Source organism: Podarcis raffonei, chromosome 2, assembly GCF_027172205.1.
Source record: "Podarcis raffonei isolate rPodRaf1 chromosome 2, rPodRaf1.pri, whole genome shotgun sequence".
Taxonomy (NCBI): Eukaryota; Metazoa; Chordata; class Lepidosauria; order Squamata; family Lacertidae; genus Podarcis; species Podarcis raffonei.
Genome location: NC_070603.1, coordinates 40,169,687 through 40,313,865, shown reverse-complemented (window position 1 = coordinate 40,313,865; position 144,179 = coordinate 40,169,687). Strand labels below are relative to the sequence as shown.

General features: G+C 43.8%; 1 protein-coding gene across 1 annotated transcript; it reads left to right on the top strand.

The window, feature by feature from the left end:
- Nucleotides 1-58,317: 58,317 nt before the first annotated feature.
- On the top strand, nucleotides 58,318-126,468 carry LOC128407592 (heparan sulfate glucosamine 3-O-sulfotransferase 3A1-like). Its single transcript, XM_053376131.1, has 2 exons — nucleotides 58,318-59,662; nucleotides 125,385-126,468. The coding sequence occupies exons 1-2, from the start codon at nucleotides 59,265-59,267 to the stop codon at nucleotides 126,001-126,003; spliced, it is 1,017 nt and encodes a 338-aa protein (XP_053232106.1). The 5' UTR covers nucleotides 58,318-59,264; the 3' UTR covers nucleotides 126,004-126,468.
- Nucleotides 126,469-144,179: the final 17,711 nt, after the last annotated feature.

Sequence of the window (144,179 nt, the reverse complement as noted above, 5' to 3'; positions counted from 1 at the left end):
GTGGACAAACACCGGCTCCCTCGGCCTGAAAGTGAGATGAGCACCACAACTCCATAGTCACCTTTGACTAGACTTAACCATCCAGGGGTCCTTTAACTTTTACCTTTACCTTGTAACAAGGGAGTCGTATGCTCCCTATAACCAGCCCGGGTCAACAATCTGACCACAGGCCAGTGGACAGCTGATAAACATTCTACACTACAGCTACAGCTCTCTGATATATCAAATACTTTGTATTATATTCTGGTTTACTTTCCTCCAAGAAGCACAGATATATGGTGGCCCCATTTTACCCTCAGAACAATCCTGGATCACCCAGGAGGCTGTGCAGTTGAACAGGTATCTAAACAAGTTAAAACTGGATGAAGCAATATGGAGCAAATTATATTCCTTTAACTGATGCAGAATGCAGCAGCTAGGTAGCAGCAACTGGAGCATCCCATTGGCACCAGGTGATACTTCTGCTGTGGGAGCTGCAATTGCTGCCAGTATGTCACCTAACACAGCTCAAGGTTATGCTTTTAGCATTCAAAGCCTTAAACAACTTAGGACCAAGTTACCTAAGGGACCACCATATATCACTTCCTGGTAACTACACTCTTCAGATGAGGCACTGCTAAGAGTACTGCATACACCAGCAGTGTGCTTACTGTACACAATATACTGGGCTTTTAGCGCTACAGCTCTAGCCCTCTGTAATGAGTTATTGACAGAAATTAGACAGGAACCCAGAATTTTGACATTCATATGGCTCTTGAAGACCTTTTTGTTTAAGAAGGCTTTCCCTGAAGGGTGACCCAGTCATTTTGTGTAGTGATTATTGGACAATGGCTGAAATGGGTTTATTGCCTTTAGCTGACTGACAGCACTGGATTTAGGGTGGTGCAGATGGTTCCCATGCACAGGGCACCAAGCCAAGGGGATGCAAAATACTACTACTACTACTACTACTACTACTAATAATAATAATAATACTGATAAGATCCATTTAAAAAGCAACTGTACCAAAAGGAAGTATTGCGAAACTAAGAAATATTATGGGGGTATGCCAATTTTTTCCTTCACTCAGCGTGCCATATTACCAAAGTCTGCCCTGTTCTTGATATATCATCTTTTGTATTTTAATCTCAGTTGATTGCAGATTGTTTCAGCAGATTTTGGTTGTGAAGTTGTGCATAAATCTGGAAAGAAAGAAAAAGTTCCTCTTTTATTAATTTCCCTGTGGTTTATTGTGCTGAATACAGGCGGCCACCCAAATGGATGTGCAGCTGAGCTAGGACTTGCTCATTCATTCTTCTGAGCTGCCTGAAGAACTTGGCAGATAGTGTTTTTTTCTATCTAGGAACCATAAAGAGGTTAAGTAATTTGGATCAGGAAATGGGTCAACCGAAAACTGTTTTGTAGAACTCCCTTTGACCTTCTTGCTGGTTGAAATCACTTCTTCTTAAAACTCCTCAGCTTGGCAAGTAAACTTCCAGATGAATGCTACCTTCCCAAACAATTAAAAATGTACTTTGGCTCTATTTGCTGGCATCTTGAAGCATTCAGAGGCACCATTTAGAATAGAAAGTGACTAATGAAAAAGTCTGTCTCCTGGATCTGAACAGGGCAGCTCACGGGCAACATGGGAAAATAGTAATAGATGCTGAATATCCCTTAGGCCAAAAATTCCAAAGACTCTGTGGTTAATGTACTGCAGAATATGAGAATTTAATGCAAACTATAAGGGTCAGGAGAGGTCACAGTTACCTGGGGAACCACCTGGACATTTGTCAGCTTCCTCCAGGGTAGAACTGCACTCCTGGTGACTTCAAGTAATATGAAAGTATTCAGAAGCAGTCTGTTGGGTTCCATCTCATTCCAAATAAAATGCATTTAATTGTGTTTAGCTCCCAGATGTACTAGAGGCAAATACAGATATGTGCCTTCTTTATTCTCCTGACAAATAAACGTTTTTCTCCATTCAAATGAGAATGTTGGGACATTGATCCAAAATATCTCAACAGTTGATTCACTACATGTGTACATTGTTTGTCTCTAGCTTGTTCAGCGTTTGGCTCAGGGCTACATGGGTGAATTGGGGAGGGGGGAGAGTTTTGGTGCAACTTTGGTGCTACTACCCTGCACCCAAATTCCAAGCCAAAAGGTATTCCAAGAAAGTGTTCAGCTCGGCTTTAGTCTCAGTATTCTTCTTCTGTTTGTTCCTTTCACTGCTGCTGCAACAGTAAAATAACCTGCCTAGCAAGTGTGGAGATTTCAGGATTCTGAAACCCAAGTTCAAATTTCAGTTTAGATCTAAAACTCTCTAGGGGATTTGGGGTGATCCCTTTTTCCCACATGGATAGGAAACATGTAGCCCTCTAGATGTTACTGTACATTGTGGCCATTGGCCATGCTAGGTAGGTTTGATGGGCATTGGAATCCAAGAACCCCTGGAGAGGTTCCCAGTCCCTAGCCTCTAGAGCTTCATTAATCTCACAAGGGATTCTTTTTGTTGTTGTTGAGAGACCAGAATCCAGGTGGGATCATCTGTTGGGGGAAATCGCCCTCTTTCAGTTTAACTAATTTTACTGGATTGCTGTGGTGATAGAACAAAATACCTACTTCCATGTACATTGCATCCTGCTTGGCAAAGTTCAGGCAAACATGATCTATAAATTAGTTCTCCTCAATAAAAGTCAGAGGACAAGTCAAGCGAAACAAGAGAGGCAGTAAGACCAGAAGTCGATTTGCTTATAGGTGACTGCGTTGTGTAGGAGCTGTTTCAAGTTTTATAATTACACAATCTTTGCCCACACTCATTTGTGAACTGAGCAATAGATTCCCCCCCAGCACACACACACGTGCATTTCAATAGCTGCTTTATCCATAGCTACACAAGCCAAGGATGTAGTCAGCAAACACAGAGTCAAAGGAAGTGAGTGCAAATTGGCCCACCGAGTGGACATTAAAGCAAGCAGTGATATCACTCTTAAAATATAAGAACTCTAACGTAATATACTTTAATAGCTGGGTAATTGCAGCATGCAAAGAAGGGGCTCCTTTGTGAAGGAGCTCTGCTGAAAGCTGTAAGTGAGTGCTCATGACATCACAGTCCATGTACAAGGAATACGTTATTCTCCAAGCTCTGCCAAAAATGGACCAGCCAATCCCCAGATAACTTAGTGGGAGACCAGGAGAGAAGAGTTAATGGGATGATTGATTTACAGCTGGAAAGAATTAGAAAGTCTGTGAGAAGTGACAAGCTGACTTTGTTTGAAAGCTTTAAAAGAGCTCCCCCCCACCTCTACAAAATATTTCTTTTTACCCAAGGTCAAATGGTTCCATCAGTGTTTTCTTCCTATGCCTGGAGCTGACAGGTGTTCTGTGGGGCTCTTTATTTTCAGTCTCAAAAAACAGTTGCGAAAGAAGAAAAGCATGAAAATATAACCTCTTCTTGAAAACTCACCCTGCATGCATAATTCTGTGGACAGTTACAGTCCACAACCCAAATGGAGGGTTTCTGAAAGGGTCCAAGGCTCCCCGCTTTAAATCCTTCATGAAGATGCAATGCTGTACTCTGCCACCACAAAGCTACCACAAAGCTTATCATCTTCTTGGAGCAAACATGGGAATAAATGGAGTCATAGTTTCATGTGTATAAAAGGTTACCAAAACTGGATATGCAGATTTCAGGGAGCTGAAAAAGCCTACATATTTCTACCAAGAGCTACAAGGAAACACATGCCAGCTTACCCTGACAAACCTAAGCTAAGTCTGTTGACAGTGCTAAGAAGAACAACTGAATTGGTCCTGTCCCCACTACAAGTTAAGTTGTAGCTGTCCAGTTTGAGAGAAAGAAACTGTATGATATTTTAGCTGTCTGGCAGGGGACTAGAGTGTCAGGCTATGTGCACACATTTAGAGCACATAAACCTTACCAAAGAATCTTGAGAATTATAGTTTAAGGGTGCCAGGATCTGTAGAGCTCTGTATGTTACAGTTCCCTGGCTTAATTGAGAAATGCACTATCAATAACAGAAGTTTAATTACACATGTCTTCTATTGTTCCAACAAATAAGGCATCCTTATCATCCTTATCATCATCATCTTGGAATTTCTCACGGTTTAACCTGAACACAGATATCTCATATGAAAGATACTGCCACCTGCGTTCTTGTCTCTGACAAAAGGAAAATATCTGTTCAGAAGTGTTGTCGAGATAGACCATGCTGCTAATTTGGAATTTCATGGAACCACAAATATTCATGGAAAGGTTAGCACTGAAATAGAGCGGTCTTCCCAAACCTGGTATTCTCCAGATATGGTTGGACTCCTGTTCTCATCATCACTGATAATTGAATGTGCTGGCTTGTGCTGATGGGGACTGGAGTGGAAAACTGCTTTTGAAATCTCCCTCAGTCGCTGAAGCACCAGAAAAAATATAGAGAGTGATACCTCAGGTTAAGAACTTAATTCGTTCTGGAGGTCCGTTCTTAACCTGAAAGTGTTCTTAACCTGAGGAAACACTTGAGCTAATGGGGCCTCCCACTGCCGCTGCACAATTTCTGTTCTCATCCTGAAGCAAAGTTCTTAACCTGAGGTACTATTTCTGGGTTAGCGGAGTCTGTAACCTGAAGGTACCACTGTACCTGGAACAGCTGAAAGGAGCAAGCTTTGTACCACTTTTCAATTTCTGAAAGCAAAACAATGGCACATTTCATATTAACACTCCTACCCTAAACAGATTTTTTCTTTTGTAAATCCTGTTGATTGCACCCTTATTTTCATATCCAATTTTGATTTTGAAAAGCATCTTTCCTTTAAGCAACCACAGGGGGTAAAAAATGAGGGGAGGGATGGGGAACAGTTACTTGTTGGGGTGGGGGTCAGTTATGCCCCTCTCAATTTCTATGGCCTGTCTGTGTCCTCAGGTTTCTTTTTTTTTTAAAAAAAAGTTCATTATGATGTGTTATGAGGTAGAGGCGTTAGGCTTGAGATAAAACCAACCCAAATCTCACTTGGGCAAATAGAACAAATCATGTAATTCTTTGAATCCAGACCTACTAAAAAAAGGGGGGGGGGAATCAACATTCCCTAAACTATGACTTTTTTAGACTTTTTATCTCTGCTGCTTCAGATTTCCAAAGACAAAAATAAAAACTTTTATTCTCTTCAAATGGAGGGGGCAAATTTTATTCCACTAGCACCAAATGTAAGCACATTTTGAACAGGAATTCATCAAAGTTGTCTCGATGTACAGCTATCATTGTGCATGCATTCCAAATGTTTCATATTGGGCTGCTAGGGAAAGCAGCCTGCGGGCAAGACAATAGAAGAAAAATAATATACATGATTATACGGCTGACTGAAAGTGATACCAGGAACAACGGAGACATTAGGTTTCAGGCACAGAAGGGAGAAAGAGTAATGACCAAGGTAGAATAGCTGCAATATACAGTTGGATGCAGCTAATTTTTCATTGTGGGAATCTAGAAAACATGTTATCATGTTCTAATTGCACTGACACTTTACCATAACACCCACATAAAACAAGTGTGTGTTGTGTGCATGTAGATAGGCGGATAAATAGATTTCCTTTTGTACTGTCCTTCAGGATCAGAGGGAATACAAATATGACACATGACCAGAGTCTGAAGTTTCCCTTATTTTTCGACTTTGTCTACAATGGGCAGGATGCTTTTTCAGCTGGAATTCGCCAGTACTCGGTTTCTGCACCTCTCAGGTAGGTCCCATTGCCATCCTAAGAGAATGAGGGAGGTGTTCATGGTGAGTTCCAGAACCTCTTTTTCCTGAAAAATAGCACTGGCAATGAGATAATTAAATGGAAAAACGTCTCACCTGGCTTCCATTTCATCATCATCATCATCATTTTATTTGTATGCTGCCTTTACAGTTAAAATCATGCTCAAGGTGGCTTGGAACATGAAAAGATTTAATTACAAAAGTAGTCATAAATGATAAATCATAAATGATAAATCAATCACATCAAAAATTATACAACAAAACTGAACAATTTCCACATAAATCATAATAAATACAGAAAGAAAAAAATAGCCCTAACAGCAAGAAAAACCCATAAACAATACTCCAGCCTGAATTACTATGGCTGCATTCACATATTCAGTTTATTCTCTTTTCCCAACATTTCCAGAGCTGTTAATACCTGCATTATATTTGAGCTTTCACACAATGTAAAAGGCACTTCTGGAAATATAGCAGAAAATGGTGCAAGTTTAGCTCTCATTTCCTTGTTATTTGCTGCCAATCTGTTTGCAAATAAAGCAGAAATGAGTATGAAACATGCACTATGTTCCTGGAAGTGGCTTTTACAACGTGTGAAAGCTCAAATATAATGTGGAAATTAACAGTTCAGGAAATGTTGGGGAAATTGAATAAATTGTCATGTGAAAACAACGCATAAGGAAACTTGGACCAATTCAATGAACTGGAATATCACCTTCATTGTGGGGGGTTTCCTTGTTTTCACCCGAATTACTCACTTCCATAATTAAAGAATAATGAGCCAAACCATTGCCTTCATTTGAGCTGAACCTCTTCTGTATGGAGATTCCAGCTTTTTTTTTTTTTAAAAAAAAAAATCCATCTATGTAACATGCCCAAGAATAATGGGTATATTATTCATTGTCTGTCGGGGCTACTGTATTGCCTTACATCAGTCAGGCATTACACTGTAGACATGGGACAATGTTAAGGGCCAGAGGAGAGGCCAACTAGTAATGAGGTCCTCTGTATGTTCAAAACAAAAACCCACGACACAGTTGCAACCCTCCAGTTTGCAGAGCTAAGTCAGGGGAGAAGAAAATGGCAATGAGGCTTCAGTGTTACAGATGGCAGAGCTGTGGTTTCAGTCAGTTGGTTTGTGCTGCATACCATTTAGTACTATCTATGATATTGTCCTACTCTGTGCAAAGGACTCTGGGCTGCCTGAGCATTTTTTCAAACTAACTCTGGGAAAGAGGTTGGTCTGGGTAGGGATCCTCCACATCCAGACCAATACCCTTACTCAGTGCTTTTTTTCTTAAAAATATATATATTTAGGGGTACTGTGGTGTTTGTACAGAGCCCCCAGTCGTTTCACGGACTATTGACTTGTACACCACTACTTTATCCTTCCGCTGCCACCAATTTTGTGGGAAAAACCCAGGGTTCCCCACTGAAGTATTGAGTCTCAGTCAGGTAGAGTTAACAATGAAGATTAAAGATTATTTCAAACACAAATAAGTTTTAAAATATATTCGAAACGCTGTCACTATTCCCTCTCAGTCTTGTCCCTGTCTCTAACTCACTCTGACTCCTCTATCTCCCCCCCCCCCAAAAAGAACCAACCGAACTAACTGTCAAAACCTCTGGGCTGAGCCTCAAAATCAGGTAGGCTCCGCCTCCGGGCTTTCTTATTGGTCAACCTATTAACCCTTTCTCTCCCCCAATACAAACATATCCCCAAAGTATGGGCAAATGCCACAGGTACTCTCATTTTGACTCAAGAAAATCAACATTTTATAGTTTAAATCTGGAAAAATAAATACAGTAAATGGACAAAAGTACAAAGATTCACAAAAAGTTTAGGGGTATCCATACCCCTGTGTTGTTGTTCCCCAAAAAATACTGCCCAAACTGCACCAAACCAAAGTCTTAAATGAAAACCACTACCACTACAGTTAACTCCGGAAAACATTCTGACTCAAGACCAGGTTGTTGTTGTTAAACAGATGAAGCCCTGGGAAAGAGAAATTGGGAGGGGGGAATGGAGGCAGCTATGTCACTCCATCATGCCCTGCCAGCCACAGGTTTGACCCCTCAGTCATGAAAACCATAAGATGGGAAATACATACTTCTGCTCTTGGAAAATGAATGAGTATGCCAAGCCATTCTGGGATTCTTGGCATACCTGGGTGTTGTTCATGAGCAGACACACATATAGGAACATTTAAGTTTGAGTAAGAAATGGACATATGTAAAAGGTACGGCATTTCAAAGTAATACCCCCTACCCAATGTGAAAAGGAATTAAAAAATAAAACCTAGACAAAGTGAACCATGGCAGAGGATCCACATATTGCATTCTTTTTACAGATGAAGTGGTAAGAGGACCAAAATACGGCAAATGACATTAAGGAAGCTAAGTTGGCTCACACCCTTTGATGGGTTAACGTCATTTTGATAAAATCAAATGGTTCGTGGGAGGGAGGGAGGCATGTGATGGGAAGAGGAAGACAACACTGGTGTTTCTGGAACTGAGTCGACTGTGTGTGTGCCCAGCACGGCAGGGAATTCCTGTCACTGCAATTTTCTGACATGTCTTCAGGCCTCATCAAGTGCCTTCCTGACACATTGAGGGCAGTACATTGCCACTAGATGTCACCTAATTGTCCCCAAATGAAGCATCTTTTGCTGTCCCCCACCCCACCCCCCACTGGAAACCCACTCCTGGACAAGGGGCTCCTCACAGGGCAACTGTGAGTCCATTTGGTTAATGACTGATGAATGTGGCGGTAATGTGACTTAAAGGGACTAGAATTTGCCATAACCTCACTCATTAATGGAGCAGAGTTAAAAGGTTATTAATTCTCAGTCAGAGCTCGCCTGTCACCACTGTTAAAGAGCTTTATGGTCCATGCAGCAAAATAAGAGCCAGTCGAGAACCTGGGGGCACCCCCACTTTGCTCAGAATGCCCATCTTGCCCCACTGTTCTCCATTTCTTCTCCCCTCCTTTCTCACCCCAGCCCCAACCTCAGTTGGGAAAATAATTTGCATTCTTTGCTAATTGAGAGAAGAACAATCAGAGTCCCAGGAAATTTGAACAGACTTCATTACTGACTTAGCTTCACTGTGAACGACAGCCCGCAAAAGGAGGCATAATCCACTGGCAACAGACCAAAATTAGGCTGGGAAGGAAAAGTCAAATGAGATGGAGGTTTTGCTGACAACAGGGTGGAATGGGCCATTCACATTGCAGCCTAGGGATTTCTCTTTCTCTCTCTCTCTCCTTTAATGGTATATCGTTAATGATATATCATAGCAACAAGAGTACTGTAGAGGCCCAACCCCAGGGCTGCCCTAGCTGACATACTGTTGGGTCACACACAGTGTTATGTTTCGCTAGCCAGAGAGAGAGCCACCCACAGCGTTGAGCCTGCGGATGCCAATGGCAATGAATAGCTTTTCATTTCTCCATTGACCTGGTTTATTCTGAGCCAGAACACAATTCCCATGGCTTGAGGAGAGAGAATGTGGCTCAGGAGGCTCCTGAGAGCCAGGTAGAGAGGACCGCAAGGCCACATTTGACTCCCAAGCCTGAAGCTCCCCAACTCATATAGCAGAGCAAATTGCTCCGTGCCTCAAAGAAATTAGTCCTGTGATGAAATGGAAGAGCAGCCTTCTGCATGCTGCAAGTTAACAGAGCAGAAAGAACAAAGAAGCAGGAGAAAAGCAATAGAACATTACATCTGCAGTAAGTGGGAATGGCAGTCCAAAAGTTCCTAGCAAACTGGAAGAGGAGTAGGGGATTGTTTCCTCAGTCAAAATGTGGCAATCAGTTTATGCCCTTCACATGGAAAAAAGCCTAATCTGATGAAGCTCCTGCTCTCACTAAAGATGAAATTCTTAGCCTTTTAGTACCAATTCACCCTGTCTGGTTGATTATTTAATTTCTACACCACTTAATATATTAAAGATATATATCTGCAAGCAGTATTATTATTATTATTATTATTATTATTATTATTATTATTATTATCCTACCCATCTGGCTAGGGACGCGGGTGGCGCTGTGGGTTAAACCACAGAGCCTAGGACTTGCCGATCAGAAGGTCGGCAGTTTGAATCCCTGTGACGGGGTGAGCTCCCGTTGCTCGGTCCCTGCTCCTGGCAACCTAGCAGTTCGAAAGCACAACAAAGTGCAAGTAGATAAATAGGGACCGCTCCGGCAGGAAGGTAAACGGCGTTTCCGTGCACTGCTCTGGTTTGCCAGAAGCGGCTTAGTCATGCTGGCCACATGACCCAAAAGCTGTACGCCGGCTCCCTCGGCCAGTAAAGTGAGATGAGGGCCGCAACCCCAGAGTCGTCCGCGACTGGACCTAATGGTCAGGGATTCCTTTACCCTTTACCTCTTACCCATCTGGCTGGGTTTCCCCAGCCACTCTGGGCGGTTTCCAACAAAATATTTAAAATGCAGTAATCCATCAAACATTAAAAGCTTCCCTAAACAGGGCTGCCTTCAGGGTCCCTTCCAACTCTGATAATTCTATGATTCCTATGTGGTAAGGCTCCAGGTCCCATCAGCTAATAATAATAATAATAATAATTTATTATTTATACCCCACCCATCTGGCTGAGCTTCCCCAGCCACTCTGGGCGGCTTCCAAAAAAAATATTAAAATACTGTAATACATTAAACATTAAAAGCTTCCCTAAACAGGGCTGCCTTCAGATGTCTTCTAAAAGTCTGGTAGTTGTTGTTCTCTTTGACATCTGGTGGGAGGGCGTTCCACAGGGCAGACGCCACTACCGAGAAGGCCCTCTGCCTGGTTCCCTGTAACTTGGCTTCTTGCAGTGAGGGAACCGCCAGAAGGCCCTTGGCACTGGACCTCAGTGTCTGGGCAGAACAATGGGGGTGGAGATGCTCCTTCAGGTATACTGGACCGAGGCCGTTTAGGGCTTTAAAGGTCAGCACCAACACTTTGAATTGTGCTTGGAAACGTACTGGGAGCCAATGTAGGTCTTTTAAAACTGGTGTTATGTGGTTTCGGCGGCTGCTCCCAGTCAGCAGTCTAGCTGCTGCATTCTGGATTAGTTATAGTTTCCGGGTCACCTTCACAGGTAGCCCCACATAGAGCACATTGCAGTAGTCCAAGCGGGAGATAACCAGAGCATGGACCACTCTAGCATTAAAAAACTGAAGCAACAACAGACAAAACAAAATAGTACAATAATATGCAGTTACATACAAAAAAGTTACATTAATACAAAATCACTAACATATATAAATCAATATCAACTTATTTTCCTTCCAACACACCCTCCCTCTCAGCCTTTGGGTCCTCACCCAGGGTGCAAACAAACTCTGAATTCATCCACCAAAGTCTCACAATGAGAAGAGTTCCCGGAAACAGCGGGCATCACCCTAGTCTCTCACTCTAGATTTGCTTTATATGGGCAGGCCCAAAGTGGATAGTACTTCCTCAGGCTGCCCACAGCTGCACTCTCCAAATCCAGTTCCTGGTGCAGCAAGTTTGTTGAGCTGCCTGGGGGGTCCAGAGAACAGGAAACAGCCCCCTCCCCCTCCACTCAACAGCTCTTTCTTCACCCTCTGTCCCTCTCCAGCTGCTTTTCATGCTCTGTCTTCTGTTGTAGCCTATCTGTTGCTACACTGGACAACAGGGTCTGTGGCAGAACTCAGTCTAACAGGTAGATGATGGCAGTAACTAGAAATTCTGGACTGAGAACAGAATGTAGCTTTCATGTAGATACTAATGGTGCAACTTTAACTTTCTTTCATCCTATGCAAGAATGTGCATTTGAGGTTTGGCAAGGTAAATTCACGCTGTGATTTATGAAGCCATGAACCTAAACTCATCTAGGGTACACATACAGAACTGGCAAAATTCCCCTTCTCCCAGTAAAGCATCCAGATGATACAAAACGGATCTTGGAAGGGAACATTGCAAACTGTTTTTCTCTAAACATTTACAAGCAAGGACATTTTGTGTGTGTATATTCCATGCTTGGAGATTGGAGACACAGCAGCTGGTCTCTCCATTTACAGATGGAGCTTGAATACACTCCAGATATTTTTAAATCTAAATTTGCATTTGTGGGGTTTTTGCCCTTCCCAGATTTCTTTCTCATTTTCCTGAGGAAACGTAATCACTGCTAGCTCTGAATCTGTCGAGAGCCCAACTTCATTTGATGTGTGCACATGCTTTTAAATGTAGTTCTAGTACCCAAGGTTGGGTAATGTTTAAGCTACCCCTGCAGGCCCTGACCTAAGACTCTGATTCATCTCAACTGGACTCAGGCCCACCATCTCCTCTCAGATGTTCTGTGAGATGGGTTCCATTAGAAGCACCCCCATGGCCTCTGCCCTGAACACTAAAGAAGGGTGTGCCTTGAGTTGGGGAACATCTCAAGAGTTGTAAACCAAGGCAAAGTAAACCAGTCTCTCATATGAATCCATTTGATTGCATATTCTAATGCAGCACATTGGAATGGGACCTGGGAGATATGGCTGGCAAGGTCCTTCACTAGTAGGAGAATTCCACATTGAAGCAAATCCTTATGGTTGAACACCTCGTTTTTATATATTTAGGGTCTACTGTTAATAGTAATAATAATACCATTATTGTCAATGTACAACCTGTGTCAAATGAAATTAACCGAGCCTCCCTCCCCACAAACACTCAATCTCATTGCACTCTGTGTGCTTGTTTCACAACACACCAACCCCGAAAGTCAGTTGCACTATATTATTTTCTGTTCAGCAGCCTAACAGCCCACAGATAGAAACTGTTTTTTAGCCTGTTGTGTGTTGTGAGAGCTGGACCATAAAGAAGGCTGATTGCAGAAGAATTGATGCTTTTGAATTATGGTGCTGGAGGAGACTCTTGAGAGTCCCATGGACTGCACGAAGATCAAACCTATCCATTCTTAAGGAAATCAGCCCTGAGTGCTCACTGGAAGGACAGATCCTGAAGCTGAGGCTCCAATACTTTGGCCACCTCATGAGAAGAGAAGACTCCCTGGAAAAGACCCTGATGTTGGGAAAGATGGAGGGCACAAGGAGAAGGGGACGACAGAGGACGAGATGGTTCGAAAGTGTTCTTGAAGCTACCAGCATGAGTTTGACCAAACTGCGGGAGGCAGTGGAAGACAGGAGTGCCTGGCGTGCTCTGGTCCATGGGGTCATGAAGAGTCAGACACGACTAAACAACAACGACTGATTATACTTCTATATCTCCTGCCCGAGGGTAGAAGATTAAAGAGGTGCTGGCCGGGGTGTGAATCATCCCTGAGAATTTTTCTCACTCTCCTAAGGCAACAATCCCTTGCGATATCATCTAGCGGGTTCAGGGGACAGCCCATGAGATCATGTGCTGTGTTCACCACCCTCTGTAAAGACTTTCTGTCCGTGGCTGTCAAGCCAACATGCCACACGGTGATACAATATGAGAGGACACTTTCTATTGTGGACTGGTAGAAGGAGGTTATCAATTGTTGTTTAACATTGTTCTTTCACAGGACCCTGAGAAAATTGAGTCTCTGTTGGGCCTTCCTAACCACCTGAGTTATATTGTTTTTCCAAGTGAGGTCTTCACTAAGGTAAACTCCCAGGAATTTAAAGGAAGAGACTCTCTCCACACAACACCCCCTGATATACAATGGGGCTAGTTCCCCTCTCTTCCTCCAACACCATCTCCTTTGTCTTGCTAATATTTAGGTCAAGTTATTCTCTAAGCACCATGTAGATACATTTTGAACCTCCCCCCTGTACACTGATTCATCTCCACCTGTAATTAGACCCATTATGGTAGTATCATCTGCAAATTTAATAATTACAGTGGATGGATCAGATGAAATAAAGTCATATTTATACAACGAGTACAGGTAGGGACTCAGCACACATCCCTGTGGGGTGGCAGTGCTGAGCTTCAGGGAGGTAGATGTAACAATCCCCACTGTTTGTGTCCGATCCCTCAGAAAGTTTTTAATCCAGTCACAGATGGTAGAAAAAAGGTCTAGTTCCATCAGCTTTTTGATAAGAAAGTCCGGAAGGATGGTATTAAAAGCTGAGCTATAATCAATAAACAACATTCTAACATAATTCCCCAGTCTCTCCAGATGACTCGCTGCAAGGTGAAAGGCTGTAGCTATGGCATCATCTGTTTACCTATTTCTCCTATAGGTGAACTGATGTTTATCAAAATCCGGTGGAAAACATGTCCTAAGGTGTTGAAGGACCAATCTCTCAAAGCATTTCATCACTACAGATGTTAATGCAATAGGTCTGTAGTCATTTAGGCAGTTAGTTGTTCAGCACGCAAATGGATTTGATGGCCAAGCTCAGGCTCAGCTTGTGCTAACATTAGAGGCAATCCATGGGTGGAGCTACAGAGAAAATCCTGGAGGAAATAGGAGTGGGTAGATGACTATGCCAATCATAGTGCCTCTGTATAACATCTGCATCTGTATAACAAGCCAACATAATACACTACTCACATGCCTCCAATTATGCCTTTGTCATGAAGGCTAGAAGCATGCCTCACCCTTTGTTTGTTTATAATGAAAACAGAGACACTCAGTACGCTACACATGACACCTGAGTCTGTTCTTAAGAGCAGAAGGTGAGCCTGCTGTATCAGGCCAATGGTCCATCTAAGACAGCTACCTGTTCTTACAGTGGCCAACCACATGCCTGTGGGGAACTTGCAAGCTGGAAATGAGTGCGACAGCATTCTGCCTGCCTGTAATAGCCAGCAACTGGTATTCAGAGGCATAATGTCTGACACATTACCTCCTGTTCAAATCCCACAATAAACTTATTCTCCTAAAGGAAAAATAAAATAAAAATGGAAAATTAGAAATGGAAAACTCCCCTCTCTCTTCTTTTCCTACTAGACAGAAACATTGCTGAATAATTTAGCCATTATTATTTTTTTGCCAAAAGATGACTCTGGGCACTTGTGTATGTACATGAGAGGGATACATCCTCCCTCTTCCAGTGGGAAAGTGCTGTCACCTGGATGCAATCATAGTCTCCATAAAAGTCCCCTTGTTCTGCTTGCAGACACCTATGTGTGCATGAAGTTGAAATGACTTTCACTCTCCTAAAAGGCTTAGAAAAAGGAAATTCCATTGCCTCATAACCTGAAATTCCCATCTATTTATTGTGGTCCAAATGGAATACCTTTTGAAATAAGAATTCAACCTGACTGCAGCAATTTATGAAGAGTCAGAAATGAAGCCTGGAAGACATCAAGCTGGCTGACCTGGCTATTGCTTAGTTGTGCTGTTTTCAGAGTCTCGTTCTCCCCTTCATGTCTCCATGCCCAAAATACGCCTTAGAGAATCAAAGGATAGTTAACTGTCACCATGGCACCCAACAGAAGCAGATCAACATTTGACAGCATCTGTAGTTACAACATCTTTTCTTGGGTGCTTCTTCCCTTCTCCTTGAGTGAGTTGCTATGCACCTTATCATTGCTGAAGACAACTGGATCACCACCCCCACCCCAGCTGGAAAATAAAAGCAAAATTCCAACAGAAAGTCTCAGTTTTCCTACGCTTGCTCTCATTCTTCACCATTTTAGTAAAAACACTCAGATCTGCACCAGTTTTGCTTCACTGACTTATCTAGGGCTGGATCTAGACATATCAAAGAGGCGGTTCAGTTAAACATCTTGTAAACTCGCACAGGGAAATCTAGTATGGAAAAACGGGACTCCACAGCACCATCTGGTGTCACAGTGTTATATCGCATATACAATGCATATAAAATGCTTTTTCTTTACCAATCTAGCCGAGTCCTGGGACTAGATAAATCCATGTATTGTACAATGATCATATTTATTGTGCCGTGAGATGAATTCTAAAGTGGTGCTAGCCGGGCAGAGGAAGAATGCATCCCTCTGCTAGTTGGCTGAAAGTTTACCTCAAGTTGTTTGTGAAGAAAACAGAGGCAAAGGAAACGATATAATAAATGGGAAGATTGCAATTTATTTCTGCAGATACCACCCACCCACATGGATCTTTCTTACTCCAAAAGAACTTTATTTTGGTGAGATGGAAAGGAAATAAAAATCATCAGGTTGCCATCTTTCCTGAATAAGATCATGTCTTCATGAAGGGCTTTCCTGCATCTGAAATAAACATCCATTTTATAACCTTCTGAACTACTATAAACCAAGATTAGCTGTAGGTGTTTGCATTACAGAAGATGCCAGGATTGCCTTCCCAGGACTACGCAGAACATGTTACTGTTGTTCCCTACCAAAGAGTGTCAGCAGTGGACATGACCCCAGGGTATATAAGACAGTGCTTTCTGGTGCTCTTGCCTTACTGGTGCACAAGTGGAAGAGCAAGAGGATTCTCTTGTAAAGAAAGCTGCATATTGTGCATGCTTGAAATCATTGTATAATATCCCCAGCCAGCCATACAGATTGGTCAGGATTCACTGTCTATGTGCATTGTGAGAATGGAAGAGTAGCTGCAAATCACCTACATTAGTCCTCGGACTGCCCAAAGTTAACACATGAAAGACCCATGGGGACAAAACTATTTAGACTGAGAAGAAAATTAAAATATAGCACTACTAGCAGCCATGTCCTAATTGCTGCCTTTGCTGAGGCCCTTCTATTGCTTGCACAGTCCAGATTTCACAGATGCCTCTTCTTTGGCAGAAGAAAGGAGAAAGCATAAAAGAGAACTGTCATAATATATCCATACAGCTGATTTAGTGTCCAAACACATTAGACAGCAGAGACATCACAAGTGATGCTTAAATTGGTCACTACATTATCCTTGCCCATAGATCAACTTAAATTAGCTGCAATGCATATTCCATTTTTAAAAATTGGTTCTGCTTCAGATTTCTACCTTACTCTAAGCCTTCATAAGTGACACATTCCAGACTAAACACATCCTGGGCAGCACCTGTGAAAACACCCTGGGTTTATTTTCAGCTGGGCATCACGGGTGGAACTTTCCCTGTTAATGGGGCTTTCTCATGTAGATTTCCCAATGACTAAAGCTGAATCTCCAGTAAGTGGCAGGAGTCAACCTGCATGGTGGGACAGTGCTGTAGAGCCACCCTCCAGACACGGGTGTCGCTGCTGCTTGCCAGGACAGGGATGGGTAGGGCAGTTTGGTGGCAAGGTCAGGGCTCTGCAGGTGCACTGCTGGGAGCACCGGATTGCCTCTGCCAGTGTACCAGCAACACCCTCTATCTCAGAGATGCCCAGCCAATGCTCCCACCAGTGCACCCACAGAGCAACTGTGACATCAGTGTCAAGAGGGTGACTCCTCTACACTGTCCCACCATGTTCGGCTTTCCTAGGCAGCTTTGTATAGGTGGTTGAGATTTCAGAGTCATGGTTGACCTCCCACAATTAGAAATAAAGGGCTGCCACCATTAATCATTTACTCTCGTGGCGGAAGCAGATATGTATCTGAGCCGTAGCAGCAACAGCATTTCTCTCCATTTTTATTTTTTTTAATGGGGATGTCCTGCTGCAGCCATTAAGTCAGTTGTCAAAACCAAGTCAGTTGTCAAAACCAAAAGCAGTTTTGTGGTGATGCATAGGGAGCCTTGTTTAGACATTGCTGTCTCAAGAATTCCTCACATTTTAAAGAAAGCTGCCAAATAATTTATCTTTCTCTCAGCCCCATACCTTGACTGTCCAGTCCTGGTGAGGTGGGGCCCATGGAAAAATTGGGAAGATGCAAATCTAGCAAGTGGTTCAGAGCAGAGGGAGAGGAAATAGGGCAGCCAGGGCTCCAGTAAACAAAGGAAGTTGGAGGTAGGTCTTTCAGGACCCCGGACAGAGCTTAAGGAGCAAATTCAGAGAACTCCTGTCTTCACTGAGGCCTGGCTATGTTTTCTAGGCTCTGCCCCTTTGCAAGAGGGGAACTTTAAAAGGGGCTGCCCTCTATCCCAGAGCCTGCAGTTCTGTCAGCTCTTTCTTGTTAAGTGCATTGCTGCATTCAGAAATGGGCTCAGTAGAGCGCCTGGGCCTTGGTGTGTGTGCGCGAGAGAGGCTATTCACTTGGCACTGACCCAGTGGCTGCAGTATTAGGTTTAACATTGGGCTTGGGGACCACTGCCCCTTCCCCCTTTGTGTACGTGCTGCTTTTGGAACTCAAGGCCTTAGTATGGCACCCATGGACAGCTCTTTAACCCAGCTATACTTCAAACAAATGGCTTACAGCTGGCGACACACCATAATACACTTAATATGAACTGTTCTCCTATGAACTTCAATGGGCATGCTCCAAAGCAAGAATGGGAAATCTGTGGACCTCCAGATGCTGTTGGGCACCAGCTCCCAAAATCTCTGACCATTGGCTATGCTGACTGTAGCTGATGGAAGCTGGAATCCAGCAATGTCTGGAGGACCACAGATCATCCTTCTGCACTCTGAAGAACGTGGTTTGTGATCTGCAGGCATTGCCCGAACAGTGATGTTCCAAGACATGTCAATTTTAGCAGAAGAGGACTCAAGCTCACTTTTCATCCTTCCACCAACCCACCCACCCACCCTCTCTTTTTCCCTCCACTCCACCTAACCCCACCCGTTTTTAATTATCCGGTGCAACAAACCAGGCACCTTTCATGCTTCGTCACCTTTTATGGAGCTTTGATGGTAGAGATTTAATTAAATTAACAGATCCAAAAACAAACTTAGGATAAAGAAGACATATTTCTGGGGTGCTAGGCATAAGAAAATTCATCACTTAACAGTGACATTAACAAATGATGTTCATTACTTATTTTCCAAACGACCAGCTCTGATCTCTCATGGAGATGCAGGGTATTCCAATCATTTTCTTTTAATCATTTCACTTTGCCTGATAAGAGAAGGAAACTACTCACCAGGAAAGATGCATCAAGCTGAAGGATGGGCCCCATTTTTTATGCAGGGGGCTATTATAATTCTTGTCCCTCTGTGTTTCATACTGCAGTGGATATTGGCAGGGACAAAGATGCATATGATAAGCAATACCTTTAATTTTTTGCCAGATGAATGATTAGAGTTCAAGTACCTGAGTTTTCTGTTTAGGGTGTGTTGTTTGTGGTAAAACATTCCAGCAAATGTAGATTATTAGAATAGCTATGCTATGCAATTTGCAACATTTGCTTTGCTCAAAAGGAAAACCAGCATTTAAAACAGGTGTGCAGGTGATATATTAAAAAGCTTCATTTGGTAATATATACTGAGCCACCTGAGATGGCTAGTGCTGTTCTGATCCAAAAGTCAAGATTTCAAAAAAATCTGAAAACCTTTTGCCATTTTTGTGTGTGGTGTGTGTGTGTGGTGGCTGCTATCTTGTGCCCCACCCCTCATGCCCCAGAATAATACCAGTTCCAGAGCATTGTGGAGCCATGTGATTATTTGGTTTCCTGAATTTCTCTGCCCACAAACTGGGTAGAGAATTTCAAGTTGCCAACTTCACACCACTCAGTAGTGTTCAGGTTCTGTATAGGAGTTGGTAGAGTAGCACTTTCAACCACATCTTGACCTTCTGGAAATTTTGCTCCAGTTCCAGTTTGGGATCCTTGGTATTCCAAGCAGATGAGCGCAATGACTGGGCTGTCAGCTGGAGTGCAAATGGCAGAAGACTCAAGGCAAGCATGATCAAATATAAGCTAGACCCCATTTTAATGACTCTTTGTGGCAGCAACGGCAGCAAAGAAAGTTTCTCTGCCATCATTGCATTTACGTGTGTGCGCTCTCTCTCTCTCACACACACACCCCAGTGGTGATCTATTTCCCACAGGCCCAGGGGATCAGCTGTTGGAGCCCTTGGGAGCCTGCTGTGACCAATTTACTTTACATTTTGCAGTTATAATCAGTCACATCCAGTCTGACTGGGATGCCAGAGTTACTACAGTGTCAGAGATGGATAGGTTATTACAGATACTTTATGTAATCTGGAGATGTCGACAAGTTGCTTGGAGGTTTGATGCTTACAGCTTTCTCTTAGTAACCTTGTCTCTCATCTTTTCAAATCAGCTACGACTAGGATTGCAGTTTGGACCTCTGAGGTATGTCTCTTTGAGGGGTGGTGGTGATCCCTATTATCCTGAAAGTGGAGATAGTTTGGCCTTTAGAGAATAAATCTAGACTCTACTGAGTCAAATGACCTGCCCATTTCTGAGCAACCCCAGGAAATTTAGGACACTATTTATTTGGATCCATTCCATCCCTACCTGGTGCTGTGATAGAAATCACCTTGGTCAGACTGCTGCATTGCCATTCCTATTTCTTCTGAAGAAATGAACACTGCTGGAACCTAGCTTCTATTTGCTCAAAAATGACTTAGCTTTTGATATTTTAAGGGGGGGGGGAATCGAAAGGAAGAAAACAAACCACCAGCACCTCATATTTCATTTAAAATTAAGATAACATATACTCACCCATGAAAGGTCTTTAGAATATGATGTGCCCCCCCCGTCAAGTTGGTCTCCTCCCTTTTGAAGTAGTGTCACAGCTTTAGATATCACAAAGCTGCACCTCTGTTTTACATCGATCAATCCCAGGAAGTGATGGAATCCATGGTTTAGTGTTTGAAGGTAGCTTTGGGATGGATGAAGATAAACGAGTTGAAGCTAAACACAAAGGGCTTGGAAGTGCTGTGTGAATCTGGATGGAGCTTTGCAACCAGTGTTGGATAGTGTTGCAGTCCTTCTTAAAAGCCAGGGAAGAACTCTTTGGGTTCTTCTGGACTTGGTGCTATCTAGTACAGGTGTGCATAGGATTGTGGGGACTTACACCCACTAGCCAGGGCTGTCTGTAAATTGGTTCTGGATTGGATTTTACAAAATGCTCAGTTGTGGTCCAAACCAAATCTTCTGGATGATGCACACTGCTCTGATCTATTGAGGTGGTGGTGGTGCCTAGGAATATCTTTTATCATCCTAAGTTGATTTGCCGGATGCATCTCTATCTGGAGGAAGCAGGATGGGCTTCACTGACAAGCAGCTTGCTTTTATCCAGATTAGCCTACTGCACTGCACTCTGTGTGCTGATGTTCAGAAACTTCAACTGAATACTTGTGGGAGCCGGGCATTTCGATCATGCCATACTGATTTTGCGCCAATTGCAGGGGCTGTTTATTTGATTCTGGCCTTAATTTAAAGTACTCTTGAGTCACCACCCCACTTACAGTAAAGCCCTTAAATAGTTTGAATTCAGGTTACTTGAAGGACTTCATGAACCCATATGAGCTTTCTGGGTTCTGTCTTCTCTTTGGCCCACCACCTAGACCCACCTAGATTAATGGTACCAGGGGCAGGGCCTTTTCAGTGGTGACCTTACATCTTTGGACACCCACCTTGGAAGCTTTCAAGTGGCTTTTAAAGAAGGTTCTGTTTTGCTCAGTTTCTCAAATTGATCTTTGTTTTTCCTTTGGTTTAAGTTTGAGTCAGCTGTTGTTGTTTTAATTGTTAATTCACTGCTTTAGTTTTAATGTTGTCTTTATGTTTTACAGATTTTTATTAGCTAATTGCTCTAAGCCATCTTCTGAAGGTTTTAATCTAAATGGTGGGATATAAACACATCAGATAAATAAATACCAATTTCTAGTCAACCTTTGCATTAAGTGAATGTTTCTCTGAACAGAGAATAAAGCCAAACTTCCCCAAATACAGCTGCCTGCATTCTCTCTTTCTTTACACCCCACGATAGGCCAAACTGGCTGCTGGCAGCAAGCAAGGCTCACATCTGCAAAAGGAGAGGTCTCTGTAGGCCTCTAGAATGCCTCACAACTTTTCAATCCGTGTGAAAAAAATTCCCCCAGCTAGCTGCAGCATTTATAGAGGAAAGAGAAGGCCGTCAAGATTGCCAGAGCCTCACCCTAGCTGAAAATGCTTCACTGCTTCCTTCCTTGTATCGAAAGTGATCTAATCATTGGAACTTACACAACTCAAAAATTTATAAGAGGAATAAATAAAACTTCAGTTTGAGTATCTTATATTTATATATCATTATTTTGATCTATTGGGTTATGATGCACTTTGGCTCACAATTCTGGAACATTGACAGGCTCATTGTTTCCTTCTCTCCATCATGACTCCTTAGTACCAACATTTTGAATCTAGATTCCATCAGGAGGGAAGTCTTATGTTTTTAATCTGGCAGGGAAGGAAGGATTTCAGCCACAAATACAGCATTATGAGAAAAGGTGGACAGCCCTGGTAGGATCTTGAGCCTCATGATGCCAACCAGTCTGATTGGCTGCCAGTGACCTATGCTGTGATTGGACAAGGATTACTTCATGACCTCCTCTGCTCTGCAGTGACCTAGAGCAAATGCTGGAAAGCATCACACAATTTTTATTCTTTTCTTGGGTTTGGGTATTGGAGCGGGTGCTATAGGATAGCTGGATTGTTTGTCAGATGAACAGAAACCTATGTCGAGCCCTGAAATCAGGTTTCGGAAAGTAATTTAGCAAGTTCAGGTCTAGGATGGAATCAAGTGTGGGAGAGCAGCAAGACAAAATTGAATTCAGTGAAGACACCAAACAAGAGAAGTAGGCACACCAGCAAAACTTGGAGGAAATGCAGAGCGTGTAGCAGATTCAAGGGAGGGTGCAGAATACTACACACACACAGCGAAAGACTATAAACAGGCAGGCAAGACAGATTCAGAGAAGCAAAACTTACAGTGAGATGAAGTGCAGTTCCTTTGTTCCAAATATAGTTTACCAATAGTCCCTTCCTGTTTCCTTTTCCAAAAGGTCCTGGGAGGTTATAAGCCAGGAATGGGGAACCTGTGGCCCTCTAGATGCTACTGGACTAAAACTCTCTAGCCATTGGCTATGCTGGTACCAACTCATAGGAGTTGGATCCCGACAATAACCGGAGGGCCACAACTTTCTCATTCCTGTTATAGACAAAGGGACTAGAACAGTGAAATCAGTTTCCCCACCATGGTGCCTCAAATTCAGATGAGCAGGATATCACTGATCATTCCTGACAGTAACTGTGTGGGCTGCTTTTGATCTACTTCTGCTCTTACCTCAGGAACCAAATTCATTCTTGATCCCTGTCTGTTTCTCAGGTGCAGAGATGAGATCTGGACCTGCAGTATCTTTTGATTAGTACCCCTTTGAGCAATCAGGTAACTGTGGAGTTCAGCCCCCTTGGCAGAAACCAAAAATGAGGCCATAAAATATTTTACCAGCGTCTTTTTTTACAGTGCTGTGCAATGGGCTGTGGAACCTAAAGGTGGGGTCAGGGGATGGGGGTGGGAGCAAGTGAGAATAATCAGGCCATAAACATCGCCACAGCTGAGGTGGAGTTAGCAGGGCAAGTTACAATCTCCTCCACGGGCGCCCAGAATGCTGTAGAGGAGCCTTGTTCCCCATTCCTCTCAGGCTGACAAGCCTCCCTCTCTTTCTTTTTCCAGCACATCTGTGTGAATTTTATGTGAGAGCTGCATACTTGGGGGATGAGTGCATGTTACATGTTGCTACAAACAGCCCCCATAAACATCGGAGCCAAGTGTGTCTAAATATTACAGCGTATTAAACACCTTTCAGCCTGATCTGTGCACAACCTTGGCAGCTGGGACTGAAATCACAAGCCTGCTCTCTGAATGTGACTTTGGGCTCGAGGCTCTCAGGATTATAGAGCATGAAAAGAAATACGAGGTTATCTGAGGCATCTACCACAATGCAACAATGGTGTGCACACTTTGGACACTGGTGAGGCTTTTACCATGCATTTAAAGCACTATGATACCTCTTTAAACAGCCATGGCTTCCCCCAAAGAATTCTGGGAGCTGTAGGTTGTTAAGAGATCCCTATTCCCCTCCTGGTGGGATGCGGGTGGCGCTGTGGTCTAAACCACAGAGTCTAGGGTTTGCCGATCAGAAGGTCGGCAGTTTGAATCCCCATGACGGGGTGAGCTCCCGTTGCTTGGTCCCTGTTCCTGCCAACCTAGCAGTTCAAAAGCACATCAAAGTGCAAGTAGATAAATAGGTACCCTTCCAGCGGGAAGGTAAACAGCGTTTCCGTGCACTGTTCTAGTTCGCCAGAAGCGGCTCAATCATGCTGACCACATGACCCGGAAGCTGTCTGCAGACAAACGCCGGCTCCCTCAGCCTATAGAGCAAGATGAGCGCCGCAACCCCAGAGTCGTCCGCGACTGGTCCTAACAGTCAGGGGTACCTTTACCATTTTATTCCCCTCCCAAAGCTATAATTCTGAGAGTGGTTTAAAAATAAATCCCTCTTGCCAGAGAACTCTGGGAGTTGTTGCTCTGTGAAGGCAACAGGACTCTCCTAACAACTCTCTGCACCCTTAACAAACTATAGCTCCCATAATTATTTGGGTGGGGAGCCATGACTGTTTAAAGCAGTCTCATAGTGCTTTAAATGTATGATGCGGATGTCACCTTGATTATAGTCCCACAGTTTATGGGCCTGGGCAGATCTCTTTCTTTTTTCCATTCCTCATGGAAACATCTCTTCATTCTGTCTAGTCCATCATGAAAACCTAGCAGTGTTCTGATCCTGCGCAGGAAGAGCTAAAATAGCAGCAAGGATTTGCCCAATGACAGCAAGCAAATCTATGACTATGCTGAGAGTTGAACCTGCAACCTTTAAAAATATTGATGTTGCTGGTGTGCTGCATTTGCATAGGGCAAGCCTTGCTTCAAGCTCCATTTCAGCCGCACGTCTGCCTTAATGCCAACCACCTTAATTGTTCGACTGCTAGAGTTTCAGCCTTTCTGCTCTAGTGCTAGACCTAAGAATCTGACTAGTTTATAATGGCTTTTAAAATACAGGAGGCTATAGTATTCGCATCAGTTCATTTGTGCCTTCCCTCTCTAAAATTAATGATGCACATAGCACCACAAGTTGACAAAACAACTACAAGCAGGGGTGGAATTGAAAGCTCAATGTTGTTGTTTTAATTCCCATCTCACTCCTTGGTTTTGATGATCCTCTGCAAGTGATTTCCCTGCAGGGAAGGTGGTTGTGAAGGAAAAGCATGAGGCAGGATGGGATTCTCTGCTTACTAGCTGGTAAGTGGGGGATTCCACCCTGCATGTTGCCGATCCTTCACAAGCACCTTCCCTGAAGGATAAAACCCTTCTGGAGCAGCACCCTGCCCTCCCCCAGGATCAAATTTTCCACTTACCAGCTGTTGTGTGGAGGGTTGCATCCTGTGGGGTGCTGTTTGAGGGGGTGGGACAGAAGCAGAGGCCCTGTTGAAAGGAGAGTTGAACAGGAAAGCCTGCATTCCACATCCAAGGCCATCCATCCCCCACAGCCCTACCTTCTCCTGGGAAGACACAGGTAGGTCAAGTCAGGTAGGTCCCCTCTTTCATTTCATGGTTTTTCCTTCTTACTTTCTGATGCCCCAGCCCCTGACAACCCAAGATAGCTCTGAGCTGAATCCAACCCATCCCATGGTGGCCCAGGGATTTCTCAACCAGATCACCAGATCCCACTGAATCGACCCAATTTGGTTTAGGCCTTGTCCAAATCCAGTGCACAGCACCATATGCACTCCAGACTTCCTAAAGTAACCAGCATTCAAACCAATATATACAACCATCTATATAACTGTATGGGACATGGGTGGCGCTATGGTGTAAACCACAGAGCCTAGGGCTTGCCGATCAGAAGGTCGGCGGTTCGAATCACCGCGACGGGGTGAGCTCCCGTTGTTCGGTCCCTGCTCCTGCCCACCTAGCAGTTCGAAAGCACATCAAAGTACAAGTAGATAAATAAATACCGCTCCGGTGGGAAGGTAAACTGCGTTTCCGTGCTCTGTTCTGGTTCACCAGAAGCAGCTTAGTCATGCTGGCCACATGACCCAGAAACTGTCTGCGGACAAACGCCGGCTCCCTCAGCCTATATAGCGAGATGAGCGTGCAACCCCAGAGTCGTCTGCGACCGGACCTAACGGTCAGGGGTACCTTTACCTTTATATAACTGTATAAAAAAATACGTTAATATATTTAATTAATAAATTAAAACTATGCTGCATAAAGATAGTATTGCATGATGCGTGACACAGGTATAATATACATATTTTTGTATATAGTTTATTCATATAGTGTGGCTTAGAGCAGGCAGTGACTTCAAGAGGCAGTCTGGATGTGGGCAATGGGCAGTCCGATTGGAAGTGCCAAATTCAATGTAATTGGATTCTTCCTCCATTCCTAACTCCACACTCCAAACCCCCATTTACTGGTATGGCTGGACAATGAAGGATCTGGCTACTTCATGAATGCATCATGGTTCTTGCTCTGCCTGGGGAACAATCAGCTGGCCTGGCTGGCCTAAACAGTCCAAGGCCTCACAGGGACCAGAGGGAGAACCTCTCCCTTCTGTTTTTTCCCCTAGGCTATAAACTGGGAGGCCTGTTCGGACCCCAGCCAGGGCTTTCTTCAGGCAAGCTGGGTAATTGGTTTGACAGCAGTCAGGCAGTTAGAAAGCTGGATTCTTGCCCCATTTAATAATTTAACAGAATTATATACTGCTTAATCATTAAAAAAAAAATCTAAGAGGTGCACATAAAACACTCATAAAAGCAACATAAATTTAATAGAATAATTTGAAATGGTTCATAATATACACATCATGCATGGGTGAAACATGTCAGGAAAAACCTGAGTGAATCAAGAAATTTCCCACTCCCATGCCAAACTCTGTTTGACTTGCAGACCATAAAGTTGGGGCCAAATTTAATCTACCTGCTGTCATGCTGCTCTGCTCTACACTGTGGGTACAAATAAGCAATCTCCATGTGACTTTTCATATGATTGTGCCCGTATTCCTTTTGTGTGGAAACGTAATGCTGCGCATGTGGAGCTGTGCATTTTCATAAAACACTGCCAAAAAACAAGGACGATCTTGTCTGGTTGTACCATTGGTTGCATGATCCTTTATATATGGTTCACCACTGTGCATGTGTACCCCAGTGAAGCACCCCACACAAAATAACCTCTATGCAGTCATAGTAAAATCACATCCAGATTGCTTTTTATTATTTTATTTTATTTTGATGCTGTGTTTTATGAATTAGGGCATGCAGATCAGTAACACAAACTGGAGGACAAGACATACAAGAACTGAAGGAATGGGGAGAGTCTGTAAACTCGGAATTTATTTCAGGATTACTCTTAAAAATTTTAATCAAGTCAGAACACAGGAGGAGCAGAACCCAGAGCGGAGCAAACGATAGAATGGAAAGACAAAGAAATGGAACAGGGAAACCCAAGTTCAACTCTCCCATTGGAACCATTTTTTTCTGAGAAAATATCAAAATCTTTTCTTTACCTCATGCCACTCCCACTCCAATGCGCTGGAGTGATGTTATTTCCAGGGTACTGTGGTGGGTGCAAAATGGTGGCCATGCTGCCAACACAGTTGTTGCTGCTGTAAACTATTGGAGAATTTATATCCTCTCTGGAGAAATGTGTTCAACTGGTCCCCTCACCCACCTAAATAGCTTAGGGAATTTTGAGGAATTTTGAGGAACCTAGGTTACAGTGGTAGGGCATCTCCTACCCTCCCACTGTTGCCAAAACCTCCCCTGTTCATTTTCTGCCTGCAATTTACAACAATAGATTTACTGGTTACACAAGGCCAGGAACTCCACTGCACATTCTGGAGCACCATCTACTGGTGTGTGGGTTTACTTGCTTCTCATAGGTTGGGCTAGAGAGCATCCCTGTGACAGGTGGTGATGCATAAACCACATGTTTATTATCTCTCCGGGGATGTATTCCAGCCAGATGTGCCTAGTGAGGTCTGCCCAATATTGGACTTCTGTGTCCCTGAAGAACATGATAGTCTGAAGGCAGGTCAAGGAAGCCAGATGCTCATCCATGGCAGAAGGTTTTGGGCTCTTCAGAGTTGTGTTAAGATAATAGTTTTTATATATTTTTAAAATACTTTAACACTCAAGCATGGCTGCAGAGTAAACCCATGCTTCTTTACTAAGAAGTAAGTCTCATTGTACTGGTATTCAATGGAACTTACTTCCAAATACCGTATTTTTTGCTCTATAAGACTCACTTTTTCCCTCCTAAAAAGTAAGGGGAAATGTGTGTGCATCTTATGGAGCGAATGCAGGCTGCGCAGCCAGTGGCATAGCATGGGTTGTCAGCACCCGGGGCAAGGCAAGTAATTTGCGCCCCCTAACCCATGGATTTGCGCCCCCTAACCCGTGAATTTGCACCCCCTAACCCTAACCCCCAGATGTTGCGGCCGGTGCGGCCGGCACCCCCTGCACCCCCATGCTACGCCACTGTGTGCAGCTATCACAGAAGCCAGAACAGCAAGAGGGATTGCTGCTTTCACTTCGCAGCAATCCCTCTTGCTGTTCTGGCTTCTGAGATTCAGAATCTTTTTTTTCTTGTTTCCTCCTCCAAAAACTAGGTGTGTCTTGTGGTCTGGTGCGTCTTATAGAGCGAAAAATACGGTAAGTATGCATAGCATCACACAGGTTAACTAATCATAATGGCTAAATAACCTAAAGAACTCTATAATCAGATGCAAATGAGAATGATGATCAACAGATGCAAGCACAGCCGTGCCAAATGTTCATTAATATCAAATTTGGGGAAGTCAAACTAGTGATTTTACTGGGTAGACTACCTGCCCCCCCCCGCCCCCCGCCGAAGCAGCTTCTGTATGTGAATATTCACCTTCTCGAAACCCTCACTCCTGACCTGGTGCTATTATTTCCAATCTAGATGGTAGTTCTCCTTCTCCTTCTCAAGTTAGGCACATGGGTGATTCCGTTATCAAGGATTATGGAGTGAATGGGATGATGTCAAGCTGCAGCATACAGCATGATGGTGCTACTGTACATATATGTGAGTGATAACAAAACCATCGGATGACATGTTGATATCATTTAGAGTAAATGAGGACAACTGAGAGTGTAGGCAATTTGAACCAGCAGAAAATGGGAAGCAGTTATGAAACCATTGAGGGCAAATAAGGGCAATTGGTAGCAAGGCAATTTAAAGGAGCAGAATGGGAAGATACACACACACACACACACACACACACACACACACACACACCAATTGACAGTGAGGACAGCTTACACAAGGGGAAAGAGGGAAGCATTTTTTTGGTTCTGTGGAAAACCTTTGCAAAAATGGTGCATGGTTCCTTTCAAGGCATTGCGAAACCACTGACATGAAAATAGGCTCTTGGGGGGAGAGAGATTTATTCCTGATTGGTAAAAGGTGTTTTTTCTGTTTATAACCGTATTGTTTACTTCAATCAGCCATGCTAGTCCTACTATTCTGCTGCTGAGCTATTCAAGCTCATTTCGGCTTGGGACTATGTGGGAGGGGGAGGCTGCCTTTATCCCTGCTTAGTGCTTAGTTCAACGAAGCATGGAGGTAGCTTTTTCATGCTGCCTCCTGCTTTCTAATTTTTTGAGGCTTGATTATGAACCGCAGTTGAAAAGGGGTGATGGCAAAGACAAGGGATCAACTCTGCTGAAGCAGGCATCCATTGCATCTGCAGTAGCTTCACTTTGGAACAACCTCCAGTCTCTGCAGGACAAACTTAGGCTGCCTTTAGGCAGAGCAGAAAGAGCAAAGCAGGGGAAATTGAAGATGTCTCTGGGTCTTCAACACCTCTCATAGGATTCCCATGGACTGGTGGTCTGGAAGATAGTTCTGCTATCACCTGAATACTTAAATCAGTTATTTATATATAAAAATTTGGATGGCATGATACATCCTGCAGCCCCCACCCCACTCACATTTATCCCCATGGATGACCCAGATTCTCTTAATGGCAGCTGCACTCGCTTGTAATCCCCTTCCCTATACAACAGCTCTGCAGTGTAATCCCTTACAGCAATGCTTCCACCCAGATGCCCTGGCTTGTTATCCTTTTCTCTGCCCCAGGCTGCTCCCTTCTTCTCCAGGTTCCCCTTCTGCAAGCTGGAGGAAACCAGTTTTGGTACTTCCCGTTGCAGACATGTGCAAAATCTTCAGTGAATATTCAACACCTTTGACCTATCCTTTTTTAAAAAAAGAAGTCATCTAATACATCTAACATGTCCTGGAGGTCCGTTCTTAACCTGAAACTGTTCTTAACCTGAAGCACCACTTTAGCTAGTGGGGCCTCCCATTGCTGCCGCCGCACGATTTCTGTTCTCATCCTGAAGCAAAGTTCTTAACCCGAGGTACTATTTCTGGGTTAGCGGAGTCTGTAACCTGAAGCGTCTGTAACCCGAGGCACCACTGTAATGCAATCCTAGATGTGGGGTGGGGGAGCTCAGTTTGGCCTAGTTACATTTCCAAAAACAATATGCAAAGCACAACAACCCTTTGAAATTTGCACTTTCGTGAATTTTTCAGTGCAGTTCTCCAACTGGAAAGTGATAGGAAAACATGTGTACTGGGAAAAGAAAGGAGAAAACCACACACATAAGGCACAATATCATACAAAATGGATTATATTAGGAGAAATCAAAAAAAATGAGTGAATTAGGAGGAATGTACACTACTAAAGCTGCTGAATGTTTGTGAGAACTTTTTTTTATTTTAAGATTTAAAAATCTGCAAACTTCTGCACCAGTATGGCAAATTGAAATTAAATCAGAAAAATAAGAAGCCAAGATCAACCAATATCAGCAGATTTATCCATCTCTATGCGATTTTAAACAAGGTTACTCAGAAGTAAACCTCCCTCAGTTCAATAGGATTTGTTGCTCGGTTGCTGCTCCTGCCAACCTAGCAGTTTGAAAGCACCTCAAAGTGCAAGTAGATAAATAGGTACCACTCCGGTGGGAAGGTAAACGGCATTTCCGTGCGCTGCTCTGGTTCGCCAGAAGTGGCTTAGTCATGCTGGCCACATGACCTGGAAGCTGTATGCCGGCTCCCTCGGCCAATAAAGCGATATGAGCGCCACAACCCCAGAGTCGGCCACGACTGGACCTAATGGTCAGGGGTCCCTTTACCTTTACCTTTAAGCATGTATTGGAATGCAACTCTGCAGTGCAAGCTTATGCATTTGGATTGGCAAATCATCACACTGTGTTCTGTGAGGCTTTCTCCTTAGTAATGGTGTATATGCCTTACAGCACAATCCTATACACGTCTACTCAGAAGTAAATCCCAGGTAAGCAGGTATAGATAGGATTGTCATCTTAGCAGGCTTCATTGTGATGCAGCAATTGTTTTTGCCTGCATCCCTTTGATGCAAAACAGCTTGCCACGTTCCTGTTCATATGTTGTACTGATTGGCAGGAAGAAGTGCAACTCGCTTGCGCTTCCTGCAGCCTGCTGTGCGGTAACATGCAAAGCCTACAGAATAAGGCCCTTAACTCTATGCTCCTCAGGGGACTTATATATGCATTCCATTCTATAAGTGGGAAACAACATAAATCCCAAACCGAATATACTGCCTAGACAAGAAGTAAGGTGGATTGTAAAGATTTATGCTTTATTGCACAGATGTTGAGAGTGAGACACTAAATGGATGGGCAAAATGGAGCTGCTTTGCTGTATACATGTGTGAAAGCACAGCCTTTCAGGAAAAGTGAGAGGGGGTGTTCTGAGAGGTTTCCACAGAATGTGGAAGAAGAGAAGGGGGGGCTGTATAATGTTTCTGCATGTTTTACATGGATATAGGATCTGACATATTAAAATGAAATGTTAATAAATTCTGAAAGGAAGAGTATAAAAATATGTCTTGTGATGAGTGATGGGATCTGACAACTTGAAAGCTGATTCCATGTTTCCATTCTTGAAGTAGAAAGAGCATAAGAGAAAAACCACAGAGTCTGTCCTAGGAAGAGACAAAAGAGATGGGGAATGCATTCTCCGCTAATCATATCTTATTTATCAATAGAAAACATATTCAGCATTTATTTCTGTGACACTTTATAAAGTAATGTTCATTCTGTGATGCTGGCAACTATTGGAAGTGCTGCAGCAGGGATCATTCAGTTTCTAATTTAAGGGTTAATAATGTTAGCAGCAAGTCACCTAACCAAGGGTGGGTGATGGAGGTGTTGCTTTGCAACCAGGCAAAGTGCCATGATCTTTGCTGAGGTAGCGTGTGCCCTGATTGGCTGTGTAATTCTGAGGGAGTTATTTCCTGTGAGTCTTAGACTGAATGTCTCCTTGCTATGTACAAAATCTAGACTAAGAAAAACAAAACTCTCTGTTCCTTTCTCCTCAAAGTAGACACTGTTTTTATTCTGTTTTGGTCAGTAAATTATTATCAGGATTCATTTTCTCTCTGAACTCCATCTGTGTTATTTGCTAACAGCCTCTTCCAGATGAAACATTTACTGACCAATCATCCCAATTTGTTCTGACAAAATTTGTGCAGGTATTTTATGGCATTGCTTATTATCCCGTACTTTCCACTGTTGTTTCCCATGAAAAAAATCCATTTTTTCCCCTTAGGGGCAGGGAGGAGATTTGTTGCACAGATGCTCTGTTATTGCACAAAGGACATCTACTGCCATTTACCTAAATGTGTAAAGAGATCCATGCAAAACTGAAGCATGCTGGAAACACCCCATGATGTTACTATTATAACAGTATTAATAACTATTGTTCGTCACAATAGACAAAACAGGCACAGGATTCAAAAAATGTTTATTATTATTATTATTATTATTATTATTATTATTATGAACATATTATAAATGTTCATTAATTTCATTGGGTGAGTCCTGAGTAACATTTAGTTGACTACCACCCACTACTTTTACTACTACCGAGAGTAACAGCAACACTTAAAAATTATTCTATGGAAAGAATATAATAGACAGATCTCTGCTGGAGTAGTATACAACCTTACAGAAGATGCAAAAGGAAAAGGGGATGGGAAAGGAAGAAGGAAAACAAGCAAATTTAAAATTCAAATACATTACATTCTGGTGGAAATTTCACTTGATATGCAAATGAGCAATGATGATGATGATGATAGTAATAATAATATTTTTTTATTTATATCCCGCCCTCCCCGGCCAAACCAGGCTCAGGGCGGCTAACATCAAAGTATATAATACATTAAAACATAAAGTCCAGCAATCGACTGAAATACAGATTAAAATTATATTAAAATCAGAATAAATCAGATGGCAACCCACAGTTTATAACAACTATAACTATCGGGGTTATAGTTATACATTATTTCAGGTCTAGATTTTCACTGGCCAAATCCGTGGCACTTCTCTGTTTTCACTCCATGTTTGCCCTGAGTTCAAATGTTGCCCTGATTTCGCAGAGTTCTCCAGGAGCACCTCCTTTCCATTTCCCCTGCATGTAATTTCCAAGAGTCCTAAAGTGCAGGTGCTCCACAGCCTCCACATCGTAACTCCCCTCCCCTCCCTTCCACACACACATACAACATACGCCCGGCAGCACAAGGAGTTATTCTCAATGATGTGGCTTTAATAGAGCCAAGGCTATAGGTGATGGAAACATGTAGGAAATGCTGTTGAGCTCAGGGACAGCTGGATAAACATGCAGTACTCTTGGGAAACAGGGTGGGTGGTAAGGGAAGAGGAGCCGAGAGGGGAAGAATTCCCTGGGGAACAAGGAGAGAGCTTTTTTCCCCTGAATGATTCTTCAGCTTCCCCGACCCTCTTGGTGCTTTGTAGGCTTGTGAACACCGGGGCCTCCCAAAGCCCTGGGTGTTGGAGAAAAGCAGGATTTGCAAATCACTCTTAGAAAGGATGGAAAATATAAAGTGACTGTGTCCACCAGTCCTTGCTCATTAGAATAAAGGGACTCCTCAGCGGGTTGCTCTTTAATCTCATTTATCCTCATATTGTGAGCAAACCCGTCTGCTAATCCATCTGTCTGCCTCCCCATTTATCCCCATCGATGGCTGTCTCATGGAGGTATTTGTTAGGGGTGTTAGGGGTGTGTACAGGCCCCAAGATTCAGCTTGTATCTGTATCTGTGCATTAAAAATGATCTGTGTTCTTTCCACTTCAACCTATGTTTCACGTTCTGATGTGCTCTGTATAAAATGAAGCTCTGTGTGCCCCATTCATTAGAATGGAGAATCTAAAAACTATAACTTTGCCCTTTTTGACCAAAGTGGATGAAATTTAGAGGCCCAGGAGCCCCTCCAGAGGAGATTGAGCCTGCCAAATTGCAGGCAAAGAGGTCCAAAAGGGTTTTTTGTGTGTGTGTTGGGGGGAAGCAAAAGGGATCCACTTTCCTCCACAATCATTTATTAGGAGAAAAGGGGGGGGAATGTTGTTGTTCATCTGTACCTTAAAACAATTAAGAGGTGGATGAGTGGTGTGCATTCTTGCTTGTACATTATAAAAAACAAGTCTGTTATGCACCAGTCTTTCCTTTGGAGAATTCCAGCAAAAACAGAAAGAGGACAGAAATTGCTGATGTTCACTTATTTGTCTTACTTTTGAAACAGAAATCATCCCAGTGAATACAATTGGTAACTGCTGTTGTTGCTTTCAGTCTGCAAACAATATGTGATTGACTACACTCCCCGCACACACACACACACTTTGCATTGCTGTTTGCTTTGCATTGAAATGAATGGGGTGGAATAACGTAATGACAATGAGTTGAATTCAACGCTGGGTTATTACAAATGTTCCATCTGTGCAAGCATTGCAGCTTGCCAGATTGAATGATCTCCTTCTCCTCCCCTTGCACACTGTTCTGGGGGTTCTCTTGATCCCTCTTGAGCCAATTTTGGAGAGACCACGGGGAGGGAAAAGAGGGCGGAAACCTTCCATTGTGCAAGAGGATGCCATTGAGCAGGGCTTACACTGATGGAGCTGATTAGGTGAATACTGCCCAAAGTAACTATGTAATTTACGTCCTTGATTATGTAAGTCACATACTTTCTTCCCAGTGGACAGCAATATTACTGACATAGTTTTGAGTGGAATGGAAACTGTAGTGGAACAGAAACACTGCTGCTCAGTTGGTTAGAGCTTGGTGCTGAGAATGCCAAGGTAGCAGGTTTGATCCCCATATGGGACAGCTGCATATTCCTGCATTGCAAGGGGTTGGACTAGATGATCCTCAGGGTCCCTTCCAACTCAACAATTCTATAAAATACAGGTCAGAATGGAAAATGATGTATTCTTCCATGCCTAGTCACAAGCCACACCTCTAAGCCAGGTGAGACAGTACCATGTCAGCTCACGTCCGAATGTAAAGGTAAAGGGACCCTTGATCATTAGGTCCAGTCGTGACCGACTCTGGGGTTGCGACGCTCATCTCGCTTTACTGGCCGAGGGAGCCGGCGTACAGCTTCCAGGTCATGTGGCCAGCATGACTAAGCCACTTCTGGCGAACCAGAGCAGCGCACAGAAACACCGTTTACCCTCCCGCTAGAGCGGTTCCTATTTATCTACCGGTACTTGCACTTTGACGTGCTTTCGAACTGCTAGGTTGGCAGGAGCAGGGACCGAGCGATGGGAGCTCACCCTGTCGCGGGGATTCGAACTGCCGACCTTCTGATTGGCAAGTCCTAGGCTCTGTGGTTTAACCCACAGTGCCACCCGTGTCCCCGTGTCCGAATGGACACTACTGCAATTGCAGTGAAGGCTGCAGAGATTGCTGCAAAACTCAGCATATAAAACCACCAGGATGCTATCTGGGATAAAATGGGAATGGAATTATTCTGATGAATTGTTGCCTAGATTCTCAAGAATGAATGAGTAACAACACAGTCCTATGCATTTAGGAGGTAAATCTCACTGTGTGCAAAAAGTGGCTTACTCCCAGGTAAGTGTGCAGAGTTTTCTGACCTGAATGGCATCACAATACAGGAGAAAATGTCACCTTTAAACATGATGTGGCAGTTGTGATGTGTGTGAGAGAGATTATTGGTACTTTCCCTTAGGCTCCAGCTCCACTGAAAGCACTGCTAGTTCTTACCTCTCTTTCCTCCCCTCAGAAATAACTTTGCCCTCACAAATACCATAAGAAAATATTTTTATGTGCAAACAGCATCTCTCTCTCTCTCTCTCACACACACACACACACACAACATTCAAGCCAGCTGCTGTCAGTGGCAACAGGACGTGGATAACATCAATTCTATTGACATTGCCCAGTTGAAACTCTGCATCCCAAGGGATGCCCAGTTTAACCGAGTGTGGTTATTAATATTGTATCATCAGCATCCAGATGGTAGAGAGAGAGAGAGACAGAAAGAGAGAGAGAGAGAGGAGAGAGGCAGTTTTCCTGTACTTCATTGAAGTCCTTCAGAGGTAAATTGTTTCAATTTTGTTCCTTTTGTTTCCTGTGGGGGAAGCAATGCATTAACTACAGTATGTTCTTCGGTTGGACAAATAAGTGTTTGTCCTTTGGGGGGGAATTTGGGGGACTTAGGGTGACGAGTGCATCTGCACCAGCTCAGAACATGCAAAAGAAGGGCCTGCCCTCAAAAGGGCACAATCCACTCTCTTGCAATAACGTACACAACTTTCCTAACATCACATTGATGTTCTGTCCATGATAGAAGATGCACAATGCAAGAATTTGCTTTCGATTCTTGCAAATGTTTACCAGGCGTTGCATACAGCCCCAAGGCTATTATTAAGAATATAAGAACAGCCGTGCTGGAACAGCAAATGACTAATTTAGAAAAGCAGCCATCCTTAACTTGATGCCCTCCAAATGTTTTGGATTGCAGCTCCCATTAGTCCCAGTCAGAAAGTCCAATGGCCTAGGATGATGGAGGCTGCAGTGGGGCTTGTAAAAACCAATGATTTGTCAGAAGCAGTGGCGTAGCGTGGGTTGTCAGCACCCGGGGCAAGGCAAGTAATTTGCGCCCCCTAACCCGTGGATTTGTGCCCCCTAACCCGTGGATTTGCGCCCCCTAACCCTAACCCCCAGATGTTGCGCCCAGTGCGCCCGGCCCCCCTGCACCCCCCACGCTACGCCACTGGTCAGAAGTTTATATTTTCCTGCAAAACTTCCCCCTACCCACCCACACAGGCAAAGGTATTTTATTGCCCCGTTTACTCCTGTGTTTAGCCATGCTGGCATCTCATCAGACTTGTAATAACATTTCTCATCCATACTATACATTTTATTGGAGCTCCTGGTTATAGATGGTGTGCTGTTCCTCCCTTTTTAAGCTCCCAGAGTGCAAGCCACAGGTTCTCTGTGGAAAGTATAGGTCAAGGGGTCCCCTACTCCATACAACTTCCCTGCTCCTTCTACTGCTACCAGATAGCTGTGTTTACCAGGAAAAGGCTACTGAATTTCTGGCTCAACATTGAGTTTACCTCATCTAGGCAAACAAGCCTTGTCCTGACTGTTTCAGCTTGTTGTCTCTGCTCCGCTATCATCTGTGGCTTAAATAATGGCTTGGGGAATGTTGGGCAGCTAGCCACCAGCTCTATTTTTCTAGAAAAAGAGGTGCCACAACTCACCACGAACACCTCCCTTGTTCTCCTAGAATAGCACCCATCTGAGAGTTGCCAGAACTGAGTTCTGGTGAGTTCTGGCTGGAAAAAACCCTGCCAGCCACCACTACCCTAAACCACTTCAGGTATACCTGGTCAGGCTGGGCGAGACATGGAGAGGATTCATCTAACTCCCTGCAGAAGGTAACAGTAGCAGCTCTTTCTTTATACACTTTCCTATTCAATATACGTAGTCTAACCCTCTGCATTCTTAATCAGTAAATCCCACTGAGTTCAGTGATGCTTAGTTGAAGGTAACATACATATGATTGCAGCCTAAGGCTCACAGAGGACTTGTGCCAATCCAGGGGGGTTTAACCCCATGTTAAATCACAAACTGCTGCAGCTCATTTGGGCTCACAAACCACTTTCCATAAACATCTTCATCGTCTTTGTTTAAGGGCCTTCAGCCAGCCCAGAACTGCCTCCAGACATTGGTCCAGCACCTGCAGAACTTTGTCTGATTCTGCACCAGCCTTGTCCCTACATGCTGTTTCAGCAAATCCGTGGACCAGGCACTGGTGATCTTGCCACATCCAGTGCACACTTGCCTTGGTAGAAGTCTCAATGAGCACAGTGGGGCACTGCGTCCAAATAAAAAGGCATAGGATTTGCTTTCTGATTTGGTTTTGCTACAAGAGGACAAGAAGGACAGTGCTCTCAGCTAAGTGCCCAGATCTCAGCGGGGCACTGCGAAGCAGGTCTTTAAGTCATGTAAACAGCATTGCACAACAAGTATCTGCAATAAAAGATGCCAATGCTGCAAGTGATTACAAAGAGAGAACCTCCCCTCCCAATTACAAATTGTGAATGGTAAACTAAGTGAATTAATCAGAGGGTTTGTACACACATTATGGTAAGAAATACAACACCCTACGGTAAGAAAATCATTGTACTGCACCCTGCGGTATCAATAAATGTGCCAAGAGTGTGTGATTAGCTTTCCCACATTCTTTATCCGCAGTGTGGTGTGTGTGTGTGTTCCCTTGGAGAGATCAGTTAGTGAAGAGTAATGGATCCATGAGTGGTTGCTGCTTCCACCTGGGAGCCTTCAATTACATTGCAGACTCCAAAGAGTGCATCAGTGCAGCTGTGAGAACACTTTGCAGATGGGCAAGCTGAGGCCAAGTGAATGTCTGGATCATGAGATGAGCCAGTCAAAGACCTGGGCAGAAGGATGAAGATAAAATGGGAAAACGCTTGTCTAAAATAGAAATTAATTGGTGGCTATGTTTTTAAACATTTCAGCTCTTTTGCAAGATATTCAGATGTTCCATATTGCACGCCAATCATTAAATACTGTGGAAGAGGATATTTTGGTTTGTTTTTGCAAACTGTCTCCCAAGAAACCCTGGTTTCTTTGCAAGCTCCCTTACTCACTCCATCCAGGAGCCTTCAGGCTTGGGTATGGTAGAGAGCCAAGACCTGCTTTTCTTTGCCAGTGCAAAATTAGGAGTGCATTTTAAGGTTCCTAGCCATGCATTAGCAGCCATGTCTCTACCTGATTGGCAGCTGTGTCTCTACCTGCCCCACATCTGTGGGCATGGTTTGGGGAAACCAGCCTTACAGGCCAAATTTGAACCTCTGGCAGGCAAATTTGACCTGCAGGTCACAGATTCCTACCCCAAGCCTATATAGTTCACTATCTGTTCCTACACAGGCAAAGCAGATACCTACAGGAAGTCCACAAGCAGTATGCGGCAGGAATAACCATCCCTCATTTCCGCCCCCAGCTGATATTCTGAATGATCTCACCTCAATGACTCACTGGATATGTATATGGAGGGAGCACATAATATCTCAGGCCACCTTGACTAGATAAGCCATAGATGTAGTGAGGATTCCAGCACTCCAGGGTATCTCCCCTACCCCAGTGCTTTGTGCTGGTGGGCTGTGAGAAGTAGGTAAGATATCTAGGTAGAGGCATCACTATAACCATGCCTTAGGGTTAACTCCATCTGCTTTGCTCATTCCCTACCCACACTGAACCGTCTTGTATCAGCTCCGTCGATAATTAGCAGCTGTCAGACATTGGAATCCGGTCAAGGCAACCTTACCTTCTATCAAGGTAACCCGATGGTAAAGGTAGGAGGCCTTTTCAAACCCAGGGGCCAGATTCCCTTCTGGGCAACCTTTCGAGCCACTCAGAGTGGCTGGGGCAACCCTGCCAGATGGGTGGGGTAGTATTAGCATTAGTATTAGTATTTTAGTATTAGGGACGTGGGTGGCACTGTGGGTTAAACCACAGAACCTAGGACTTGCCAATCAGAAGGTTGGTGGTTTGAATCCCCGCGATGAGGTGAGCTCCCATTGTTCGGTCCCTGCTCCTGCCAACCTAGCAGTTCGAAAGCATGTCAAAGTGCAAGTAGATAAATAGGTACTGCTCCAGCAGGAAGGTAAAAGGCGTTTCCGTGTGCTGCTGTGGTTCGCAAGAAGTGATTTAGTCATGTTGGCCACGTGACCCGGAAGCTGTACGTCGGCTCCCTCGGCCAATAAAGCGAGATGAGTGCCGCAACCCCAGAGTCGGTCACGACTGGACCTAATGGTCAGGGGTCCCTTTACTTATTTTAGTATTACATGCTAATGGTGGGCAGAGTCCTAGGCAAAAGCGGGTGGGTAGCAGATGTCAAGATTACCTCTGGACTTGTACAATTTGCTAGCACCCCCCCCCGACCTCCATCCCTGCAAGCCAGATGCATGCTGGGAATTCAAGGACATGTTTCAGCCTGCAGAAACCCTCACAGAAGGTGCAAAGCAGGGCAAGGGAGAGGTGTGGCCTGTGGAGAGTTTCAGGGCCAGGACCGCCATATTCAGCCTGAGGTGCCCCACCCCTGTGCTACTGAGATCTCAGTCACAGGCTTCGCTCCCTCTTCTCCATCATAAAGGGAAGAGAAAGGAGTACGTGGCTGCTTGCAAATGGCTGAGCGGCGCCTTCCGCTCTCACTTGCCTGAAATCTGCTTATGCTTTGAAGGGTGCCAGGAACACTGCGCAGCAGCCCAAATGTGTCGCAGCAGCAGCTGCTTCCTCCAGGTATCCTTCGGCTGCGGGGCATTTGTTTGCTTTCTTTCGTCACCCTGAGAGCCGTGCGGCCTGAGCTGATGATAGCATTGAAAGGGACAGTGTGTGCTCCACAGAGCATGTCGCTATTGCAAATACCACAAGCAAAACAGCAAACAGATGTCGTCCAAGAGAGTTCATAAATTTTTGATGGTGAGCCGTGAGCCATGCAGGGAAAGGAAGGGCCCCACCATTGCCCACCAGAGATGCGCGGACTGGAGCTAATTGACTTGCTAGAAAATGTAACAGCATTACCGACAGTGGGAGCGAGCAGAGTTCATAACGCTACAGTTAGTGAGTTCTAATCTGGGGTTTAAACAACATTAAGATGGGCAGAGGAAACGGATGGGTAATTGCCCTGCCTTCCCTTATTTGTGGAAAGCATTTGTCTTGAAATGTTGACACAGCCTTTTCACATAGGTGCAGGGGGTGGGTGTTGCACATTGGCAAGATGCAATTGCCCATGTATTAAAATATATTTAAAAAATAAGACAGGATCTGTGATGGGGTAAGATTGTGCCTTAAGTTGCTGTAATGCAACTGAGTGCTATACACCTCCCTCACAGTAGCATCTCACCTCGTAGCAGAACGTCCTGTGATATAACACATACACAGAAGAAGGAATCATTCCATTCATATGTGTGATTCTTACTGTAAGAACTTCTGCGCTCTATCTCTGTCTCATATGTTAGGGAGATACTTTGAGTCAGTCACACCAGTCTCATCATAAAGGAACAAGGGTGGGCATGCTTTAGGGAGATACTTAGGCTACAAGCAAATTCTTTTTCTCAAAGAATGTTGGGCACTGACATTTGTTAGGGGTTGCTGAGAATTGTAACTCTGTGAGGGGTAAACTCCAGGAAAAGAACGCGATACGAATGTGCTTTAAAGGTGTGGTGTGTACACAGCCTTAGAATCAGCCACAGCTTCAGAGAATAATACCTTGCCGCAGGAAGCAATGTAGGTTGACAGAAGCACCTTGGAACGTGGATGCAGTTTACTGTGCTTTCCCAAAGAACTAGCTAAGGCTTTGCCACTAAATTCTCTTTCCAGTTTGCCCTAGATGTTCTGCAGTGTGAACATGCCAATCTTGCCAAAAGCCGCAGCTCCCTTCGATAGAATTATAGAGCGAAGTGGATGTGAGGTTTAATTCATTTGTGTTTGCTCACCGCTTGGCTTAAAGGAGCTTTTGTACATTAGCATATATACCCTCTAAGAATGGTGCAACTAATAATCCTGCCCTATTAGCACTGGATCATGTAGTGTAATACGGGCTGTTTGCAGAGATCCCAAGAGGCACTTGTTCCGCTTAAGGAGGAGGGAGCTCCACTCTCCCATCCATTAAGTGATTGGGCATTGCTGTATTTAAATGATTTTCTTTGGGGGCGGGGTTAAACTATTCTTAAATTCCAATTTAATAAGCTACATTTCTACCCTCAACCCCCATCCCTTTCTGTAGCTTGATATTTTTTTTCTTTTTTCTTTTTTTGGTGACAGACATCATTATCCTTCTGGTGGAGCCGATTAGCGGATTGCTATTGGGCTGCAATTTGAGTGTAATTAATTCTGCTTTGGGTCCCAGTTCAATAGCATGAAACAGCTCTCAGGTCCCTCTTTCAGGATTCCACAGAGCCTGTTGGCAGCGCAGCCTATAGCAAAATGCTGCAGGCAGCAGATGCCCTAACAACAGGCCTTGCTCCTATCCTTCCCCAGCCCCTTTGTTCAGGGTCACATTCTTTGCAGAAGGAAGGGCTTCACTTTGCGAGGGACGCTGTCATGTATTCCCGCCTTCTTTCGTCGGAGATGTGCCTCACTGAATTTTGTGAGGTTTTATATCTCTTGCAAAAATCCATTTGTTTCATCACCATTCTCTCTAATAGAAAACTCAGGCGCTGAGTGTCGATGATTATGTAGCCAAAATAAGAGAGATATGCAGAGAAATAACAGGGAGGTGTCAGGATGCTCTGGAGAAACACCAAAGCCTATAGATCTACAAAACAAGTGAAGTGGCACCCTTCTCCCTCAGAAAGCTGCCTGATGAGGACTGAGTATATCCAGGGCACATGGAATGCTGAGTGTCTATTCCAGGGGGTGGGAAAACACAGTAGGGAGAATTGCATGGAACAGTGAGGGAGAAGGCATGGCAGATTGGCTGGAACAGGAGCACTTCACACTGCAACGTTTTCTTATGGCTCCCACTTGTTTCATTCCTGTATTGACTTACTTTCATAGAATCCTAGGTAGCATACTTAGTTCACACATAGCCACTGGCGGAGGAAGAGGAGTGTGGGGGGAGCGCACCACCCTCGGCAGCGCTATCCTGGTGGGGTGCCATTGCGGCTGCCCCCCCCTGTGCTGGGCGCCACGCTCCCACAGGCGGTGCACCACACCACCAGGACACGCGTCATGCCCCTCCCCCCAGTGCTGGAGCATGAAACTCCGCCACTGCACATAGCCTTCCACAGACGAGACCTACCTACTACTGACATCTTGTCTGATTTGGATCATGCATCTGATTGGGTGCATCCTCGCAAAACTAATATAGTATAGAGGGGTGGTATCTGTATTAAGATGCACATTCAGAGGCAGGTATCATGCGTTTGTACTGCGCTTCTTTCAGTTGAATGGAAATCCAGATGTATATCTCAATGCACATCCTGCCCCAATTAGTCACCTTTCTAGAACTGTATGCAGCAGTCCGCCATCTCATTCTCCAAGGCTAGCAGTCTAGGTCAGTAGAACCAGATTCCCTACTTTCTTACTGGCTTTCCCAACCTGGTCCCTTGCAAATGTGGTTGTTGGACTCCAACTCCCATCAGCCCCCTTGGGCAATAGTCGGGGATGATGGGAGTTGTAATCCAATAACACCTGGAGGGCACCAAGAAGTGAGAGGGAGGCTGGTTTAGGTTTATAGACCCCTGTGCAATCACCACAGGCTGCTCAAGGCTTTTCATCTAACTTGTTCAGTCTCACGACTCTTAAGTAGCACAGCATAAAACAGTTCTTGCACTGAAGCCACTTTGAATTGCATCCCATGATGGCTTTCTTTTTCTCCACGAAGTAGCTCCTCATACTGGAGTGGTTCGGAATACTTGGAAGAAAATGCAGGATTTTGAGATCACAAACGGGCAATCCTACGCACATCTGAATTGCATCGGTTAGAAGATTCCAGAATTGCAATAATTAAGTAAAGCTCTGACATGATAGGGAGTGAAACACAGATGCAAACAGCAGATTAGAGCTGCAAATTAATGTCTGCGTCATCCAGCCAAAAGACTGAAAGGGAGTTTACCAGCTCTTGCCAATACTAACCCTTTGATCAGCTACTGTGCCAGTCAAATAACACTCATAAAGACCAGACATGGTAGGGGGAGGTGGGAGTAGGAGACGAAGAAGAAGAGAGCAAAACATCTTGTGGGGGGGGGGAATCTACAAGAAACCCTTCTTGTGGTAGCTTTGAATTCTTAAAACATGCTGGATCAGTGGGAATAGGGTTGAGGGTTTTTTTGGTTTTTAGTTTTTTTAAAAAAAGACTGCTCCATTAAATGTGCCTACACAAGTAGAAAAAGCTTCATGGCTGAGGGAAGGGGCAGAGCCAGTGCATTAATTCCCACCCTCCCCCATTATATAGGGCTGCCATACATCCGGATTTTCCCGGACATTACCAGGATTTCAAAGGTGAAATTGATGTCTGGGGGGATTTCCGAAAGTTGACGCTTTGTCTTGTACCTTAGGCAAGTTAATCAGAGAAAAAAGCTCAACAATTTTGATGGTTTCCTAGAGAAAGTTCAACAACTTTTGGGGTGTCCTGGTTTATACTTTTTGAAATATGGCAACCGTACATTATATGAGGGACCAGAATGCCCACATAGGGCTTTACTTTGGAGTAAATGTCTTCTGAACTGGGCTGCTGCATCTTTGACTAGATGGTCTCCATCAACTGCTTTTCCTTCCAACGTTTCATCAGAAAGCATCAGTCTTAATCAGTCACAGGCAGCTGGACTCCCTGGCATTGTAATTCCTCCACACCACTGTAGTGTATGCGCAGCTTTGCATTGTGGGGAACTTTTAAGTGGAGGTATCAGGGACTCTAGCTGCAGGGATCCTGTGCTGACAGCAATGGCAAAAGAAAAGAAAAGAAGTAGACGCAGGAATCTAGACTGCAGCTCATGTCAGTGGCAGTGGGCCCTGCTAGACTCCTGCCATTTGCCCAAGGATGCCAAGTGATGGCACTGAACATGCAGAAACTCCCTTGGTTTGATTCTGTGAGCTGACTTGGGCATAACGCTTTTTCTCTGCCTCTCTTCTACCATCTGGGGATGATAACTCTGACCAAAGGATTGCAGCAAGCCAATGTATGTGGTGTGTTCTGAGCACTCTCTGAAGTGCTCTACAAATGCTGACTCTTATTCTTTTATCATTCTTTCCTTATTGAAATCAGATATGTTTTTGTTAGCAAGAGCTTCTAGAAGTTCACATCAGTCTTACAAGCATCCTTTGCACTCTAATGTCATTCGTTGAATCTATGCTATCATGGTTACTTGTTTGTTATTTCATTTTTAAAGAACTACTCTTTCTGTCGATGCCATCCCAAATTCACCAGCACTAGGCTCTCAACTCAAAGGCTATTGAAATGACCTTTGGTGATTCATTAGACAGGAGCTGCCCTGAATGTGCCATTGGATTGAATCCTAAAAGCAAGAAAGCTTGGATGCTACTATTAAAGGAAAGGCTTGACCTGGAAATTAGTGGGCAGTTCCAAGGACATACGCAGCACCTTAACAAACAAACAAAAGCTGCCTCTGATTACACAAAAAGAAAGTGATTGCTTCAAGTTTGGGCATCGGTTTGTGTGCGCCTGTGTGTTTTACAAGTGGCACATCTGGCAAAGGATGAGAGGTCTCTCTGAACTGGCTCCGAACCCCGATTCTCAACCAGTGAGCTGTGGCTCATTGAAACACTGGCCATTGATTCTCATGCAAATGGAGGGGCGACGTGAGCAGATGTGAAACATTTGGTTCTGTTCTTGTTGGCTTGTAAAGAAATAATGCAATTGGGTGGGGGGAGGAAGGTGGTGTGCACAAGGGGAGGGGTTTATGGGGGGAGTATTGGAGAGTTCTAACAATGGCTTTCTCCCTTGGTGGCCCTCAACAATGAGGTCTATGTCAGCCTATGCCAAATTCTTAACACTAAGCAAGCGGGACCGGTAGCTGTAAGATCTAGGTACAGCACACGCACAAATATTATAAATACAGGGAAGTGTGGGAGCCGTGTCATGTCCAGAGGGGAATCATCAATCATTCCCTTCCTGTCCTGAGTTTATAAAGCAATTCCTAGCAGCACTTAAATGGTTTACTCAAGCAGCAGAGAAAAAGCTTACAACATGCTTCAAGTATGTTGCCTTTGCTATGGTGGAGATGTAATTCTCATCTAGAGATTACAACACACACACACACACACACACACACACACACACACACAGCCTTTGCTCAAAAGAAGCACTGATGGTTCATGCACAAATTAAAATTATGCTTTACCCTGGTGGTCCTGTTCCAAAACCTTTGTTTCTATCTGTTAGCCCCATCTAGGGCAAAAGGGGCTAGAGGGGATCTGCCAGGGTCGGGCCGGAAATTTGTGGGATGGAATGGGGTAGACGACACAATTGCAGCTCTCCATTTCTAGCATAATATGTGGTGAAAGATGATGGAGACCCGGGAGCCAAATTTATCTACTGAACGTATGAATGCATAATGTATGCATTATGTAACAAAACGGCAACAATAAGCTCCATAAAATTAATGCTGTTTCCATAATGTGTGCTAAAGACCTTTAAGCACAACTCCAAATGTTTATTATGAAACTTTACATTCTAGAACCCCTTCAGAATCTTCAGTTAGCTGTAGCTTCTTCATCTTGCAATACAGATCCATGTGAACCATTGTGCATCCCAAAAAAGTGAATGACCTGTTGGAGTGGATTTTCATAAATGGTAAACTGCCACACTTTTTCTTCAGTGGGTAGTACAGATTGAGTGTGAACATAGATCAAAAAGCATTGAAACAAAGTTCTGAGCATAGAAGAACCCTTTGCCAAATTGGCCAGTTCTTTCCTTTCCCTACATAAAAGCCAAGAATCAAGAATGATAGAGCACTTCTTTTCTCTTTTGGCATAGCATCCCCAAATTTGATAAACAGCATCATCTCCAATTAGAAAAAAGAAAAGAAAAGAAGGGTGCTGGCTTGGATCCAGACTTGCAGAGTTCTAATCATGAGATCTCTAGATACTAGCCGTTATGTACCAGGGCTTGGGAAGGTATTGTGGGTGAGGAACCTGTGGCCCTCCAGATGTTGTGTTGGACTCCAGCTCCAGTCAGCCTCAGCCAGTGTGGCCAATGGCCAGGAATGTGTAATTTGTAATGAGAGTTGTAATCCAACAATATTTGGAGGATATTAAAGAGCCCTTTTGGCCCCTTGGTATACACCAGAGTTTAGGACAATGAAACAAGCTGGCATGCAAGTCGAGGAAAACCCCAGATGAATGCAATTTAATACTGGTGTGTGCTCACTACTGATCAGTGGCAGCGAAAGCAGAAAAAAGCATACTTTACTGCCCCCATTGCCTCCTCACTGTGCCATCCGCCAGAGCTTTTCTGAGTAGTATGGATCCTTTTATGGGCTGGCCCAATGGAGCTGGTAAAACTGATGGGGAAATGTAAGTTATGAGCTTTTTAATCTGAGATGGTAGGCTATGAGAATAAGTATTTAGGAAGAAAAAAACATGTGACTTCAGAAGGGAAGAGGGAAGATGGAAAAGCAAATCTTGCGAAACAAAGGATTGGGAACAGCTGGGAAAATCATTTGCCACCCAGCCATTCAGATAAGTGCTTGCCCATGCATAGAGGCACATTATGATTATTGTGATTTTATTTCGTGAAGCATTAAAGGCCAGATTTTCAAAACATTCCTGTGTGCAATTGCCTGCACAAACCGACCAATTGAACACAAAGTCATGGATGCTGCATATGCAAATCAGGCATGAAATTGCATCGATATTTTGTTGCCCTAAACTGTTGAACCACTGGCCCTAGGCATTTCTCCAGCCCCTGCAGAAGACCATTTAATCATGTGGCTGGGGTTGTTTTCATTTTCACTTTAAAATGTGTTGGTTTTCTGTGTTTGCAATGACAGAGAAAATTCATTGCACTGGGACATAGGGGGGAGATTTGTAGATTTACAGAGAAATATCATACACACTCCTTTTGCACTACTGATTTGGTACTGCTTGTGACTTCTGCCTTCTGCCAGCAGAAAAGAAATAGAGACTGGACCTTAGATGGCCACCACTGTTTTGAAAAATATAGAAGAGGTTAGAAAAAAAACAATAAAAGATATCGGCATCAGAAAAAAATAATAAATCCTCCCTGCTGATTTTCTTGCTGAACTTACTTCAGCTGTGAGCAGAATGTATGAACACCCTTGTAAATAAGACCACAAAAGTTACTAGCCTGCAAAAATGCTTACCAGCCTGTAGGAGATTGGCAAAGGGATGGAGCTTTCTACTCCCCTTGCCAGCCTACTGCATTTCTGTGCTGCTATGCTGGGTGCCAATGAGGGATAGACACACTGTCTCTTTCCCACCAGTCTGCACATTCACTTTCATGGAATTCCATCCACTCAGCTGCATGCAGTTGCTACCAAACTAATGATTAAAATACAAGGCTTGCCTAGCTCCACACAGAGGCTCTTGCCTGCCACTGACTGACTGACAATAAAAGTAGCCACAGGCATTAGCATGTAGGCTTCATTAGCCAGGGACATAGGAAGCTGACTTATACCAAGTCAGACCATTGGTTCATCTCACTTAGTATTGTTTACACTGGCTTAGCAGCATCTCTCCAGGGTTCCAGACAGGAGGCTTGAATTTGAGACCTTCTGCATTGCAAGGCAAACAAAAAGGCAGCTGATCAACTCAATACACATGAAATCAAGGTAAAATCATAGACAAAGAATTAGATAGTCCATTCAGGGAATATTCATCCAGCTCTTACTGGCACAATAAGTGAAGATGACAAGGATTTGGACATTTTTTTGCTCAGAATTGTTAAATACTAGGAGTACCTCTGTTTCTGTGCAGGAATCAGTTTAAGATGGGGAAAGCTGAAACACGTGAAGTAGTTGTAAAGATGGAATGGCCTCTCTGTGCATTTACAAAGTGCATTCCCTTCACTATTGAGTAACTATAGCTAGCTCCCTATCCCAACACACACTGCAGATATCTGGCCTTAGAGATGGCTTTTAGGCAGGTGTCTGTTCTGGGGGCCCTCTTTGTTTTTTTAATTATTTAAAGTGTATTCATTTTTAAGGGAATAACAGGTTTGCTTCTGCCTGAAGAAGTGTGCCAGGTGTCAAAGTTTGAAGGCTCCCTTTCAGATCAAGGAGCCAGTTTTGCTCAAATGGCACTATGTGTGCTTGTCATCCGTACATGACAGATGCCCACTCACGGCATTTGCGGAGCACTTTTCTCACTGAATATTTGATGATGGTGGGAGATCTTTTGTCCCCCCTCAGTACTTTCCAAGCACCCCTGGGGCCTGCTTAGGGTAACTTTCTGTCTCTGGCTCCTTAAGCGAAAGGTCATAGGACTGAGTAACACAATCTTAACTCCAAATGCTTAAAAACTGGAATCATGTTATAAAAGGAGCATGTAAGGCTCTTCCCAAGATGATTGCATCTTTGTGCAATTAGAGTGTGCACAGTTGTTGCCCATTTACCGAGTACAGTTAAAGCATCTTCCCTCAACATTGTGCAGTGGAAGAGGGAAGAAATTTGATTCTATTGACATTTAAATGAGAAATTGCCCAATTTGCATTTCTTAAATCAATACGTGAACCAAAACACAATTATCCATCAAAATCCTCCCTTGTCTCAATTTTGTGATGCAGTTCTACAGCCAAATAATGTCTACAAAACTGTGTGTATTAGGGAAAGGTGTGCAGCATAGTGCATATATTGGCAAATATAAAATGCCCAAATGCATTATATTAGGGTCAAAACTGCATACAAAAATTTGTATATTAGGAGAAAATTGCACTAAAATGTTGCCAAATTTTCATGTGGATAACCTCAAACTGCTTGTATAGAATTATAATTTAAAACTTGCCACAACCTTTGCTTAGTAACCACTAGAATAGTAACCACTAGTAGCTAGTGAGGCTTTTCTGATGGATTGTGCTAGAAGGGTTTGAACCCACATGTCTGATACAAATGTACTAGGTCACTTTTTATTTCTTTCTCATGAGTGATACTCACATTCTTGGAATTGCAATGCCCTCATAATTATAATTAGGGCTGGGTGTTGTACTGACAGGCTGTTGGACTGGGAGAGATGCAACTTAGTATGTCAAGGTTTTCAAATGTGGTCTTTGGGTGACATTGGAAACATACAGGATATTGGTCTATAAATCTCCCTAGTTTATGTGTCAGAGGGAGTGATTTTCTTGCTGGGTGCATTAGTTTATTAGCCCCATAAATTCTTGGTGCTGACTCATTATGACAAATTGTGCGAGGAGATAGAAAAGTAATTGGCGAAAGTGTCCCAACAGAGGTGCTTAACGCTGGATGAAATGTGATCTAAACAAATGCCAAAGGGTGGCCCAGTGAGCCAGAATTGTCTCAGGACACACCTTTAAAAAGGAGGGAGGGGTCATTTATACAAGAAGTCCAAGTGATACTCTTAAGATATTTCATGTGTAAAAGCAGTGCACCATCAGGCAAACACACTAAGCTCTGTGTCCACATTGTCACCCTCCAAAATTGGAGAGAAACATCTGAAGTGGGGAGCTTCCTGTACTTGCAGAGATACCCTGTGAGATTTAGAGCCTAGAGTCTAAGCCATCTGAGTAGCTTCCATGAAAACAGGAGGCTCCTACTTCAGATGTTTGCCTCCCAACTTATGAACGGGAATTGATGAATCTGCCAATTTCACTTTCTCTCATTGTCTTATTTTTCCCATCCTAAATTCAGTTGTTCAGATTTCCTGATCAGTCTGCATTTTTTTTAAGAGTCTTTCTGAAAGTTCCTCAGGATTTAATAGACATTTCTCATATTTTTGCAAGGAATTTTCCTTACCATAACGCATTTGATGGAGAAATTTAATAGTAGTGCTATACTGATCATTCCATGCTGATCTACCTCCTTCCCTTTGATGTACATCATCCCATGATGGAGAGCATGGCTTACTGATTGGCCGAAATCTTGAAAAGAGCATTCTTGTTAGGGAATGAGGATATAAAACAATGGAGCAAGTTTTCTGCTACCCAGGAGCTGTCCTTGGTTCTGTAGATTCTGCTTCTGCCCCTACCTCCTGGCTAAGCTTACCTTCGTAGCTGGCCTTTGAAGAACTCTCCACTCTATGGACTGTGCTTCTGGACTGCAATTGCCCTATGTGAGGCTCTACTGAATAATCAAGTGGACACTCAAATGGGCTGCATTGAACACAGGGTTGTATTCAACAATAGTTTTACTCAGAATGGACCCTCTGAAATTAATGGACAAAACTAACAGGCTCCATTAACTTCAGTGAGCCTTCAGTAGAACTTAGATCTAGACACATCAAAGAAACAGCTCAGTTAAATGCATTGTAAACTTCATACAGGGAAATCCCCTTGGCAAAAGACAGGACTCCACAGTGGTGTCACAGTGTTATAACGCATATAAAGCATTTTATCTTCACGAATGTAGCTGAATCCTTAGTTGGATGTAACTCATAGTATTTCCAACAATGCTGAATGAATCATTAGGTCACTCCTACAAAGAATCCATGAGGCAATACCATTGGGAATTCTCAAAATGAACATAGAGTGATGTTTTTGTTACTTTCAATCATTCAGACAATCCTTTGACCATATCCTTTGAAAACAGACCATATCTCTGTTTTCTTCCTTAGCAATGTATCATTCTTCACCAGGTCCATCCATCAGTGCCTAGCCTCAGATGAGGACCTTTTAAGTTGTACAGTCAAAACATTCCTCATCTGGCCATGAAGTTTTGGACTAAATAAGTTTTATTTAGGAATGTCATTTGTTTTTTTTTAAAAAAAATCATCAGTTATAGGCATATAACTCTGAGCAGAGTATAATGTACAGTGAAAAGGTACTGCCAGCCTTGCACTGGTGACAGTGAAATAAAAATCTTCTAACAGTTGCCCTCACATTTCTCTGGCAAACAATAACACTTTGCATCTGATAGCCTCCCTGGGAAGGGAGCAAGGCAGCGCATCCCAACTGGCTGGCTGGCACCAGTCAAAGAGCCATCTGGGAGGCAGCCACCACCTAACATGAATTAGTAAAAGATAGTAAGAAAAGAAGACTGAATAGGAAGCAAAGTCTTTTGTGGATGGAGCTTTTCCTTCTTAGCAAACCTTTGCAGTACACATAAATTTTGTTCTGACATGATGAGCAGGAGTGATTGGCTTGGAACTGAGAAAAAGCAAGGAACGTGTGTTTCAATCCTAATAATTCCTTAATTTGTCAGACTCTGAGGAGTGAAAGGGAGCAGGGATATGTGGCCCACATTTCCATATTACAAGATAAACCACAAAGTACATTGTTCAAAAGGTTTGTCTCTTGAAGAGAAGGATGATCTGTGGTTTGTTTGCATACAACGGATAACGTGAAGGCAGAGAGGGAGAGAAAGAGATGGGAAGTAGAGGAAGAATCAGTGCTTGACTTATAGAAGGGATAATAGAGGGGCAGTCCCCTGACCTTGGGTAGGGGGCCCCTTAGCTACCATTTTTTGAAGTCTTGAAGGAGGCCTGATTTGGCTAAATTGGGGGGCAAGAGGGGGAGCTAGTGGATTTTATTAAGCACCATGAATGATAAACCTGGAGCAGAAGTGGAAAGCCCTTTTAGCCCAGCAGACCAGATTTTTATCTTCTCCACCCATCAATCACCTGACACCTCAATGCCCTCAAGTCTTCAGAAGCCTCTTTCAAAATACTGTTTTGCACAGCACTTTGAAAGGAGCTTTTGAGAACCTGACAACCAGCTGATCGCTGGTTTTCAGTAGCCCCTTTCAAAGTGCTATTTTGTGCAGTACTTTGAAAGGGTCTTCTGAAGGTCCGTCTATCAGCTGGATTTTTTTATTTATTTTTTGTTAAAGCAAAACAATATAGGATTTTCTTTTTTAAAAAATAAAACTTATGAGAAGCTTTAAAAAATCCTCTGCTGCTATGTTTTAACAAATAATCATAATAATATTCCAGGGCTCTCCAGAATTGACATTGTGCTTAAACTGAAGGAGAGAAGACCCCCCGAATCATCCCAATTGCTAAGCACCACCCCATTTTTGTAAACAGCAGTGTCCCATTGTGTCAGTTGCTCCTGCCTAGTTTACAGAGTTGTTGTATAGACTACTTGGAGGAATTCAATGAAGGATAAGTGTCTCAGTTGTGACATTGGGTATCAGCGGCAATATGACTCTGAATCTTGGGAGTAGCAGCAGGGGAGGGTTAATGTCACAACCTGCTTGCAGGCTTTTCTTAGTTGTCTGGTTAGCCTTAGTGGAAAAGGATGTCAGACTGGATACCAGGGGTAGGCAACCTAAGGCCCGGGGGCCGGATGCGGCCCAATCACCCTCTCAATCTGGCCCATGGATGATCCGGGAATCAGTGTTTTTTTACATGAGTAGAATGTGTCCTTTTATTTAAAATGCATCTCTGGGTTATTTTTGGGGCATAGGAATTCGTTCTCCCCCCCCCAAAAAAAAATATATATAGTCCGGCTCACCACATGGTCTGAGGGACGGTGGACTAGCCCATGGCTGAAAAAGGTTCCTAACACCTGGAATAGACTAAGGAGACAAAACCCCTCCATACTCCTGGGCTAGAATTTATAAGGCTGCATTTTAATGTTTTAATGTTGTATTTTAATCTTGTTTTTAAGTTGTATTTCAGTCAACTTGTTTTTATTATTGGTTGTTAGCCACCCTGAGCCCAGTCTTGGTTGGGGAGGGTGGGGTATAAATAAATTATTATTATTATTATTATTATTATTATTATTATTATTAAGATCTCTGTGCAACTTTTGGTTTCATCTGAATGACCTTCTCACCTGTGCTCAGAATAGTGTACAAGCAACTTGGATGTATGCTTACTGTTGAATAAATGAATTGGAGTGGAACATATCCTGGGAAATGGGACCTCTCTTTTTTGCAAATTTGGACTAGGGGTTGGGGAAGAAACCACAAGAGGCTGAAGGAATCTCAAAAGAGGGAGAGTCAAGTAGTTGAATCCTGATTTACACAGCTTTCAGCTCCAGAGGCCTAAGTTTCCTGAAGCTGCTTCAGCCAGATCACCCAGGATGACACGAGTTAGATACCATTTCAGCACAATTCCCAGCCGACCCAACAACATTTGTCCACACACAATGGAAAGACCCTCCTCCCCAGAAAGGAAAGAAAAATCCTTGAACTTTCTGGTTGATTTCAAGGAGAGAATGCCCAGGAGATTACCCGGTTCAATAATGGATTTGGCTAAAACAGGAGCCTCCATTGACTCCTTTCCTCTGGGCTCTCAGATACTCGCATTGCCCTGGCTCCTCCCCATTTGCTGCTATTGTTCCTATTCATTCTAAATGATGAAGGGGCTTTTGTTGCTCAAACCCATATGGGGTCAGATCTCCCCTTGCTTATCAATCTGCCTCTCTCTTCTCTCCATAACCTCAGCTTACCCCTCTCCCCAGATGCAAACAATGCCATGTTTTCTTCTGGTGCAGTTTTCAGAGGGGGAGTTGTTGCCTTTGGCTTTTGACCTTGTAATCAGTTGTAAGGATGTGTTAGCCTCCGTGCCCTCTCTCCCAAACTCCCCATTTAACCTCTAGACCTGTCTAAGTGATGGGAGACTCCGAAACGCAAAACCAAAGAGCCTTCAAGTTTCCAGAGGAATGTGTATAAATGACCAGTCCATTTGCAATGTCTTTCATGCCTAAGGAAACAGCTCACTGGCTTAAATTGCATGGGAACACCAGCCCAACCCCATGCAGATCATGGTAGAGAAATTAAGATTGTAATAATTTTTAAATGTGCAGCAGTACACAGCCCCAAACCAAATAATGATTCAGGATGCCTCAATTTTGTCTCATTTTATATCCCTGTTTTCATGAAGACAGGGGACTTGGCCTTTTCTAAATATCAGTGCCCATGTTAGGTGCCCACCACCAGTTTTTTCCACTGGGGAAAACACACATACTCACACTATAAATCATCTTGTAGGTATGCATTGTTCTACCTTGTTGATAGTGGATCAAACAGCCAGGGGTTCAAGAACAGGGCATGTGAATTCTGCATGGGGAAATCCCAAATTCTCAGTGTACTCCCCGTCCCCATTTGCTTATTAGAACACATGCTTCCAACCAAAGTATACATGAGGCAATCAAATGGGGAGGGAGAGTATATAGTGTTTGGTGGGGTGAAGCTACCCAACTTTGTGTTTGAGTCTTGCCCTTATTGGCTGATGGAAGCTGCCTGAGACAAAGTGGATAAAGTAGTAAATAAATAACTCCTTACAGGAGGGCATCACTCCAATGGGTTGTGGTAAGACCTCTACTTTTTTCTTTAAAAAAAAAAAAAACCAACCCCTCCATGAACCTTGCTGTGTTGGGTCATGCCCAGATAGGTCTCCAACATTTTATTTTTGAGCAAGGTGCTGGAGTTCCTGATAGCATCTTGACTGTCAATTTTGCCTGGATATTGCAAAACATCCACAGCCATTTTGATCTGCAAGGAGAATATTTAGATGCTAAACTGGTGCTGAACAAACCCCTAGCTGATGATGATGATGATGATGATTTTTTTATTATTTATACCCCGCCCAGCTGGCTGGGTTTCCCCAGCCACTCTGGGCGGCTCCCAACCGAATATTAAAAGCACAATACAGCATTAAACATTAAAAACTTCCCTAAACACTGCTGTCTTCAGATGTCTTTTAAAAGGAAGATAGTTGCTTATTGCCTTGACATCTGCTGGGAGGGCATTCCATAGGGTGGGTGCCATTACCAAAAAGGCCCTCTGCCTGGTTCCCTGTAACTTGGCTTCTCACAGTGAGGGAACTGCCAGAATGCCCTTGGAGCTGGACCTCAGTGACTGGGCTGAACGATGTGGGTGGAGACGCTCCTTCAGGTATACAGGCCTGAGGTTCTTCTGCTCTATAGAACTGCTAGGGTAGCGATGGAGTTCAGACTGGTTTGAATGGACTGCCATTCCCCTTGAAAACAGAGGCTCATAGTCTGGGGCTGCTTCTGAATCCAGCTTGGAAGCTAGAACCGATTTTAATGGCACTTACACCCAAGTAAGGGCATTTGTGTTGCAGCCTCACTGCCTCATTAGTGTGGGTACAATTGTAGGTTTGTGCATGTTCAGGTCTCCCACTGAAATCAGCTGGTTCACAGCAGTAGAAGATATTTCATTACTGGATACATTTTTCTAAGCCGTTGAAGTTCAGCATCAGAGCTAAATTCAAACAGCAAATAAACACGAGGAGATCTGAGTCAAATGTTTCGTGAGTACCGTTTGTCTTCAATTCTTAAAATCTATGGAAGCCATTTCAAGTGAAAAGGACTTCCCTGCAGGCTATGAAATAATGATGCCCTTACTATCAGGCGTTTTCGGCTGAAATGCAAGGAAATTACTATATGTTATTCACTCCTCAAGCAGAACAGTTTAAGTGATGAGAGGAATATAAAAAGAACAACATATATATATATTCCTAGTATAGCCACGGTGATCTGTGTGTGGAAATAGGTGCCCTCAGATGTATAATTCTGCCAGATCTACATCAATTTATGCAAAAAGTTGCTGGGGGACACATTAGTAGGTGATCTCCACACTGATAAGTATTGAGCAACACTTGCAGAGGTTAGGAGGAAGGTGTGTGCCACACAGTGTGTTAGAATATCCAAGGAACGTGGGTGTTGTGCTTGAACAAGTGAAATCTATGAGTGAGTACAGTATCACCTTGGGACTTTTATCACTATAAAGGTGACTTTTTGCACTCATTTTGCTTTTCACCTTGCATCTTTTCCAGTGTGGTTCCTGTGACTTTAACAGCTGTGCCAAGATGGAAAAGCTTTCACAGTTAACTTTCCTGTACCTGTTGCACAACAGTTTAAAGGCGCAGGATTCCTGCCAGGAAGCAAGATCAGAGAATCCTAAATTGCGTTTCTCTGAATCTTCTAGGCCACCTGGTCTAGCTCCTTGCTTGATGCAATAAATCCAGAGCTAGAACTTTCCCCAAAGATGGTGGTCCAGCCTCTGTCTAGAGTTCTCCAAGATGGGAGATCCCATCACCTCCATAGTAATTGATTCTATTTTCAAATGGCTCTTACCCTTAACGTGTTTTTCAGAACATTTCAATCAAAATCCGCCCTCCTGTAGCTTCAGCTCATGAGACCTCGTCTTGCCTTCTGGACCATCAGAGAACAAGTGTTTGCTCTCTCCCTTCGTGAGAGCCCTTTGGGTATGTGAAATCTGCTATCATGGGTGTCCCCTCTTCAGTCTTCTCCAGTTCTTTCAGCCTCTCTTAAGGCTCCCCCTCCCCCGCAACCTTGCTGCCTATTTTCTTTGCCCTCCTTTGCTCCTGTTCATGTGCTTCTATGACCTTTTGAAAGTGTGGCTTCCTAGTTGGAAGTTGGGACAAAGCAAATAATGGCTCTCAGTTAGTGGATTAAGTCAGTTGTATAAAATTCTACAGCTCTGATTCCCAGTTAGCTTCATAGTTACAGCACCCATGTAGAAAGCAGTTAGTCTGCTGTTGGATATTCATGGGACAATTTGTTCAGGAGCTCCTACTCACCCTTCTTCTTTCTTGCTAATTTTATTTCCCACCTACCCACCTAACTTGATGGTTATTGGAGAGTGCAGAAAAATCCCCTTTTCCAAACAACTGTTGATAGTAAAGAATCTCTCCCTGTCTTTGTATCTGGTTGCTGTAAAAAAAAAAAAAAAAAGCTAGAATGTTAAAATGGTTAATGTTAAAATATTACAGCCCAATTCTCCAACACCATTTGCCTACACTTGGCCAGAGACTATTGGCAGTATGACCAAGTGAGCAGAGCACCAGACTGAGTCCTAGGTTTACATTTCTTGCTTTGCCATGCAATCACTGAATGATTCTACACAAAACACTTGCTCCAATAGGTTCAGTTTTCCCCATCTGTAAAACTGGGAAAAACCTGCTGTTTAGAGATGTTGCAAGGATGTGAGGGTGTATGGACTTTTTATACGTGTGGTCATAAAGTTTTTCTCAGGGAGACTCACTTAAATTTGTCATGTTCATTAATTTCAGTGAGTTTTCTCTGAGCAAAGAGCACACATAGCCTTTACCTAAGTGTTATGTAGTTGCATCCGTGCATTACCACTTATTTCACAACAGGACCAATAATGTCATCTCCTGATGGGCTACTTGTAAATCCTCTGCATGGCAAATAAGCTTTTCTCAGGGAGAAACTCGACATGTAATCTAAGGCTACATTAGCACACATGGCTAAGGGTTACACTGACACTTTCTTTTTGAAATATTCCCAAATCCTTTTAGTATGACCAACTAAAATGTTACAAAATAGGGGGTAAGCTTTTGAGTCCACCAGAGCTCTTCTGCAAAGCACAGCGGGAGGTAGAGTGAGGGAAGGGAAGGCTTAGTACTGAAGTCAGAATATCTGCAATGGTCAAAAAAAAAATTGCCGTATAGTTTTGTGTGGTTTTGCGGATCTGTTATGAAAGGTGTCTGCACTTGAGAATTTACCATTAAACCACTGGATTTCATAAACCCAGAAAAATGAGTGGAATTCACACCCGAGTAAATAGCATGAGCAGGATCAGGCTTCAGAAGTGCTTCTGAAGTTGGCAATAGCTATACATCTCCAGCTCTGAATTTCGAAGATAGCGGTTGGAGAAGTACTGTATCTCCCAAAAGTAACTCCCTCCCTATCCCAAGTGACTGTGCGGGGTGTGTCCCAACTACTTCTTTCTCCGCCTCCATTCAGAGTCCTCTCTGAAAGGCATCTCCGCCCACTTTGCTTTTGCCAACGTTCCGTTGGCTCCTGGGCCCGTCGCTCAAGCTTCGGAGGTGCCTTTCGGAGAAGTTTTTTGCTACAATCAAGAGCTCCACGTGTGGTAGCCGCTGGAGCAGCCGGGAAAAGGGAGCCCCGCAGGAAAGAAAGGTGACAGGCGGTTGGGAGGATTTTCGCCTACCCGTCCGCGCGAGGTGGGCGCTGCTGCTGGACAGCTAAGGAGCGCGCAAAATCCGAGCGAGGAGCGGCGGAAAAGCAACACCGCGCACGGCAGCATCTACGACCCGAGGTGGCTTGGGAAGAGTTGCCGGCTCAGGACTGGTTTGTTTCTTCTTCTGCTGCGCACAAAGCTCCAGCAGACCGGGGTAGGACTGGCTTCCCTTCTTTCCTCCATCAGCAACAACGATCACCCGGGATCTCAGCCTGGGCGGCCGACAGACGCTGTGGCAGAGAGAGGAGAGCCCTCTCGGCGACAGATCCTCTCCTTGAAACCTTGAGCGCATCCTCCTCCAGCGGCTGCCTCCCGGATCTGGCCGCGCTTCCGATCTCCGCCTGGATGCGCCGCGCTCCCTCCGAGAGGCGCCTGGCAGTGTTTCCCCCGCGCTCAGGCGCGCTGCTCCTTGGCGGCGCTTTGACCGGAGATGCGCCAAACTCGCCTCCCAGCTGGAGTTGATGCTACCCGCCCCTTTCGCAGCGGCTGGGCTGCTGCGAGGCTCCCTCGAAGGCCTGGCTTAAGCCCAGGTGCCCAGACCCCAACCCCCGCCCGACTCCAACGCCTGGCCGCTGGGATGATGCGCCCGTGAAGCTCCGCGCACGGGGGGAAACCAGCTGCGCCTTCTGCCCTTGCTCCCCACCCCATACACCCAAACCCGTCAGCGGACCCCGATCCGAGCCGTCCATGATGGGGTTGCCCGCTCCCCGCCAGGCAGGGCTAAGGGGCTGAGCGTAGGGGGCGATGGCCCCGGCGCGGGGGGCCGCCTAGCATGGCCCGGGGAGGGGTGCCCCCCGCCTCAGCGCCTGGCCCAGAGCCCCTGCCCCGGCGCGCCCTGCGGAAGCTGCTGCTGGTCCTCGGCTCGCTCCTCATGTCTCTCTACGCCAGTTACTGCCTGGCCGGGGCTGCGCGCGTCCTCACCAGAGAACCGGCCCCGATCCCGCTCGCGCCAGGCGACGAGGGCGCCGCCACGCCCCGCGATCCTTCGCTGCAGCCCCAGGCGGCGGGAGAGGGCACCAAGCGGCTGCCGCAGGCGGTGATCATCGGCGTGAAGAAGGGCGGCACGAGGGCGCTGCTTGAGTTCCTGCGGGTCCACCCGGACGTGAGGGCGGCGGGCGCCGAGCCGCACTTCTTCGATCGGAACTATGGCCGGGGGCTCGCCTGGTACAGGTATGGATGAGGATGCGCTGCTCTTGAACGTTGGCTTGGCTCAGGAGAAGGACTGGGCGCCCCTTCTCCTCCCCTTCCTTACTCTTGTGTGAATCCGGATTCAGTCCTGCCCAGACTGCTACTCTTGAGAAATATTGTGTGGGCAATTAAGGGGAATCCAGTACAGAGATATGAACTTAGGGTTCCTGTCACTCAGTGCCATGCATCCAACTGTGGGCAGCAGAAAGCCATGCATACTTACCTTGGGAATTCCTAGCCCCTATGAACACTAATACTTTCTCCTGCGTAAACATGTATAGGTTTTGATTACTATTTGTGGTAATGCTGAGGGCCTTAAAACTATTATTTCTGCCTTGGAAGCACTGCTTTTTAATTTGAAGTGTATGGGACATGCTGTGGTTATTTAATGCTGAGAGAAATATCATTTGTATATGTTCAGAAACACTGATTGATTTGCATATTCCAGGACTGGCCAGGTCATAGAGGGCAGAATTACTTCTGGGCCTTTGAACAATGGCAAGAGTATTCCTAAACTTGCCTGCGTTCCTCTTAAGGAAATGTGTGTGATGCTCTGCCCACACCAGTCCTGAGTCTGCCCCCCCCCCGTCATGCTTTGCAAACTCTCCCTGAGACCTTGCTACTGTCCTAGGTCCATAAAATCTGTGAACATTCCTTTCCACAACCACAGAAATCTATTGGCCTTTGCCCTGAGATTCTCCCACCAAGATTAAAGCCTTGTGTTTAAAACCCACTTCAGAGCTCCAATATCTCCTTCTGAAAAGGCAAACTTTGATGCCCAAATCTTCCTGGAGCCTCTCGTTTTTTGTTTTTAAAAAGTCAAAGGCCTTGGCATAATCTTTTTGTAAACCACATTGAAGTTTTATTACAATCAAGTGGTATATAAATCTTGTGGAATAAATAAAATAAATAAATCATTAACCAACCATGAGACCGTAACTCCTGTCCACAGCCTCCCCATTGACCTGTATTTATCTTCTCTGGTTCCAAACCTATGAAGGTATCTCAGCCCTGCATCTTTAACTGTCTGACTTGAGTTGTTCTACCTCAACTGTCAAAGTTGCTTACAGCCCTGACTTTTTCACAAGGGTAACCACAGTGTTTTCACAACAAGGTATGGGTAAAGCAGCTTTCGCTAGTTGGCCTTTTAATTAATAAGGTGTTTGCATGCTTAAAGCTTGGTCTCCAGCTTGGTCTCCCTACACTTCATCTTCACACCTGTCCCACAAGCCCACCTTTAACCATCACTCTGAGCACAACCAATTGTACTCAGTATGGTGACTCCTTGTGTAAGAGGTTTTGCATCAGCCAGCTTTGAACCTCAGACGTCCCACAAATGTGCATCCCTAAGAGAGGAGCCCCACTTCCTATAAGTCCATTTGCTCTTCCTACACGCAGCCCCATCTCCTTTTCATGTTATATTAGGAACCACTTCCTATCTTCACAACTTGATCTGCAGTGCATGTATCTGGAAGTGAAGCAAACTCTCTTGATTCCAATAAAGTTTTACCAAGTCAAGTGTGTTCAGAGTTTCAGCATTAAAAAGCTCAGAAGTCGTCTTCAGGACATTGTTGCAGCCAGCTCCAGTCAGTCCTTCCTGATAAATATTGTGAATGCATCAAACTTTCTGTAAAGAAATCCTTAATTAATCGTCCTACATTCCATGAACCCACTTTCTCCCCCCTCTGAGCAATCAACTCTATTCGTTATATCTGACCTTTCCAGCCTCAGCCTTGAAAGTGACCTCACTCTGTATCTGTCTTGGACCCCCCTTCACCCTTATCTACAGGGTCAAAGAGGAGGTGTGCAAACATGATTGGCAAAACTCAATTAATCATGGGCTCGTTTGGGATTCGAGGGTGGGGTGAGGAGGTAGAAGAAAGGCAGCCCTTGGCAAAACCCTGATTTGCAGGAGTGATGCCATGAGTGCTTCAAAATTTGGAATGCACCACTTATAATGCAGAATAAAAAGTGGAACAGACTATTTGGAACTGAATGTGTGCTTCAGCCAACAGAGGTCTTCAGGTTTGAATTTCTGATGCGAGGAATGTAAAGCTCCCAGTTTGCCACTTGTTCAAACAGTCTGAAAGGTGATGATTTCTGCAAAAGGACAGGCGGTTCCGTCTCTAGTTCCTTCCTCAAGATTTCTTTTACTACTAGCTGTTAAATTAAAACAAACTGTAAGAATAACAGCCCATCTACTTCCATTAAAAGGGATGTGCATTGCAAAACATGGGTAGGCCCTCATTTTTACAGACATGTATCTATCAGAATTAAAAAGTGTTTTTTTTAGAAATTAGTTGTGTGTGCTCACTGATTGTCTGTTTTAAAGCTCTTAACAACATTCTTGCCAGTGGATTGTGGGAAATTAGTGCAATTAACCTCCTCTCTGTTCCTGTAAATATTTTTATCGTTTTATTTCTTCTGCCATTGACACATTTATGCAGTCATGAGGGATTTGTGCAACTGGAATCTTTGATGGAGACTTTTGGATGCTGTGCAAAAGGTCCTTCTAAAAGCCGTGTGCCCAATCCAGAGGCAAAATTAGGTGTGCTGGACACTACAGTCTTGTATGCATCTAGTCCATCCTGCTGCATTGCAGGAATCTCAACTAGATCATACATGACACTTGGTCATCCAACCTCTACTGGAAAACCCACAAGGAAGGAGAGTCCACCACCTCTTGTGAGTGTCTGTTCCACTGTTAACTGAGGTTTATTCCTTGGTAGGTGGGTGTTTTTGATATTAGAACTATATTCACCCTTTCCCAACTTTGGGAGGTGGGAGGTGGGTATGCCAGTTGTGTGAGGCCAAAAGTAGGTGTGACTGTGGCACATTCTGGCATGCATAGACACACAGCCTGTCCCTCCTCAGCAGATCTGTGCAGATGAGCTGGGGGGTATTGTCCCCTTTCAGCTCTGCAAATGATTAATCTGATGGCCACAGAGGGGACAACTTGCATCCCCATCAGGGCCCCTGTACGGTGTCTCCTTTTTTTGTTTTTGCTGCTGTCAAAATCAGTAGGTTTAGGGGCCAAAATAAAATTGATCGGACGGCTGCATCAGACCAGGGCTTAGCCACCCCGGGGTATAGGCTTGCATCCTGTCTCACTGAAACCAGCAGGGTTTGATACATTTTTGGTGTAGGAGAACAAAGGAAGCTGCCTATTCAACTGGTGAAGTTTTATTCCAAGTCAGACAATTGTTCTGTATAGCTCAGTGCTGTCTACACTGGCTGGCAGTGACTCTCCCAGGTATGAGGCAGGAGCTCTCCCCAGCTTTTCCTGGAGTTGGCAGGGCTTGCACCTGTACAATTACACGTGTCACAGGCCGCTATTGGGAAATGCTGTGACAGTGCTAGTGAGGAGCTACACTGTTTCCATCCTTCTTATGCCTTGTGATCTGTAGAAAAAGTTGCTGAACTACAACCTGCATGGCCAATGGCAAGGGATGATGGGAGCTGTAGTGCAGCAACACCTGGAGAACCACAGGATTCCTGCACCTGGTATACTAGACAGACTGCGGGACTTGTGCTGGAAAGGGGTACACTTCTGCCACCCCCTTTTTTTTGAAGGGGAATGGTTGTGTGAATCAGGCATATGCAAGCAGAGGGAGTGTGATTGACAAACACTTTTTGTAAATGGCGGAAGGGACTTTACCCTTTAGCTTTGGGGCCATTTTTGCTTTGACCCCTTTCAGGGTGTGAATAGAATTTCCTTTGTTTTCTTTAAGTGTCATCGCCATGTAGCCAAATCTGATTGTTTATGCATCATCATGGGCTCATCCACACAGGAGCTTGATGTGGGTTTGAAGCTACTTGCACGATAATTTTTTTGTGTGTGGGGGGGGGAGGGTTACCACTATCCACAAAACATCCCTGTGAAGCCCATACTTTCCCCCCAATTTATCCCCCATGGATAAATCTGATAAAACCTCCAGCATGAAATTGCTTGTTCCCTGATGTGCAATGTGAGGTCAAAATGTGGAAGGGCTCTTTTTTTACACGTGGAGACATCTCATTGGGTGTTGTTTCCGCCAGTTGCTGCTGAGGATGTGGTTGTGGCACACACACACACACACACACAGCTGTTTTGTGTGAAATTGCTGTTGTGCAAAACAGCTGTATTAAAAATGAAACTGGCCCTTCAGGATATAAACAGGAGTTGGCAGGTACAGTAGGAAGGAAGGAAAGAAAAAGAAAACACTCGCTCTCCAAATCCCGCCACTCAAGAGCGCTCTCTTCCCCCCCCCCACCAGCCCATCTTGTCTCAGCTATGTATGCCTGTGTGTGAAATGCATTTACATTTAATTGTTGACTGCCCAGAGATTATTAGTTATTGGGTAGTATAAAAGCACTGTCAATAAATGAATGAATGAATGAATGTTACCAATCCATGCACTTGTGCTATTTTGCCTGATGGCTTGACCCTGCCAAGTAGCATTCAGCAGGATTCACTGCCCCTCTCGCACCCCACATCCCCAAACTGACTACTTTGACAAAGCAGCTACCCCCACTTGTGCCTCCTGATGGGCTTGTTTCATGAAACTTGAGTGGGTAGAGAGAAGGGAGATCACAGTTCTCTATATCCACTTCCAGGATCCTATCCTGAAATAAGCTGAAGCCAGATCATAGTAGGGTTAGAGAAAGCAGCCCTATTGGTGTAGTGGTTAAGAGCAGTGGACTCATAATCTGGTGAACCAGGTTCACTTCCCTGCTCCTCCATATGCAGCTGCTGGGTGACCTTGGGCTAGTCACACTTCTCTGAAGTCTCTCAGCCCCACTCACCTCACAGAGTGTTTGTTGTGGGGGAGGAAGGGAAAGGAGAATGTTAGCCACTTTGAACTCCTTAGGGTAGGGATAAAGCGGGATATCAAATCCAAACTCTTCTTCTTCAAACTCTTAATATCCCTAGCAACAAATAAAATGCATATGGAAAAGTCACAGCCTTTTATCCATTTTATTTCTAAACTGCTTTGCATGGCAACTGGGATAGGGGAGATCCTGAAAGAGAAAGACTTTCATTTGGGATTGCCAAACAATCACCTCACCAGGGCTCTGTGCCTTAGATGGACAGCTTGACAGAAACCAGAGTAGGAGAATATGTGGTTCCAGCTCCATGCTGGGACCACCCTCACCTGTCGCATGCATGCCTATCTTGGGCCCTGTCTGAAACAAGCTAGGTCACCAGGATGCTATCATTGAGGAGGGAAAGGGGAGCCACAGAATATTTGCCAAGCGTTAGGCAGCAGCTGGAGCACATCCGAAGCCCCTGAACCCAGATGCACCAGCAGCTGTGCTTGTTAGGAGTGAGAGAGAAGAGGGAGTAGTGGCCACCTAAGTGCTCAGACAGTGCTCAGGTCTCAACCACTCCTCACCACCAATCATTATGGGGGTGCATTTCAGTGACTGAATTCTCATAGTTTTGCATTGCTGTTCATTTGGGCTGTGATCTTCTAAGGTAGATGTGCTCATGACTGTTTGGACAGCAGTGGTGGCAGCTGGAGGGGAGTGCCTGGCCTTTGTCAACAGGGCACTTAACCTGAATGTATTCACCTATAGTAAAGTATGTGTGAGAGAGGTATGGGAGACAGTCGTGGCAAATCATACTTGGCCCCAATGCTTTCTCTTCCTTTGCTCACCTGCTCTGCCCTTGCACCCCCAATTTTTGGTGTGGAGCCTGGTGTTTGCAGTTGGTGTGGAGTCTAGTGTTTGCAGTCTCCAGTTTGTGGCTGGAGTCCCAGGTTGAGGTGCATGTTAAGGTTCTTAGAAAGGAAATGCCAGCAGTGTATTAAGTCCCCATGTGTCAGGCTGCTTGTGCAGGTCTCCCTTTTGTGGCAAGGTGCTCAGAACTACCCCTTGGGAAGTCTAGGTATGACACGAGGCCAGAGAAGTATCATCCCATGCATTTGCCTTATCCTCCTCTTAGGTTTATATACCAGTGGGTGATGTGCTGTGATTGGGTGCTGAGTTGCACCATGCTGGTGTGGGCTCAATGGAAGTCAATGGAAGGACAATTTCCTGCACTAGATTTGTGGTGACATTAAAAACTGTGCCACAGATGGAGGTCCAACTGTGGATTGTAGGAATGTAGGGTACAACACAAGTGTGCCCCTCCACTGCCCTGCCATGACTGTGCCCCATTTCAGCCTTTCCTTCAGCATACTTGATGTTCCACTTGTGTAGTGGGGCTCTCAGTCAGTGGATGTTTAGTGTATGATTGTGTCCTAAGTTTCTTCCATCCTGTAGCTGAGGGCTGTGCAACACCTTGCAGGAATGTCTTCAGTTCAGACCTGACCCCCCACCCTCCACTCTGCTTCATTTCCTTAAATAAGCCACTTTCACAATGGTAGAATTTTGAGAAATCTAATAAACGTCGGTTACAGGAGGTGCCTGCAAAGACAGCTTTAATCAAATCCAATCAAATATTTTTTAATAGAATGCATTCATCATTCATTGGGAAAGGGGACAAAAAAAAAAGAGACCACAATGTGAAAATAAACATGAAAGCCAAAGGGCAATTGTCTTATTTGCAATTTGCATTGTTTAGATGGTTCTCCCACGTGCTCCTGTCATTTAAAGTTAATAAAGTTGTGTCCTCTGGCAAGTTAATATGAAAATAGCTTGTTGGCTCAGCAAGCAATTTGTCTTTGTTGCACGGCAGAAATGCTTTGTTTCCTGTCAAGTACGCAGGAGTGGAACAAAGGGCTTTAAGGCTGGGATTGGTCCACACTTAGCAATGAAACATCCTTCCAAATGATCATCAGTAGGCCTTCCCTGTAAAGTCTAGGATCAGGTAAGACTTCAGTCAAAGGCTCACTTGCTAGGGAAATGAATGCAATGGAACTTACTCTGAGTACACATGCTAATGATTGCACTGTACTCCTCGGATAACACCTATTCAGCTAAGTTTTATTCAGAGTACACCCACTGAAATGAATTAACATGACTAAGTTAGGTCCACTGATGTCAGTGGGTCTACTCTGGGTAAAATTGTGTTGAATATCACCCCTTGTTCTGATCTGACCTCAACTCTAATTATTCCTGTGGTTGAACCTGTTGCTTGGTTGGTTTGAAAGAGTAAGGATAAAGGGAGAAGCAGAACAAGTTATGTGCAGTGCCATCTGATGTATGTCTGCTCAATAATACATCCTACTGCATTCAGTAGGGCTTGGAGTAAGTCTTGAGCTACAGCCAGAATGTCTAAGTCAGCAATCCTGTAGACACCTACCTGGGAGTGTCTACAGCAGTGGTTCTCAATGGGTGTGGTGCAACACAATGATGTGGCAAGAGAGGATGGCAAGTGTAGTGGGAAGATTCAAGGACAATCATATATTTTGGGAATGATTCATGTTCTTATGTAGTTGCATTTCTGGGTGTCCCGTGATCATATTATAAAGTTATTGTATTTTATGTTATAAATCAAGCACTGCTAGGAGTTGCTTCGTATTGTTCTCCAATGTATTTCCTATCAATGAAAAAATTGGTGTGGTCTGAGCAAAGGTTTATTCTGAAGGTGTGGCCCAGAGAGAACCACTGGTCTATAGGATTACAGGCTTAGACATTCTGGTTGTAGGCCAGGAATGGGAACCTCCTTATCACTGGTTGTGCTCGCTGGGGCTGATGAGATCTGGTGTCCAACACTTTCTGGAGGGCTACAGGTTCTTCATCCCTGTTGTAACTGAAGCATTGTTCTTGAAACAGGAGTCACATATTTAGATGCCAATTTATGCCCCTTTAACCCCATGAATTCTGTGGTATACCGACCAGATGCATTTCCCCCTGGATAATAAAGACTTTCTATTCCTGAAACCCAAAGCTGTCTGAGGAATGGTATTTTCTTAACTGTGCAGTTATCCAATTTTGCGTGCCTTGAAAGAGAATCAGAAAGGAAACATTAAAACTTCTGAGGTTTTTCACATTTATTTTTAAGCACATTTTTCTTGACTTTGAAAATAAACACCTGACTTTGGGGACAGTGTATGGTCACAAAGTCTGGCTGATACTCAAGGAAACTGTTTTATATTTAGTTGTGATCCTAAGGAGACTTGGACATAAATTCCAGTGCAATCAAGGAAATAGCTTTGGGAGGAAACTCTTTGCATATAGTTTCAGAAACTTTGTCTGAGTAAAGAATGCAGGATTGGATAAAGGAGCTGCCTCATCAGCGGTGAATTTAAGGGAGCATGACTGGTTCAGTCACACTGGGTATGGAGCCTTGGAGGTGCCACAACTGTGATGTAGAATGGAAGATAAGAGGTGGGGGGGAGGGCACTGCATAAATTTGAGACCCCGAGTTGTGTCACTGGCCTCAAACATTGCAGTGCAATTTTTTTTTTTTTAAGTGGCCATAATAATTTTCACATAGGTACAATAGATCTTGGAGACACTTTGATTTCTGCATGGTTTTATTTAATCTATCCTATAATTCATCACCACAACCACCTTTCACCAAACTGTGGTGATTGGAGTGGCTTCAGAAAACAATACACTGCAATTAAAAGCTAAACCAATCCATCAAATTGAAACTGTGGCCACAGAGCTATTTGACACTTTAACAGATCACTGATCTGCACTGAGACAGCTTTTGAAAAGTTGTAGTCCAACTCAAGTACATGTGAGTCTGCCCTAAATTGCCCTGATTTGCCTCATTACTCAAGGTACACAGAAAACAGAGGCACACTCATAGAGCTGGATTCAGCTAATGAGTCCTAATAGCAGAAGCCTGTGGAAGGTCTTCTGCTAGTGCAGTGGGACTTTTCACCCATGTGTGCTCCCCACATTGGCTTTGGAGTGGTCAGGGAACCCCAGAGCAGTGCATGAGAGGAGAGATTGTTCCATCCAGCAAGCTGAAATGCAACAATCTCCTTAACACTACACTGAATTCCTCCCCATGCATTTATACATTAGGAACTAATGTCTTTAGGAATAAGATGTCAGAGTGAGATCAGTAAAAGGATGCCATACAGTGGTACCTCAGGATGCGAACGGGATCCGTTCTGGAGCCCTGTTCATATCCCGAACAGAATGTAAGACGCGACAGTGCGTCTGCACGTGTGCGGGACGCGTTTTGCTGCTTCTGTGCATGATGTCATTTTGACCATCTGCGCATGCGCGAGCAGCAAAACCCGGAAGTAATGCGCTCCGTTACTTCTGGGTCGCCGCGGAGCGCAACCCAAAAGCGTTCAACCTGAAGCGTATTTATCCCGAGGTATGACTGTACTTGCCTTTGGGATTTAGGAAGTAAGAGGGGAGACCCACCAGTTCATGGTGACATATTTTTTTTTAATAACTTAAAGGGAAAAAAAGCATTTACTGTTTTCCATCTCGCTCCTTAGAGTGAATTGAAAATAGTGTTAGATTAACCTTGCATGGAAATATATGGAGGATGAACTGTTGATGGGCAAGTTCAGTAAGTACTCAATATAGTTGGTGACTATTCTTATACGAAAAAATCAAAGCCAACAAAGTACTTGTTTGATTCCAGTTCATATTTTTATAGACCAAAGCAATTTGCAACCAATTTTCTCTGAAGTAGATACATCAGGACTACTTGGGAGTAAGATTTGAGGATTGTTGTTACAGCATATATTCCATGTCTCCTACAAAGCTGAAGATAAACAGTGCAATCCTATGCGTGTTTACTCAGGAGTAAGTTTCACTGTGTTCACAATGCTTACTCTCTGAGTGTTTAGGATTGCAGGCTACCCAAAGCTTTTTTGTGGAGGGAAGAGCATTTTCCTGATAAAACTATTGGCCAGTATAGAAATCCCATCCCTAATTAAGCTCCAAGCCATTAAAACTAGCAAATACAACATACGGATGTTTATGTTAAAATATCCTAGTGGAACACGGTGTTTGGAACATGCAATTAGAAGAGCACAGTGGCTTTAACATCAGTCTCTCAAGTTGTTCTCTTGGGTTAGTTTCTATTTTTTACTTACATAACAGTGACCTCTACAGTTGAAAATAAAACATTAATGGACCTACTAGAACGGAAATATTTAGTAACCAAGCATACATTTAAAAAATGATGCATAGAAACAGAGTTTCATGTTGCTTTTCTAATGAGAAATCAAAAGTTTAGTAATATTGTGGACAGAAGCTGAGTAGGTCAATCTGATTAAGCTCTTTTATTTCTTAAAAAAACCCCAACAAGACAGTGATTTTGAAGACTATAGGAAAGCAGAGTGTGCTCCTCTAGCTAATCCCCCTGTTAGCCAGTTAAATTCTTTCTGCTTGCTTATGGATCAGAATCGGAAATGAAACATGTCTGCAGCGCTGCATGTTGATTCAAGGAGAACAAAGTCTCTTCCCTGCTCCCACCCATACCTTCCCTTAAGAGCACATCTCTCACATTGCAAAGGCAGATCACCCACTGCAGAGATCCTTATTTAAACACAATAGCGGGGCTTTAAATTTGAAAGCTGTGACATCTCAATGGATGGATCCATGTGGGCTGGATATTTCGGGGGAAGCTGAGTGCCTGCAGCAGCTTTCTCTCTGTTTCACGTCTGCAAGTTCCTAGGTTCACAAGGGAGAAATTGGGAAAGGAGTGAGTTGGGGGGGGAGGGAAGCCAGTCACAATGGCCTCATTGATTTAAAAAATTGAGGAATCGTTGAACAAGTCTATTGAGCAGGCAGAGTTCAATAGCAGGTGAAGCTTCCCCCGCCCGCCCCCTTCCTTCAGTGTAATGTGACTTTATAAAGCCTGAGGGTGAAGGAAACCTTATGTAGGTTGTGTTAAAAATTTAGGGGAGTAAGTTACAAAGGATGCGGTGGGGGTGGGGGGAGAAAAGAAATCATTACTAAGGACGTTAGGGTGAAGGGTTGTTTTTGAGAGGTGCTATTTTTGCCTTCTGATCCTTTGTTTAGCCCGCCACAGATTCAGTTGCCCACTGGAATGCCATTATCCCGTCAGTCACTCCAAGATCGTCTATTTAGTATGTTTTAATCTTGCCTGCCTTTGTAAAGCTGCCACTGGATTTGCGAGAGGAAAAGAATGCCACTATCTTAGGCAGCGTTCTGCAAGGAGATGAAAGATGATTCAGTATACTTTTCTTTCAAGGATCTCTGTGTGTATGTGTGGGGGGTTAAGTACTGGCACTCCTTGATGCTTCAGATCTGGGAAGTTCTGTGTCTTCTAATTAATACTGTTTCTTTGCTTACACACATCTTCCTCCTCCCTCAAAAGGCAGCTACGAATGGTGGGAATCAAAGCAAAGGCCAAAGTTTGCACTTCCTTGAAAAGGGCTTGGAGAGAAGCCTGTTCCAGCAGCTGGAGGCAGCTGTGGAGCCCCTGCTTCCTGTACGGCTTCCCGTCCTCAGTGCCTCAAGCTCTTCCTCACATGAAAAAGTTGTGATGGAATCTGAGCCTTGGGGACTGAGCACTTGGCTGCTGTTGTGGCCTGCCTGCGCGTGAGATGGCTTAGCAAAATGCAGGGTCCATAGGGCCAGAATGGGGTGCATCACAGCTCTGAAAGAAGCCGTAGTGCTTGGCATGCCACCCATCATTTGGAGAAGGGTTGGGTTGATTAATATGTACTGTATGCAGGTTACATTTAAGGTGACAGTAAGCACATTTAAGCTTTGAAGGGATTTGTCTGTTACATCTCTGTACTCCCCCATCACACTCAGTCTTCTTGGTAGAAATCAGGAGCAGGAATTGGGCTTCTGTTCTTGATCTCCTGCTTCTCTTACCAAAGGCGGGGGGCTAATTTCCCAGTTGGAGGTGAAATTCAGCATTCAGACAGCTGTAGAATCTTCCACTCAGGCCAAAATCTTAGGAAGATAGGAAGCTGTTTGAAACAGAGTTAGATTGTTGACCCATCTAGCTCAGTATTGTATATACTGACTGGTAGCAATTCTCTAAGATTTCCATCAGTAGTCTTTTCAGCCATATCTGGAGATGCCAGTTATTGCACTTGGGACCTAGCACATGCAAAGCAGCTTCTCTACCATGACAAGAAGGAAGTAGCTAGAGAGAATGAATCGTGGTTTCACTTGTCTTAATACTAATGCACAGGGCATAGAAAACAAGCAAGATGAAGTTGAGCATTTAATAAAGCATGGCAAATATGACCTAATAGGCATTACTGAAACCCTGGTGGAATGTGACTCATGACTGGAATGTAGAAATTGAGGGGTGTAAGCTATTCAAAAGGAATAGACCAAACAGGAAGGGACCACCAGCAGCATTATATGTAATAGAATGCCAAGAATTTAAGATCCAATAAATTACTCAATTGCCTTGCTGACAATTTCATTTCCGAGAAGGTGTTGTCTTCCAACTCTGCGGTTCTACGAAGAAAATAGGACTTACTGAATACATGTATCTAGGAGTTCACTTTCAGATATTTTCTTCTCCCTTCTGGGAGGGGAGAAAAGAATGGGGAGAGATAAAGTTTGTTAGAAACATAGGAAGCTGTAATTAGTCCATCTAATTCAGTACTCTCTGTGCCAGGGGTAGCTAATGTGGTGCCTCTAGATGTTGTGGACTACCACTCCCACCATTCCCACACTGAGAGCCAGTGTGGTGTAGTGGTTAAGAGCGGTAGTCTCGTAATCTGGGGAACCGGGTTCGCGTCTCCGCTCCTCCACATGCAGCTGCTGGGTGACCTTGGGCTAGTCACATTTCTTTGAAGTCTCTCAGCCCCACTCACCTCGCAGAGTGTTTGTTGTGGGGGAGGAAGGGAAAGGAGAATGTTAGCCGCTTTGAGACTCCTTAAGGGAGTGAAAGGCGGGATATCAAATCCAAACTCCTCCTCCTCCTCCTCCTCTTCTTCTTCTTCTTCTTCTTCTTCCTGACTATTGGTCATGTTGGTTGAGACTGATGGAGTAGTAAACCAAAATTTGGAAGCCTTCAAATGTGGCAGAAGATCTGCACCTCTCTGCCCTTCATTAACATTGCTCTGTTAGGCTGCAATCCTAAACTCTCTCACCTGAGCATACTCAATGGGGTTCACTTCCAAATAGGCTTGTACTGATAGGTTTGCTTCATTAAGTCCAAAGAATTTAATGGAACTTATCTCTGAGTAGGCATGCCTAGGACTGCACTGTAAACTCAACTAACAAACATTTTAAATATTTGGACTCCTCCGGAATAGTGTCATGGATTCCACTATTTTATCATTTTCCCCCTTCTTCCAGGTTCCCCTTCTCATAAGCAGATGTGTCCTTTATGCAGATGTGTGTTTACACATATGCATCCCTGAACTGGTATCAGTAGACTTGGTTTTATGTGCCAGTTATCTCCTCGAAAGGGCATCATAGATTATTGTTTCAGGGTGTGTTTGTAAGATGTTATTCCTCAGACAGATGGCAATCCCTGTGCCTGTAGTCTGGCTTCAGGCACAGAATCCTATAAAAGCAGCTGTCGGTTCTGTAATGAGCTTTTGAACTCTGACCTGTCATTTGGAGGGTCGGGGTTTTCACAGGCTGGCTGTTGGGAAGGCAGTGTCTCTTGAATCACACTGTACCCTGTGTCTGAAGCCACAAGGTGATTACCAGGAAATAATTCCATGATGGCAGCCTCATACATCTTTAATTAGTTTATGGCAAGAAAGAAAGAGAGCCCCGGACCAGCTGACTGTGACATCTGGGTGTGTGGGGTGTGTAAAGTGAAGAGGGTACAGTGAAATTGGTAGGGCATACAAAACTTGTTGTGTTCAGTTGCTGGGTGTTTCTTCACCTTTGGGTTTCATGTGATGTGCTCATGCATATTAGACCTCTGGCAAGAATTCCTTTGCCTACACCTTCAAACATCTATCACTCAAACACACACCTTTTCCACTGTCCTCTGTGAGTTGGAGTGTGTGCAGGACCTCTCAGAGGTTCAGAGATCTCTGGGCCACTTCGAGCTTTTAAGGCCTGATGATTCATGAAAACAAACTAAAAATAAATGGTTTGTTTATATAATCAACTATCCTGAGAGAATATATATATATATATATATATATATATATATATATATATATATACACCGTATTTTTCGCCCTATAGGACACACTTTTTCCCCTCCAAAAATGAAGGGGAAATGTGTGTGCGTCCTATGGGGCGAATGCAGAACTGCCTGCTGTCCCGGGGCAAGCGCAGCTCTGCGCAGCCATCCGGAGCGGGGCGCGAAGTCACGCCCGCCTCCCGATGGCTGTGCAGAGCTGCCTGCAGTCCCGGGGCGAGCGCAGCTCTGCGCAGCCATCCGGAGTGGGGCACGAAGTCGTGCCCGCCTCCCGTTGGCTGCGCAGAGCTGCCTGCTGTCCTGGGGCGAGCTGCCTGCATTCCGAAGCCTGGGGAGACCGGCACGACTTACCGCTGGCCTCCCTAGGCTTGCAGATAGCAGGCTCTTCTCGGGGCTGGGATTGGGGGAAGCCCCACGCCTGGAGGGGAAATAATTTTTTTCCCTTTATTTCCCCCCCCCAAAAAAAACTAGGTGCGCCCTATGGGGCGAAAAATACGGTATATATATATATATATATATATATATATATATATATATATATATATAATTAAAGTTTATGAACACTTATAAATCGCCAACAAGACTTATTTGCTGGAATTGACAGCTCTAAACATGGGACGTGGGTGGTGCTGTGGGTTAAACCACAGAGCCTAGGACTTGCCAATCAGAAGGTCAGCGGTTCGAATCCCCACGACGGGGTGAGCTCCTGTTGCTCGGTCCCTGATCCTGCCAACCTAGCAGTTCAAAAGCACGTCAAAGTGCAAGTAGATAAATAGGTACCACTCCAGCAGGAGGGTAAACGGCGTTTCCGTGTGCTGCTCTGGTTCGCCAGAAGCGGCTTAGTCATGCTGGCCACAAGACCCGGAAGCTATACGCCAGCTCCCTCGGCCAATAAAGCGAGATGAGCGCGGCAACCCCAGAGTTGGTCACAACTGGACCTAATGCTCAGGGGTCCCTTTACCTTTACCTTACAGCTCGTCTACATTTGGAGCACTCTTTGAGCTTGAGGCCCAGGTCAGTTGGCTCTTCTGCCCCTTTCTCCCTGATTGGCCCTGAGGGTGTCTGGAGATGACTTCTCCACACAAATGCAAATGCATTAAAAATGAAGGCAAACCCACCATTCTCTTTTCATTCCCTAAGTGTGACTGCAAAGTTGTGTTTACAATGTGCTTGATATTACCCCATTGACTGTGGACACCACCATAATCCATATTCTGCTGTTTGTCTTCTTGTCAGGAAGAGCTTGTATGGGTTTTGGGACTTTGTCATCTCGCCACAGCCTCTTCCTGCTCACTAAACCCTATTGCCCCATCTGCTCCTGATACCTCCTCTTCTGATACCTCCTCCCTCCGAACGCTCATCATCGTCCCACCACCAGTCCCCTGACTCTGAGTCTTCTTCCCATGGGATTCCCTAGCTGGTGGCTCCTACCACTCTTCTACATCCAACCAGTCCATGACTGCATCCGCGTGTGGTTTTTAATTTTAATTTTAAAAGGCCATTCAGCAGAACTGGCATGCAAGCAAAAGTTAACTTCTCTCTAAATACTCTCTCACTTCCATCCTTCTTATTATACATTGATGTCTTATGGTATAATTATAGTGGTAAACTTGTCACCTCAGAGTTCAATAGAACTTACTCCACAGTAAGTATGTATAGGGGTTGCAGTGTTAGTAATACACCATGACTTAACCTTTCCTAGAAAGTATCCAAACTTAGCCTAGAAAAACAGTGCAAAGAAAAAATTTCTGTTCACAGTGTGTTCAGGTGTAGTGAAAATGAACTGATCTGTTCCAGCCTGTGTTTTTTCCATGCTCTGTACTTGTATAAAATAGAAAAGTTAAATCATTGGAATTTATGAGGTTCAACTTCTCTAATTTAATATGTCTATTGATTTCTCCCGACCTCTTTTTTGAATTATAGCCCATCATTTCCCAAACGCTCAAGTGGGTAACAATGCTGGAATCATCAAACCTTCTAGAATAATCAAAACTATCCTTATCTTTCTCCCCACATCATAAAGTTCCCATTTTTATGACTTCTCTGGACACTTTAAAAATATTTCAGATATTTCAGTAAAAGTGGCATCATTCTCTGTGCATAAATGCACATTCCAAATGTTCCATAGATTCCGTTTTCTATTTCTCCCCTTTCTTCATCACCCTAACCAGATGGAAAAAGCAGGTACTACTGTCAGTTTGTTCATTATTTATCGCTTCAATTTACATACCACCCATCATCATTTTCATCCTCTGGGCAGTAGAGGAAGTCTACAGCTGCCCTTTCTGGCAATCAAGAATCTTTCATTTCCTCCAGCCCGTCTGAAGGTGAAGTTCCTGGGTTTGACCAAGGTAGATCTCTCTCTTGCTCCACGCCTACACGCTAATAAAATTATTCCAAAGTTGCCTGCTTTTGAAGGCTGGGATAAAAGCTCATGGGATGAAAGTAGGATGAAGAATTTGAGTACTCTCAAGGGCTACCTCACCTTGGAGCAAGTTACTGCACTGCCTCCAGGCAGCAGATTCTAGAGAGTATATACCGTGTGTGCTATTTTATTGCCTCCAGCCTGCATCTCAGTGCTGACATGTTTGCTTTCAAAAATGAGCTGAGGAGCGTTCTTGTTTTGACTGATTTGCTTCAGGCATGGAAATATGTAGGGCCAGGGCTGAGCCTTTCCCTTGGCATCTAATCTCACCACCAATCCTTTCGCCAGGCTATGTGCGCTTCAGGGCTCAAACTTCTCATCTCCAATCTGAAAGCAAAAACCCATACAAACACCATTAAAACAACCCAACCCACTAGGTTAAAAAAGGTGGTAATTAACTGCAAAATTTCAAATAGTGGACTATCATTTGCAGAATTCTTCACACAGGCACCTGTATATTTAGGCATAACCTTACTTTATTATCTCTAAGGGATATGTGGGGCTTCTGCAATCAATGTAGTTCTAAGCAAGTTCTCTTGCACTGTTATTTTTTAGGGTAAACTGAGGGAGACTTGGGGTGATATGCTACTAAGTTTTACTCAGAGCAGACCTGTTGAAATTAGTGGACCTAACTAAGTCATGTTCTTTAATTACAATGCATCTGAGTAAAACTTAGTTGAATACTCTCCCCCAACCAGCTGAGAATTGTGGGACATGCATAGAATTACCATTTTGACTGGAAACAAGGATAACAAATGACTGTAGGAATTTATGCCTTCTATCCTGATACGTGTGAATGTTCTTTCCTTGTCAAACAGACAGTGCTGCGGAGGAGGAGTCTGTCTGGGGAGTTTTTTGAAGTGACCTAGACAGAGAGAGATCCAAGTGAGAGGGCTCCTTTCTCAGCCCCTTGGCAAGAAGCTATGGGTGGGTAGCTGGAGACTTAGCAGAAAAGGCCTTGCTGGTGGAGGTCATGAAGAGGTCTTTGGCCTGTTTTCTTCAAGGAACATAAGCATTAATCCCAGGATCCTAGCTCAGGTAATATTACACTTTCCCCCGTGAAACTGACCCTGCAGTTTCCATTAGCATTCTCCACCTCCCGCCACTATACCTTTGCCTGCTGTTTAACATTGTTCTGTGCAAGGTGCGGAGGGGAGGGAGAGTTCTGGGATCTAGCCCAGGAGTGGTTGAATTTCAGTGCTGAACTTTTGCCTATAATCAGCAAAGTTCTTGGAGAGGAAAATAGGTAGGCAAGGGAATCGGTGTGCATGGTGACTGTAATGTGATAGCTTTGAAACACTGGTGTGCCTCTCTTTCCTCTCCTTCCTATCCTAGCCTTCCTATTATCACTACATAGTATCGAGCATGTTCAGATGAGCTACCACATGCTTCCAATGAACGTGTGAGGGGGTAGCCAGAATGTGCTCAATGTCCATGCATTTGGTGTTGGTATGAGAGGGGTCCTATGCGCATGTGGATGGATGAGTATAGGACTTTTCAACAGAAGTAAGAAACCTGGCCAATCAGGGATCCCCCTCCCATGGAATAGACCTATGCAAGTAGAGCCTCTTGCACAATGCCACCAAATGTATGGTTAGTGGGGATGTTGGCATCAAAGAGGTGCGGGTTATGGGCGTGATCTGCTCCCTCCATCAATGCACAACAACACTTGTTTGAACCGTCCTATAAACAAGCAGGATCCTTACCTAATGGTGTGTCTGTCATCGATCCAGGCTGCATTTATGAAGGTAACTCTTCCGCCATGGGCTTCATCATGTAGCTCTGATCTGGAGAATATCTGGTGCTTTGCTCCTCTGTGGCTGAATTTAGGAGGTGTGATAGATTTCCACTTCTGTTGCTCTTCTGCAACAGATGTGTTGAATTAATGCCTTGGCTCATAATGGCTTGCATGAAGCACCAAGCTACGTTTGCCAGTGGCGTAGCGTGGGGGTGCAGGGGGGGCCGGCCGCACCGGGCGCAACATCTGGGGGGGCGCTCGCACCCGCAGCTCTCTGCCCCTACCTAAAATCCACGGGTTAGGGGGCGCAAATTACTTGCCTTGCCCCAGGTGCTGACAACCCACGCTACGCCACTGACGTTTGCACAACATGCAAAGATGTCTTCATGTTTACCTATAGAATAGATGACTGGTACTGGATCATTTATTTGTCACAATTATTTTTTTATCCTGCTCTTTAGCCAAAAAAGGCTCCCAGAGTGGGTTTATCAATTAACCAAAAAAGGGACAGCTTTTGTCCTCAGGCTTAAAATCTGAAAAAAACACAGCACTAAAGGAGAATTGATTGGGAAGGAGAAGAAAATAAGCAGATTCAAGTACAAGTTAAAGTATTTTAATGGCCAGAAGAGAAAGAGCCAGAAACTGCTGATCTGTCAGCAACACGAATGGGATGGTTCCGCATCCCTTCTTTCCAGCAATCATGGTTGCTGCCAAGTGATGGTGGAAAGAGGAGTCTGACTTTTCAGCAGAGCTGATGGTAGACTAGAAGGTAGAATAGGTTTAGAAGGAGGAGTTGAGGTTAAAAGTTAAAGAAACACTTCTGTAAGGGGACATATGTACCTTCTTCAGGAGCCCTAACAAAAGGGGTGCTGCAGAGCTGAAGTTCAGGGCAGCCACAACCAGCAGTACTGCTGCCTGGGAAAACCATGAAGATTGCATTAGCACTGATACATATATCTAAAAGTCAAACTACATGTTCATCACAGAGTCTGCCTTTGACTGCAAGTTCCCTTTTCATTAATTGCCAGTCTGGGGCCACCAATCTGGATCAGAATAATTGGGGTGGGGTATAAGAGGGGCTTTAATCATTTGTCCCACTTTGGCTCCAGTCTGGATTGGGGTGGTGGTACTCTCTCTCTCTCTCTCTCTCTCTCTCTCTCTCTCTCTCTCTCTCTCTCTGTGTGTGTGTGTGTGTGTATGCCACCTTGAGCTCCTTGGAGAAAATGGTGGGATTGAAATGCAATAAATAAATCAAATAAATACATAAAGTAATAGCCTTGCATCATGACAAGTATGACTTCTGAGGAATTTGGAAATATAGAGTGGCATTCTGTAAGGGTAGTTTTCTTCACAAGTGGGGGAAATCTTCTCTCTGCAGAGTTCACTAAAACCCAAGCTTTTTTCCTGAAAGAATGTAAGACTGGCTGACCTCTGTTGTCTGAGACTTGGCAATAAAACCCACAACATAATGTACCCACCATGAGCCCAGAGAAGCTAAGGAAACAGGGGGTTCCCCTCCTCCTTCTGAGAGCCTGTGTTGATCTTTGCTGCCAATACTGAATGCAGAAAGCTGAACCTTCAGCCACTTAGGTTGCAGGCATAATGACCTCCCCACAACACACACACACACTTCATACAGTGGTACCTTTGGGAAAGGGGATGATGACTAAGCAATCTGGGACCAGGAAGAACACCAATGTGCCCCTTGACAACCTCCAATGACGTTTGTCACTAGATGCCTCCCTTGCTCTCCTGGGCACTTAAGTAACTGCCCATTATCCCCCTTTAATCCTTACAATAACAGAGTCAGGATGTCAAGGGGTCTCTCTTGCACAGGCCATTCAGAGGAGTGGGGGGTGGTGTGGGAAACAATATTGGACAGGGGTGTTTCAAAAGCCCTGAGAAAGTGAGAGGTACAAGCTGTGCTGGAGTGAGGAATTAGGCAAATTAAGGACACAACACGGCTGCAGATTAAAAGAATCACTATGGAGCTCTGCACATGCTGGATTAGATTTGGATGGTTACATGGGTTAAGGATTAGTTCCTTGGTTTGTGGTGCTAAAATGGCAGATACTCTGCTCCCCCTCTCTCATCTGCCCCCTGCAGATTAATGTTTTTACCTCTAGTATCTGCTTGTGAGATTTTTATTGTTGTGCTGAAAAGTAAGCAGTTGGAGTCATGCCAGAGGCCTGCCTAACACCAGTATCTCTGGACTCTTCCTTACTGCAAGGGAAATGGCTAGTGGAATAGAAATCCTCATCCATTTAGATTGAATTCAGATATGAAATTTCTTCAGTTTCACAGTCCGAGGTTTGCTTTATATAGCCAAATGCATGATGGTGGCAAATTCAGTTAATTCTCAAACTCAGCACTGGAAAGAGCCAAGAGATATCAGAGCCAAAATGGGGGGGGGGGAATATGGGAAGCATTCTCCCCTTAAATACTCTTGATGCAAATTAAATTCCTTTGTCCTGTGTGCTGTTTTGTGTGCTGTGGGCATCTGCAGTGCAATTAGCTCCGCAGTTGAGTTGTGAGAGACCCTTCATGCCCCATTTCCCTTCCATTGCTTTTCAACTCCATCCTCAGAAAAGGTATAGGACAAGAATAAGCTGGCTCCATTTCTGGAGACAGGATGCCTCTGAATATCAATGGCTGAGAATCACAAGTGGGGGAAGGATCTTGGGTCCTGCTTGGAGGCTTCCCATAAGCATCTGGTTGGCCACTGTGAGTACAGGATGCTAAACCAGATTGATCTTTGGCCTGATCAAGCAGGTCTGTTCTTATGTCCTTACGTTGGCACTGCAGTTCAATTTCATTTTTTAGCTTCAGCCTCTAATTCAATTTCAGCCCTGTCTGTTGCTTTAAATTGTGATTTTGAATACAGTGGTACCTCGGTTTACGAACTTAATCCGTTCCGGAAGTCCATTCTTAAACCGCGCTTTCCCTAATGATGCCTCCTGCCACTGGTGCCCTTCCACCGTTCGGATTCCATTCTTAGACTGAGGTAAAGTTCGCAAACCAGGACACTACTTCTGGTTTGGTGGAGTTCGTAAACCGAATCATTCATAAACAGGACAGTTCTTAAACCGAGGTACGACTGTAGTTTGTTGTTAAGTCACTACCAAACCATTTCTGGTATGTGGTGATGAATAAATCAAGGTGTATATAATAATCATAAATAAGCTAAAGGTAAAGGGACCCCTGACCATTAGGTCCTGTCGTGACCGACTCTGGGGTTGCGGCGCTCATCTTGCTTTATTGGCTGAGGGAGCCGGCGTACAGCTTCCAGGTCATGTGGCCAGCATGAATAAGCCGCTTCTGGCGAACCACAGCAGCGCACGGAAATGCCATTGACCTTCCCGCCGGAGTGGTACCTATTTATCTACTTGCACTTTGACATGCTTTCGAACTGCTAGGTTGGCAGAAGCCGGGACCGAGCAACGGGAGCTCACCCCGTCGCGAGGATTCGAACCGCCGACCTTCTGATCAGCCAGCCCTAGGCTCTGTGGTTTAGACCACAGCGCCACCCGCATCCCATAATCATAAATAGCAAGATAATAATTACTTCAGTTACACCATAAAGCAATGGTCCAGAAATCAGCTGCCATAGCAGGGCAAGAACTATTCCCAGCATGAGAGCATATGTTGTTTCCTTGTTCTGCATCTCTTACATCTGATCACATTGGTGGTTCGTTTGGAACATGTGATTGAAATACAGTGGAATCTCACTGAGATTCTCCATAGATCCAGTAAACAAAGGGAGCGGTGCAGTCCCAACATGGTGCTGTTCAGTTTTTGTTTATCTCCGGCTCCCATCAGTCCCAGCCAGTAAGGCCGGTGGATAGAAACAACGGGAATTGGAGTCCTCCAGCAGTTGAGCAGCACCATGTTGGCTATGCCTCCTGCAGCATTGAGTCAAGCTTCAGGGTTGCTCTCCAAAGCTGTGCAGGAAGATCTGAGCAATGCCTGAGACTAGCTTTGGCTAGGTCCAGCTATGCGATAATGCCAGCTTCCCTGCAGAGTCCTCAGAGCAATGTTTGAGAATACAGCCGTGTGTTTTTGAAATGGTTCCTCCGGTGGCTGACTGCGAAAGGGATTCTAGGATTTCCTGATTTATAGAATGTGTATGCTGACGACTTGGCCTATTATCAGGAGCCCGAAAGCCTCATTTGACTTCTGGGTCCTACCTTCCAGTTGGATTTTTATGGTTCCTAATGGGCTATGTATTGCATACACTTTTTTTGTTTTTGTTTTTGCAAGGTTTTACCAATGCGTTTATTTTCTCTCCCTCTCTCTCCATACCATACCAACAACCCAATATGCAGCCAAACAAGTCAGACAGGGATATGGAGGTTTGTTTTCAACATTCAGAGTATGTTAGTAGAACAGTCAGGCGTTGGGGAGCCTGACAGGTCCGGGTGCCGAGGCAACCCCCGGTGTCACACATGCTCATGTATTCTGAGCAGAAAGAATAGCTGGAAAACTTCAGCAGCTGGCTGGGGAGCTTCTCAAGGGGCCAAAGCTGGGAAAACATCTCACACTCTGACCTAAATACATGGTGCAAGCGTTTAATTGAGTCTGATAGGCTTGAATGCCCCTAGTCAGACACAGCCTTGCCATTTGCCAGAGCGACTCCGAGCGAGTTTTGTTGAATGAACTGGATGGGCTCACTCATCCCTGAGCATGCACTCCGCACACCCCCTCCTCCCACACCAAGTTAATATGCTTGCGCTGTTAAAGGGCCTTGAACATTTTCATTTCAGGCTCGCAGAGTGGCTTAAAAGGGCAGGCTTAACTGTTGCACTGCAGGACCCAGGACAAAGCTGTGTGTATGTGCTATGTCCTTTGGTCGAGGTGATGCACGGAGCTTCTCTCTTTCTGTGTGCTTTCTGCAGTCATCCGTTCGTGGTGTCCTAATTGCAGATGATTAGGAGTCGTTTGGCAGGCTGACAACTGAACTTCCAGTTCCTTACTCTGATGTATGGATATTCCTGGTCTTGACTCACCCATCTGTGCAATGCTGACATTGAAGCTCCTTTAGTCCGAGATGGTTATGTATATTTAAACACACACACACACACACACACACACACACACACACACACGTTGCCACATCCAGCTCAAGGAGAAATTGGGAAATGGAAGTGTGACTAATTTTTTTTTTTTAAATCACCAGCTCTGGAATGTCTGTGTATGGCAGCAAGATCACTAGCAGATGGCTTCCTGCTGGTGTTGAAAGTGAAAGTCTTTTTGGCCTAATTTTAACAGATTTAACCTGCCAACACTCTTGAAGCAGAGGAAAGACATCAGCTTTCCCATTTACCCTCAAAGTTTTTCCACGAATACTCATTTTCTGATTATACAGTGTGTTTTAGTTTCTTATATGTTGTGGTACATTTAATTTCTCTGATTTTGAATACAGGTGGGGAGAGGAGAAGGGTCACAACCTTAGAAAAAGCTCTAGGTAGCCATGGCTACCATTATTTCATGAAATGTAGTCTAATTTTTTCTAATATTTTATGAGATTGCTTTCTTAGAATCTCTGTACTTCTAAAGAGCACAAGTTTTTAGTCCTCAGGGCTGCTTAGAATGCTTTGAAAATTGGTGGCCAGTCTCTTGCTAAAGACGTAAGAACCTGTAATGTAATTTAGAACAGGAATAATAATAATGATGATAATGATAGCAATAATAAACAAATATAAACAGTCTTTGAAATTCAAAAAACAAAACATTGTCTCATTATACAGGAAAAAGAAGCTCCTGGTAATTAAATTATGTCCTTGTTGTGAGCTGCTTGCAAGAGAGACAACAGAAATTCTTGCTCTCTTGAGCCTGTCAGTTCTTTGTCCAGCTTCCCCACTTAGCTGTTTACTACCGCCCAATAAATATACCTAATATTGCCTCCTGTGATAAGAATACATTATGAGATTGGTGTAATTTTGTCATTTTCCCCCTGCAGCCTAATTACTAGTAGAGCTGTGAAGTATTTTGCCAAGAACTGCAGGTGGGAGGGGGGGTCTGCCGCCACAGGACTCCCAGCAATAGATGTCAGCTGTGTACTGATGCCTTCTTTCCTTTGTCACTGGCTGGAGGAAGAAGCCCAAGGATATTCTAACAGGGAGACTAACCCAAATGCTCCTGGTGTTGGGAACTGGGTGTTCCTGAAGAGCCAGTGATGTGTGACTTGGCTGAGAGATGCCACTAGGGGAACACTGGACCTCCAGCCCCCCCATTTGGACTCTCCCCAAGCCACAACCCTCACCTGGAGTGCTTTTGCTTTATGTGCCTTTCTCTGGCCTCCTATGCAAAGCAAGGGTCACACCCGTCGCTCCACTCACTTTTCCATCTGCCCCTGCCCACTTCTAGTAGGTGGCTCCCAGGGAATGTGGTCCTCAGGTTGAAAAAGATGCCCCACTCCTGCATTGGTCTAGTCCTTTACACTTCCTGCCTGTTGTCCCCTCAGCTCCAATAACTCTCTGACTCCCTGGACATGAGGTGTCAAACTTTATCAGCACCCAGGTCTGCATTCCAGGCAAAGGAGAGGAGAGGAGAGGAGAGGAGAGGAGAGGAGAGGAGAGAAGAGAAGAGAAGAGAAAGTTGTAGAGTGGAAGGCAGGGTTGAAGAACAACAACAAAATAAGAGCCTAGGGCACTAAATGTCTCTATCTTAGCTGCTGGTAATTATGCTTATGCTTAGCATCTCTCTGAATACATTTTCTGAACTTTCAGCTGGATCTGGCATCTATTCATTTCTCCACCCTAATCATCATATAAAAGGATGTCACATAGAGGAGGGAGAAAGGTTGTTTTCTGCTGCTCCAAAGAAGCGGACACGGAGCAATGGTTCCAAACTACAAGAAAGAAGATTCCACCTAAACATTAGGAAGAACTTCCTGACAGTAAGAGCTGTTCGACAGTGGAATTTGCTGCCAAGGAGTGTGGTGGAGTCTCCTTCTTTGGAGGTCTTTAAGCAGAGGCTTGACAACCATATGTCAGGAGTGCTCTGATGGTGTTTCCTGCTTGGCAGGGGGTTGGACTCGATGGCCCTTGTGGTCTCTTCCAACTCTATGATTCTATGATTCTATGATCATAGGAGCCAATTTCTAGGGGCTGTGGGGACTTCGGCCCCCACAAAATTGATGGGCATTCCCATTCAAATGGTGTGTGTGCACCACATCATGTGATCGATTATGTGGGGCGGGGCTTACCTGGGGCCCCACAATATTTTATTCAAGTTGGCACCCCTGGCAATCATGGACTATCTATAAAACCTACGGGCCAATTCACATGGCGTAGTGATGAAGTGGATGAGCTGGTACACAATAGCATTCCCATGTGATGGCTGACTCACAGTCACAGCTCTGGTGTTCTTAACCCACTTTCAGCAGTGTTGAAATGCATGACTAGAGTTGCAAGAATGATTCAGTGGTTCTTTCATTTCAATTCGAGCTGTGTACCCATTGCATCAGTTTGGCTGTGCAAATTGGCCTCAACTGTTGGAATAGATCAGCCTTCCCCAGGGCTATATTTCTGGGGGGGAAAGGTGCCAGAACTCACCATGAACGCCTCCCTTGCTCTCTTATAATAGCAGTGGCACCCACCTGGTGAGTTCAGGCTAAAAAAAAAAGCCCTGGTCTTCCCCACCAGGGTGCCCTTCCAATATTTTGAACTACAGTGGTACCTCGGGTTACAGATGCTTCAGGTTACAGATGCTTCAGGTTACAGACTCCGCTAACCCAGAAATACTACCTCGGGTTAAGAACTTTGCTTCAGGATGAGAACAGAAATTGTGTGGCGGCAGTGGGAGGCCCCATTAGCTAAAGTGGTACCTCAGGTTAAGAACAGTTTCAGGTTAAGTACAGACCTCCAGAACGAATTAAGTTCTTAACCCGAGGTACCACTGTACTTGGGAAGAAGGGAGGAATAGAAATTTAAGGGGGAGATGAATAAAATAAATCAGCCCCCAACCAGCTGAACAACTCTAAAGTTTGCTGATCTTCCTGTTAATTTTAATAAAAATGGAAAAAAAAAGTTTCTTTAAAAATGAAGAGGCTAAAGTAACTATGAACCTAAGGCGAATTCGTAGAAGCTGTGAGCTAAGCATAGGCCATTTTTTTTGCTCATTGATATTTTTTTCCTAGTGTTTTTCCATCAGTGCAAAATATTTAAACTCCCAGCCCATAAATCCAAGATCTTAGCCACCAGGGAGTTGTGGGGAAGGGGGTGGTGGAGGAAGTAGAAGTCAAAAGACAGAGAGCTCTGAGTACCTTAAAGGTCTCTGATCAGGATTGTGTTTCTCCATCTTTTGAATCTGCCTTTCACACTGGCCATTTTTATAGGGCCATTTAATCCCAGGATGTAAGAGAGATGACAGGAGGCATGGAGGGGCTGTAATATCTGGAGTCGGGTCAAGTTTCTCTCTTTCCCTCCTCCTGAGTCCTCCTGGGCCACTGGACTTGGTGACAGGATACACTGTGTCTAACAGAATACATTCAGCTGGCCTTAATGGACTAAGCTGTTTAAATCCTGCTGTGCTTTCTGGGGTAGATGCCCTGTGGCTTCCGCCATGGCTAATGCCGTGACATTTTATACCCTAGTTTAGGTCATGCTCATTGGAGGGAGATAGATTCATGCTTTTCCTTTGTTATGTCACTGTTCCCAAAACAATTTCTGGATCTTTCCCTTTCCCTTCCCTCCAGTATGTTTACTGTGAGCTGGTGCTAGGTCTGATGCCGGAGCCTGATTACATCTGATCCCATTTCTTATTGTATCTTTGTTTCTCCAGTACACACACACACACACACACACACACACACACACACATAGGCTTTTGAGTGTGATTACTGCTGTGTGAACCACAGGATAGCTCCTAAAAAGAAGAAATTGCTGGACCTTGACACTTGAAATCTAGCTATTTCCCTCCCTTGGGTATTTGTACATTCCTAAACTCAGTTTTAAACAGTTTGGACAAGACCATGGGACAGCTATATCTATCTCTATTGCACTATGCTAAAATGTATTTCATCTTCTACAGAGTATTGTACACCCATTGGCTTAACCATGGTTTATTTTCCTTAGCGATGGCTTGTTTTTCTTGACCGTGCTTAAGCATTAGGCTTGAACGCCTTAACAATGTATAAGCATTAGCCATCAACTCAAATGTGAAATATACAGTCAAAGGGGGTTTAGAAAACGTGGTTTGTATTAGCCATGTTTAAACGTTGCAGTGAAACCTCTGAAGCTCGGCAAAATGTGGAAAGTTGTTCTGGGTAAGCACTGGATTGAAAACTTGCATGTGGATATTGCCCGTCCATAAAATATTGTTCTCAGTGTGGTATGATTTGGAAAGCACATTCTGATGTGCATCCTGGTGTGTCTACAGCTGGGTCATAGCTTTGTTTGCCCTCACTTATGCCACTAATGGGCCAAATCTTTTTGGCTCTGTCTCTGCTGTTATCAAATTTGGCATGTGATAACTGATTGGTTGGGCTCGCACAGTAAATGAGCAAAAATGTGCCTTGTTAAAATTACAAAATAGCACCATCTGCAGCATATATTTGTGTGGTGGTGCTTGAGGAGAGAGTAAAAAAATCTCCTAAGAAGTATAAAAAAGGAAAGCTGATCCCTACGCTAACACATACAGTACATTCATCAAAATCAGACTTATATTTCTCCCCTATAACTGAAATGATGAGAAGATAAAGAGATGGGTATTTGTTATTTTTTTATTCAATCAAATAGAAGTGCCATTCTTGCCCAGTAGGGATTCATGGACATTATTTAAATCTACAAAATTTAGATAACAGAAAGACTCTAAGCCAGAAAAATTGGTCAAGGTGCTTCTAGAGATGGTGCATGTGCAATTAGTGCTCCTTATGCATCCATGTTTCTGCATGATGTTGTTCGCATAAAAATACTAGCCTGTATTTCCTTACCCCCAGATATATCCATATTTCCAGATATACCCTTTCCAGAGAAAATCTGATTAGTAAAAAAAATAAAAACCACATGCCACCCTATTTCCAATGTCCGATTTAAAATATTTTGGTGACCTGGTTGCAAATTAAGACCCTATGTGGAATCCTCTTCAGTGCTATAGACCAATGAAAAATCAGATATTGAAGCCACCTTGTCTTTGAATTACATTAAGTATGAATTCTACAAAAATCAGTGTAGAATGTCAATTAGTGTTGAAAGTAAACATGGTTCTAATCTTGGATGTGCAGATAATTTTAGAAAAGAATCTAAAGAAATGGTGGGAGGGAATTGCAGCCTCCATCTGCTGCTTCAGTACGTTCTTTGAGCACATTTGCTCAGACACAGTTGCAGGCTTCTTGGTCTTGACACAGCTGTGAGTTAGAAGAAAAATGATTTTATATTAGCCAGAGCGCATTAAGTGAACCTCATGCCTTCTTAATCCCTCCCATCATGACAAAAGCTTGCCCACTCAATCCCAGCTCAGACATGAATTTCATTCGTAGTTGTAGGCAACACACACACACCCCTTAGCCTTGCCTTCAGCCTCTCTCTCAGCCTCAACCTTAGAGAAAAACAGTGGCCTGCCTTACCAGGTTGTTGTAAGGATTACAGTGGTACCTCGGGTTACAGGTGCTTCAGGTTACAGACTCCGCTAACCCAGAAATAGTACCTCAGGTTAAGAACTTTGCTTCAGCATGAGAACAGAAATTGTGCTCCGGTGGTGCAACGGCAGCAGGAGGCCCCATTAGCTAAAGTGGTGCTTCAGGTTAAGAACAGTTTCAGGTTAAGAACGGACCTCCAGAACGACTTAAGTTCTTAACCCGAGGTACAAGTGTACTGAGAAAATGTGTGTGTGGGGGGGTATTTAGGAAACTTAAAAATGCCAAGCATTTTAACCACAGTTTGCTGACCTGATGGCATGGCAAAGAATGTAGACAACTAAAAAGAGTGCATGTGAGATGGAAATGTTTGGGTAGGAGGGAGGGTAGGTAGAAAAAGAAAGGGACTGAAAAGCAGGATCTGGAAGGAGGGGCTGGGGAAGGAGGTTTGAGGGAAAGGGACTGAGATGATAATAGGTTAGAGAGGGCCAAGGGTGACATGCTATGCCCTTTTAAAATGTGGGGGGTTTTGGGGGGGGCTATTGGGTTGTTTTTATTTTGGTTATGTATTTTGAGGTTTTATATTTTGATTTTATTCTGTGGACCGCCCTGTGACCTCTGGGTATAGGGTGGTAAATAAATTCAATCAATCAAATAAACAATAAAATATTTTATAGTGCTTATGGGCAAGAAGTGCAGTATGAATCGAGGGAGGTGTGAGTGCTAGGGAATCTGTTGGAGAGACAGGATGATGAGGTGGAGTCGAGCAAACGACCAATGCTACATACAGAAGTTAAAGAAAAAGAAGAGTCAAGGAGAAAGCAGAACCTCACTCAGAATCCAGGATGGCAGCAGCTGTGCATTTTTTGGCAGGAAGGCTTGGAGGGTTGGGAACTGTGGTCCAGAGAGCCAACCAGACATTAATACATGAAGTCAGTGGGCATTTCAGCACTTACACTTACCAATAGCTGTATACTTGCTGGGGTTTTTTTCAGATTTATTTTTGCATGTTTCCACATGATGTTGTTGTTTTTATTCAGATAATATTCTGGAGTAACATACTCAAAACACTGTTTGTTTCTTCCACCACAACCCCCTTGACTTTTGTGAAAGATCTGGAATGGGTCCTCAATATTTCCACTTGTGTGGCAAGAGTCCAAGCATCATCTTGGGGTTGGTGGGCGTGATTTGGGAGGCATCTGTTTTGCACCCACTTCCCTCTGCCTGCTGTGAGCTGTCCATTTGTGAGCTCAGTGCAGAGGAGAGATAATGGCAGATACAGACTACGGTGCTGATGCAAAGTACTGCCCATGACAGCAGTCATTAGCTGCAGACAAGCTTTCATCACAATAGCCAGGTTTGCCATGGCTCAGACAGACACATAGCTCCACTTCTCATTTTGCAGTATGCTAGGTGTTAAATACATGCACCAAAAAGCAGTGAAAAGGCTATCCCTGTGAACATGCTCGTAACCCCAATACTTACTAGCTGGAGGTACATGAGGAGTGTACCTGGAGCGGCTATAGCCAGAGAACTCAATTTAGGCACAACCTGACATTGGTGCAGATCGGAAAACCCCACATTTACACTCTAAAAACAGCAACAGGTGACCAAAGGTGCAGACAATCAGCTCCAAATTCACTCTTGAAAACGACGTATCAAACAGCCAATGAACCACTGTAAATGGTAAGTGTGAAAAGGCCTCATACCTTTTTTAAGAAACAGACTTCTGTTGATTGTGGTTTCTACACTGTCATTTTGGTATTGTAACTTGGCAGCTATAAAGGGGGAAATGAGGGCCCAGAAGTGAGGAGCAGAGAGCTAAATGTCACATCAATTTGAGCTAACAACAATTCCACGTATTCATGTTTTATTCCACTCTTTGAACTCAGGGATCACACAATGAAACCTATCTCACCAGCTCCAAAATCCAGGAAAAACTTTCACGGCACCTACATGCCCCCTGGCTAGGGGTGGGGGAGAAATTCATTTCAATTTGCATTTAAAGGCAAATGTACTTTACATTAAACAACATTCCACACACTTCAAATGCAACCACCAGTTTCCATTCACATGTTCTTTCTCAGTTCACTAGAGCTCAGATTCACTGGAAGTATAGCACACAACATACTAAAAGTGTGAGTCACTTTCTTTGACATTTTGATTTATATAGCTTTTTAAGTCTTTCAGTGTCAACACCAGGGGTGCCAAATTGAATAAAATATTGTGGGGGCCCAGGTAAGCCCCGCCCCACGTAATCAATCACATGACACAGTGCATGCGCACCATTTAAATGGGAATGCTCATTAACTTTGAGGAGGCCCCTCAATATTTTATTGTGGGGGCCAAAACCTCCACGACCCCTAAGAGTTGACTCCTTTGTCAACATCCCAATAGAAATGGACATAGGATTGAATCTAGTAGGCCTTTAACGCACTGTTAAAGACAACATATACCAGAAATGGGAACCATTTGCATATATAATTTGTCCATTAGAAGTAATTTCCATGCTTTGCCAAACTGCTTCATAGGTAGTAGCTGGGTGGCCTGTCTGTCCTGCAGCCAGCTGAAATTTGGCTGCTGTTAACAAAAGGCCTATTAATTCATATCATGAGCTTGAAATATTCTCTATTTATAAGTGACCCAACAAAACCATAAGTGGATTCAAGAGGATTGTATGCCTTTTAACAGACTTTATCTAAGGATCCTTGCCTGGTATTGGATTACCTTTGAGCATGACCACCAAATATGCTGCTCTTCCAACATCAGGAGGCAGCCATCAAAGTTTTCCTTGTGGTGAGAGTATACTAGAGACAAGACCTTTTTTTTGCAACATCTGTTTATTTACAAATAGGCTGCACATGAGGAACCGGAAAAACTATCCAGGGAGACGAGTCTCATATTCAAGGAACATCAGTTCTCCTCAAAGAGAAACACATACCCTTGAATTCCTATAGCCAGCTGCAAAGACTCAAATTTCTGTTTCATTTGCTGGCCGCTTTGCATTGCCAAACTGTATGCATCTATCCAAGCAAATTTGGTGACAGCTAGGTAGTAGCAACCAGCCATCAAGGCCATTGTGCAAGCAGAATGCTTAGCTATTGGTGCCCTTTACTGAAGCATCTTTAACTAAAGCCTACAGATGGTTATCTTTTATTTCATTTATTGCATGTATATACACCTTTTCTTCCAAAGAGCTCAAGGCGGTGTACATGGTTCTCCTTCTCCACCCTCCACCCTCACAACTACCCTGTGAGGTAGGTTAGGCTGAGAGTGAGTGCCTGGCCCAAGGTCACCAAGTGAACTTCATGGCTGAGTAGAGATTTGAACTCTGGTCTCCCAGGTTCAACACTCTAACCATTACACCACACTGGCTCTTCATCAAGATGATGCCTCACAATAGCATTTCTACTTGGCTGGTCTGGAACACAGTTACGGGTATTTCCAGTGCCTCACAAGCAACCTCTGTCAACTTGTTTCATATCTGTGGAAAGGAGATTTACCTGGCTTCAATTTCAGGTGGCCAACACTTGGGGCTGATTCACACTTACCATTCTGCCGCCCCGCTCTTTCTATGCACAGGCCTGCACTTTAACACTCTATGTCAGAGTGTGGTTTTCTTTGCCTCAAACTTTCACCACAAAAACCAGCTCTTTAAAGCTGAATTGGAGCAAACATCAGTTTGGGTTTTCCACAGATTGACATTTGCTCCAATTGAGCTTTAAAGAGCAGATTTTCATGGGAAAGCTCTTGAGCAACGAAAAGGGCACTCAGACACAAAGCTTTAAATCATGGGCCATGCCTGGAAAGAGCAGAGGAAAGGTATGTGTGAATAAGCCTTTAGTGTTACTGTTCTGTGTTCTCTTTTATATCTTGTAGATAATTACCTGAGTCAGCAATATCCATCTTGATTCCTTTGTATGTGTTATTTAGATTAGTGTGCCAATTTCCCTATTCTGGCCCAGGCATTCATTCTGTTTTTATAACCCATCCCCAGACCCCATTTCTCTATGCATCATGGACTGTTAATGTCAGTGAGCTACGCTCCTGGTTGATATTCCCTCAAGGTACTGAGAATGATGCCCCCTGCCCCCAGGAAAACCTGTAGGCAAAAGTAGATAAGGCTAGCTTTTAAAATTTTGCATTAAATATGTTTCTTCTTCATTTTGATGGGAGAAAGCTTGTGCACCCATGTGGATTCCCCTTGCTGGTTTCATTGCTATTTCTGGGTTACCCAGGCAATTCACTCATTACACAGAAAGCTGATCCATATTGAGCTGGTTAGTTACATACACTCTGAACTTTTTCATTTAAATATATTACAGAGATATCAGCAGGAGCCAGGGACACTTTGCTGTCAAATGTCAGCCTTGCTATGACTCTATCTTTCCAAACTGAGTAAATTCTTCACCCCCGCGGTGCAAGCTTTAATTTCTCATTATTATTGCTTTAATAAGACCAATACTTACTGTATGTTGCTCATTTGCAACTAAAACTGGAAGCATTAGAGCAGTAACTGCCAATTACCTCCTGAGCAGTACAGCATGCAAATACTTCCATTAGTCTCTCTGAAGCAGAGGCATGGATCAGTGGTGCACATGGACAATAATAGAAAAGTACAGCAGGGGTGGACAACTTTTCCAGCCTTTGGGCTGATGACTGCCATCTGAGGAGTGGGGGTAGCCAAATACATAGCATAGCAAAAATGGATGACTGCATAACTTCACTGCAGCAATATTGGTCTACAAGTAACCCACCTGTCCTGTCACATTCAAGCCACATGTTGGCACATTCAGGGTAATATATGGCCAGGTCTCCGAGACAAGATTCAACTTGTATCTGTATCTTTGGGAAAAGCTCAATCTGTGTTGCAGCCGCTCTGAATTTGATTCATTATTCAAGACATAATTAGATTGGTTAAAAAAGAACTTCAGTCTCCCCCCCCCATTCACTATAATGGAGAAATCTAAAGACACTCCCCTTTTCACACAAATGGATGAAATTTGCAGGCATAGCAGCTACTGAATTGAGCCTTCCAATTTGTAGCTGTATTCAGAAGTTTTGATGCTGGGCACCTTTACATTTTGGTTTTTTTTAGAAAACAAAGGACAAGTCTATACCCCTTGTTTTCTTGCAGCATTGTCACAGGCACGAACACCCTTCCTGAGGGAATGAAGCCTGCCAACATTCAGGATGGTTGTTGTAGTGGTTCTCTTGTAAGGGTAGACTTTCCTATTGGGGGCTGGATAGGTACAATAGGAACCATAGTGGATGGAACTGGTAAAAAGAGCATGGATCCCCAGGGAAAAATGGGATGGGAGAAATGTTATACCCCAGAAAGGACCCTGTTTCCCCACGGATTTTTGGAGCTACAGGGGAGAGGCTAGCATAGGAAGATGCATATATCCACTAAACTAAAATGTCCCAAACACTGCAACTTTTCTTCATGGGAGAGTCATTGCATCCCCTTGATCATTTCAGTTGTCCTTTTCTTAACCTTTTCCAACTCTACAGTACCCTCTTTTATATGAGGCGACCAGAACTGTACACAGTGTTCCAAACATGGTTTGTATAACGGCATTATGAAATCGGCAGCCTTCAATTTCAATTCCTTTCCTAATGATCCCTAACATGGAAGTTGGCTTTTTCACAGCCACCACACACTGGGTCATTAGATTAGTTCTATTGCAATAGTGCACACCTGCTGGGGGTGAGTAAATCCTACTCTATTTGTAGATCCACTGCCCTAAATAAGTTAGTGTGGCTTAGTTAAATAGACCCCAAGATGGTAAGTAAGCCTCTTAATTCCAGTGACTGCTCGCTGATTGAACAAAAGCAGAGGGTAGTCAGAAAAATGAGCTCTGTTGTTTCATTGGTCCTGTGGGGGAGAAAATGAACACTGGGCCTGATAATATCTAGAGTCATGCAGTGATAGGAAAAGTGAGGTTGCCTTACAGGGGCTGATCATAAGGTGCTTGAAATGATTTAGCATGCATCAAGAACAGCCAGGAATGGTTTAATGTGCATAGTGACAGGAATACTTATTTTAATTTATTTTATTATTTTATTTTATTTTATTTTTGATTTGTTTTGTTTTGCTTTGTATATTTATTTATTTAAAATTCAGACAAGCCCACTTGATTTTCTCATTTCATTACGATAGTGATCAGCCATTTAGTTCCAACAGTTCTCCTCTCAGAGTAGGCTACAGCTGTTATGACGCACACTGTGAATTGCAATGGTTGTCTAATTGGCCCTTCCATCCATCTCTGCTTGTTGAGGCGAGAATTGATGTTGGCCAGCAGGTTAGATGTTAGGGAGGTTAGGTGAAGTTGCATCAAGCTTTTGAGGGCATTTCCATGTCACTTTCCTTACTGCAAAGAAATAAAAAACTGTTTATGGGAGGTAAGGCACAAGAGCAGCAAGTAAACTTTAATTGTGCCTCCTGAATTTGCTGGGATGTGATTGAATCTCATTCGAAACACAGAACAGTCTAGAAACATCTACGGCAGAGGTTTTCAACCTTTTTGAGTCCACGGCTCCCTTGACCAACTACCTTCTTTCTGCGGCACCCCTGTGGAGCTCAGGAGCCCAGTTATGTCACCCTTTGCCTGCAGAGCTGGAAGCCCCTCATCCTTCTTTTGAAAACCCTCTCTTGTGGAGTGTTCCCTTAGCCTCCTCTCCCCTCTCCTTGGGAGTCCTCCAGGCAGCCACTGCTGATGCCCCTGATCTCTGAGCTTCTCCCCCCCCCCCGCCAACGCCTTGCCCCAAAGAGAGGTGCCTCCTCTCATCGCCCCACAGGGGCCTGTAACTTGTCTGTCCATTCCCAACAGCAAGGGCTGGGATACTGGATGGCTAGGCTCCCTTGCCTGCTTGCTTGCTTACTCCAAGGCTGCCTCAGCTCCTGGCAACCAGTACCCCCTGACCAGCCCCAGAGGCACCACTCACATGTGGAGCTTGTAGCCAGGGCTGCTGCAACAGACAGCTGTGCAAGACTTTGGGAGACAGAGATACAAGAGGGCATCAGAGGAGGAAGGGAAGGAAAGGAACAGAAGCTGGTGTTGCCCGCAGCAATCCTATCATTCAAGGCACCCCAGGGTGCCATGGCACACTGGTTGAAAACCACCAATCTACCGGGTCAAAATAGAGTGAGAGCTGGGAAACTGACTAACAACCGTGCATTTATTGAATGAGGAAAATGGTTGTGTGTGAAGTCCAGGCCCCTCTGCCCGAAAGGAATAGGTGATAGTATCAGTCAGAATGCAAGAGTTAATCCCCCCTAGATTGCACCCTTGAAACTCAACAATCCTAAAACGAGGATAGATTCCCAGTCTGTAAATGGTGAAGGAACAGACAAGACTTGTCCGATGTGCCCTGCTCAGATAACAAGAAGGTGCTGGGAGAACATCTATTGTGAGAAGCGTTCCCTTAAGGGCAACTCCTCCCATGACAGCTTGGTGTCTGTGTTTGTTATGCACGTCCCTTTCTTACGGCCTTCATTACTTGCCTGCTATCTCATGTCATTAAGATATCAAGTTCATTTAGGTACATCCACATTGGCAGTTTAATTATGTCTGAGTATCAGTCCGTATTTTATTCATGGGCTAACACAGGGTGGTTGTCAGACATGGGACCCAGGAGATAAAGGCAGAGGAGCTGAAGAATGCTAATGTCCTGCTGGATCCTGCTTGACAAACACACACATACTGGTTATTATTCAGCTGATTATTTCGTTCATTCATTAACACCACATACATCAGCTCTCTTCGCCATGGATTATTGTGTACATTCATCTTTCCGTAAACAATTACCTGACAAGGTTGGGACAGGAGGGGCAGGGAAGGAGAATTCCCAGATGGGATTTTCCTGGTTTGGGTCAGTAGTGAAGTGCTGAGCATAGAATACCCTGTTGACACGATCACTTCATTAATCAAATTAGGGCCAATAGTGCATCACATGTGCTTAATGTTCCTAAACAATACTAGACCAGGTTTTATTGTGCTCTGCTGGTGGCTTGGCTGAAATAGGGGCCTGTTTGCAGCTTGTTGACATGTGAAGCAAACAGGGAAATCTCAATAGTAACCTCCAAAAAGCATTTTCTTTGGGCCAGCAATAGGGAACCTGTGACATCCAGATGTTGTCGGACTACAAATCTCAGTGGCCACAGTGGCCAACATGGCCAAGGATGATGATTCCAACAATGGCCACAGATTCCCCTTCCTTGCTTTTAGGGGCATGCACTTCCCTGCATCCTCCCCATTTTATTTTCTGAGAGAATTCTGCATGAGCAGTGATAGTTTGCTTATCCTCAGCCACCTACTTTTCTTGAAACCTTCAACTCTTTCAGGAGGCTGTTTATTCATAAATGAAGAGAGAACTGCATTTAGACCTTTGTCATGCCATCCATAAACATAGGGTTCCCAATTTTTCTGAATTTCCCTGCGGGTAATGGAAGGATGGGATTCCATCCCAGCCTGCACTTGGCTTCCTTTCCAGTGATAACCCAGAATGCCGGGGGTGGTATCCTGTTATTGAGGAAAGGGGGAATGTCATGATCTTTAACCTTTTACCTTGGGGTGACTGAGCAATATATAAGACTAATCACACAGGTGGTAATAAATTCAGCACTGATTTTTGTCATATATGAAAGTTGCCAGAATGCCAAATGGTGACCTCGGACAAGATCTGTCTCCATTATTTACTGTTTCTCATTAGCCATTGACATGCTTAGTGCCCCTCCCCCTTTAAAAAAGAATATCTGAGTACCTTATGTTAATCTTAGCCCACAGGATTCACTCTCAGTATCTAAAACATTCTGAAAAAAGATTTGTGCCTGCCCATCCTTACCCCCAGCACAAAGTTAGATAGAGGAGCATTTATTCATATGAAAATGGAACATTCAGAGAAAAGATTATTTGGTGTGGCAAAGAAACTCTGAACCTTTGACCTTTTAATATGTGGTTGTAATCCATTAAATGAGTTGGGAACTGATGAGACCTAAGCAAAAATTACTCCTTTTCTCCTCCACTTTTTCCTTGCCTTGAATCATATTTGTTAGCTACCGCTGGAGTGTCTTCTGACTCCCTCTTTTATTTTTTTGGATGCCTTTACCTTCTTTGACTCAAGGGAGCCCTTTGCTTCCCATAAAAATTATATTTAACAAATAGAGGAGGAGAGAGCTATTGAAGAATGGATTCTGGAGTGAGTGTTGTGCTCCATATATTTCAGATTGCAGTCCAAGGTCAGCAGCTCTAGTACAGATAAAGATTTTTGTTTGGCCTTGCAGGGGTAGGAAATATACAGCAATCTATAAAGAAGTCATACCTCAGAATAATTTAAGAAATGTTTATTCTCTGAGGGGATCCCTCAAATGCTGTAAAACTGTCTTTTGATGAGACCAAGGATAGATATGACAAAGATCTGTCAGAAAACCATGATGTGTATATGTGTGTTTCCTTAGCTGAAAATGGTACATTTGTTTTGTGGGTCTGAGTAGCTTGCCTTGAGAGAGTTATAGAGAGGATAAGCAAAGTACTGTGTGGAATGGGACTATGTGGGATGGGACTGTCATTTCCATTCCATGCTATGGAAAGACATAGCAAGCTTAAACCTACCCAGCCAAGTTTCTGTGTACAGTGGTACCTCGGGTTAAATACTTAATTCGTTCTGGAGGTCCGTTCTTAACCTGAAACTGTTCTTAACCTGAAGCACCACTTTAGCTAATGGGGCCTCCTCCTGCTGCTGTGCCACTGGAGAACGATTTCTGTTCTCATCCTGAAGCAAAGTTCTTAACCCGAGGCAGTATTTCTGGGTTAGCGGAGTCTGTAACCTGAAGCATATGTAACCTGAAGCGTATGTAACCCGAGGTACCACTGTACTGCCGTATATAAGAGCAAAGTGTACTGCAACACTCTGCTTTTAATTTCTTGAAAGTACTAACACAATCAGCATTCAACCACTGAAGCATTATTACAAAGTACAGTTTGTTTGTGTGTAGATAAGGATTTACTTTGTGTCCACCAATGGATGCTTTTGCTGCTGATTTTTTTCCTTGAAATCAGTTATTCAAAATATGGAAAACGAGAGTCCAAAGGCAACTTAAGATGCCCGAAGGAAGAAGGACCACTTTTTTTTTGAGTGCCTGGGACCCTCCCTCCAAAACACAGTACTCTTTGAACAGTGTTGTATAGTATTCTCCCCCAAATCACTATTCAAAATCCATGCTTAGATCCTTCTGTGAGAGACTGAAAAGTTCTCTTGAAGCCTGCTGCTGCTTGAGATCAGCCTTGAATTTTTTCTCTGCATAAGATATCTTCAAGTTCCAGGAAGGCCCCAGTTGTCTTTAGCACCCAGAGGAAAAATCGAAGGGAAGGCTTCAATTACTAGTATGAAAAATGAGTTGCCTAAGAGGGGGCCCTTCCACCAGCCAGTGGTGCTTGTTTTTAAAACTGAATTATAGAGACGGTTCCATTTCCCCCCTCCTTCCTTCCAGAGACAAATGCATTAATTTTTCTCAAAACAGACAAGAGGGAAGCAGAGGGAAAATAAGATAATAAGAGTTTCTGTGGTGATTTATATGCCTTTGTGAAAAATAAGGCGGACTGGGACAGTCAGCATACCGCCGGTTGGCTGAGGGGGAGCAAATACAAAGCATGAAAAGCTCCCAAGAGCCCAAATAGCATTGTATTGCCGACTGATTTGAAGGAAAAAATATATATGCATGTGTGTGTAAAATATATGAATGCACTTGAGGGTGAACGACGTGCTACCCTTGCCACAGGGATGGCGTTAGAAGCTGACTGGATGGTCACTCCTCCAACTTGGGGTGATCTACATCTGATCCAGCTGGGGGGAGATTTTCTTGTTAACATCTGCCGTGAAAAGGAATGTGCTAAGGGGTGCTGAGAGATGCTTTGCTTCCCACAGCCTGCACACATGTTTTCAGAAGAAGACACATGTATACACACGCTTTGGTCCACTGGGACCTCTGGTAAAGCAGATTTACCAAGGGTTTTTTTTTTGAACCAACACCAAAACATGTTTCCAATGGGGAGAGTGGAATGAGTACACTCACCTCCTCTGTCAACACCTGGGTAGCTCAGTTGGTTAGAGTGTGGTTCTGATAATGCCAAAGTTGCAGGTTCGGTCTCTATATGGGACAGTTGCCTATTCCTGCATTGCAGGTGGTTGGACGAGATGTTCCTCAGGGTCCCTTGCAACTCTACAATTCTATGTTTCTAACTCTAACATGCCCCTCCCTAATCCATACCCTGCACAGGTCCTCCATGCCTTCCTTTAGCACTGTTGTCTGGCTGGAACATGGCATTAAGCTGTGATAATCCTCCTTGCTTGCCTGGACACATGTGTTGCATCGCCCATCCTTTACTTCTGTGGAATGTGGCCTCTCTGGCTAAAGAATATTTCCATACTCCTGGAGTGAATAGATTCCTGCTGGATGAGACCAAAGGTCCATGTAGTCCCACAGTGGCCAAGAAGATGCCACCAGGAAGCCCACAAGCAGGAAGGCAGCAAGTCATCACCAGGAACACAATTTTCCTATCCTCTAGTTGTTCATAGATTGGTCCTCCAAGTATTTGTCTATTCCCCTTTTAAAGCTGCCCTAGCTGGTGCCCATTGAGGACGCAGGTGGTGCTGTGGTCTAAACCACAGAGCCTAGGGCTTGCTGATCAGAAGGCTGGCGGTTTGAATCCCCGCAACGGGGTGAGCTCCCGTTGCTCAGTCCCTGCTCCTGCCAACCTAGCAGTTTGAAAGCACGTCAAAGTGCAAGTAGATAAATAGGTACCACTCCAGTGGGAAGGTAAACAGCATTTCTGTGCGCTGCTCTGGTTCCCAGAAGCGGCTTAGTCATGCTGGCCACATGACCCAGAAGCTGTATGCCGGCTTCCTTGGCCAATAAAGCGAGATGAGCGCCGCAACCCCAGAGTTGTCCGTGACTGGTCCTAACGGTCAGGAGTCCCTTTACCTTTAGCTGGTGCCCATTACTGTATCCTGTTTGTCTGCCCTGAATCTAGTAAGGTTCCCATACGTCTGGAGGAAATCCAGCAAATGTCTGGGGAAATCCGGACATGTCAGCAGTGTTATTTTTCCTCAACAGCTCAACAACTTTGCCCATAGAAGCTGGCAACCCTAACAGCCTGTTAATTTCATGACTGACCCTGAGTTCTAGTATTATGAGTATTATTATCATCACCTTGCCAACAAAGGTCCGTATAGTTAAAGCCATGGTTTTCCCAGTAGTGATGTATGGAAATGAGAGCTGGACCATAAAGAAGGCTGATCGCCGAAGAATTGATGCTTTTGAATTATGGTGCTGGAGGAGACTCTTGAGAGTCCCATGGACTGCAAGAAGATCAAAGCTATCCATTCTTAAGGAAATCAGCCCTGACTGTTCACTGGAAGGACAGATCGTGAAGCTGAGGCTCCAATACTTTGGCCACCTCATGAGAAGAGAAGACTCCCTGGAAAAGACCCTGATGTTGGGAAAGATGGAGGGCACAAGAAGAAGGGGACGACAGAGGACGAGATGGTTGGACAGTGTTCTCGAAGCTACAAACATGAGTCTGACCAAACTGCGGAAGGCAGTGGAAGACAGGAGTGCCTGGTGTTCTCTGGTCCATGGGGTCACGAAGAGTCGGACATGACTAAACGACTAAACAACAACAACATTATTATTATTGTTGTTGTTGTTGTTATTATTATTATTATTATTATTATTATTATTATTATTATGAGAGAGGGGTAAAATCTTCTCTTTTTGTATGCCATGCATAACTTTATAACTCTTTTCTCCTCACCACCACCAACCCCATCATATATTGGTTTTCTCTAAATTAAGAAGCTGCCATAGTCTCAAAAGGGCTCTAACTCCTTAGTCCCTTTGCTTGTCCTCTTCTAGATTTATGGAATCCTTTTTTGGGAAAAGCAAAGGGCGGGGGAGCAAAGCCAGATCTTTCTACAAGCATTCCTAATGCAGCAGCGCTATCGATTTATAGAAAAACCCACAACAATGCCGGCAGCCCCAGACTTGCTGAATTTGACTTGTTCCATTCATTTAATTTTAACTATTGAAAAATTAATGCAGCACATTAAATTTAATGATCACTAATTAGTTTAGCTGGTAAACATATTTAAATAGCCATGCTAAAATAATCACATTAACTTCGCAGATAAACAAAAGGGCAGTTTCCCTCCAGAGAGAATTACAATAAGTCTAAGAGACCTTGGCAAGTTCACGTGATGGGAGAACTTGAGGAAAGCAGAGCGAACTTATGGGAAAGTGTGCACAGTGCATAGTGTGTGTAGGCTCAGTTGCATGAGACTGAATCCCACTTTAGGCCATGGGACTTGCTGCATGACTATTTTCACATGTGACATTAGCCATGAAGAATTCCAGTATACTGTTTTTTAGCTATGTGTGGATGTTGTTAGTGTAGTCGACTGCAGAAGGTCTATCAAATTTACATTCTAACTAAATGTAAAAAATAAAATAAAATGATGGGGTGCACATTTATGAGCTTCAGATTTTGTTGATTTGGGGGTTTTGTGTCTTTATTTTATTGCCATTTTCTCAGCCATGTTTAATGCATTTCGTGAAGTATAAATGCATATTGTATATGCATTTTACTGTTATAAGCCGCTTTGAATTTCTTCTTGGAAAAAGGAAACAGATGAACAGATGAAAAAAGCAGATGGGCATAATTGAAATCTAATGAGATTCCACCCCATCCCCCCAAGAGCAATGGTTTTTCAAAAGCAGAAAAAGCTGTACTTTTAAAAAAATAAAGCAATAAAATTGATATTTACGTTTTAGAGCAAATGTGATAGTAGATTATAAGATGCGCACACTGGAACATCTTCCCACAATATGTTGACCTGATGGGCCACAATTCATGATTTTAGATGAAACTGTTGAAAAAACCCAGCAAGCTACAAGGCAACAGATATTTTTTTAAAAAAAACAAAACAAAATACAGTCAGAGGGAGGAGGCAGAGAGCCTGGCTTAATATTGATAGCCTACCACCCAAAGCGATAAGAGATGGCAGGTTTGTGTATTATCATTAATCTTTGCAAACTGTTCCAAGTCTAATTTCATTTGGTCCTTTCTTCCTTCCCCTTCCCTCATCAACCCTGCATGGCGAATGCTGCTGCCAGAACAGTTAACCTAAACAGTTAGTCAAATGCTGACTCATCGAGCTGGCGAACAGGGAAGTGTCTGATTGAGGCAGGCAACTTCCTCAGTGGACATAATTGAAGCCTAAGGAGATTTCTCTCCACCCCCCCCCAAACAAACAGATTCATGGTTTTTCAAAAGTAGAAATTTGCATATTAATAAGAGGCTGTTCAGACTGATTGGCTTAATGTGTTTGGGGTAAGTATAATTAAATGTCAAGGGAGATATATTATGAAGTAATGAAGCTGGAGGTAATTCATCAGAAATTGAGCTGAGAGAAAGGCATTTCAAATAATAAACACTGTTTTAACCTTCCTTTTTAAAGGTAATTTGCTTAGTCTGTACTAAGACACACCATTTTTTTTTATTACAGAGGCAAATAAACAATGATGTTCTTTGTTTGTTCGTTTTTAATCTCCAAGAAGGTGTTTTTTGTGTTGTTGTTTTTTAAGTATATATCTTTCTAGTTTTGGTCCATCTGCTCGAGAATCAAGGAGAGGCAATTATGCTTTAGAGCATTTAATTCCATTATTGCTGCCTCCTGTTGCCCTTTAGAAGTAGTTTAGAACCGAAATAACACTGAGGTTGAAGGAAACTTCCAAATGGGTGTTTATTATGGGATTGATACTGCTCATGCATGCAAGGGCCTCTTGCTCCTCCTTTGAATGCTCAATGTCCGTGGAATGTTATCCTCCAACTTCTGTTGCCCCACACTTTCTCCTTCCTAAATCCAGAGATCCCCAATGTTTTGAAATTCCAAATATGAGAGTTACATCAATTGCATGCTCTCTCTCTCTCTCTCTCTCTCTCTCTCTCTCTCTCTCTCACACACACACACACACACACACACACACACACACAGATGCTGAGCCACTCGCTAACAAAGCAAGTGGTGGGAAGCTATGCTCATATGGTGACTCTTTATATTTATATATGCTCTTCCTCACCCCTCAATTCACCAGGAATCATGTAGGCTGATCTATAAGCACAGGAGCCAGCAGAAAGCTCTCTGTTTTTGCATCCGTCCTCACTCACCCACCCCAAAATAGAAGCAACTGCATAGACAGTTTCCGGATATGTTTGGGAAAAAGAACATTGCCATGTGTCAGTTCTAATTAAGAAGTGCCAGAGTTAAAGGGAAATGAGCACAACTTGGATTAATCTAAACAGGTCCATCAGGAAAATTGCTTCTAATTTGGGAGTTGCGGCCATGATGCTAGGCAAACCCAGAGTGGCTGGCTTGCTTCATTGTCTAGAATTGGCAATGCTGTTAAACACTAGCAAAGTATTCTCATCTTGCCCTTGAGTCAGGCGACTGTGGCTTAAGTGTTGAAGTCAACCAAAGTTGAATTTTTCAGAGGATGCTTACATGCTATTTGAACTGGGCTCAGGTGAGTGCTCTCCTGGACCCATGTCCAGACTGCCCTCATCCTATTTCACTTTGTCTGTGATCTCTGACTGCAGTGAATCATAGCTTGAACACACCAGATGCCATTCGAAAGGCCTGTTCAGCACACCAAAATTCACTAAGAAAGTTCACACGACAAAAGAAAAAACTCATGCGAGTCAGGCCACCTTGTCCTTTGGAGACCAGGCCTGGTAGGCCGAATGCATAACTGAGGCCTGATTGATGGCAAAGGAGCAGGTGAGCGTGCTCTTCTGCACTTCCTGCTAAATTGTGTGGATAAAGGAATGTATGGAGGTGTGCTCATATTTTGTGCAGCTTCAACTCTGCGGTTGTGATACGGTTGTGATGCTCAGATCCTCCTCCTCCCTAACAGAGGAGGAGGATCTGAAGATATTCCCCACCGTCCACCTTAAGTCCCCAAGGCAAGTTACAGCCATTTAAAATACAGTTTTAAAAAACAACAACTTAAAAGCTTACAATTAAAAAACACAATTGCAAAAACAAAAACAAAAACAGAGTGGGTCCTAAAAATATACATCTCAGGTGTGAAAGACCCAGGTGATGAGGTGTGGCTTTGGCATTTGCCAAAAATTGCATAATGAAGTTGCCATGCATCTCTGTGGGGAGGGACTGCCACAGCATAGGCTGGCATCGGCAAGGGAGGTGGCTCAACTCCCTTTACTTTTTGAGTCTAAGGCCTGTGTGAAATTCTTGCAGGGAACTGAGGGAGAAGCCAGACTCAGCAGTGCCAGGTTTGTAGGTCAGACCAAAGGGTCATCTCCAAGGGGTGGATAAATCAAGACTTCCAGCAAGCCAGAAGAATGTGAGTTTCTGCAAGGCTAAATGCGTGGTGGCAAGTGCAGAAATGCAGAAGGGGGGGGGCGGACTAAGGAGCTGACGAGCCGTGCATTCAGGTTGTATAAACTGTAATGATTTCCTTGTTAAAACAAAGGAAAAAATCAATGAGGTGCACAGCTAATGGCATCAGAGGGTTCCTTCTTGTCGATAACACTTAAGGAACTGACTGTCCGCAGGAGGTTTGGAGTTGAGCTTCTCGGAATAACCTCCATCCGGGATGCTCAAAGGCAGGAGTCCATGAACACAGCAGGACTCTGCATCCTCCTTCTCCTGCAGGCAGTGTTAATTCCCTAATTATAAGGCCAAAGAAGAGAGAGATTATGGTGAACTTTCTTAGGCCTGGAGCTCTTGTATTACCTGACATAAAAAAACAACAACCAGGCCTCTCTCTCTTTGCATCAATAATTAATCAGAGCAATTAGGAGAGGGATTGTACTCTACAATTAGCTGTGATCAGTGTTGATTCCCCACTTTTGCCCTGAAGGCCAGCTGGTCCCCTGGAGTTCAAGCTCAGTGCCTCAAAAATGCCAATTGGCAACAATTCAGGAGCTGAGAACTGTCAGGTCTGATAAGAAGCAGGAAATAGCAAGGGAACATAACCCTCTTGTTCTTCCCTGGAAAGCTCACCCAGCGTCAGTAGCCCTCAGCATGCATAGACGGTGTACTTTTGATCTTTGCCATCTGTGCTGAAATACACGCAGGTTGGCATTGTTAGTGTTAACCCCACTGGGGGGGGGAATGTTCTGGATTTATGGTGGCGGGTACAGATTACTCATTAATTAATTAATTACACTAGTATCCCATCTTTCCTCCAAGGAGCTCAAGGTGGCACACATAGTTCTCCTCCCCTTTTTATCCTCACAACAACCTGTTAAGGTAGGTTGGGCTGAGTGACTGGCTGGATCAGGGCCACCAAGCAAGCTTCATGGCTGAGTGGGGATTTGAACCCTAGTCTCCCAGATCATAGCCTGACACTTTAACTACTACACCACACTGGCATGTTTGCTTCACTCTTAATGTTTGGTTACAAACTGAGCATCATTTCCCCACAGAAGTTCTCTGGTGTCAGATTCTGCCTTATTGTATAAGAAAGGTGGTGATTTAAGCATGCATATACTGTTCACAGTGTTATATGTGTTAGGATATTTCCTACACATAGCTACAATGTTTTCTGTACCCCAAAACCAAAGTCTTGTAGGATCCCTAATGATGTAACCTATTTCCTTGGATGTAGCAGCTTTGACAGCCTGCCAGAAAGATGTGGCATATAATTTCCTTTGACTTCTTCCTTCAGCTTTTAGAGCAAATTGTGAACATGTTGACTACTTCTGCTTATGTGTCACTAAATCCTATACTTTCAAGATGAGATGAAGCTCTCCTAGATTTGATGTGTGATAAGATATAATATCACATATAATATCAGTCTCTAATGTCTAAGATCTGCAGTTCTGTGGACTAAAGAATGGGCACTTGATGTTAGTGATCCTTTTGACAAGGTGACTTTAAAACAGTGCAATGACTGGCAGCCTCAGCAGTAGAGAAGCTGTTGCAAGATCCAGGTTTGGGGGCTGTAGTTTGGAAATGTGCCCACAGCAGATCCATTTTGGACAATACTTCAGAAAGCAACTTTGAAGGACAGAAAGTTGCAACCGTGAAAGTGAAGGGCCCAAAGTTGCTCTTGTTATCAACCAAACACTGATGATTTCATACATATATGCAAATTCTCTTTCATGCACATTAGTTGTTGTACTCCATGCAAACCTTAGTTAGTGATGCTCCATTGTTCAGGGTTTGTTGTAGGACCATGGAGCTGACAGTGGCAGTTTGGACACGGCTGACAGCAGGAAGGAGGAAATGCTTTTCATGGGGGGAAATATATTCAATGTACCTGCAGTCTAATTTAGGGCAGAACTGAGAGTGCAGGAATATGCACCTAATGAAAAACTGGCCCCAGTACTGCTGTAATGAAGGGTGTACTGTGTGGCTAGGGTTGAGGGGTTAAAAGAGCCATAAAGGGAGTCACTGCAGCTTGCCTGAGCATAATACTGTAACAGCAAGATGTATAATCATTGGTGTCAGGGTGGTTGGGGTAAGATTCATTTTCCTGATAATTCAAGGCATGATTGGAAGCTAATTTTGAAACCTTATTAGACCAGAGGATGCTGGCTATTGCAAGAAGCTAAACAATATGCTATTAACAGACCAAAGCAATTGGGCTTCCAGTTCTGCCCTTGGGTGATGACTCTCTTATAGCCTTTTCCATTCTAAATAAAGTTTTCCTGTGATTGAATTACAGGAAATACACTGGTGGGGCAGCTCTCCCCGGTGGATTGCAGTTGTTCTGCTATCTGCCTGTCGGGCATAAGTCGTGGAGGTGTGCTCACTGCAATGAGCTCCTGGCTCTCAGGAAACAAGTTAGCTCCCTTGAGGCTAAGGTGGCTGACCTGGATGTGCTGGGGGAGGCAGGAAGGTCTGTAGATGAGACTGTCAGAAACATGATAGGGACACCCCATGCCTGGACTAGTAGCTCCTCTGCTGTCACAGAGTTGAGGGTCTTGGGGAAAGAAAGTGTCATTCCGAGAAAGAGGGAAATGATCCTTCGAGGAGACCCATACTTTAGTGTGAACTAATTTTCTTTCATGCTGAGTACATGCCTCTGAGAGTAGGCAGAAAGAGCAATGCTTGTAGTGGGTGTTTCATTATGAATACAGAGTTTATTATAGGTGGATTGACCTTATGGAGAGCTACCTGTCTGATGTGAAGGTTGCAATTCATCCCACAGTGTGGATCCTTTACATGGAAGACATTGTGACAGCCCTGGATCTTGCCGGTTTCATATTCCTACATCAGTTAAAAAAATATCAGCACCCCAAGAATCTCAGTGTCCCCAATTGGTGTACTGGACAGTTTGACTTCCACTCCAAAATGAAAGCCTAAACCAAGTGGTAGCCAACATGGTGCCCTCTAAATGTTGTTGGGCATCAGCTCCCATCAGCCCCAGGAAGCATGGGAATGGACCAGGATGATGGAAGCTGGTGGTCCTCAACATGTGGAGGGCCTGAGGTTGGCTAAGCTCATGGACCCTACTGGAGAGGCACTGGACTTTGTTTGCACCTTACAGTTCTTTATCTGCTATGAAAATCCTGCTCCTTCTGCATTTATTCATTAGAGAGGTCATCTATTGGATTGATAGCAGCTGGTTAGGGGTCACAGTAACACAGGTAAACTCAAACACCTCAAGAACAAATGGGCACTTATCAAAGCAAATGAAAAAATATTGGACTTTGAATTTGTCCATCTTAATTTTTAAAAGTGTTGGATTTCCTAATATCCTCATTGCCTAAAGGGGAAATACCATTGTACTTAGTATACAAGTGAACATACTAGCTCTCAAAATAGAGTGTTTCAAAGATAGGAATCAATGGACCCTTGAGGTCTCTGGTTCTATTCAGGCTCTTAAAACTTTGCTCATGGGATGTAGTTAGTCATTCTCCCCCATCATTCCCATTGCTGTTCTTCAACTGTATGCACATCATCTCAGGCCCTAACAGAGGTCCCAGGGTAGATTTGTTTTGCCTCTTACTTGAAATCCTCAAGAGCAGTCCTGCAATTATAACACTGCTCCCTGGCTTGATGAAAAATAGCAACCACCCTCCCTATTTTCTAAGAATGAATGTCAGAAACAGAGGCATGACAATTGTTTGTCAGTGCAAATAGAACAATAACATAATCTATGCACACTTACTTCCAAGTAAGTATTGTTGTGTTCAATGTGGCTTAGTCCAAGTAAGTGTGCATAGGATTGCAGTCAAATTTTTGTATGCTCAGCATGCTCTTAAGAGCAGAACCTCTTAAGAGAACTGATATGTTAACCAAAAGAAGTCATGAGAAGTCAGTAGGCTATGTGTGGATTTTCTAGTACTACAGGATCCTTAGCCCACTAGCTGAGAGGTGGAGCAATACTTTTTTGTAAAGCAACTTTAATGTTGTGAACCACCCTAAGATCTACAGATGAAGAGTAGTATATGAATGTAATAAATAAACGTAGAAGCAAAAGTCATCAAAGGTCATTTGCCATTATCTATGATAAACCAGACTTGAACCCTTATTCTCAACTATCCTTTACAATACACTTTCAAGTTGACTGAGTGAAAGTTCAGCTTGGTTGTTGGAAAAGTTGCACCAAATTAATCCACATTCAGTCATTTTCTTTCATTGAGTGAAGGCAGAACTACATATTACACATAAATACATGTGAAAACAACTCTGGCAGGCACTTCTCTTAGGGCAGATATAGGGAACCTTTGGCTCTTCCGCTGTTGCTGAGCTACAACTCTCACCAGTTCCAGCAATATTGACCAATGGCCAAGGATGGTGTGAATTGTAGTTCAGCAACATGTGGAGGGCCGAAGGTTACTCACACCTGTCTTGAGAAAAAGCAGCTTTGGAAGAGAGTGGTGCAGAAGCAGCACAAGTAAATGTCTAACTCTTCCTCTGCCTGTCACTGTTCTGCTGGAGCTCCTCTCCCAGCTCCTTCCCCACACTCAGAGTTCCAGGTAGATATTTGCATTAGTGTTTAGAACCATGTGAGAGCCATACAGGGAGGGTTAAGCAGCCAGGGAGAAGTAGAGGGAAGGGGATAAGTTTCCTCTTTCCCTGTGACTTGGCTTTCCAAAGCACCTTCTCCCAAAGCTGCAAATCAAGAGGGCATCAGGGGTTTTTTTGCTATGTGTGTTGGCTTGCAACATGTCATTCTTCCTTGAAATAAGGGTGTCTGAGAAGGACTCACATCATAAGCCTGATATATGGGAGTGCGAGGTTCTGTTTCCACACTTGGTAATTACTTACGTGAAAGAAAAGTTAGCAAGTTGCTTTCATAGGAGAGCAGAATTATTTGACCTCCCAAGTGCTGGTTCCTTCCTAAAGGGGTTTTTCTGGAGATACCTGCAATTAAACCAATTACCACTTGCGTATAACAGTGCAATCCTGGACACATCTACTCAGTGAGCATCAGCAAGCTTGTGAATTCAGTTTGGCAATGATATGGGGTGGGGGGTGGGGAGAATCTGGTCCAGCTGATGTGCAAACCATCTATCACACAAGTGCATTTTGTGCATCAGCTCAGCTTGTTAGGAGCCTTTGCATCCCAGCAGAGAGGCAGCCATCTCCAATAAACGCTGGCATTATGTAATTATTTTGCAAGCCTGACTCTGCCACATCGAGCGCTGCTGATCAGAGATGTGTGGCAGCTCACAGTGCCTTTTGAGTTCCTTTTCAGGCTGTCTGCTTAGCTTTGTCTGCATCCTACTCTGTTATTTAAAAAAGAGCTTAGAATAAGCATTGGGTTACTTATCAGCGAGGTAAAAGGAGAGGCAGGAATGCAGAACAGAAAGAGAGCTTCTCTGATAAGATGTAGCTTGACAGATATAGCATGGAAACAGATGCCACAGGCTGCAGATGTAATGAGATACATAAATACCGAGGCCTACTTGAATAAATGGAGGCATCATCTTCCATAAAGATGTCTGCTGGCGCTCCCAGACATCACTACCTGTGTATTTCAGCACCAGAAGTCAGATTGGTTTGATTTCAGAAGCAGAAAAAATATGTTTTACTTGGGGATTTTGATCAGCAGATTTTATTTTCCAGCACACAGAGTGGCATCTCACCTTTTAACAAGCTTTCTGAGATGCCAAGAAACAACAGTGTCTCTGTGACTGCACAATAAAGCTAGTTTGCAGGGTTTCTGCCTGTACAACACCTTGCTAAATGCTTGTGTTCACTCCAGCTTAAGTGAGAATTTAGTCTAGAAGGCCCAGGAAGACAAAAGCATTATTCTATCCTCATCATTTCCTTAATAAAAGAATGGTCTGTAACTATGTAGCTCAAATAGCTGTGCTCCTGGTGATGGGTACTAAGACTGGAACTGACATCTCTTCATTTTCATTCCAGTTGTGCTAAGGGCGCTTTTAGAGATACTGTGAAGTGGGGTGAAGGTACCAGTTGGGGTTGATGAAAAGTCAGGCTTCCTGCTAATAAGCAATGCATGGCAAGGCAGATGTACTTTCCAAGTTCTTACAGCACAATGTTTACTCAGAAGCAAGTATCATTGAGTTCAGTGCGTGTTGCTCTCAGGTAAGTGGGTGCAGTGGCCTATCAGTTGCCCCAGACACAAAATTGTTAGGGATGCAACATTTCAACACTCAGTGCTGCCTCAATACAGCTCTGTCTCTGGGCTGCATTGAAAACGGCTTCTCCATGTGAACCAGGAAGTGACCTCTTTCGACAAGGCATCTTCTTTTCTCATCTCTTTGGCTGCCATCTCCTGGGTGACGTGGATGCCATTAGGTAATTAAACATGTATGTATATATGTGCCCCTCCATGCGACACCAGGCACTGGCAACCCACGCTACACCACTGTGTGGGGACAGGACTGTAGTTCTAATTTTGTATTGTCTCAGGCTACTGTTTAGCTAATATGATTGTCATAAGTTGTAACCACTTCCCTTCACGTATATCTGCGCATGAACATTTCTTGAGTTTCCTGATTCATGCATTGTCAGCGTACCAACAGCAGCTTTGAAAAGTAAGTTTAGTATCAGAACTGCAAAACCGTATCACGTCTCTTCCCACCCATCTTCCCGAAACAGGCTGCCCATCTCAGCTACACCCTGGAATGCTAACAATAGGGAAGGAATAAGTGCAGACTCTTCTGCATGTGTGCTATGCAAATTGTTGGGATCAGGTGTTTGAAATGAGCACGCCTGAAACTCAAATAAAAACCTGAGCAGACACACCCTTACTGTCATATAGCCTTTCTGTATTGTTGGTCACCCTCAGCTCATATTTTTTCATACTTGTATTGAAATTCACATCCCGCTCTTCCAGACAACATGCCAAATCAAGTCCGTTTACAGTACGTTAAAATATTTTGACATAAGCATGGGTCATAGTGCATCTTATATCATCGCTGGTTATAAAATGGGCATTTTCTGCTATTGCCCCTGTATTGCGGAATGCCCTTCCTTCTCCCTGCCATACACACAGCAGCAATCATCAGTGGCTTCAGATGTAAAGATTAATTGATTTACCCAGCCTTTCCATGACCAATGAGATCAGACCCTGTTTTATGTGTTTGACTCCCCTAACTCCTGTTTTCAATGATTTTATATTGCTGCTTTATTGCTGTTAAGCTGCATTTTAAAATAATAAGTTTTTTTAGAATACTACACACACCCTGGAATTTTTTGAAGTCTTATGTGATTTGTAAATGTGATTAAATAATTAAATGTCTTACTCTTTGGACATTAAGCGGAATTAAATGGCATAGCATCATGTCAGTTCACAGGGGTATGTGGGAGGCAGGGAAGCAATTTTTATGAACATTCCTCCACGCAATGGAGACCTCAGAGAAAAACAGCGTGTTAAATAGGCAGAACCATTCTCCACAGCATGGTAGTTTTCTATGGACAGTGAGTTTCATTTCCAGGAGACCATTCAGATATTTGATTCCTCTCATCAGACTAAAAACTGGTAAAGTCCCCAAATGGCTTAATTTTCTTGCTTGAACAAACTAGTATTTAAGAGATATATTCTGTAAGATACTCAGTGTATTTAACACATAGCAAGGGGTGATTTGTCATGTCATAAGTGTGGAACTAAATACTGAGCTGGCTACTAAAAGGACTGTGATTCACAATACAAACAAGGCTGGTTACCTACAGCAACATTTCTTTCTTTTTCGTAAACCCAATGAGCAGTCAATTCATGTTAATCATGTAATTTCTATTTTGGTGGGTTTATTTTCTGACAGCAAGCATTGTTAATGTGAAGTGAGGGCTTGATCTTGACTCAGCTGAGCATAAGCTCAAAACCTTGTTAGAAATATGCCTTCTCATTTTGGAAAGCACATTGCTTTCTGACGTGTCAGGGATGAATTTGATTCTTTGCTGAAATTCTCTAATTTTTATTCCAACACAAACAATTGTACATTCCTCTGTCTTGAAATTTGTTCTTTCAAAACGTTGATATTTGCCATGTCCTGACTCCTGACTCTTCAAATGGAAGTTTCTGCTAATGTTACATAGTTTTTTCTCTCCCTCTCTCACAACATGCATGCACACACACACACACACCCCAATATTAGCAGAGGTGGAAGAAAACCTTAAACTAGCTTCCTCCTAAACTTTGTATTCTTAGTTTCTGCCCTATTAATGCTGTAATCCTGTACAAGCATGTAATATGCATGTATAAAATTGCACTGTAAGGCACAGAGCCCATGCATACCTAAAGGACTTAGCTATAAACCAGGGAGTCCTTGGTCACTGGATGGCTTATAGATTCTTGACTGTCAGGGATCCCACACAGTAGGTGGAAATGCACATAGAGACAAAATTGCACCCTTCATGGATCCTTGCAAACTACAGTCTTCATGTCCCCCCCCCCACATCCGCACCTACACTATGACATATAAATTAAATAAATTAACATGCACACATCATTCTACTAGGTATTTTGCTTACAATATTTGTCTAATGTACAGGGTTGATGTAAAGCAAGGGTGGGCAACCTTTGGCTCTGCAGATGTTCTTGGACCACTGCTCAAATAATCACTGATCATTGGCCACATTGACCAGGGTATCAGAGTTCAACAACATCTGGTTGTTGGTGCAGGTTGGCTTTTCCTATTGTAAGGATTACTGAGAAAACACACGTGGCACACCTCTAAAGTGCTGTGTGGAGTCTAACAAGGGTTGTTAAGTCAACATGCACTTTGAGTGGGTTCTTTGAATAGTTTGAACCCTCCCTATCCCCATAAAAATTTCCACATATGTGTTGTTGTCAATCAGTGCCTCTCTCCATTCAGTGAAGAACCGGGCTTGGATACAATACTAGTATATGTCAGTTACTGGAGCCACATTCAGTATGCAAACACCAGGACTTGTTTGCAAACTGAAATGTAAATTCAAGTCCTGTTTGCACTTTACCCAGGGCGGAGAATAATGCTGTTAAAGAAGTCCTATTGAACAGCTACCAGCAAGTGAGAGATCTGGATCCATTACAAAGTCACACAACATGTGCAACCTCCCCTACTGAAAAACCACAGGCATCCCACACAGTTGCGGGCAAGCCTAAAGAAACAGCAGCATTCATTACCAGCAGCTTGTTTCATGAAATGGAAAAACACCGTAGTGTCTGTGTGCACCAGCAAAGAAGTCTCCACAGAGCTTGAAAGGGAGTCTGCCACAGACTCAGAACAAACCATTTTAGGTCATCTCCTTTGTGGTGAAAGTCGGGCAACTATGGATGAAAGCACTTTCACCTCATACCCCCGTGGCAAGATCAAGCTTGCCCTTCTTTTAGCCCCACAAGTTATTATAGATTTCCCATGAGGCGATGAGGGAGATGCAGTCATGCTTGATGTGTATATTAACCAGTGATGTGGGTAAAAAAAAATCCAAAGCGGAAAAATTTTCAAGTGTCCCCCCCCCAACAGAAAATTTTCTGTTTCATTAGGAACAATGAGTGGATGCCCAGTGCAGATTCCTATTAGGCAAGTGTGCCATTAAAAAAAACCTACGCAAATGACCCTAATTTGCAAAGGAACTTTTTTCCAATTCAGACATTTCCAGAAAACTATAATTCATTCCTACAACCAGTCAACACACCAAACTGACCTTCTGATGGCAGCTTAACCACAAAAGCTCACCATCTCAAACATTCATCCAGATTTGTCCCCGTTTCTGCAGGGTTGTGAATTAGAATTCAATACTGATTCATTTACTGTAGGCTTCATGAGAGGGCACAGCCCACTGGGATGTTCTGAAGTGTCTGCTCCCCAAGAGGTTCTTCAGCAGCTCCCATTCATTTCAGTGAGCTTGCACAGGAGAATTTCCCAATGGATTGCTTCCATCATTAATGGCCGTGGGCACTTCTGTCAGGATACCAGACTAGCTTCAGTCGGACTTCAAAGCAAGAATCTAAAAACACAAAGAATCTTTCTAAATGGGTCAGATGTCCTGCTTGAGGTACTTCTGGCTTTCTCAACTGTTTGTTGGGTCAGACACACACTGTGCATTTTGGGATTCATCATAGCGTAAGAACATAAGAAAAGCTCTGCTGGATCAGACCAAAGGCCTATCTGGCCAACATTCTGCTCTCTCACAATAGCCAGCCAGATGCTGATGGGAAGCCTACAAGCAGCACTTTAGTGCCATAGGGCTCTCCCTACTTCTGAGCCCTAGCAAATGGCATTCAGAGTCATAGCAAATGCCCCTTTTGCTCTTGGCCAGCCAGAAACTGCCCAAGCTTATGCTGTTTGTTTTATAAAATGCAGTGATTCCTGCTGTGCATAGCCCACTGTCCCCATAGAGTTTTCAAACAGTAAGCCACTATGTAATTTAATATCGAAGGTGAAAAGGCTGCCTAACTTATTCAACAGAAGAAGATTTTCACATCCCTTCAGATTAATCCCAAACCTTACACAGCCAAAACCATTTTTTCTGTCCATAGTTTGTTTGTTTGAGTGGGGAGGTGGATCAGATTCAAGTTTATGCTGGAAACAAGACCATGCCCTTCAAAAAGAGAATATTAGCTTATTTTTCTAGGCTCTGAATAACCTCCATAGTGCATACTGCACTTTCCTCTCAGTGCTACCGTCCTAAGACAAAGTAGCTATAAGAAATGGCTTTATGCTGAGTCGGTAAACTAAGGAGGTTTTTCAATTCCAAAGACTTCCTCCTGCGTCAGACTATTGGTCCATTTTCCCTTTTGCAATTTGATCAGTAATTGGGAGATTTTCCCTGATCCCGCCACCTGAGATCCTTTGGTCCAGGGATGAGGGGTGACCTGTGGCCTTCTAGATGTTGCTGGGGGTCCCACTCTCATCAGCCCCAGCCAACATGGTCAACAGTCAGGGATGATGAGAGCTGTAGCCCAACAACATCTGGAAGGTTTCAGGTTTCCCATTCCTGCTTTAACCAGTCATGCTGCATCTGCAATCTTATAGTTATGGGTCATACGCTGTACTAGTGAGTTATATATATTTATATATAGCCATGTGTGTGCTGTGCTTTCCTTCTGCTGTTTACGTGTCTCGGGTGGAACTATGATTGGCTTCGAGGTTCTATTGAGAGGAAAGTGTGGCCACTTGCAACCAAGTGAAGCTGCCCGGGTGCCAGGATGGCATCTGATGTTTCCACCATCTGGAGGTGCATGCCTGGGGGTCCTTGGGTCTTGCCTGTTTCCACACACTAGCAAAACATTCTGCAGAATTCTATCTGTGATATTTTAACTTCACAATCAGAATGAAAAAAGTTGCATTGAAAGATACGACTTTCAAGCCATTTGACCTCCAAATGGCAAGTAGACATTCTGCTTTGGCGCCTGTAACCCTGATTTAAGGAGCCATTTGGTGCCTAGTTAAATATATCCGAGTTTCTAACGTTGCTCCCAGGCAGTGAGTGGTCTGTCAGTTTAACATTGTAAAGCTCCTCTCTCCCCCCCCCCCCCCATCCTTGCCTTGAATCATACCTCCAAGTACAGCAATAGTGCCTTGGCACTTCTGCATGTTGCTTGAAATGTAAACAAAACACCAAGTGAACAAATGCCGGAGGCAGCAAACGCTGTGAAGTAACAGCAAAAGGTGTCAAGATGCCATGATCCCATGGTGGATTGATGCTTTTATCAGAATTTCCTTCTCTCCTCCCCCCCCCCCCCCGGCTTTCTTTCTTTCAAAGCATTGCATGTTGTTGACTCACAGTGCCAGTGGGGAGGTGTTTTGTTTTATCTCCTCCTGCCCACATATGCAAAACCCTGATAACTCTGCATTAACAAGCAGCTTTCATTTTTAACCGGCACTGTCATCTGAGCAGCAAAGCATCTCTCGAGAAGCAACACACAACTAAATCATGTTGGATGGCCCCTGTCTTTTTCCAGAGATGAACTCATTGATATGTGAGATTTATGTTGTGCACTTCCCCACTGCTACAAGAAAGAGTAGAGTTGAAGGAGTGTGGGAGGGGGAGGTCAATGAGGCTCTAGTCCGGTGGCAACCAGCGTCATGACCAATGTGCTACAAGTAGGGACATCAGGGAATTTCCAATGAAAACAGAGACAAGAGCAGAAATGGCCAGTGTTCACGTATTTATCCCATGTCCAGAATGGAAATTGATCCCGTGAATATGACCGGTATTTGCAATTGTTGCTTTCGGTCCACAAATGATATGTAATTGATAATGTTTCCCCATTATTTGTGTTGCATTTCCTTCACGCTAAAATGAATGGGGCAGAATAATGTAATGAAAATATAATGTAATAATTATGATAGTGAGACAAATAACATAGTTTTTGGTGGAAGATGAACTGCAGCAGAATGGAAACATTGTTGCATGAGACAAATGCATGTGTTTTGATCTGAGATAAGGGAGAGGTATGGATAGCCAGGACCATAGACCTGCCTTCTTCTGTTCAGGCAGGCATGCAACAAAAGCTCACGGTGCCACTGCTGAGCTTAGGCATGTAGTTTTGCCATTCATTTCAAGTGGATGGTCATCCACCCACCCTTCAAAATAGACCAGCCTACCTACTGAGAAATAAATGTGCCATTATCAGAAAGCAGTAGCAATGTGGCTGTGGTAAAGGTAGTTCCTTGTAGCTTGATTGGAATGAGACAAACCATGAACCTAGGTTGGCATATAAGGCTAAGCTAAACCACCATAGTATAGTGGTTTAGGGAAGGAGCAACAGGGAAGGAGCAAAGCACCAGCACATTGCTTATTCACTTTAAGCTATCATTTGGCTCAGTGAATCAGGCCAGTGTGAGTGTTTAAAGTTTCTGAGTAACCCAGAGGTAAAGCAATGAGAAAGTAGAGCACATAAGAAAAAAATAAAATCATACAAAAATAGCACTGTCAGGGGCACACTGCAAACACTTTGATCCAGAGGATGGGTCCTTGAACTTTAAAAGTCTTTAGAATTATTGAAAACATTTCTTAATGGTGAGATACATGTTGGGTGCAAATGTCTATCAAAACTCCAATGGCCTCTGAAGGACAAGTCATTCACGGAGGTTGTACTTTGGACCACCATATTGCAATTCTCCCCCAAACCACCCACCCCTGTAGGGTTCCAAAGAATGATATAGCAGAATGGACTTGAATAGCAAATTAGATAAAGGTGATGGTGGGAGGGGAATGGCAGTGAGAAACATCTCAGCTTTAAACCCACCTGCAAGCAATTCCTAAGTTGAATATGGGCACTTCCAGACTGCTGCTATTTTCAGGTGGGATTCAGTCATATACATGCAGGTCTCGCTTACTGAACACAATGCGTTCCCAGGAAATCATTCATTAGGCTAGTGTTCGCATTATGAGCTGATGATTTCCATTATTTCCTTTGTGAGCATGTCTTATCCACGATCTCTCTCCCCACTCCCACTATGGTTTCTTCCAACCAGCAAAAGAGAGTCAAAGGGAAAACAGATTTGTCCAATCTCTCCTGCTCTCTTAATTGTCCAATCTCTCCCCCTTCCCTCTCTTTGCACTTTCTTCCCTAAATGTTTGCAATTGACCAGGAAAATAAAAATAAATTAGGTGGGCAAATTCCAGCTGTTCGGATATCTGAATTTGAGGAATATGTAGAGATGTTTGCACATAATTCTTTATTTTCAGATAAGTGAATTTTCGCATGGTGGGAACTGTGGAAACTGGCACATTCAGGTTGAGCAATTATAGTTGTTTGACGTAAGAAACCCAGTTCTTAAAACATTGGACTTTTTGTGATGGATAAAGTGATGAGGAAACGCCCTGGAAAGTGTGTGATGATACTTGTTTTGATGCAACCTCATCTCACCTCCTGGCAAACAAATAAGGATGAATGCTCATCAAATAGCCAACATTGTCTAATCTCCCTGCAAACAAATCCAGATGAATGCTCAGTAAACAGGTTTTCTAGAAGTGCCCTCTGTGCCTATGCCTTTCATCATGAAACTGCTTTTGCAATGGAGCATGCCGACTGGTGTTGGCGAAAGCCCATCTGTACAAATCCATAAACATTGCCTCCTTCAGCCAACAGGACAATGGAAATGCATGTCTGAGCGCACACTACATCGTGCCTGTGGACCACGTTTTGCTCCTGCGATAAGACTTTGCACAGCCTCTGGGACTTGGAGGCTCATGTGGGGAGGTGTGTGAATAAGTCACTCAATGGGGCTGGGCCTTGTACCAGGCTTGCTTTTGTACAAATATTTTCCCCCTCCTGCAGCTTTGGCATCTCTTTCTTTTGCATTGTTTCTCCGGCAGTTATTTAATGCAGCCTTTGGGGGCCATGGTCAGGTCAATGGTAACAATGCCAAAGATAAGGATAAACGATTGTGTCAGTGTGTGTGAGCACTCAGGGATGGCTCTGCCGTAAGGCCCCGTGCTCCGTAATACGCCACTCTTTGTTCATTGCACCCAAGGGCATCTGCATGGAAACTGTATCCGTACTGCTTACAAGCTTGCCCGCCGCTGCTCTTTTCTTCTTCACTTGGCATCCTGAGCCTATATAATTCAAGACACAATTGTCCATTCAGCAATCGCCACCAAGCATTACAAAGCGAGAAACAGAATGCTGGAGGGGAATGAAGGAGGCTGTGTAGAGAGGAACTATCACACCGTGAACAGCAAAACATTTTCAATGGTCATTCTTCTCCCCCATCGCACCCCAGAAAAAAGATCAGAGCAACAGTCATCCGGCCCCATTTGCTCCTCTGTTAGCAAATTGCATATACAGTGGTACCTCGGGTTAAGAACTTATTTGTTCTGGAGTCTGTTCTTAACCTGAAACTGTTCTTAACCTGAGGTACCACTTTAGCTAATGGGGCCTCCTGCTGTTGCCGCTCGATTTCTGTTCTCATCCTGAAGCAAAGTTCTTAACCCGAGGTACTATTTCTGGGTTAGTGGAGTCTGTAACCTGAAGTGTCTGTAATCTGAAGTGTCTGTAACCCGAGGTACCACTGTATGGGCATGTTGACAGCCAAAACTGCTTGGGAGAGAGGACAGGAGTGGATCTAGCCAGGGAAATACATGGTGAGAACTCTTGAGGTCTGCATGGCAATCCTGGATGGATGGTAGGGGTGGTGTTGCTTCCAGAAGTGGCTTTCCAGATGGTGTGGCACCATTAATCCAGCTTCCCAACAGATCAGTCACCGTTGCTTACTAGTAATGGGAAAGCTGATGGGGAGCAAACACATTGGTGGAGCCAATCTGATACTTGGGCTGGTACATTTAACTTCCCCACTGCTTTTTCCCTCTCCCTCCTGGTAAGCAACAGTGACACACCCTCTGGGAAGCTAGCATACAAGCACTGCCCCACCTGGCACAGATTCACTTCACACTCAAGTAAGTTGGGACTGAAGAACAGACATGCATTCTGTTTCTGAATAGTAGTGGCAGAGAGCAGTTCACAGGGACAAACTCTCAAGCTTGCCAGTGATGGGAAGGAAATGGAAGGGAAGTGCATGGCAAGCATTTAAGCTCCATTCAGCCTGACACTTAAAAGGCATAGAATTTGTTTTGGTAGAGGCACACCCTCAGGCATAGTCTCTCTGAGATGCAAAGCAGAACTGTGAACACATCAGGAACACATGCATGTCCCAAAGGGAAAATGTGCAACTTCTCTCTTTCCCTGAAACCCATAACCGTGGAATGAAAATAATCACTGATGCAGCCTCAGCCCAGTATACCTGAAGGAGTGTCTCCACCCCCATCATTCTGCCCAGACGCTGAGGTCCAGCGCCGAGGGCCTTCTGGCGGTTCCCTCATTGTGAGAAGCAAAGCTACAGGGAAGCAGGCAGAGGGTCTTCTCGGTAGTGGCGCCCACCCTGTGGAATGCCCTCCCATCAGATGTCAAAGAGATAAACAACCACCTAACATTTAGAAGACATCTGAAGGCAGCCCTGTTCAGGGAAGTTTTTAATGTGTGACATTTTAATGTATTTTTCATTTTTGTTGGAAGCCGCCCAGAGTGGCTGGGGAAATCCAGCCAGATGGGCGGGGTACAAATAATAAATTATTATTATTATTATTATTATTATTATTATTATTATTATTTAACTATAACATGCTTTGGATAAAGGTGACCAAGGCTGAGTGCTTCTCATAGGGGTGGCCAGTGCCATGGGGCAATGGTGTGCTACTGTCCTCCTGCCAGTGTGAACACACTGGCAGGAGCATGGGATTGGCTGCACTGGTGCATCCACACAGGACCAACTTTGCCACCACCCTGTCCCACTTCCACACCATCCCACTAAGTGGCAGAAGCACCTCCGCCAGGACACTGCCCAATCCTGCAGGTTGGTCCTGCACAGAGATACTTCTGTTTGCTCCAGTCAAAACATTAATGAGCACATCAGATTTTTGGAACCAGATTGATAGTATTCTCAATGAAAAAGTAGGCATGTAATAAACTTATTCAGCAAACCAGTTAAACAGGACAATGTAAATCAGGTGATGCTGTAGCTGAAATGATCAGGGTCACTTATCTTTCCACACTACCTAAATAATTTGAGAATAGTCAAGGTTTTGGTTTGTCAGCATTTGTCAAATGCTATTGCTCCTATGATGACTGCTGGTGGTCAGATGCAGTGCCTGAACCAAGGGATATTTAATTGACATGGTGCTTAGTTCTCAAATTCTTGGTTCTGTTTTTCCCAAGCTTCCACTGAGGCACTAGCTTTAGGTCTTCAGTAGCATACTTGAAGCATGGCTGACCTATCAGCTGCATGGGTAGAACTGAGTTGGTGCTAGACTGTGAATTTAGACTACGCATATAAAACGTATTCTGTTTCAGAGAAGGCACCCTTTCCCATTAAATAATTAAATAGACACCCACCCACCCCAAATCCTACTAAATTTAAAATAACACAGTCCATTTATTCTGGCAAAAAAATCATTTGGAAATTATGTTTGCCAAAATATTTCTGTGGCTCTGATCTTTTTCAAGTGGCTCCTTCTCAATAAAATCCAGATGCCACCCATCCATAAGGCCCTACAGGCTGCTGTTTATGTCCATGAAAGATGCCTTTGTCATTCATTAATCTCTCCAAAGCTGTGGCAGGACATGCCTAGTGGCTCCCAACAACATGCAATCCGTGGCTTCAGCCTGCCAAGTGTTGACACAAGCAGACAAAGATAGCATTCATCTCCCAGTTCTGAAGAAGACTAATGTGCTACAAAGATGCCACCTAAAAGTTTGAGTTCCCCAGTAAATCAAGATATGAGCAATCAACCTTCTGTGTTTGCTTTGTTAGGGTAGCATTTCGGTGGCTCCTCTCATTCTTAAGAACGGGTAATTAATGTTGGACTTGGCAATATCTCCCCCTATTGTGAATCATTTGGGAAAATCTTTGTTTGCTTTTATGGGACTGGGTTTTGGCTGACCCTTTCTGTAAGCATCCTTTTTAAAAGAGGAAGCTCACAAAAGTCTGTCTTTAAAATTAGATGATCCTACAGTGCTCTGTTGCCATCTAACAGTTATTAAGCTCTTTCAGGTGTTTGAAAACAGTAAAGAACTGTGGCTTCTGGGGCATATTCAGACACAGTACCTAGGAAGACTCCAGTGAAGGCTTTGTCTATGTAATCACACATTGGCCTGATGTGGTTATGAGTGGACCAAGCAGCTTAATTTCAATTTTGCTGGACCACAATCATAAATTCATCCAGACCCATTTTGTTTGGACATTTTTAAAACAATGCATGAATAAATTGTATTTAAATTAAATGCATTTTGTATGCACTTTTTTGTACATAAAACACCTATTTTTCAATAAGGTTTCACACCAAAACTGCACTGCAAAATTCAGATAAGTGCATAATCCAACTGGGAATTTTGTTGTGAGCTGTAAGCAAATACAGAAGTGTCATACCAGGTCAGTGTGCTGCAGAAAGCAGACCAAATGCATCCCCCCCCCCATTCCTAAATGTGGTTTTAAAATGTGACAATTAATCAGAGGGAGAAGTGTGATGAGTTGCCACATTTATGTAATCCAAATGTATCAAAATAAGAATTATTTTCACAACCATACCTTTTGTAATGAAACACGCACAGAGTCAGACTGCCTATTCTTGCTTCCTGGATACTTATTTAGTAGTAGGATACAATCTAGCAGTCGTTGCTCTTGCATCACATTGGGCTATCTTTTTAAAGGGAGATGAGAGTCGCATGATAGAAACATCCCATGGTGTTCTCTCTAATTTATTTTGACCCAGTGTCATCTCAGTTTTGCACGTCATCTTGATTGCATTCTCCAACTGAACATCACAACTTTTGACTTTTGAATTAATGTTGTAATTATTCTTACCCAAACCCTCACAACAGTTTCCCTTTAGGGTTTACATATTAGTCTCTCTCTCTTTTTGGTTCATATCAGTTTCACATGTGTTTATTTGTAAGTCTATTCCATCCTGCTTCCACATTAATCTTCTGTTTCTTAAAAATGCACATGGAGGACATAAATATGTATTTCTGGAAGTATTCCCCCCCCCCCAAAAAAATATGCCTTTCTAAATTTCTCTCAAAGTATGCATTTCTTCTCTCTCTCTTTCTTAAAAAAAAGCTTATCATAAAATATTCATCTTTATACTACATTGGAACATTTTAAAAGCCAAAAACTGCAATGCAAAACCCACAGAAGTACAAAATCCAAAGGATAACTGTGTTGTGATCTCTGTTGTGATCTCCGCATTAGTCTGGGAGATGCAGTTCCTATCAGAAATCACAAAGAACAAATTCCTCTAGCAACCCTAGTTTTCTTCAGACAGATGATTCCTTGTTGAATTGCTTTTGTTGCTAGGATTCCCATCTTCCCACTCACATTCAGCCTAAAGCACCAGTTGTTTTGCCTTCCCTTGATGACGTCGTTTTGAATGTTTGAAAACTCAAAACATTCTCCCACCCCCACCCCCCCAAAAACCCCCACATATTATCATCAGTTTGGTGAAATATATAGGGTTGCATCCAGTGTTGCTGTTCTACTTCCACAATGGCACTTCCTCCTTCTCTCCCCTGCAACCCTCTGTGCACCTTCAAATTCTTTTCCAAAAGGCTGGGGGATATTCTGGGAGGAGTGAGCTAAGGGAACGGAGAGGAATTGGAAGCCCCATTCCATAAGTGGAAGATCACTCATGTAGCATTGGATACTCATAGTGTTGAGTTTGGACTGAGAAACCCATATTCAGATGCCCATTCTGCTTTGAAGGTCACTTGACTCTAACTAACCACACATGAGAATAAAATGGTAAGATGAACAGGACTGCTTTGGGGTAGAGTGAGAGGTGACTAAAAACAAAAACAAAAAACCTCCTAATGTTTTTTCAGATGCAACATATAGAAAAGAAACTTCCTTCCCCCTCCCCCTCCCCAAGAGAGTACAACACAACATGCAAGGATGAGTGGAATGTATAAACTTGCCATTACACAAACTAGATATAAGTAGAAGAGAAGAAGAAGAGTTTGGATTTGATATCCCACTTTATCACTACTCTAAGGAGTCTCAAAGTGGCTAACATTCTCCATTCCCTTCCTCCCCCACAACAAACACTCTGTGAGGTGAGTGAGGCTGAGAGACTTCAGAGAAGTGTGACTAGCCCAAGGTCACCCAGCAGCAGCATGTGGAGGAGCAGAGATGCGAACCAAGTTCACCAGATTACGCATCCACCGCTCTTAACGAAGCTGGAGGTGTAACAGTGACTAGCTAAATGCCTCTAGGATGTCCAAAGGCAATAACCATCCCAGTCAGATGTGCAGGGTATGAATACAACAACAACAACCCCTGTTTGTTCACACCAGACATCTGGGTTTCAGAGCTATACAACTTGGGAACACAGAGGAATTGGTTATCATCGCTAATAGCTTGTCTATAGACCTCTCCTCCACTAATTTGCCTAATATTTTTAGAAGTCATCTAAGCTGGTTCCCAGGGCAGGAATGGGGAACCCGTGACCCTTCAGACATTGTTGGACTCCAACTCCCATCAGCGTCAGCCAGCATAATGATTATGCAGTGTCTGAAATTGTACATCTTTTTTTCTAAAGTGAATCTGCTGCCTGGCAATTTTAACTGAATAATTCCTAAGTAATAATTTTATGAGTAAGAAAAATAGCTACCACTTCCATAGCAATTTGTAATAAAGGAAACCATTCCTATTTGCATCTGTGGGAATGATATCATGGCTAAATTACACTGTTTGGATAGGATAGACTACTTACTGATATGTTTGTGGCGCAATGAACATGTAATAGCTACACTGTGCACATAACTGGAGATTTACTTATTGTGTCAGATTTAGCTTATGAAAATGGATGGTATGGTTCCATGGCAATTGAGCCTTGGTGTAGATAGTAAAGCATTCAAACAAATGAAGAATGTGTTATGAGTGCTATGAGTAAGAGCAATCTACGTGCATGTATTTTGTTTGTGCCAGCTGGCCTTCATTGCAAGAGACCTCAAGCAAACTTGCTGTTGAAGCCCAATTCTCCAAGAGTAATTTCGATCTCTCCTCTTTTCTGCATTAGGGATTTGATGCCAAGAACTCTCGATGGGCAGATCACCATGGAGAAAACTCCCAGCTACTTTGTCACCAAGGAAGCCCCGGCTCGCATCTCTGCCATGTCGAAGGGCACCAAGCTCATTGTGGTGGTGAGAGACCCGGTCACCAGAGCCATTTCTGACTACACGCAAACTCTGTCCAAGAAGCCCGACATCCCCACCTTTGAGAGCCTGACCTTCAAAAACAGGACTACAGGCCTCATTGATACCTCCTGGAGTGCCATCCAGATTGGCATTTACGCCAAGCACCTGGAAAACTGGCTCCTGTACTTCCCCATTGGGCAGATCCTCTTTGTCAGTGGGGAGAGGCTAATCAGCGATCCAGCTGGTGAGTTAGGCCGAGTCCAGGACTTTCTGGGCCTCAAGAGGATCATCACGGACAAACACTTCTACTTCAACAAAACCAAGGGTTTCCCATGCCTGAAAAAGGCTGAAGGCAGCAGCAAGCCCCACTGCTTGGGCAAAACCAAGGGGCGGACCCACCCCAACATAGACCAGGAAGTGGTCCAGAGGCTGCGGGAATTCTACAGGCCCTTCAACATGAAGTTCTACCAGATGACTGGACATGACTTTGGCTGGGATTGAGGCTGGGGAAAATAATAATTTAAACAAATAAAAAGGAAAAATATATTTTTGTACATATCAAAAGAGAGGGGAAATTAATATTTGTGCTAATGTCTGGTGGTTCCAATTAATATTTTCATTTTGATGCACATATCATGGTTTTCTGTTTTTCTTGTTTTGTTAGTCAGGATTTATAGTATTCACTTCCACAAGGCTGGCCGTTGAGATCTGGCCACTGCGTCCAGTATGGGTCTGCCTCTTTCCAATTTTCCATTTGACATCTTTGAGGTTTTTATGAAGTAATTTGGCACTATTTGTCTATTAATTCTGGGTTCTGTGCCCAGATTTTTAACAAAATGGCATTAGTCGGTCACGTTGGTGACCAAAATAATCAGGTTTGGAAGATATTTTCCTAGTTCTAGTGCTCTGGCATGACATGCTGTATGAGACTCAGATGTCAGCCGTATAAAATGATATGTCATAAGAGTCTGGGATGGGATCCATTTTTATTTCACTTTTTTAATTTGAGAGAGAGTTTCATGATGTGAATTCAGTAAACAGCTTGAGAGGGGACTGTTTGATTTACAAAATTCTGCACTCCTTTCTTCCGCAGCTGACTTCATAATGACACTACAGCATCCACTCCTGGCATGTACCCTGATAGTGCCCAGCACAACCAGGAAGAGAAGGGTTCTCTCTAGCCCAAATACAGCATTATCATTTCCCAAGATGTAACAACGGTTCTCTGTTTCATCTACTGAAGCTAAAGCACACCCTTGGGAATGGGTCATTAGGCATTTACTGAAGAGTGGTGTGAGGCCTTGTCCAAACATATGACTCCAAACCTAGATGTTTTCTCAGAGAAGATCCAATATCCAAACTAATTAAGATAAAGTATCTTCATTATAGTTTGAAAGGCTTTTCAAAGCCTTATCCCTCTACCCCCAACGAACCCACCTGTTGTCTCCGTAAAACCTTGTATTAGCTCAGATTTCTCTACCCAGAGCCCAGTGACAGCTGGGCTGAGTGGAAGAGTCAACAGTAGGAAGAGAGAAAACTAAGTCATTTTCTCTGTCATCTCCCCCACTTAAGCACAAGGGGTCATGAGGTTACCACTCACTACCTTTAGCCAACCCACTCGGCCTCCTGTCTCTTCTCAGAATGGCTCATCTCTAGCCTTAAGCCCTTTGCTGGCAGTGTCTTGTGCCATAAAACAAATGGGTAAACATTCAATAATCACCCAAACAAAGAAGGGAAAGTAGTTAATTGGTCACTTGAGAATGTAACATACGACAATGCTGGCTTGCTCCCGCTCACAGCAGTTCTTCTGTCTGAGAGTCTTCTGAGAACTTGATTCATCCCAAAAACAGTGATCAGCCATTGGGAAAAAGTACTCTGTCTGGGGACTCTAAAAGGGAGGGGACCATCAGCACTAGCTGTGTTATTATACTGCCATGTGCCCTGAAATGGAGACTGGTTTACAATACACTTGGCACAGGGGGTACCAAGTAATACCATGGCCCTCTTTTGACCTGGTTCATCTCCCACATCCAAAACTACAGCATTGAATCATTTCCTATTATTGAAAAACAACAACATAGAGATATTTCAATAAACTTGAAAGCCTAAGCTAACAGTTATTGGTATTGATGACAATTTAGGCCCATTGTTCCTGATAAGTATTTTCAGCCGTCCATGAATCTGGAAGGGTGACAACTTGATCCTAATCAGGTTGCACAGCTTTGCAATGTATGAGAAACATCTCTATATCCTAACTATATCCCAGTGTCATGGTTTGTAATTGGCCTGGCACAACTGATGCTCCCTGGGACCTGGCAGAACAATATGAGGACTAGGCTGAAATTAGAACTGGAGACCTGGGGTAATTATACTTTGGTCTCTGTTAATATTTGTTAACACTGCAGGTCTCAAACTGCCGTCCCTCAGGTATCATACATTGGTGTTTCTGTCACATTTCAAGTTCCATGGGCCAAACAAGAATTGACCTTGGCTGACACATTTCTTTTCATGTGTCTGCCCTGTTTAAATACAAAGCGAAGGATGAAAGTCTTCTTTTAACAGTAAAAGAACACATGGGAAAAGAACAGCCAGCCCTCCCACCACCGATACCTTCTTTTCCCTCTTTCCATTGCTCCAATCAGTGTTCTCCACTCCCATCTCCCATCCACTAGAGCAGCCAGCTACAGGGCATCAAGGCGCAGAACGGAAAAGGATTAGGTAGCCCTTTCGCATGTACTCCTTTTACCCAGCACACCCATTTCACGTGTGAACAGGGTGATCACTTAAATGTCCCATCGCAGCTAGTTTGGCCCTAAGTTGTCCTTGTCAGATTTTTTTAAGCATCCCCCCCAAAAAATCAAACTGATATAGAGCATGTCATACACATTATGTACAGTGGTACCTCAGGTTAAGTACTTAATTCGTTCCAGAAGTCTGTTCTTAACCTGAAACTGTTCTTAACCTGAAGCACCACTTTAGCTAATGGGGCCTCCCGCTGCCGCCGCGCCACCAGAGCACAATTTCCGTTCTTACCCTGAAGCAAAGTTCTTAACCTGAAGCACTATTTCTGGGTTAGCGGAGTCTGTAACCTGAAGCGTATGTAACCCGAGGTACCACTGTACCTCTTTTTCATGCTATATCCTAGCAAAAAGAATTGGGTTTTGTAGCTAAATGAAAGCTCTCTTCAATGACAGCAGTGAACACATGACCAGAGGATATGCGGATGAGTTGTTTCACGCACCATTTCTTCAATCCAAACATTTTAGAAGTCTGCGAAATCAGGATTCTAAAACAGGTTTGGAGCCTCAATGAATGCAAAAGACTCCATGCTTCAGACAGTTGGAAGGCAACAAAAATGGTGACAAAGCAGGGCAGATCTAACGTGCTCATTGTGTTTGCTCCTGCCACACGTTTACTGATGCCTGAAGAGGGTTGAAGGGTTTGAAATCTCTCTCAAACAGGAAGTAAGACACTGTTTCTTTTTAGATGCCGAGGTAAATCAGTTCCATAGCGACCTAATTACTGGGGATGGCCGAGTTTGTTTCCTGTAGAATTCTCTTGGGCTTCAGTTTGGGTTTCCAGATTAAAACGTGACCTCTTTTGATTGGGACACCTTGGAACAGCAATCTCTACACATACATGGAGCTAACATGTTCTCAAGTGAGAGATGACCACATTGCCATTTTACAGAATTGTGATATACAAATAGGTGAGCAGCAAAAGGACCAGAGAGGTTGTCCTGTTTGTTTATTTGTGGGGTCATCTTTGTGTAGAATAATTGCAGCTTCCATTCATTTCCAGACAGCTTACAGCCAAGTACAAGCTTGTAGTTTGCATATCACTTTGTGGCTGTTTTCTCTGTTAATACAAGGCTGAATTAGGGCCTTGGTGCATATGGGCTTTACTGTGTCCCTGTGGAGTGATGTTTCATAATAACTAACCCCAACCAGTTTTGTATTGAGAGGCGCACACTGTAACACTTCTATGCAGACAGTCTGAAGGATGCAGCTTGTCAATATTTCTCCAAAGGGTTGTTTCTTGCTGGCTTATATACAATGAACTAAAAAACTATGTACAAAACTAAATTAAAAGCCAGATTGTAAAGGAGCCTGTTGAGCGAGTCTTTTACCTCTTAGCACACCTGGTGTAATAAATGCAAATGGATATGGCATTAATTTATATTTTGTGGAATCTATGACTCCTACTCAAGAGCATACTTTCTGAAGTTATTTATTTTAAATAGTTATTACTTTATCTCTCCTTTTCTATCCAGTATATAAGGTATACCATATAAGGCCTGCCAAGAAAGATACCCATGTCTTTTTTATTAACAGAAAAGAATTCTTCTTTCCTTTGTACATACTATTTTATGTTATTTCTTTGCGTTGTAATCCTCTCATTTCCTCACTTTGATGCTATTTCTGTATGAGCTGAAATACTTTTTAATTTAATTTAAGGCTGAAAAAGCACATGTTTTAATAAACCTTACGGGTATTGAGAGGCACTGTGCTGTCTTTTTTGGCTTTGACACAAAGCGTGGGGGAGAGAGAAGATGTGAACCTGGGCTATTTCGTAGTCATCACAGTTTTAATAAAAATTCTCTGGTGTCTGATTTTTATATACATAGTAAATATGAAGACCCATTTAAATAGAGGGAGTCAAAGCTGCAGCCACAGAATGCTGCAAACTGGCATTACTTGTGTCATGAGCAGAACCATGGTGTTGATGCTGAAAGCAGATGCCAGTGAGGGCATAGCCCTGCCTTGCCCAACCTAATGCTCTCCAGATGTTTGACTCCCATCAATCTCAGCCAACATGGCCATATTTTCAGGTGTGATGGGAGTTGCAATCCAGCAACATCGTGAGGGCACCAGGTTAGGGAAGCTTGGCTTAGCTGAAGTCATAGAAGAAAGAGATACCAAACAAACAGTTTTTAACAGTCCAACCAGCAAAAATATATTGCAAAATGTGTGAAATGTCAGTAGCATCTTGTTTCCAGATGCTATCAGGCTTCACCCATGCCTGACCAGATCCTGTTAAACACATTGGCTCCACTTCCACCCCCGTCTGTTTGTTTAGAATTCTTATATATACCATTTTAAATCATGCATATTGATATATACTTTCCATAAAAGGATGCGTCAAAAAAAATCATATGAAACATACATAATAATTAACAACTATTTCACTCCATTTAAAAGTAGTACAAGAAATGTCCAGGCAGGAGAAAACAGAATAAACATTGTTGTGATACCTATCACTTCATTCTTCTGCATGATTTACGCTTTCATTCATTTCTTCACAAAGCATTTATAGACCACTTCATTGTTTAAAAATCTCTAAGCTGTGTACACTATGAGCAAAACACCCCCAATGTCAATTAAAACAAAAATACAACCAATAAGTAGGTTGTACAGACCAATCTTCTGGGGCAAAAGAGAAAATGTGCTACAGAAAGTCAGAAAGAGGTGGACCTCATGAATAGTGTTAGTGGAGCTGTGCATTTTTAAGGGCTGCCCGGTTCTTCAAAGGGCTATGTGTTGATGCTGGCATGTCCACAAATCCAGTGGTTAATGAAGCAGTGGAACAGAGGAACAGAGGAAGCTGCCTTAAATAAATCTGTCTAGTGGTCAGTTTCAATTAATACTGAATCCTCCAGGTATGGGGAACTTGTGGCTCTCCAGCTGTGGTTGGACTACCAACTCCCATCATCCTCAATCTTTGGCCATGGTGACTGAGGCTAATGGAATTTAGAGACCCGGAACATCTGGAGAGTCACAAGTTACCCACCCCAAACTCTCTGCACTGACTGGCAGCAGTTCTGCAAGGTAGGGATTTCCCTAGATCTACCTAGAGATGCTGGGGATTGACTGGGGAGCATCTGCATGCAAAGTATGCGCTCTACGACTGCCCCAAGGAAGCAGATGGTCACACTTCACTTCGGAAATGTTTCAGCAAAAAGCATATTCAGTGGTTTGGCGATCAAATATCAAATTTTCAGTGTGTTGAGGTAAAACGAGATTTCTATTTATTTTTTTACTTGCACAGATTAAATCCCAAGAAAATACACTCCTGTACCTCAGAACATTCTATTAAATTCCTGCCGTTTCATATAAATCTTTATCCTTGGACAGAAAAACATCCTATTACTTTTCCTGAGCTTCTGCATTTTGTCTTTTAATTATTGCTATTGAGAGTTCATAACGTAGGCTCAGCATTCCTCCCAGGTAATATTTATCTAGATTTGGACTGAAGGTCTTGAGCTTATAATGCAAACATAAGAAATCCTCATTAAGGCTTTGGGGAGGAAGAGACTTGACTGGATATAGTACAACCTGGGGGGGGGCAGTTTTAGTAAGGAAGATTTTTCTCTCTCTCCTCTCTTTTTCAACATCCTCCATTTTCAGAACTGGCCCCAGACATTTTGCTGCCTGAGGCAGAACAGCAAATAGCATCCCTTCTCCTAAAGCATGACTCTTCATACCCAAGAAAGACCTGGGGTTTTTTGATACCTGAGAAAGAAAAATCCCATGAGTGCCTCTGCCTGGGAGAAAATAACAACAACAAAACAACAGAAAATGTAACCTTTTGCTGCCCTCTGATGACACTCAAAATCATTGGTCTGAGGTGGTCACTCGGTCTAATGGTAGGTCCATCCGTGGCCATTTTATGTATGGTTATATTAATACAAAAATGATGGCCTTCTTAGACTTTAGCAATGCCATTCTTAAAGTTATTATGCCACCAGTGTTTGTGAACTCAGGTTCTTCTCTGGACTTAAGCAAATCATTGTTTCTCAGCATAAGTTCCTTATGGCAAATTGAGGACAAGAGTGTACCAACATTTCCCCCATGATTTATAGTTTTTCTTCCTCCTGGCTGAGATTGCTTCTGATCTTTCCTTCTGAGCTTCCCTTCAGTGTGTGTGTGAGAGGGGGGGATTTTTCTCTGAGATGCCATATCAAAGGGTGTGTTGTTTATCACCCTACATTGCCCCTTCCCCCAACAGGAGAATTTCTAGAGGCAATTTTTGCCCAGCAGAAAGAGAAGAACAGATTACTGGAGCAACAGACCAAGAAATACAACAACCACATACCCCCTACCTCCCAGCCACCAAGTAGAACAGCAGAGCCTTTGAGATTAGAAGCTAGGATGGTACAGATGGAGGCACCCTGTGTGCAAGTATTATATGGGTCCTGGCCATACACCACTGCCCAGATCTCATGCCTCCCTTGCCCTGAAGTATTACAATAGGCATCCCCACTTTGTTCCTCCTTGAAGGTCTGGGTGCATCTCTATGACTTGGCCGAAGCATCAGGAAACCTTCAGGCTGCGGTTTCATGTAATGAAACCCTCTGAGCAATTCACATTTTTCAGCATCATTCAGCAATGTTATGTTTTAGATGAGATGTAGTGACTCCCCTGCCTTTCTTGTTAAAAGAGGCGAAGATATGCAGGAACCCCCAAACTGCCTCACGAAGATCCCAAGCCTTATAATCTTTGAATTACCAACCTACCTTTTTTATTTGCTTCCAATTTGCTATCATAAACCCCATCTGTTTCTCTTGGCAGCTCCCTCGCCACATAAAAATGCAGCACTGCGATGATGCCTGTGGCTTATGGATCCAAAGCCAGGATCTTAAGGGAGAAAAATGATGGGAGCACATTAAAGATTCTCTTTCTGGGAAAAAGGCTGCAAACTATGTTTGATGAGGTAGGTAAAATTAGTTGGAGGATCTACCCAGTACAAAGAGTTCCTCTCTATGTGCTTTGCAGCACTCTTAAGGATTATCTGTCAGCAAACCACAGGGGCTTCAGACCCAAACATTTGAGCTTAGGAAGGGGATCCTTTTTTGTGTGTGGCACAGATTGGTGAGGCACCAGTTCATAGCTGTCAACTTACAGATTTGAAAATAAGGGACCAGCAGCCTCGAAAATAAGGGATCAGCAGCCAAAATAAGGGATATTCCCAGCACAGGTATGTTCGACTTCTGAGCCCCTCTGAGCCAAAGGCAGGAAGCCCAGCCAGCAGCCAAACGAAGCCTCAAGCGGTGGTTCCCATAGCACAGCAACCAGGCAAAGGGGATGCAGCAAGGAAAACCACCGTCACCTCTCCGCTGGGAAGTGCTGAGCAAAGGCGAGTCCCCAGGCAACGTGGCCGATTTGATCGGCACAAGACATACAAGCTCCACCCCCCGGTTGTTCTTAGACTCCTTATTGGGTGAGCAACGCAGCCAAGCAACACAGCTGGAGCCTCCCTCCTCCCCGGCTGGCAGGGAGGGAGGGAGAGGAGCTGCTTCCTTTGAAACTCGGGAAATTTAAGGGACATCATCAATAAGGGACAGCAGCAGGACACGGCGCTCGGATAAGGGACTTTCCTGGCAAATAAGGGACGGTTGACAGCTATGCACAAGTTGGAGTCACTGTATGCTATGTCACATACCAAAGCCTTGATGCCTCACATTACATTAAATTAGGGTGGTCCTAATTTATAAAAGACTGTACTTTGCTTCAAGAGTGGGCATCTTATGACCTTATGAATGTTGTTGGTCCACAATTCACATTATCCCTGACCATTCCTAGTTATGTGAATTGCTAACTGCAGGGTGTGGATTCATCCAGTTTGGGACCATGGCAGGAGCTAAGGGTTAAAGCAATCTTTCCCCTGCTACAGTCCCCCCGTGGCCTCTGTTTTTTTCTTTGTTAAAATCACAGAATTGCCAGTTGCATGAATAACATCACATTCAGTTTGGCCCTTAAGTTGTATTCCCTTTGAAGACTGCATAGTGCATTATCAAGAAGGTCCAGGATTAGGGGGGAAAGAAGGGACAAAGTAGTCAGCCCAAGAGTGAGGGATAAACTGATCTCTAATATCTGCTTCTGCTGGATGTTGTGTTTATCAAACAGTTGATAAAAGGATGATTCAGGCATTTGAAAACATACATAAAGAACTCCCCAGCCTCGGAGATCCACCATAAACGAAACAGCACCCTGTTTAGTCTCTGTATTCTTCCAATACAGTACTGCCATTTCCTCTAGTGAATTATAGCCATGGGAAACAGAGCTACATGTTGGCTTCCAATTATTTTAGGCTGTGGCAAGCCAGCAATAAGAACATATAAGCACTGTTGGATCAGACCAAAGGCCTGCCTAGTCCAGTATTCTTTTTCCCATATGGCCAATCAGATGCCTATGGGAAGCCCACAAGCAGGAGATGAGGGCTGTTCTTCCCCAGAGACTAGTATTCTGAGGTATGAGTATCTTATTCTGGAGGCAGCATCATGACCAATAACCACTGATAGCCATACCCTCCAGTCATTTTCTAACCTGCTTGTAATGCCATCTAAGTTGGTGGGCCATCACCCTATCTTGTGGTAGAGAATTTTATAGTTTTAACTACGCACTGAGTGAGAAAGTACTTCCTTCTCCTGTCATGTTCAGCTGCCAACGTCTGCAGAGTTTGGTTTCTTGGCATAACCGCTGTGGGGGGAAATCACCTTTGTAGTGTGCCAACAGCCAAATCCAATGCATGCCAGGAGATGTGCACGAGTGACAAGCCAAAGACTGAAGCAGCTGGAGCCAACCTGGGCAAGATATTTTTTTTTCCCTATGGCCACAACATACTGAAGTGATCGTGAGAGGAACAGGGCACAGCGGAGCCAAGGGAGTTGCTCACATACCAGGACGCATGAATCATGCGGCTTTTGCCGTGTAGGTCTGGCTCACACAACTTGCAACTTGCCAAGCTGAACATCGACCACCAGGCAAGGGACCCAATAAGCCTGTTTTGAATTGCTCATTGGGACTTCTCGGACATGTGGCAGCCCCACTTTACAAGGCTGATGGGCTGTGTTTGGACTGATGAGGCATCAGTTTTGCAGGCCTAATTCAGGTTGGCTTTGATAACGCCCTCAAAGGAGCTGTCTATGCTTTTGTCCCTGTTGGCAAAGTCAGCCTGACCTCCATCACAACTGGATGCGGGAAACCATTATGGCGCAAGTCCCATAGACTGCAAAATGAGCAGAGCATGAGAAGATGCTAATAGTTTATTACAGTTGTGAACATGGGAAGGAAAGGGGATGGGGTTGAGATGACGTTCAAAACACAAATACAATAGTCCTTGTGTGAAGTGGAAAAAGCAGGCTAGAACATACAGTCCAGAGATGAATATTCCATCGGCACTTAAGCATAGCATTGGCACTGAATATTAAAACAATGAATAATAAAAACAGGCAGCTATCAAGACTGTGCATCACATGTAAACTTCTGTGAAACATCCAGCAGAGTACGAAAGAGTTGATCCTTCAACCTCACCCATACTTGCTCCTTTCAAATATGCATTACATTACAGTTTCAAACCACTAGCAAGGTAAGGTGTTGAGGGAAGGAAACAGGATCCAAACTCATGTGGGAAATGGCCACCACTTAAAAAGCTCCATCGCTAACTAATTTGCAGCATCTGACCTCAAGCATGGTTCAAACACAATATCACAGTAGCAAGGACAAGAAGGTGGAGTCGCCGTCCCACAACTGAACAACGCATGTGCATGCAGAGCATACAAAGCTGTAGGAGGGAGTATAAAGACCTCCATTGTCCCTTTCAAGCCACTTTGATGCACAATCAGGAAACCCCCTCAGAAAAAAAAAAATGGGTTATGGTATCTGCCACTCCCCAACTCCCTCTGGTGACATGGAGAGACATTCTCCAGGCTCTTTGGTCTCTGTGTTTAGACTCACTTCACCCTGAAATGTGCCGACATGGAACAGCAATGTCAGGAGGCCATGAATAAAAGCTTTCATCGGCTGTCACTTCCCATTACAGCAGGCATGACATGGAAATGCACTCGCAGTGGCCTTGGTGGTTTGGGAATTCTGTCAGGGCCTTGCAAAGGGGACTTTTCCATTGCCTACCAAGAAACAAAGTAATTGGCTGTCATTTTTCCTTATGCTCCATTGATCCTTTCGAATTTTAACCAATCATCTTGGCTCATGGGAAGTCAAGCTTTCTGTCTTGAACTAACTCGGCCTCCTTCCTCTGTCCTGCTGCACAGAGGGTTTTTCTGAAGAGACGGGTGGAGGCATTCACAAACCTCAAGCAGTCGTTTCTGGAGTAGACCTACAGATTCCAATCCCAGTAGGCTCCATATAGCCTCCTTGGCTGAGCTTTGTAAGCTTTTGGAAAAAGAGCATCCAGAAGAGATAGCAAGCGCTAAGGTCCAGTCTGATTGGAATGAGCAAGAACAATCTCCTGGTACTTGCTGTCAGAGTAGTAGTTTGACCCTTTATCCCAAGAGCGCTCTGCTCTGATTTTTTTCAGCATACCAGCTGTCCACCTGGATGCCAGCACCAACCCACTAAAAGCTCTCTTCTTTACGGCTTTATGGACTTTGGAAGTTTCAGAGTGTACATTACATGGTTGGCTACGTTTTATTTTATTTTTCTGCCCTGCTTCAAATGCCTTGGTTTCTTACTTGAAAAAACAAAAACCCTCCACAAATAAAAGAGTTTTTAAGTGTTTCTTCTTTTTTTAAAAAAGAATCAATTCAACAACAAAAATACAAGTATAATGAGTTTTGCTTTATGTACTATATACATCATTCATGGACATCATTTCTCCATTTTTCAAGGGCAGCTTTTCTATTCTGTAAAGGTAAAGGTAAAGGGACCCCTGACCATTAGGTCCAGTCATGGCCGACTCTGGGATTGCAGTGCTCATCTCGCTTTATTGGCCGAGGGAGCCGGCGTACAGCTTCCGGGTCATGTGGCCAGCATGACTAAGCCGCTTCTGGCGAACCAGAGCAGCGCACGGAAACGCCGTTTACCTTCCCACCAGAGCAGTACCTATTTATCTACTTGCAGTTTGACATGCTTTTGAACTGCTAGGTTGGCAGGAGCAGGGACTGAGCAACAGGCGCTCACCCCATCGCGGGGATTCGAACCGCCGACCTTCTGATCGGCAGGTCCTAGGCTCTGTGGTTTAACAAAGTCATAATTGAGCTGCGTATGCATAGCATATATCAAAGAGCTGGGGGACAAACCTGAGTGAATTTTTACGACTGAAATAAATAACTAAATACTGTGAATTCACAACCACCTGTCCCACAATGTAAGTAATCAACTCACACTTTGGAGGACCTCAAAAACTCAACATCATAATCATTCCAAAATGTAAGTTGTCCCCACAAAACCAGAGTTACAAACATAGTTATATCTGTGGAATTGAATATATATTATATATTCAAATAAGAGAGTTGCGGGCAAAGAGCTTCATGGGGCACCTTGAGTTTCTAGGTGTGAAAATTGGCAATAGAATTTCCGTAAGTTTTGATCATTCCTGATCACAACCTACAACCATGAATAATGGATTCAATTAGTCTTCAATATAGCAGCAGTAACACAAAATATCAGTGTATTGCTAGTTATTACTGTGTAGAAGAGGGAGGTTTTGACCCTTCTCTTTGGGAACACTGACCTCCTTTTCATCCAGCAACCCTGAGGTTAAAGCTTGCAATAATCAGTATGTTGTAGAGAGCCAGTGAGGGAGCGGGTGGCACTGTGGTCTAAACCACTGAGCCTCTTGGGCTTGCTGATCAGAAGGTTGGCAGTTTGAATCCACATGACGTGGTGAGCTCCCGTTGCTCTGTTCCAGCTCCTGCCAACCTAGCAGTTGGAAAGCACAACAGTGCAAGTAGATAAATAGGTACCGCTGCAGTGGGAAGGTAAACAGCATTTCCATGCGCTCTGGTTTCCATCACGGTGTTCCATTGCACCAGAAGTGGTTTAGTCATGCTGGCCACATGACCCAGAAAGCTGTCTGTGGACAAACGCCAGCTCCCTCGGCCTGAAAGCGAGATGAGCGCCGCAACACCATAGTCACCTTTGACTGGACCTAACTGTCCAGGGGTCCTTTACCTTTACCTTTTACCTAGAGAGCCAGGTTGTTGTAGCAGTGGTTAGTGTGTCAGACTCGCAGCTGTGCAACCAAGTTTCAGATCCCCACTCAGCCATAAAGCTCATGGGGTCACCTTGGGCAGACACTGTCTCTCCTCCAGTGGCGTAGCGTGGGGGGTGCAGGGGGGCCCGGCCGCACCGGGCGCAAGATCTGGGGTTAGGGCAAATCCACGGGTTAGGGGGCGCAAATTACTTGCCTTGCCCCGGGTGCCGACAACCCACGCTACGCCACTGCTCTCCTCAGGCTGTTTTGAGGATGAAATGGGAAGAGGGAGAGCCACAGACACTACCATGATCTCCTTGGAGGAAAGGCGATTTCTAGATGCAGGAGTAATAGTCATTTTAAAAACCTTTAAGCAAAAAAGGTCATCATGGGAGGTCTCATTTTCTAACTTGAAAAGGTTTCATCCTCATTACAGGTCTTTAAAAGGAATAACAATTGAATTGCAAGGTAATTTATGGAAAATATATTAGACAACTGCATTGTGAATATACAGCATGAGGGAGCCTGTGTCTGTGAGACAAGTGTTTCTAACCCACAAGATATTTGAAATCTGGATGCTGTATTGCTATTTTACATCATAAATAAAAGAGACACCTTTTGTGTTCTTATTCTGCTCTTACAAGAGCAAACAATGAGCAACTCCTCAGAACACATCAGCCAAGGGCTTCACCACTTGCCTCACTGGATCCCTCCACAGCAAAATGCACCTCACTAATGAGGCTGAGAAAAGAAGAAAGGGAATAAACCATGTTGGCTGTAAGTGTTCAGCTCCAAAGTTCACAGGCCTCTCCTGGGGAATCCAAATGCTTCAGTCTTGTATATTTGTGATGGGCTCTGGGTGCTTAGATCACTTGCTAAAATATCAGAGGATGATTCCTTCTTTGAACAAATGCCTATGTTTGTAGTAGTAAACCAGCATCACTCCAACTAATCAAATGAAAACAGAGTTGTTGTTGTTGTTTCCCCCCTAAGATAGTATTCTTAGACATCTGTGTCTTCTTGGATCAAAAGCTGCTGCTCTGGAAGTACATGGGTTCTGGGTGAATAAATAAGAACAGGCTGTAGGTAACAGTAAACAAACTGGCATTAGGCAAAGCAAAAAGCAAGGCAACAGCAATGGAGTAATGAAAATGAAAAGGTGTGTCCACGTTCTATGCAAGAAGCACCATTGTTGTATGTACATCAGTGTTATGACAGAGTTTCCCACAGCAAACACAAAAAGACTGGACAATATACTCATGTCCTAGCCAATCAGGGGTTCCGGCTTTATACACTGCTTTATAAATAAATGGGTAAGTAGTATGTGAAGTCATCTACCCTTCCTCCTCCTCCTCCTCCTCCTCCTCCTCCTCCTCCTCCTCCTCCTCCTCCTCCTCTTCTTCTTCTTCCCAAATAAATTGGGAAGATATATGGGAACATATTTCTGTGTATATGGAGGAGAGACAGCATGTCAGAATTTGGCCAGACCCTTAAGTTTGTTAAACTCCCCTTGTGCATACAGTAATTTGGCTCTGCTGAAAATTAGCCATTTTGCTTTCAGGACTGCTGAGAGAGACAGACAAATTTGCACACATACACACAGCCCATAAGCCAAAATCCACCACAGCCAACATACACCACAGCCATTGTCTTTGCAGACTTGGATGTCTCCTTGTATAATCTGTTTCAAAGGATAGTATTCCATAGAAGTGTCCTGATAAGCCATGAGCACACATTATTATGATCATCTGCCCATTGATCAAAGGCTTAAAGTACACATGGTTGGGCTTCTTACAACTAGATGATCCCAGATACTTATGAAGGTTGCAAAAGATTGAGGTCTGCAGCCTTTATCTTCATAAGTTCAGAATGAGCCAGATCTCTGTCTATTATCTATAACATACCAGCTGCTTCTCTGTAGCTACTCTTTTGTTCTTGCGAATAAAAACCTCAAATATGTAAACTAATCATCTCTGTGCAGATGGGTATCATAGATGTGGAAAAGTTCTTGTCCTCCATTTGTTGCGTGAGATGACCAACATTGCTTTTTTCTGTTTCTGAATGACAGGGATTCTGGGGTTTTTGTAGTGCTTCAAGAAGAACTATTGAAGACCCAAAACCTTTCTATCTATCAAGAGGTTAGCAAGTTAGCAACACCAGAGTGCTAAGGGGGAAATTGTTTTGGTTATTGTGCAAAACTATTTATCTGGACAAGTCCTAAGGATAACCACTGCAGAATGATCTCGGAGAAATCCTGCTATAGTTGCATAAAGTGGTGAACACTGAACTCTGCAGGAGTTTATGTCGCCTGATTTCAATTCCCCATTCCACTGAAGGCACTCGCAAGAACAAGATGTAAGCTTGATGCATCAGACCCAGAATGTTACACATATGTTCACTCTTAAAAGAGTTTTGTGACTTGCCAAAATTGCTGGGTTGGATGTGGTATGTAGAATTCAGCAGGGGTGGAACCCAAACAATTTTGAAGGGTATGTTTTCTCAAGGCCCTATCTTTTCAATAGTTTGCAAACTTGGCAACCAATGAGCTAAACTGGCTGTTCCCCTGTAGCAGCTGGACAATCAATGGAGCACTCTGCCAGAACTCTCCTTTAAATAATTGGAAGATCAGCATCTCATACTCTTTCCTCCTTGGAGGTTTGCTGTTGTCTTTTGCAAGACCAGCCGGAAGGATGCAGGGTCTTTCCAGACAATCCATTCTCATGCAACTCATGGGTGACTGCTTCTCATTTGCTGCATGGAAACATACACGTCACTCATTTCCTGTATGAGAAAAATAAGTGCTTTTGTTTCAGGACTACCATGTTTTTCTATCTCTAAAGCCATAGTCTATTCTTTCTGGCAGATGGGAACTATGGTACTCCCCCCCCAACAAACCCAATATGATTTAGTGCGGGGATGAAGAATCTGTGGCTCTACAGATGTCATCAGATGACTCCCGTACTATTGACTATCCTGGCTGGAGCTGATAAGAGTCAGAGTCCAATAACATACAGTATTGAAGGCCGCAAGTTTCCAGTCCCTGATGTTATCTATACTTCTGTCTCAAAGACCCTTAGCGCATAGTATATATGGCATTCCTGATGATGAAAGTAACTTCACCACATTCTCTAGGCCCATCGTACCATTGCGTGATCCTTGTACAGAACATGCAAAGAAAGTGAAACTGAGTAGTCTAAACAAAAAGTGTGTATAATGCCATTGGCAATTTCTGCCCCTCCTTCTCCCTCCCTCCCCCTCTCTCTTTTACATGCAAACACAAAATCTGCTAACCTGGACAATAGCCAGTCTGAGGCAGAAGTCACTGTGTCCATTTAGCTGGCTTTGTGTCTTCCATTAAGTTTGAGATTCTTGAAAGGTTACCCTCATGGAATGGAAGCTGTGACTCTTGCCAGGTTATGGTGTTTAAATGACCTGCTGGGAAGGTGTGCCATCCTTTGAGAAAGACCTACCTGAATCCAAACAGCCCTGGCTCACATGGTTAGGCTATTTAAATATTATCTCAGCTATAGGAGAGTTATTCATAAAAAAAGTATTTCCTACATAGAAGTTTAAGGGTCTCTGTAGTGGCTGTTTAACTGAGCTTTCTGCTGAGTTGAAAATGACAAGAATTTACCTCAGATTTTACAATGTAAATAGTCTCCATATATCAGACGATCTTTAAAAGTGTGCAATGCACAGCAGTCTTCTGTCCCCTTTAAGGCTGGTTGGGGGAACCTGTGGTCCTCCAGATGTTGAGGACCATTGGTCCTGCTGGCTGAGGCTGATGGAATTTGTCCTCTAACAACATCTGGAGGACCACATAAGTTTGCTGTAACTGCTATAAGGAAAGCTACCCTCCTACATCCTGTGACATATACTGTTCAGGTCATATTACTACTGCCTTTGCATCAAGATTTGCAAACCTAACCTCCAAAGGTCAAAACCTGAATAGGATAAGCAGCACACTCTGAATCTATCACCAGAATAAGACCTCAGATAAGCCCAAAGCTGTGGTATTTGAATGAGACAATGTCATATTCTACCCCACTCAACCTGGATCAAAGGTCTCTTTTGACTTTAAATCAGAGGAGGAGAGGATTTGTTGTTTGTCCTGGGCTGGCAAATCTGGCTTCAAACAAATAATTTTCTAACCTCCAAACTGCTTTCCTTTCTACACAGCATTCTGCTTACATCCCTTTGAGTGACCCTAACAGTTCCACAGGTTCCACATGCTTTCGTTAGCAGTGAGGGGGCACAAACTCTTTTCCATGCTCTCGGTCAGTCCACATTTCTGTTGCTCAGCTGGACTTAATTCTCATTTACTGGTGGACCTGATTCTGCCCCCTTGTCTTTATTCAGACCTTCCCTTGCTGTGTTGCTAAGCAGTCTGAGGAAGATGCAAGACAACTGCCCACCACAGGCTCCCGCTCGCTCCTCTCTGCTTCATTTTGCCTGCAGGCACAATCCCTTGCTCTGTTAGGCTCTTGCGTTTCGCAAGCTCCTTTGCAGATGCTGTTTGTCAAAAGGTTCATTTAGAGGCAGCCTAGCTTTGATTCAGTTGTTTATACACACAGTCTCTTATTTCGGTGTACTTCCTGGCCAATATGTCTGCCTCTGTTTACCTAGCAAGATGCTGCCATGGATTTCACTCAGGGCTCACCTCTGCCTAATGCTTTCATCTCTATTTACACATAAAGTCATGATTACAAAGTCAGAAATGGGGCTTGCCCGATGTTATCTTGAAGTTATAACAGCAGATACCGAACACTGATGAAAGGGAACATGACAAAGTCACTGCTTGGTGCTCAAAGGAGGGCTAGTCAATCAATTCTATTTGAAATAGATGCCCCTAAGAACTGTCTTTTTGATTGAAATGGGCATTGGAGGTTGTCTTTTTCTTTTTTTGAGGCCCATGTTTTCTCATCCTTTTACATCCCTTTGAAAGAGAAAATGCTGAGATGCATAGGGTGGGAAAAAAAAGAATAGGAGCTCCCCAGGGTATTAAAAAATAAAAACGAATAATGCAGTAATGCCAAATATCGTGAGTTATGTAAGTGAGAAAGAAGGTGGGGGACAACAGATTGGGATATGTCTTTTGATGACTGGCATATCAAGGCCTACACTTCAGGAGATGTCAAGTTCTTCTTTTGCCATACAGTAACAAGAATTATGAATTATGAAGAGATATTTACGTATTTACTAAGCTTAGATGTATTATAACACAAATGTTGAATAGCATTATCATATTTTATCAAAATTGAATTCTACATATTGAGTGTTACGCAACTAAATCATAATCTGGGTGGACCCATTGAAATCAATGTGCTTAAATTCATTAAGTCCATTGATTTAAATGGATCTGCTCTGAGAATGGTAATGTCGGATGTCCCCATATATTCACTGTAATGCAACATTCTCCTTGGAAGAAAATTAGCAGTGTAATCCTATGCATGTCTCTCTAAAAGTAAATCCCATCGAGTTCAGTGGTGCTGACTCCCAGGAGTTAGGATTGGAGCCTAAATAAATTTTATTTATTGAGCTGTTTTTTAAAAAAAATCACATGCTGCTCTGCAATGTTTCTGTTTCCAAGGTAGTGGATACATCATAATAATTAGATGTTTTTTAAAAAAGGCAGAACAACAGATAAAACATTAAAACAGTGGAGCCAATAAAAGCATTAATGCACAACAGCAGCTGCAGAGAAAGCCCATTCAAACAGTAATTTAAAAGACCTGGGGAAAGGC

Excerpts from the sequence above, each read along its gene's own strand:
- LOC128407592 (XM_053376131.1), top strand. The coding sequence starts at position 59,265 with ATGGCCCGGGGAGGGGTGCCCCCCGCCTCAGCGCCTGGCCCAGAGCCC. Across the intron at positions 59,663-125,384 it reads CGGGGGCTCGCCTGGTACAG|GGATTTGATGCCAAGAACTC; the intron begins GTATGGATGAGG and ends TTTCTGCATTAG.